Source organism: Apteryx mantelli, chromosome 1, assembly GCF_036417845.1.
Source record: "Apteryx mantelli isolate bAptMan1 chromosome 1, bAptMan1.hap1, whole genome shotgun sequence".
Lineage (NCBI taxonomy): Eukaryota > Metazoa > Chordata > Aves > Apterygiformes > Apterygidae > Apteryx > Apteryx mantelli.
The window spans coordinates 166,171,101-166,280,755 of record NC_089978.1 but is presented as its reverse complement, the minus strand read 5'-3'; the positions used below and the strand labels follow the sequence as shown (position 1 = coordinate 166,280,755).

Sequence of the window (109,655 nt, the reverse complement as noted above, 5' to 3'; positions counted from 1 at the left end):
CTTTGTCCCTGTCCCCCACACTAGGGCCACAATCAGCATGTCACTCAGACCAGGGAACTGTCAGGGGTTCCCGGTAAAACCTGACAGCCAAGTTGAGTGCAGAAGGCAGATAACTTGCCTCATTCACTCCTATCTGGCTCTGCCCCACACCATCAGAAAACATGAATTAAAATCTCCCTAGAATTGGACCTGCCATGCTTTAGGAGTGAGCCAAGGGTGGATGGCATTTGAGTTGCACAGGTTATGCCTTCTTTGATACTTCATAAAACAGTCACCTCTTCTTAGCAGGCAGCTGGGCTTACATCATTTTCTTCCCTTTGGTGGATCTGCATGTTTAATGACCCTGCGGTGGAGCCCATGTCTGCATTAGGAAATGAAAGCCCAGAGCAATGCCAAAGCTGTTGTGTTAAAGCACCACATAGTAAATGATCTACATGTGTTATGCTGCTCCCCATGTCCTCAAATGACCAATTTCAGAGATTTCATACATAAATAGATATTTTATTTGTCAAAGAAAGCATTCCTTATGCAACAGAGCTTTTGAAGTGCTTACTGTACTGTGCAATTGGTTTTAAAATTTGTATGCATTTATATCATAGCTTCTTTATAGTACAATGGCTTCTGTCCCTCTTAGCTTTTTTTTTTGCTCCACAGGAAACTACTGTGGTCATCCCTCACCCCAGCTCACTCTCAAGAACAGCCAAGAAGCAAGCGTCTCTCAGTATGTTTCTGGCAATCATTCTCTTTTAAGAAAAAGCTGTGTTCCATGGAGTTGGTTCTACTTCCCATTCTACTCCTTTTTTGTTGTTGTTATCACCTTCATTCTGTTCACACTGTAAAAAGTAAGTAAATAAATGTCTGTATTGAACATTTCTGCTCTGTACAGATTTTGTAGTGAGTAGCTAAACAAATGTGTGAAACATGCACAGTTCCTGTCTTGCACATATACTGAAGTGTTAGTTACAGCCTAAAGTCAAGTAGCAAGAAGAAGCTTAGTTCAAAGCCTTATGTATGTTGTAGACCTATATGGATTGCTGTTTCAGACAATCCAAGGGCTCTAAAATGAGGCTGCAGCCTGTCATTTTATTAGCAAAGGAGAGTCATTATCAGTGCTAACCACACGGAGTATTCTGAGTAGTGATTGGGGCAATATCCTAATTACAGATTGAGGGTAGCAGTGACCTCTCAAATCCTGCTGCATGCAACTTGATTGGCAGATTTCAGCCGTGTCAGTGATCCTCCAGGTTCAGGTCTCTCAAACAATCCTCCAGAGCTGTTAAGAAACAGAATACTGCTTTTAAAATATTTAACACATTGATACAGAAGCAAATTATAAAGAATGCTATTCTCTTGCAAATACTGCTACAGACAGTACACTGCATGGATGGGCAACAAAGATGTTTCCAGATAAGACACAGATACCAAATTAAAGGTTCATTAAATCTTTCTATTGCAATAATCTTTCGTGCAACATATTATGTGCTATTGCTAATGTGTATCCCCTGCTTCCCAGAGCTGAAAAAGCAGAACTGTTCCCTTAGGTCACAGACAGGCTGGCTTAAGGCTTCCTGAAAGCTTAAGCAAAAATCAGTATTATGTTAACACAACATAGCCTAAAGCAGTCCCCACCTCATGGCTGTTCATATGTTGTTGCTGTTTTTAATAAACCTTTTCAATAAATAATTTTATTTAAATAATTTCATTTTAATAAAATGAAAATTGGATTAAGGAATATATTTTCATTAATGAGAAAAACTTTTTTATGTAACATTATTTGTAATGTTTCTTGATGGCAGTTGCCACCTGTCCAGCAATTCTGTCCAATTCTCCCCATCTCTGAGGAGTAAGTTTGACACCCCCGTCCTCACCTCTCTCCACCACTCTGAAGCCCTCCCAGTGGTGCAGTACATTCCTGGCACTCCTTCCCGGCCTCCACAGATCTTGGACTTGGCCCCAGCGCCAGTTCCACTGTGGCAGCATCAGTGGAGAGCTATGGGTGCAGCTCTGGCATTGCACCAGTTCTGCTTGTATAAAGTCTTGGCCCAGGAGCTCCTCAGACTTCTTTTAATCAGAATGCATTAATCTGCTCCATAAAGCTAAATTTCTGTTTCTTGAACCAGCCCTTTATCTATTGTCAAATAATGGAAAGATGACTGTAAAGTCAGATGGTACAAGACCACTCTCCCCAGTGTGTGGTGCTACCAGGAGGTCTGGTTTTGCATCTCACTGTCTTAGCAACACTGTATATTTGTAAAGCCAGCACCTTTCTTTAGGGATACAACAGTACCCTCAAGAAAATCTCAAGAAACCAAAACCCAGGACTTAGATCAGACTTCCATTTCTCTGTCTTCTTCCCTACTGATGCCCTGTACCTGTTCTCCTCTGCTTTGATGCCATCTAGATGGAGTAGAAGTTTTAGAAAGACCATTATAAAAGGCTGCTGTGGGATCCAAAGCACAGGAGTACATGATAAAATGATTGTTCTTTCAGGGCAGAGGCCAGACTGCTTTCTCAGAGCTGGACACAGGTGCTCAGCTCAAAGTTGTAAAGCTGGAGAAGTTTTTTGTACCTCGGCACCAGCTCTGTCCCCAAGCACCACAACTTCCTGCGGGAGCACTGGGACACTGGCTCTTTGTGCTTTTCTACTGCAGCTGTCCCAGTAGCTCACACTCCAGGTCTCCAGGCTTTATAAATTCACCCACTGCCAGCTCTGGAGTCTCCTTAGTTCTCCATCGTCTCTCATTTCAAAGAGCCCATAAGACTCCTGATAATCCATGAGCCAAGATTCACTTCCAGCACCAAGAAGCAGCAGCTATTCTGGCCACCAGGCAGTCTTCCCTGTTCTTCAGTGTAGTAGGAAGCGGTACACAGTTTTAGTAATGTATTTTTTTCTCACTTCCTATGCAGATTTGGTAAGAAAACAACAACCATCACATAGGCTTCATTCCGGTCATCAGCACTGGGGAAGGCAGCCATTTTGAAGAAAAAAATATGTATAGACTTATAACTCTTGATCATATTTTCACAAGACTGTTCTTCGAAAAGGGAATAGAGGTAAAACAGCTCAGCAAACCAAAAAGCAATCAGAAGAAATTAGAAAAAAAGAGTTCTGTTTAACTTTTGGAAGACTGTAATTTTACAAAGGTACCTGTGATATGAGAAGAGAGAAATGGTCACCATCCTGACAGCACAGGATTATCCTGCACCAAGTAGAAAGTAACCCAACTGTTCTTACTTGCAGACATCCCTGGCTGGGGCTGTCCCATGGTGGGCCCTTGATTCATGGCAGCCTGCGGCATACCCGGTGCATTTGGTATCATGCTTTGCTTCTGCAGCCTGGTCCTTCGTTTTTCTTCTAATTCCTTCTGAATCTTATAGATCTTCTCAGCTAGCAAGTGATAGTACTCTGCCTGTTGGGCAGGAACACAAGTCAGGAGAGCAGACCAGACATAAAACAAGCAAAAGGCAACCAGCACCGTGATCAAAACCCGGGCTGGAAAACATCCTTCCACACACACTTTTTCGGTTGGGTAAGGTTGGCTCTCCCGTGCCAGGCACTGCTGGGGAGACTGGGGGGTGAAAACGGACACAGTTCAGGGCGTTTCTGGAACAACCATTAGGGCACCTCTGCAAGTTTTCCTTCTTGTGTCCAACACTCCTTAGAGAGAACCACAATGAAGAGCTTCACGCTGCCTTCAGGACACCCCGAGAAGTCTCAGGCACAGCACGCCAGCACAGACACCGCCCCCACTCCTGGCATGCCCAGGCACAAGCCTGCAGCTGCCTGCTTCCTAGGCCCAAACCAGCAACCCCTTCTACAACACCCCTCAGCCTGGCACTCTCATCTAGACTTTTCTCTCCTTCTCCTCCCCAACCACATCATCATTCCCACAGAAACTCTTCAGTTTGTAGTTCTGCACTCCTCCCACAACCCCCCGGACAAACTCTTCTCGAGGGAAGTAAAGCAGAAGCTCTGCAGCATGGGGGGAGAGAGAGATGATGGCCTCTCACCCTGCTATTTGCCGATTCATACATATCTCCTTCCACTTTCCGAGCATATGCCACCAGGTTCTCCATACGCCGATCCTTCAGAGCTGCAGGGTCAGGAGTAGGAAATATGGCTTGCACTCTGAAGACAAAGCAGGCAAGCGGTTAAGATGGCTCCAAAGCAGGACATGGGCACCAGCACAAGTGATTCAAAAACAAAGCAGGGAGCAAGTGGCTGCTCCTCTTCCCTGCAGACACCCTCCCCACATTGATGGCCTCAACACAACGTGGGACACTTCCCGTACGACAGTCCCAAGCCAGCACAGGCGGCTCCATTAAAGACAAGGAAAGCAAGAACATACCATCTTTCACACTTCTGCTTTCTCTTCTCAACAACTCTTAAAAAGCTCACACCAACTCTTAAAAAGCTCCTTGATTTTGGTAGGTGGGCTTCCTCCTACTTCGCCCCCCCCCCGGTCTCGGAGGCAGCAAGTCACCTAACTGGAGATTATTTCGATATTAGCTACTCACAATTTATGAACAAGATGATTTCGGAGATCCTGAGTGATATCTCCCAGCCACTGCTTTTGGCCTCCTCCCGGCTGGTCATGACGGGGCTCACGGCGACCTGGCGGCACGCCGCTGCCGCTCGCCGACGGAGAGACCATCGCCACACCCGGTCCCGGCAAGACGTCGAGAAATTTCCGCAGTAGCCACCGGCCCGGCCGCGGAGCAGAGGCGGCCGGGGGGGGGGGGGGGGGGGCGCGGCTTCGCTCCGCAGCTCACGGCGCGCGCGGCACCGCCCAACGGCCGGCGGCCAAGGGTCGCCGCCCGCCTCTGAGGCGAAGGCAGGGGGCCGCCGCCCGGAGCCCCCATTAGCGGCAGGGAGCGTCCTGCGGCTGCCGCCCCGCGGCGCGGCCGGGCCCTGGGGCGCCGAAAGGCAGCGCCCTGCTCTCCCTCGGGCTGGGAGCCGCCTCCAAGCGGGTCTCCTCTCCGTGCCGCCGTGCTCAGGGACCAGGCGGCAGAAGGCAACGTGCCCAGCTGAGCCGGGCAGGCTCCTGGCGGGGGTAGTCCTCAGTTCCCCCTCTCAGGCCCCAGGAGAGGCGCATGCCAGGGGCGAGAGGCCAGGCTGGAGAGCGAGTGTGCTGGGCTGACCCCGAGCCTGGCCTGGCGCTCGGGCTCCTGCTGCCAGTGCCGAGGCCTGGGGCAGCTCACGCTGGTGACAACTGGGCAAGTGCCAAGCCGCTCATTTTTCCCATTCTGACCCAGCGAACCAAACGCCTGCGTCGTTCCCTGGCCACCACCATCTTAGAGCCCCCAGCAGTGCAGGTCGCATCAGTCCTCGGACGGAGGGATGCGACAGTATTTTAATGAATGTTTCAGATGTTCTTTATGTGTGACTGTTTTGTGTGCCTACAAAAAACTGAATTCTTGGAAAGCTTTTATGTTTCACAGCAGGTCTCTAAATATACACAATTCTAAAAAAAAAAAACCCAAAACTTCCAACATGGAAACAGCAGGTGTCTCCCTCATTGATTCAGGATCCTCAGGCAGCATCTTACTTCTCAAGTGCTATGCAGCCAGCTTGGTGGTTGTGTTTTCTTAAGTGAAGGCACATCCTGCAAAAACACGTAGCAGCCTACTCAGACATAGGGAAGATTTAAGCCACTGCTATTTTCAAGTTCTTCTTATAGACTGCAGAACATACAGAAAATCCTTGTTAGATCATCCTTAATGTTACATTTAAGTTCCTATATATTTACAGCAACTTACCATTAAATCACACTATGTAATAAATATAGCTATTAAACAATTTGTATTTGTGTGATGAGCAAATAAAGGAGGAGTCCAACATGAGGGCCAAAAAGCAACCCAACTAAGGGCACAGATACTAAGTTACTCTGTCCTTTCATGATATTTTTCTACCATGATAAGTCTGTCAGTATGTGTCAACAGGGTTCAACATACAAAGAATAATAAAAAAAATTTTTTTAAGTGTCCAAATTTCAAAAATATTTTATGCCCAGTTCTTATGCTGCAATGTGTTATTGAATTTATTATTATTATTTGTATTTATTTCTCCAAGATGTGCCAACAGTTCTAAGCTTTTTGTTTCTGCAGTTAATACATTATGTCCTGAATTCCCTTCCTCTCTAGGAAGCTGTCTTTTAACTACTGTGTCCTTAACATTGCTATAATTTTCACAGTACTGTAATCAAAACGTTTTTTTCTCTCAAACTTTTTTTAAGATGGTAAAGAGAATGTGCATAGACTAAGTTTCCAACTCCTACACTGTTTGAATCATCATCCCTTGTTTCTAAACTCCTATCTCCATTGTATGTAAAGGACATATTAAACACCAACCATCTTTACATTTTTAGCCTGAAGAGGAATTTTTTCAGTCACTGCTATTGCCTTTCAAAGTTTTGAAAAAATTGTTCTACTTCATGAGAAAAGCTGATTTCACCCATTACAGTGTGGGCAGTGCACTGGCGGCAAAGTCTGAGCTCTGCCCTATACCTAGAGTCATATCAATTACAGAGACTTGCAATAATAATGAAAGAGAAGGATATGCCCATCTCTTCCTGGGTCCCTCGCTTAGACAAGGAGCCAGTTAAGGCTCAGCATAGCCCAGGGCTCACCACTGCAGGCTGCCCTGAGAAGGGCAGAAAAGACTGAATTGTCTGGGAGATAAACTTCTTAGTTTTAAGTACTTACTCTATTCCAGTGTGGACCAAAAGCTGGCTTCTGAGTGCTGAGCTACGCTCCCTGTTTGATTCTTCCGCAAGGCTGGGAAGATGCAGGGTGCTGCTATGTCCTGCCAGGCTCCTTCCCCAGCAGAAACAACAGCAGGGAGGACCTTCATCTAACTAACTTCAGCTAACAGCAGAAGATGAGAAGTCATGATGTCCATCTGGCCTGGCACATTATATGCAGTTTACCAAGGTGGAACCCCTTTTAGACATACTTTCCCAAGTCACAGGCAAGGACCTTCTCTCACTGTGGTAACACTGGGGAGATGGATGGTAGAAAAGAGGTTTGAAATCCTGCAGTACAAGCTGGGACTGAGAAAACAGCAAGTAAATGGAAGAACACCTGAGGTCTGTAATTTTTAAACTCATGATTTTGGGGTTCTAACTTCCCCTGGTAGCTCTAACCCAGCTGGTGAGTCCAGTCACAAGCCACAGCAGTGCCTGTGTCCTTAGACCCATGCCCTTCCTCAGCCCTTAGGCTACTCTGACTTTCAGTCAACAGGCTTGGAGAGATATCCCTTGAATGGCTCCAAAAGCTTTGCTTACCAGGGAGACATTGTATTGCGAGCTCCTTTTGGTGCCACACTCTAGTCTTCACACCTTATTTGATAGAAAAGAGGGGGAGAAAAAAACCCACAAAATCACCCTGGAAATAAGCCTCCCAATTTTAACTACCCATCCTATTGCAGTGCTGAACAGAGATTTGCTTCGGAAGAAAAATCATGTTCTCTGCTATCAAGCCTACCGAATTGCAGAAAACCAGCTATGAGCTTCCGTAATAAGAAACTGGCCGAGCCTAACAGGGAAGTGAAATGCATTAGTCACACTCTCCTGCCACCCCTCACACACTAAGCCCAGAGCTGCAGCAGTACAAATGCGCTAAAAACCTCTGTAAGGCTACACAGGTTCCTGCTGGACTATGTGCAACTGTTCAGGGTATGACGTACCCCAATGCTGTCGGAAATGAAGGCAGGAGGAGGGCACATCTGCTGCAGCCAAGCAGAGGCTGTGGCATGAGCAAGGGGAGACATTTTCATAGGTGGATCACACACATCTCACACTCCACAACATGCTCTTTGCAGCAAAAGAACCAGCATCTCCCCAGCATGTACTTGATCTTTTGAACTTATTTCAGCCACTTACATATGGCTGGGGAACACTGAGCTGTATAAAACACATTTCCACTTATTTGCAGAACTTGGGGATGGGTCAAAGTGTCCTGTCACAGGGTGGCCATGATTTGACCAGATGCATCAGTCAAGCTCTCCAGCCAGCCCACCCCCCAGGACTGTGAAATTTCAAATCAGAAGATGGTAAGTGTCTCTTCCCAAATTAATTCTCCTCACTGCTGAGGAAAAGCTTAAAATAAACCCATCTCACAAGATAACTAAGAGTTGTACCACTGTTCTGGAGAGCAGGAGCTGTGCTTTCTCAGCCAGAGGAGCTGGGGCTGGCAAAGCGCATTCATCTTGTAATGCCACTGTCACTCCCTGTTCATTCCTCATTTTGCCCTGGTGACAGCGGGTGCATGGGGAGAGGCAAAACACCAACAGAGCTCATGGTTGTGGCCCTCATGGCTCTCCACTCCCAAGATGCGCCAGAGCCTAACAGAACTCTGCACACTGGGGAAAAATAACAGTTTGAGCCATGCCAGCTTTACCAGGAGCTATGAAGAGCTTCAAAGATGGCTACAGAAGATGGTGCCAACTGTAATACCTCCACCTTCTGTAAATCCACCACACCGCCTAGAACAGGGAGCAACAACAGGAGACGTGGCTCATTGCCCATGAGCTACCCACAGCACTGGTTACAGAACAGGTTTCCCTTTCAAACATCCATGGTGTGCATGATCGCTGCTGGGGAGTTACAACCAAGACCTTATTTTAAGGGGGTGCAACTAAGGCAACTTAAGCAAATCATCAAAACCCCACTTTTCTAAACAAAATTCCAGATCGAAGTTGGGTCAGGCACATGCCAATGTATGCAATGTGCCTGTCAAGGCTGATGAAGCAGCTCAGTGGCTTTTCAACAGTGACTTACAAATAGTTGCTGCTGAAGCCACTGTGGACGGAGCCCGTTGTGCTCTCCCACTTTCAGAGCTTGTCTAGCCTCTGTCTCAGTTGTGATCTGTTTCGACAAGCAGAGAGAGGAAATGGCTCCTTGTGCAAACTGGGAGTTACCCAAGGGTTGTGTTGTACAAAGGCAGCAGCTAAGAGGATCCTTCACTGCCCTCATCTGTAGAAACAAACATTCCCCAGCCAGGCCAATATATTGCTGTTCTTCAAAGAAAAGCTTATTTTAGGGTAGAAGACCACTTCATACGCTTAGGCAGAATCAGTCATTAGGAGTAGACCCTTTTGACCACTGCTGTCTTCCAACATGAGACCTGCTGCAGGACAGATCACTCTCTAAAGAGGCTGTGAGAGAGACCTTGAGTTTAATCAGAACTGGGAGCAGCACAATCAATGACATGAGCTGTGCAAATATAAAAAGACTGTCTTGGAAATGGGAGGTCAAGCTTCTTGCAGAAGAACTAAGTGTGTGTCAAAGAAGGATCGGAAGAAGTATTAGAAAAGGAACCAGCAGCTGGAATGCCTGTCACTGACATGTCGCATCCCCGGCCTTGTTGTGGTGCTGCCACTGCTTGCAACAGGCCCTAAGTTCTGCATTATGTGAACAACGCAAGTCTTGAGCTCCAGGTTTTGCCTGGGCTTGTCTTGGCCTGTCTGGAGCTACGTTTTAGCTGTAACAGTTATCTAATGACCAGATGAATGTTACCTGCATTGTTTTAGTTTATGTACAGTTGTGTGGTGCAACACTTACTGTTATGTATATTTATATAACTAATAGTTAGCAGGTGCTAGGGAGAGGCCTATATAATTTCTGGGCCTAGAACGGAGCTCCCAGAGTGCAGCTAATAGAAGCAGCCCACTGACACAGCAGTTTGTGCAGAAAGGCGTGTGGAAGGGGGGCAGCATACATGTCCTCAGCAACAGTGGTGACACACTGCAGGGCACAGTTCTCGAACCCCCCCTGGAGCAAATGCTCCTGGCACATCAGAGGCCTTGACTCAGCCCAAGCTCCTGAGAGAGGATGCAGTCATGCAGGCCTGGGGCTGTGGGGCTGCCTGAGGCCTCTGCTGCAGCCGGTACAGGGGGAGATGGGCTCCTGGCTCACAGGAGGTGTGTGCTGGGGAAGGTCTGGGTCACCAAGGAAAGGAACTGTGGGGGAGGTCAGCAGACCGTGCAGTATCAGGGATGACAAGAAAGAGATTGACTGGGTATTCTCCGAGACCCTGCAGCTTCAAGAACCTGAACCCCCACCTGCACCAAAGAAGGCACAGGCAGCATCTGAGCTTATCCAGATGGGAAACGGAGATTCCCATGATGATGAAGGCTGGAAACTTGTGACTTCTAGCAACAGGAGGGAGCCTCCTGCTCTGCCTACACCTCTGCAACTACAGTATAAGCTCAGTGCCCTTGCAGCAGATGTAGGGCTGGGAGTCATGTCCAACGAAACATCCAAACAGGCTGAGCCTGAGCTACACAGCAGCACCAGGAGGAAGCAATGAGTGATACTAATAGGAGAATCACTGCTGCAGGGGACAGAGGCTCCCATTTGCCAGCCTGACCTTGCTGCTTGCCAGGGGCTCAGATCTGGAATGCTGGAGAGGCTGCTGAGGCTTGTCCAGCCCTCAAACTGTTACCCACTGCTGCTCTTCCTTGTGGGCACTTATGATTATAAAGGGAAAACCTGGAGCATATCAAGCATGACTACATGGCTCTGGAAGCAATAGCCAATGGCATAGGGGACCATGGCTGTTTTCTCTTCGATCCCACTAGTAAGGGGGAAGGACTTGAGGGTGAACAGATGGGTCCTGCTGGTTGACAACTGGTTACACAGCTGATGTCAACAACAGGCATTCAGCTTTTATGACCATGGGATCCTCTTTGAGGATCAAGGATTACAAGGAAGAAATGGGATCCACCTGACCAAATTGGGTAAAAGCATCTTTGTCAAGCTGGCAAAGGCTGGCCAACCCGGTGAGGAAAACTTTAAATTAGAAACAACAGGAGAGGGCTATGACAACTGACAGTCAATTGAGGAAATGGTGGACTGGGTTGGCAAGCAAGGATGCAGGGTAATGTTGACAGGACAGACCTTGAAAACAACAAAACAGGGCAGAAGGGGGCCTGCCCCAATTTTATGCACACAGATAAGGAAGTGCCAAGAGGACAGCATCCTGGGGGAAGCTGTCATGTTTTCTGGGAAATCCAGATGACTGGATACCTCTCTGGCTGCCTGTACAGATGCACACAGTGTAGGGAACACACAGGAGAAATCAGAGGTCTGCATGCAGGTGTAGGGCTATGATTCACTGGGATCACAGAGGCATGGTATGTTGTGGTGGATGGACACAAGCTCTTAAGGAAGAATAGGCCAGAAAGGTGAGGACGGGGAATTGCCCATTATGTGAGAGAGCAGTGGGAATCCCTTGGCAACGCCCAAGGATAGGTGAGAAGTCAGCTGAGAGCTTTTGGGTCAGAACTAGAGAGCGGACAACATGAGTGACGTTGTGGTGAGTGTTTGCTAAAGATTGCCTGATCAGGAAGAAGAAGATGAGGCCTTCTTCTGACAGCTGGAAGAAGCCTCATGTTCACAGGTCCTGGTCCTCATGGGGGACTTGAACCACCCTGATATTTGTTGAAGGGAAAACACAGCAGGGCGCAAGCAATCCAGGAGGCTTCTGGAGTACATTGATGGTAACTTTCTGACACAGGGGATCGAGGAGCTGACAAGGAAAGATGCTCCCTGTTTGCTCCCAGGAAAAAAATGTTTGGGAATGCAAAGGTTGAGAACAGGCTTAGCTACAGTAGCCGTGAGATGGAGGAATTCAGGATCCTGAGAGGAAGAAACAAGGCAAAAAGCAGGATCACAACTCTGGACTTCAGGAGAGGATTCAGGAAACTGCTTGGAAGAATCCCATGGGATTCCCTGGAGAGAAGAGGGGTCCAGGATACCTGGTGGATTTTTGAGATCAGCTCCTCCAGGCTCAAGAATGTCCATGCTGACATGCAGAAAGTCAAGCGTAAGTGGCAGGAGGCCTGCATAGGTGAACAAGCAAAACTCAGACATTAAAAGAAAGCATACAAGAGGTAGAAGTGGGGACAGGTGACCCAGGAGGAATATAAAGACACTGTTTGAGCATGCAGGGATAGGGTTAGGAAAGCCAAAGCCCATTTGGAGTTCAAACTAGTGAGGGACATGAAGAGTAACAAGGAGGGCTTCTACAGGTATATCAGTAGCAAAAGGAAGACTAGGGAAAACATGGGTCCACTGCTGAATGGGGCAGGGGACCTGGTGACAAAGTACATGGAAAAAGATCAAAGTACTTGATGCCTTCTTTGCCTTGGTCTTTATTGGTAAGACTGGCCTTCAGGATTCCCAGGCCCCTGAGACCAGTGGGAAAGTCTGAAGCAAGGAAGACTTACCTTTAGTGGAAGAGGATCAGGTTAGAGAACACTTAAGCAAACTGAACAAACAGTTCATTGAGAGTTCATTGGCCCTGAGGGAATGTGCTCGTGAGGGCTGAGGGAGCTGGCCAATGTCATTGCAAGGCCACTTTTGATTATCTTTGAAAGACTGCAATTGAGGGAAGGCTCCTGAGGCCTGGAAGAAAGCAAATGCCACTCCTATCTTTAAGAGGGCCAAGAAGGAAGAGCTGGGGAACTAGAAGCTGGTCACCCTGACCTCACTCCCTGGGAAGGCAATAGAGCAAATCCTCCTGAAAACCATTTCCAAGTATATTAAGGACAAGAAGGCAATTGGGAGTAGTCAGCCTGAATTTACAAAGTGGAAATCATGCCTGACCAACCAATAGCTTTCTACAGTGAAACAACTGGCTCAGTAGATGAAGGGAGAGCAGCAGATGTTTATCTTGACTTCAGCAAAGCATTTGACACCATTTCCCATAACATCCTCATAGACAAACTGATGAGGTATGAACTAAATAAGTGGACAGTAAGGTGGATTGAAAGCTGGCTGGCCTACTAGATTCAAAGGGTTGTGATCAGTGGCCCAATGTCCAGCTGGAGGCCAGTCACCAGCAGTGTGCCCTAGGGGTCACAACTGGAGCCAGTACTGTTTAACATCTTCATTAATGACCTGAACTGTGGGAGAGAGTGCACCCTCAGCAATGTGCAGATGATATAAAACTGAGGAGTGCCTGATGGACCAGATCATTGCGCCACCATTCAAAAGGACCTGGACAGGCTGAAGAAATGGGCTGAGGGGAACCTCATGAAGTTTAACACAGGGAATTGCAAAGTCCTGCACCTGGGGAGGAATAGCCCTGTACACCAGTACAGGTTGCAGGCTGACCTGCTGGAAAGTTGCTTGGCAGTAAAAGACCTGGGGGTCCTGGTGGACAAGCTGGACATGAGCCAGGAATGTGCCCTCATGGAAAGAAGGCCAAGCGCATCCTGGGCTGCATTAGGCAGAGCACTGTCAGCAGGTTAAGGGAGATGATCCTTCCCCTCTACTCAGCACTAGTGAGGCTACATCTGGAGTGCTGGGTCCAGTTCTGAGCTTCCCAGCATGAGAGATGTGGACATACTGGAGTGAGTCCAGCAAAGGACCATGAAGATGATTAAGGGGTTGGAGCATGTGTCACAGGGGAAGCGACAGAGCTGGGACCGTTCAGCCTGAAGACAACTCAGGGGGATCTTAACAATGTGTATAAATACCTGACAGGGGAGTACAGGAGACAGAACCAGACTCTTCCCAGTGGTATCCAGTGAAAGGACAAGAGGCAATGGGCACAAACTGAAATACCAGAAATTCAATTAAAACATAAGAAAAAAAGCTTTTTTCCTGGGAGGGTGGTCAAACACTGGAACAGGTTGCCCAGAGAGATTGTAGAATCTCCATCCTTGGAGATACTCAAAACCCAACTGGACACAGCTCTGAGCAACCAGCTGTAGGTGACCCTGCTCAAAGCAGGTTGGACTAGACAATCTCCAGAGGTGCCTTCCAGCTTCAATGATTCACTGATTCTATAAGTTACAAGCAGTTCTGCAAAGAATGGACTATGAGATACTAGAATGGGGGGGGGAAGAGGCAGAGGCATACATTCTCACAGAATGATACTGCAGACCCCATGCTGTAAGCAACTCACCAGCAGTCAATTACTGGCTAGAGTATCTGGGAGCTGGATAAAACCAGTTTTAGGGATAACAAAGAACAAGTATCCAACATATGCAAAACACTCCATATACAGTACATTTGGATGGGATGTGGAACAGCGAACCAATGAACCCAAGACTGAAGAGAAATAAGCCATGAACATTGTACCCCCCATGAAGGGCTCACTGTAAACTCTCCCTACCTCCAGCTGAAGCCACAGACCTTAGGACCCAAAGGAGCAGTGGAAGGGTGAGCATAACACCAGGGAAAGGAGTAAATACTAGAAAGTTTGCATGTATCCTTTAGCTGTATAATGATGCTAATGCTTATAGTTAAATTATATAACTGGATTAATAATAATTCTTTGATTAGATTGAAAACTTTAATTAGACCAACAATAAATTCTTAGCTTTGTGTATACGGTGAGTTCTTTTTGTCTGTAACTAGAGTTTGAGTGTAACAAATAGGTGGGAAGTCAACCAACCTACTCTTAACCTGGATGCAACAAATTAGTACACACTGCACTGATGCAGGTGACATGCCTTTACTTTTGTTACTATCTTGAAGTTCTACCACTTCTCCAGTCAGCTGCAGCCTTCTCCCAACTGGCAGTTTCTGGTTCTGCACTAGAATCAAGGAGATTTGGGGAAGGAGTGGCAGGGGAAAGGGAACCCCATGCAAATCCAAGACTAATATTAATCATCCACACCAACTTCGAAAAACATTTGAACTTGGCTCAGTAACAGCATTTACAAAGAGGAAAGTGGCAGCTGCACTATCATATAAAATCTCTCAGGGGATTTTTTAGCAAGTCTCCTATTCTGGGGTTCAAATGTGAAAGATCTGTAGCTGTTTGACTCAAAGCTGCCCTTTGAGGACTAGAGGCTTCCCCACCTTAGCATGGCCCAGGTGCCCCCATCTGGGACAGTGCAAATTCAAAACACATTTTTTGTGCTAACACACCAAACAGCTTTCATTGAAATCTCTAAGTTGGTGTGTATGAAAAGACACAAGTCGGAAAGCTGTGTACACCTAAAATTTCACGGGCCAACAGGCAGTCAGAAATCCTTCCTTTATTTGTGCTCATGCCTGAGTATCTTCAAAGCTGAAAGTGAAACTAGCTCTTGCTTGGGTGGGAAGGAAGAGGAATGCTTGCCCTGATTGACATGGAGAACAACTAAACTGTGCCAAACTGCTGCCCTGGCAATCAACATGTGGCTTTTTGCTTTCTGCTCTCCTTTTGAGCGGATCAACAGCAGTCCCTCCCAAGCCAGAAGAGGGAATCCTAGGCTTGGCCCAGAGCTGGTCTGTGCCACACGGCAGTGAGCAGTACCAGCACTACCAAAGGAAGGATTGGAAAGCACCGAGCTGCTTTCCTTATGCCTCCCTGGGACTTTCTACCATCTTGTTAAGGGCTTTTTGCTCCCAAATATGCCTTTCTATTCCCAGTTTATACTACTGTACAAGATTCCTTTTTCTAACTGTGTTTATATCCAAGTATCATCAAGTATCTTACTCCCCTGACAGCTTTGAACATCCACCCACGTCATGATACATTTGGCACTTGGGTAGGGCTATCATCCATGCATTTTTTTTCCCCCCACACACCAACCATTTCCTGAGGGCAGCTTGCTCACGTTCTGCAGTTTTCTGGGATTTGTGGACATACCGATGCTCACAACACAGCTGGTATTACTACATGTTGTGCTCTGGTCACACCCAGGACTTCCTGGTGTATAGCAGCCCAGTGCAAGTTACTTCCTATGCACCCAGCCCTTGTATGTATACACACACACGCACACCAGTAAGGCTGTATTTTGGGAAGCCCTAGATGGACCTACTGCAAACACAGTGCCTAGCCAAAGCACAACACACAGGCAGCATGCTCTGTAGTGACTGGATTAACTCTATGTGCACATAGCTACCTTCAGCACACACAACTGGGCTTACTACACATGCACTCCACAATTACAATGAAGTATTTGCTCAGGAAGCCCCAAATATATGGAGTTTGCATTTGAGACAGCTACCTGCACACCTTACAGCAGGGTTAGACTTACAACACTTCAGTCTTTCTGTGGTAACTGGCCACACGCACCCTACATCAGGCAGATTACCCTACCTAAAGGGGGGGTGGGGGGGTGGAGGGTTACCAAATTCAGCACAGTACGACAGGACACCCATGAGCTGCCTCAGCGCAGCATCTATGGGACATCCACGCAAGCTTACCTCACAGGAACATGCTCACACTTTGGTGCCAAAAGTTGCACAATATATTCCAAGTGAAATAGGATCTTTTAATATCACATATCCAAACAATAGTTCTCATTTCAAAATGCAAAACAGGTCCTTTGAACATCAGCTGCTCCCAGCCTGTTTGAGCAGGGTGTGGTACAGCTGACTGGCACAACTGTTGAGGTCAGACCTCGTTTCTTTGGTAAGATACATGCCATGAACAGATGCAAACGCAGAGTTGTACCAAAAGTATCCATTCATGAAACTAATTATTAGTCCACACCCCTTATTAGAGATTTGCATTTTAAAACAGTCATATACATTAAATAGCTCTCCAACTGCTAAACAGCAAACATTTAAAGTAGCATATGGTCTGCTATCTCCCTCCTCGCACCATTTTAAGAACAAGCAACACATGTGGGAGAGAAGGGAAACATTAAAAACAGGCTGTCTGTCTCACACAGTTTATTTAACAATAGGTAATAAGAAATCAATTTTTAACAGTCTATACAGTGATCGAAAGTTCATATTTATAAGTAATCAACTTTAATTGCATGATTTACAACATTTGAGGGTTTTTTGCTTTCTATTTTCAAGTTTTACAGAAAGTGGAAGAGGGTGGGAAAGGGGCATAGGAGAGAAAGCAAGCATAAAGAAGAAACCCCAGGGACTTTTTCTCAGGTTAAAATCATCCCCTCGGAATTGTTTCTTACCCTCTTTTTTATTTTTTTCTTGTTAGATGTAAAAATAACGAAAAAAATTCTTTCAAGAAAACAGAAACCACAATATATATACTACATCCATTTGGCAGCTGCCCCTGTGTATTTGCAAAAATGTTGTCTTCTCTCTACATGTACAAATTATTTTAATACTTGAAGTTTTTTTAAGCTCAGACTCTTGTATAGAAAATTCTTGGAGGACAAAAGTAGACTTCAGGAGGGGGCTGAGTTATTTAATATTTTTACATTTTTCAAAGAATTGACATATTTCCAACCATAGAGGAAAAGATTGGTATTTATTTTAATATATATATATTTATATATGTAATGTATTTTTAAAGCAACATTAACCCCTTTTGTCCTCCAGTTTTAAGAAAATGTTCTCCTGTAGTTTTTTTTTTTTTTTTTTGCAGTGACACGAAGAAAAACCAGAATAGGGAAAATGTTTACCATCTGCCTCAGTAAATAATAACTATCAATATTACATATTTTCATTAATTTAAAAAAAAATAAAACCTATTGGAGGCATGAGTAGGGTGTTCTTTGGTGAACAGCCAAAGGACAGCCCTCTTTCCCCAACCTCCCCAACGCACACACGCGAGGAAAAAAAAAAACCCAAGAAAAAGGACTGGTTATGATTCCAGCCATAACAAAAATATATTCTTTGTACTCTACTGTCCCTCAGGTTCATTGTTGGTTTGTTTTTAAAACCACAAACTACTACTGCAGAGTTCAGATGTGTTCCAGGGAAAAATGTTGTTTTAGCTAAGAAAGATTCAAAAAAATTTGTCTTCAGTACAAAAAGTCTTGAGAAAATAAGTTTTTTTTCTTTTTTTCTTTTTTTTTTTTGCTCCCAAAATGCTACAATGTGTCTAGTGTATGTCTAGTGTACTCTGTGAAAGGTTTGAATTCAAGTCTGAGTTCTCGGAGCTGAGCCCCAGTTCTGTGGCGCTTGTACCATGGAGGCCTGCCATGCCGGGATTGCTAGCAAGCTGAGAAAGCATTGCACTCTGGTCCGGGCTGGCAAAGTGCCCTTGATCCATGGGGTTAGCCTGGGCAGCTACCAGTCCTGGATGTGGGGAGCTGGTCTGCGGGGAGACGTGGTGTGGAGAAGGCTGAGGTTGCATCCGGGGGGATGGGCTGGAATGGGGGGGCTGGGACTGGGGCCGTGGTGAGGGTACAGGCTGTGGAGAACGCACTTGATTGGTGAGCGATGAAGGGATCTGCTGGCCCTGTAAGTGTGGGGACTGGGCCTGATTGGGGAGCATGTGCTGTTGGGGGCTCATAGGATTGGGCTGAGCCGGGGACCCCATCTGCTGCTGAAGTAGCCTCTGCTGGAAAGCCTGCTGCAAACTGGCTCCTGTCTCTGCGCTCATCGCCTGCGGAAGCTGGCTTATTTGTCCCATGTTTCCTTGCTGCATCTGCTGCATGTGATGCTGCATTCGCTGCTGCTGCTGCTGCGGATACCCAACGCCCTGGGGCTGCTGAAACTGGTTGTGGTTGGCCATCCCAGGCCCCAGGGCTGGGCCTGCTCCTTGCTGCTGCTGTTGCTGCTGGTGGCGCTGCTGCTCGATCATCTGGTGCCGCCTCATGAGGAGGTCTCGGAACTGGGGAGCCATCCCAGAGTGATTCATGTTCATCTGCTGCGCCTGAGGATTCATCCCAGCCATGGCCTGCTGTGGCTGTTGCTGTGGCTGCTGCTGTGGTGGCATGCTGGGCCTCTGCACTCCTGCTTGCATGGGGTTCATGTTCTGCATGGCTGGGTTGGGGTGCACCCCTCCTTGCTGCCCTTGCATGGCCTGCTGTGGCTGGAGCCCCGGCTGACCCTGGGGGATGCCAGCCTGACCTGGCATCCCTTGGGGGTTCTGGGACCCTGCATACTTGGCAGCTCGCTGCTTGATGAAAGCCGCCAGCAGCTGAGGATTGGAGTGAAGGATGTTAAGCACCTGCTGCTGCTGCATGGGTGAGCTGGGAGACCTGAGAGTCCGCAGTAGGTTTTGTAAGGCCGCCTGGGGCAGAGGTGGTTGCTTGGGCTGAGCCGTGCCAGGTACCTGACCCATCCCTGGCTGAGGTGCCATATTCATGGGCTGCCCTGGCTGGGCTACTGACATCATGGATGGCCTCTGCATTCCTGGCTGCAGCTGCTGAGGTTGGGGTAACCCTCCCTGCACCCACGGTGGCTGCTGCTGGATGCCTGCTGGCCCCATTCCTTGATCTATATGACCACCAGGACCTCTGGCTATCTGTGGAGGGTTCATTCCCATAGGCGGCATCTGGGGCATCTGGTGCTGAATTGGCCTTTGGAAAATCTGAACCTGTGCCATCTGACGCTGGGTCTCTGCTGCCCGCTGGATCTGCATGGCCATTTCCACTGCTGCTGGAGGAGGACCCTGAACTGGTGGTTGAGGTGGCTGGGGTGGAGTTGGAGGAGTCACCTGGCCACCTGCCTTGCCCTGGGACACAGCACTGGGGGGCTGAGTTCTTGGCATGGTGTAGGGTGGCATATTGTTGGGAGGAGCAGGTTGAGGCTGTGAGGCAGGCTGAGGTGGAGGTTGGGGTTGTGGGGTTTGCGGTGTTGGGGGCTGCTGGCCTGTTGGAGTTGTTGGGGTGGCTGGCGTTGGTGAGGGTAATCCTTGCTGCTGGCCTACCACGCCGGTCCTCTGCATACTTGCCATCCGCCTTCGGAGCATCTGTGCCTGTTGCAGACGGTGCTGAAGTTGCTGCTGACGGAGCTTGTGTTTGATGTTGAGGCAAAAGGGCACTGGGCACTTGTTCTCCTGGCAGTGCTTTGCATGGTAGCAGCAAAGAGCAATGAGCTGCTTGCAGATAGGGCACCCTCCATTGGTTTTGCGCTTGCAACCTTTGGTGTGCTGGACAACCCGCTTCATCTTCTGACAGGACGGCAGTGAGCAGTTGGCATTGCGACACTGGCAGGCATGGACCAGAGACTGGATACAGCGCTGAATGCTCAGGCGGCGGGAATCACCAGGGCTCTGGGTGGTTGCGGTCTGCTGGTTGTTGCTTTCGTCATCTAGACCAAGGCCTAGTTTCTCCATCTTGTGGTCATGGTTCTTAGTGTTATAGCAGGTGATGCACAAGTCATAATCCTGGAAAGACAATGAAGGAACAAATCAACACTGTTCCTGTAACTCCATAATAAATAAATGGTTATTGCACCCAGACTTTTCCACACAAATTGTTACAAGAGGGAAAAATTCAACTTTTCAGGCTATGTTGAGGTGGTGGTGAAGGAATAAGTCCGAATTACATAGCCAGGGAAAGTGCGTGGGTGGAAGGATGTCTGAAATTTACACAAATATATACAGCTTGAAAAAACAAGTCTGCTTTGAGCTAATAGGTCACACATGATTCAGCTGGGTCAGAAAATCACTTTCTTCCATGATAGGGAAAGGGGAAGAGAAAGGCAAGAAATAGAATAGCTGCCCATCTGCTGCTTCTTCAATAGGAGGAGGTAAAAATGGCAGAGCAGGTACCAATTTTCAAAGATGAAAGAAAAATGCAAGCTGCTTTTTCAGTTTTCAGGTGAGCTGATAAGCAGCAGTGTCCTGACAGAACAACCTGAACAACACTTACATTCAGTGAAAGCAGCAGCACAAGATTTAGGGCTCAATACCTGATTTTAAGAAAAAGATGCATGTCCTTAGGATTCATTAATCCTTTGGAAATTTAGAATTTACTTTCTGATACATATGAGGAAATGGGACTGTCACATTTTAATCAGAGGCTTTCAGAACAGAATCTGATGCAGAGTCATTTACTACTAGCAGGCTGAAAATTTAAGTTATATGTCAGGTTCAAGGCGACTCCAGCTTTGGGAAGGTACAGCACTGACCCAGACCACTGGACTCGATCTTTAAACACACAGGTATCAAAACACTTCTGGAGTCAAGACTGTTCTTTGCAACTACAGAGTGACTGGGAGAATTATCCAAGTATATATCAGTAAAAAAAAACGCGCCAAGAACAGTGCGTATTGTTTGCTTTAGTTAGGAATCTGATTCATAGCATGGCAAAACCTCCATACCAGTAAACCAGTGGAGAGGCCTAGTTACAGAAGTACCATAGCTCCACACTCCTGACTGTGTAAGAAGAAATGAGGCATTGCTCTTTAGGAGGAAAAGAGAAAAAAAAATCCCACTAATCCTACTATTAAGGCTTAAGCACTTGCTACAGTTCCCAACTGCTTAAGCAGCAGCACCTTAATGAACTACAGCAAATGGAATTCTGCAGCTTCAGTTCTCCACAGCTTGGAAGTAGGAGACATAAACCACCCTGATGACTACTAGCATTGCCTGTTATGTTAAATGTTTCCTCTCCTCTCTGAGCTGCCAAGTGGTGAGTTGTACAGATGTTTTTAATCAGTTTATACTGAGAAATTACTTCAGGTAAAGAGCACTCTGGGCACAGAAATGAGGGGACACAAGTAAGGAAAGCTTGACCAAGCATACCTCACAAACAGTGCAGTGCCATCTGGTCTCCACATGATGTTTGCACTCATTGCAGGTGTAGACAAATCGGTCTTGACTCTGGGTATGCAGTTCCACCAGCATGCACATGGTTGACCACTGAGCCCTTCGTAGTGAGGAGAACTCCAGGTGTTTGTCTCTAGCAAGGGTTAGGAAAGCATCACGCCCATCCATCAGGTCACAAGGAATGAGTGGGTCAGGCTCAACGATGGGAGGCAGAGAATTGGCTGCAGGGCCAGCAATGAGACGGATTACAAAGAAGACCTGAAAAGTAAAGCAAGAATAGTTAATGCCAGCACTGATCGAGAGGTTTTAGTCAAACTTTGTTATGCAGAATATACAATTCCAGGACTAACCAATACTTGAATGATGGGCTGACAGGGTGGTGATTTGGAAAATGTGTATGCTTGCAAGGACTGGGAAAATTTCAAACCTCTGGATGCATTACAGGTTCACCTTCTTCAGGACTGTTTGGTAAAGAGCACTGGACTGAACAGTCTAGTTTGCCATGACAGTTTTACTGTTTGGAAGTTCTGTACAGGCACAATAGTATTTACCCCAATGCCCTCAGAACACAAAATGCCCAGACTTGCTGGTACCCTTGTCTAGTGTGCCACTCTATACAGGCTTGGCTGAGGATTTTAATTACAGCACATGATTCTCCTGGAAGGCTTTGTATCAAGGCTTTGCATCAAGGCTTTGCACACCTGTCTGCTTAAGTAGAATATATATTTCTCACTCTATCAATTCTTACCTCTTTGTGTTTCTCCATAGTGGCATATAGCTTTTGGGACAGATCATTGGACACATTGGGCATGCCAGGCTTCTTCTTATTGCCACGACTCAAGCTGCTCTTGTTCTTACTTGTCTTCTTATTGTTCTTCTTTTTGGCATTTTTGCTGTCTCCCTTGCTCACCTATTAATTTTAAAAGCATTTTTTTTTTTTACTTCACATCAGGTATTGGAATTATACCCCATCAGCATTTTACTACTTTCACGCTTTCTGTAACTGAAGGATTAAACACATTTCACAGTGATTTACTCCGAAGATAATTACCACAATCCCCCGAAAGACTAAGTTAATTCAACTGGAATCACTCCAGAAGATAACAAGATGAGCAATACATAGTTCTAAAAATACTAAAAGCATAAATGCTCAGGAGGTATAAGGGATAAAGAAAGCTAAACAATATTTACCAAAACCTGTTCATCTACTACAGTTCAATACTGAAGAACATCTCAGAAAATCCCAAAGGGCTTCAGCAGATGGCTTCTCAATGCAATTCAAACTAAAAATAACTGAAAAGCCCAACTGATTTTGCACTAACCAGAGGTAAAAAAGACCTAATTCACCTAGATCTAGTTTCTTAACATTACAACCATCTGTCCCTTGTCTAACAATTTCTTTTTATAGACTGCATTGAACTGAACATTATATGAAGTTGTTCTCAGTCTGAAAGGCATTATTAGCGCAAATTCTAGTATGCAAGATAGAATAGGAGAAAGGCACAACAGTCAAAACAGGTCAACTTCACTTCTATTATAATCAATTAGCAATGAACAGTTTATTCCCCTCTGTACTTCTTAAAGGGGCCTCTTGAGGCTCTAGAGCATATGATGATCAAGATCCAAAGCAATTTTTATTCAAATAAGCTTTTTCCTAAGCTTAAAATAACTTTGACGGGATGGAAGTTTCCAGCAAACATGAATGACTATTTCATCACTTAATTTAAGAATACAGATTATTATTGCCTCATTTTTAAGAGGTGAGGCATTGGGTAAAGTCTTAAACCTTTATTTTTAATAATGATGGTTAAATAGCAATATGCAGCAGGCTTACCCCTCCATGGGATTTTGGGCTAAACTGCTGTGAAAAATCAACATAAGTGTTGACAAATCTCTCACACATGCAGCTAAGTCAGATGCCCCAAGACTGGTTTCTGGTATATTTGAGAGATAGGAAGTTGTAGCTATGCCAAACAAAAAACTTTAAACAGGCCCTTCCTAAGAAAGACACTAGTTAAATTGCAAATTTGATAGAGTTGCCTAACTCCCAGGTTGGTCTTGCACTTAAGTCTATTTAAAAGCTTTAAAAGGAGGTATTGCGAAGCAGGACACAGGAGAGCTACAAACTAGTTGCCATGCTAAGCCTAACTTTTTTGATGTATTAATCACTTGAGAAAAAAATTCTCAGCCCCACAAATCTCTAATACATAACAAGGTGACAAAACAGCAGTGTTTAAACAGGACTAACTAACAAGAAGTACTGTAAGCAAAACTAACTTCATCCTAGATTCATCTCCTTTTCCATAAAAGCCCAGAAGATCAAAGACTGCCAAGTGCATATAGTTCAGCATCTTCTCCTTTTCCTATTTACTCTTGAATTAAGTGCATCTTTTTATGTTCTTTTATTGTGGAGTGTGAAAGCACAGCTGTTGCACACTCTCCAGAAGATGTGCACAAACAGGACACCAGCAAGAAATTTCTCTAGTTTGAGTAGCCCAACAACAAATTCTCAACAGCATTTTGTGGGTCAGATCCTCAATGCCTTAAGACTTTCCACTACAAAAATACCCTACACAGACACAACTACTAAACCAAGGCTGTCTGTTACTTTCTCAGAATGTTCTGCTAAGATCTTTATTATGACATCTAAGTTAGAGAGAAGCGTTAGCCACTGTCCAGAAGCTAAAGAATAAGGAGAAAGCTTCAAAGTCAGGCTGAGGTTGTGACACAAACATTAGATAATAATTGGATTTCAGCAGGAAAAATATTTAACTAGCAGCTGTATCAATTAAATTTACTTTGGTAATTAGTTAGGGTTTACAGCCAAAAGAACAGCCATTGCTAATAAGAATTAGCTTAGTGATTAACAGCTCTAACATAAAATGTAAAATTTGTATTTATCTCGCAGCAAAGGTGAAATAAATAGCCAGTTAACCAAAGAGCCTGGGCACTTCCTTTAATTAGCCACAGGTAGTCACAATTTTTACATTAGATCATGAAACAGCAGAAACATTCTTACATCCGTGCTTTCATTGCTAGTGTTTTCTTCTCTCTTCCGTTCTTCCTCCTCTTGCTCTAGTTCCTTAATACTCTCCTCCAGAACATTAGGCCAGAAATCCCCTTCAAAGTATGGTAGCTCTTTTGCACTTGTTAGACGATCTTCTGTTGCCTGCTTAAATATATCCTGAAAAGAACAAAACACTTGGTTACAACTATTACAAATCAAGTGTGTTGAGGCAAGCTTTTAAATAAATGATAAAAAAGGCATAGGGACATCAAGCGCAAGAGATGACTTTATTTTACAATCCAGTTTGAGAGCACCATCTAAGTGCAGATTTAACACTGCAACAGTTACAGACAGTTCCTCAGTTTGCAGTGATATTTCAAACATTCCCACTCCAAAGAAATAAATCATTAACCATCACTGTAGACTCCAACGTGCATGCTTACCAAATGGGACAGTATAATCACTATACTGTCCACACTAGCTGAAGTCCTGATAATTTAGATGATTTTAGATACTTCCAACTGTGTCAGTAACCTAACCCTGAAATTTTATTTTTTTTAACACAGGAAAACTAAAGATTTCAAAAACTGCATTTACATTGATAAAACAAGATTTTTTTTACCTAGAATTTCCCAAGAATGTAGTTTTCTTGCAGAAGGTGCATCACCATTTCAAATCTCTTGCTAAAATTATTTCAGAAGCATATGCTTTAAGTACAATATGTTTTAACTCTAAACTTGTACTGCTCATCTCACTTTAACACATACACCAAGAATCAAACACAAGGCATAAGGCAAGGAAAGAACTAAGACTAGTCAACCCTCCCACCCCAGTCCAAACATACACTTAACAAACCTTGTAATCATGCACAATGCGCTCCGACACAGATTTGTCCAGCATCTTTTTGTACCACTCTTGCAGTCGCTTGGGCTTGGGTATCTTTTGGTCAGGAGGATGGCAGTGGAAGATGTAGTCGTCTCCTTCACTAGGTGGGCACGCCCAGATATGTCCAGTAGTATACCTAGCACGGTTAAAACAAAAGAGTACATGGGGCTCTGCCAATTGTTAATTAAGCTCGCTTGCCTCTCTGCCACAAGATGGAGCCACCACAAAATTGGCTGGTGTTAGCAGACGGACAATAATTATAGTTCTCCAAGATTTTAATTCTAGTGCTCATTCTGGCTTCATTCACGCAAATACCATTAGTGTCTTTTCACTAACTTTTAGAAATTCAGAGCTTCACGCAGAGAGATTAATGTAAAGTGTGCATGTTTTCCAGTCTAGAGGTAAAAATCAAAGCCTGATGTACACTTGCAATTACCATCTGCCAATTGGCTAATTATTACGTAAAAGAAAGATGGAGACTAGATATTTTAATAGGAAAATGCTGAATTATTCTTCCTTGAGACAGTGTAGTCACTCATTACTTAGCGACATTTTAAGAACACATTTACCTAAACATACACTTCACTTTATTGTAACTTCTTTCTTTTTAACTTGAAAAATACATTTTAAAAGGTTTCACAATTAGATTTAGGAATAAAGCAAACCAGTCACTGTCAACCCATGCTACCGGGTACACAATCATAAGCACTGCCAAGACAGAAGGCATCCAAATAGCAGCAGCTGCAGAGAAAGCTCACTACTTCTTCCTCAGTTATTCTCCATCAGTTTTGAAAGAACTCCAGTAAGAGAAATAATCAGAAATCAAGTTAGAGAAAAATAACCATCCTTGCCCTGTTGAGAAACACATCTGTACAACCCTGCCCAGGCCCTGGAAACTGTAGCCAGTTGTCATTCCTTCTGCCTGGGAAGGGAGAGATGATATTGCATGACCAATATTGTTTTCCCAAAATGAGAACCTGATGTTACCCATTAGCACAGAAAACAGCATTAAGTAAAACTGATGCCTGAGCACTATGCAGCAATTTTACAGGCTTCCAGGTTAAAAAATACATATATATGTGTGTGTGTGTGTGTGTATATATATATATAAATAATTAAAGAAAGCAGAACAAAATGTCTGACACCTGCCTTCAAAGGAAGATATCATCTCACTTAGGTACTGAAGAGTGTACCACCTCCGTTCTGACTCCCCTAATTTTTCCTGTGCAACTATTCTAAACATAGTCCCTAACACTTTCTTCTTGAATAACTCTTTGCCAAGCTATACCAGATACTTTTGGCAATAGATTGATGTTTACTTCACTGCCATTTCTACTTCAGTAACCACGGTCATTTAGTTTCCACCTTTCTCATTTCTTCAGTTGTTCTGTGTTCTCTTTTGTGCTGTCCCTTGCATACTCTCCTTTTTCTCTTCTAACTTTCGAGATGCTCACAATTTCACCTACTCCTTCTGTAAGAGATTTCTTAGTAGCCTTGCACAACTGTTACACAGTTAATCAGTACAGACAAAATACACTTACCTTTCTCCTCATAAACATGGGTCATAAACATGGGACCTTACTTGCAAGCCCCAAGGCATGACTTGACCAAAGCAGGAGCATTTCACAAGGATTTTATCATCAACAAGGCCAGCCAAATTTTACGGTCCAGGTAAGCAGGTTCACTTTTGCTACTCAGACTTAAGGAAGTTTTAGATCAGTTCTGAAACTCTTTATACATCCAAAAGATCTGAAGCACAAGCCTGCTCTGAAAAACCTACAATCCATTTTTAGCTCTTCTCCTCCTTCTCAAGTATACATGGGTATTCAAGGCCAATTTATTCTATCACTTGTTGATACTTAGGCACTATATTCTGCACAATAGGGCTCAGTAACTTCATTTGCACTAGGAATTACTTATCACAAACTTTGCACAGAAAAAAACATTAAAAAAATGACTTACCCTAATTTCTTTACATATTCTAGGTATCCAATTAGTATTTCATGATAGACAGCAGTCCTCAAACATTTAGGGCGGAAGAAGTGAACACTGTCAAGGTAAGATATATACACTCGCCTGAAAAAAAAAGACGACATATACATTATATTATACATTACATATTAATACATTATTTATTTGAAGCATCCAGTGCAATACAAATCTTCAAAGACTCTGGTCCTAATTTACTTCTAGAAACTCATCTTTCTTTTAATATTCCAGCCTCATCTCTCTTGAACTATCCAGTTGCTTCCTTTAGAATGCTGACCTGATCTTGCTGTCAGCATGCATGCCAGTCAGCCTCTCCAGTAAGAAGCGATTCTTACTGAAAAAAATCCCATTACAGACACTACTTTTACTAGAAACACTACTAGCTACTAGAAACTAAGAGAAATTAAAGTCTTTTGATATGCAACACTCAAGATCTATACAGAACTTCAGAAAGTCCACCCAGCTGAGACAGTACTAAAAATAAAATCAACTTTCTTGCAGCTCCTCACCTTTGATTGGGTGGGGGACAATCTGAGCCATACTCCTGTACATGCATCCCAAAGAAGCACAAGTCTACACCATCAATCTCCTCAAAGGCAAAAAGCGCTTTTGTTCGATAAGGAAAAGACTCAGCCATCTCTCCACTGTCTACAAACCTGCAGATTACAGAAAGTAAAAGGGAATACCAAATATGTTCACATATTAGAGAATACAAGGCAGTAAGTAAAGACAACAATGATGAATGATGGCTACTGCAAGTATAATTTTAAGATAATTTAAAAAACCATGCTTAAAGACTACTCAACTACAAGACACCACCCACTTTTTACTTTGAAAAAAAATGACACTGATCACAACTATTTAATATGCTGCTGCTGTAATATGTTTGCCACAAGCTGGTCAGTGGTGAGGTTTTGAATACAATACAGTCTTTACTTTTTCTAAGTAGTAGCACATAAGAAAATTCAAATAGCTTTTTGCTTAGAAGAAAGCAAAATTAGAAATTGAAAGGACATACCTTGCCTTCATTCCTGGTTTTACTTCTACAGTTTTGTCAGATGCATGTACCACCCTAACTGTAACCTCTCCTGCCTCAGGGTGATTCTGTCGTCTTAGGAAATCATTGACTCTGTTCTCCAAGAAGGTACCAAGTCTTGTAGCAGGTAACCCTACAGAAACAATACAACTCTGGATGTATACAAAACTGAACAGTTCAAATGGGATTACTCTACTCAAATGTTAAATTAAAAGTGTTTTCTAATGCAGCCAGTCATAATTAAGGCTCCTCCTAAACAGAAGCTTTTAATTACTCAAAAAACTGGATTACAAACACTGCTTCCAGACTTAGATCCAAGAGTTGATGTTGCATTTGGAAATATATTCTTCCCATAATGTCAGACTGTAGCCAAGTCAGTATCTTTCCTTACCAAAAGGAAATGCAAATATATTTTGATTAAAAAGGACTACTACTGTATCTGCAAGTATATATTTTGTTAAGTTTTTCCTTTCAAACAAAATTCAGCCAAAAGAAGTACAAGCAGAAAGTTAGCTGACAGACGACCTAAAGTTGAAAGGGAATTTAAGACTCTTGGTGTATCAGGGCCTGTCTCATTGTCTGTAGCTTTTAATAGTTAAAATCCATCAACTTTTCTATTATTCAATTTGATACCTTTTCACAAAGCATCACTATACTACATTGAATATGCAATGCAAATAGGTGGCTAGAAACATCAACTGAGAAAAACTGTAAAAGAACCCCTGTATTCCTGTAGTATTCTCAGTGAATCCAGAAAGTTTGGATTTTGAAAAGAGACAAAGATGTTGAAACCATCCATCCACTGACTGGTTTGCTTTTCATTTCATTTCATTTCACAACAACAGTTAAAGAGAACACTTTTGTGTCTAAGCCCATCAATTCATCCCCTAAATTTCAAGGTAGCTTTGGATATTCTCCTTTCTTTTTGTCAAAGCAGCACTTAAAAAGTAGCACTATGTAGCACCTATCACATAGCACTATGTTTTTAACACTTGTTTAAATCATGTTTAAATCTTGATGCTATTGGTTTTCTTTTTTTGAGCAGAAATACAACTATCCACTATTTTAAAGTGCACCAAGTTAAAAAAAGCTTTTGAGACACTTTTGTCTATAGAACAGATGGACGACTGCATAAATTTCTTCCTGTAATGCTTTCAAAACAGCTGCCTTAATCAAGAGGAAACATCTGTAGAGATATTTGTCACCAGCTGATGCAACCTTTGTCTCTGTCAAAGCTTTTAAGAGCAGCAGTGGTCGTAGTGACTTGAACATGTCATCATAAACTTAAGTTAGACTGCAATCGCACAGTAACTATTTCCCAATGCTATTAATACTGCAATTGAGATAAAAGGCCATGTATCTTGCATTAGCAGGACTCTAAAACAGAGCATTAACTCTCTACGACAGACTATTAACCTGAAAACACCTGTGAACACAAGTATTCTGAGTATCACAGAATTGAATCTGGTCAAAACTATCCTCCCACTTCTAACTTGATTAAAATAAAAGATTGATGCAAATGCAAAATGAGCATAAAAGCCACTTCTTCCCCATTCTTAACAAATATTATTTAAGATTTCTGGTGTGAGTATCAGAAGCTTACTTTTAGCAGAAAATTTGTTCTCTTTCCTGGTTCGCCCTGTTTTCTTTAGGCAGCCATCACAGAGAAAGCTGAAGCAGAAATACAAGAAAGTGAAAGATCATCCCAAATCAAACCATAAATTCCTTAGCATCTGATCATTAGGAGCAAAACCTTTTAACAGAGAGAGTACAGAAAAGAGCTTAACTGAAATTTGAAGTAAAAACAAAAGACAAAGAACACTGCCAGCAAAAATGGCCCAACTGTTTCAGGGCTGCAAGTAGAGGCTGGGAGCTCAGATGGTGCATACCTCATCAGATCCTCCTGCCACCACCTGCCAGCTTGAGCCCAAAAAACAAGGTCTTCACTAGGATGTCTGACAACATTGGCTTAAAATATTCCTTCTCAAACCACTGTATCAGCTGAAGATGAGATACTGAATTATATAACACTGATCATTTTCTTTAAACACCCGAGTACATTGTAGCATGTAAATGATGGGCAGATTCTTCCTCAGCTAGAGGACATCTACTTCAGCACAAATGCGAATGGGACAACAAATCAGTAAAAGTAATAGCTCTCGTCAAGAGTGAAACACCTAAACTCTCTTCAGAGAGCTTTATTTACCTATGATTTATCTGCTTTTTTAAAGGGTATTAAAGCAATTGGAAAAAACAGTATTTTAGATGATCCATAGCTCTTGATCAAAGGGGAAGAGAGGTCTTGTTTTTCAGATTTAATCTGATCATTGAGGTTAAAAAAAAGCAAATTCCTCTGTTAAGTTCTTTAGTGGTTACAAAACTTTTATTTGAAGAGGACAAAATCTGAATCGTACAGAAAGCGGATCAGTATGAAACTGTTACAAGAACTAAAAGCAGAACTCCTTTTCACAAAGGACTAACATCTTTAAATACAGAGTAAGCTTGAAAGGCCCTCTTCCGATTATAGGAATGTTAGAAATATCCAAAAATAAAAACTTCACATATGATACAGTAAGATATGATATTTACATTAGAGTTTACCATATATATGTTCTGCAGACCTTTCAAGTGGCAATGCAACTTTTCCCATTGGATAGGATTTTTTTTTAGGCACAATTTTAGAGGTAACCAAGATAATGAAGTTTATACAAAAACACTAGTCAATCTATCAGATACTGTCTAGTTAAGGAGAAATTCCTCACCCAGAAGGCCAGATTATCTCATTATGAAGAACACAGATCTGGTGCATTTTTCTTCCACACTCTATACATTCAACAAATCTGTAGGGGGAAAAAAGGAAGGTAGGGAAGTGAGGTATGGTAGCAACATTATTTGGTAGTGTACTTTGTAACATTTTAATAGAGGTGCTCTAGCACATATGCTCTTGAGCCTGTTAACATAAAGGCATGTCCATACTGAGCACAGCCTGCAGACTGATTTAAGGACCAGTCAGATCAAGTCAGGTAGACTGCAGGGACACGTTATTACTATTTGCCTGCCTTACTGCCATCTACCTCACTTTATGCATAGATATGTACATACGTAAATATATATATATGTGTGTGTGTGTAAGTAAAAAATAAAGATATATTATATATATATAACGAAGCCCTTTAAGGATCAAATCTGTGACCTGCTTGTAACTATAATGGAGAGGAAAATGGATTCACAGGTGGCAGAAGTGAAGAACCAGAAGAAACAGGCTGGCTCTAGATGCCCCATCACATTTAAAGCTTAAGATATGTTGCAGGAAGGTGGGAAGGGGGAGGAGAAAAAAAACAGTAGCAAAGTCAAAGTCACATTCAGAAGGCCAGCAGAGATTTAAGGACAGCTGAACTAAGTTATATGGTCTCCTTCACAGATGTTGGTTAATATAATTTTCTGGAATACCTAAGGTTACTTCATGTATTGGGACAGTGACTCCTTTTGAACACATCTATTTATAAGAGTCTGAGACTCAATGAATGGCTGTCATTTATGTAGGGCACATTGCATCACATTAAGTTAGGCTTTTATTCTAGTGTTAGGCTGCATCTTCACTATAACAAAAGCAAAGACAAGTTATGAATCAAGTTACTATTCTCTCCCTCCCACAGCCCTTGTAAAATGGAAGAACAAACTGGCTGACCCTTAGAAAGATAGTGTGGGAAGAATACACATCCTTTTTGCTCATTCGTTTGACAGCAAAGATAACATTTTAGGAGTATCGGCACAGGTAGATAATGGAGTGCATGAAGTGGATTGAAAAAAACCTCAGGAACATAGAGGAAAATCAATTGAGTCACCAACATCTAAACTTTACTGAATGTCTACAGTTCTGCTTCCAGGGCAGTGTAGAAGAATCAGTTGATTCAAATTTAACAGATCTTTTCCTTTTAGTACAGCTGCCTGTAAAATGTGACAACTAGAAAAGTCAACAGCATCAAAAAAGCTACTGCCAAGTGACACAAATAGTTCTGAGACTTCATGCACTTGCCACAACAAGGTTTCAAATTGCTGAGTTATATGCATTCATCCTTCTGTTGAACCTACATTCAAGGCAACCAAATGCACTAATTCAAGCCCATACATTCAGATTCATATTTTTCTCAAAAGCAGATACAGTAATTTGGCATCCGAGGACAGAATGCCAGATATGCTGCTTACAGAGCAGCACCTGTCAGTTAACAGAGTTACACTAAATTTGGAAAACCTTGAAAAACAAAGGTGGTGATGAACGAATAGTATGTCTTTTCAAAATAGTTATGACGAAATGAGGATCATTCAAAATGTGACAGCATTACTTACAGTTCAGGGTCCAGTGTATCATTTTTCCTTTTTGAAAACTGTTCTTTGTTTATCGTGCTATGGAGAAACAGGTGATAAAACTCAGTTTTAACACAAAATGACATATGTTCATGCCATACCACATTCATCTCCACACACCAAGACAAGACCTGCAATTCGGTTTCTTAAACACTCACTAGCACTAAGTAAGGGAGCTGGATTTCACAGAGGGGGAGATAACTGAAGTATATGGCACCCTTGACTCTGCCTGTGGCAAAGATGCTTTTCTATGGGACAATAACTTGCAGAGAAACACATTTCTCCCTTTTTCAGTTTTACCATAAGATAAATGAGTAGCTTGCTGACATTCAAGTTTTGGACCAGTTTGATCAGTCTGTCATAGTGAAATGACTGTTTGATATGCCTACCCGACACTTTGAAGGCAGAGAATTCCAGTTATCTTTGGCTATAAAGAAAGGTTATCTTATTTCAGATTCCTCTAGCCCTCCTCCTAGATTAAATTCAAAAGAGAAATTTCAGCTGCCAAACCTGCAAGCCTAGCCCAGCCATGACTTTTTACTTGAGCTTGACTTTTCCTTCATCATTGACAGAGCCAGCAATTCCATCTGTTTGACAGTGAATTCCAGGTATCTTTTACACCAATCTGGCACAAAGTAGTCCAGGACAATCACACAAGCAACATCCAGATCTTTGAGAACCTACTTTTAAGAGGGAGCTGTATAATCTGAGCTGATCAGTGCATGCTTCCTTCAGAAGCAGTGACAGAGACTCAATCCAACTTGAATGAGATGCATTAACCTTCCTACCTGTTTATTTCAGTAATTATCCTGAACACAGCCAGCTGCAGAAATTTTCAAGCTTGTTATCTGATGAATCAAGAGGGTTTAATCTACCAGTTACTTCAAATTGCAGTTTTACTCACCATATTAATAAACAGGACCTTACACATATGTTCCTGAGCTTTTTTGCTTTTACTCATTTTAACCATGTGTTGTGGAGACAGAAGAAGGGAGGAGGATCTCTCTGCTCCCGTAAAATGAGTTCCTGGGACAAAAGCTGTAAGTGGGTGAGGGAACTTATTCAAACACATACTTGCTCCTCATGTGTAGCCTATAGTCTCCATCTTCACTACATAACAACCAAGCGTTTAAACCAGCTATGAAAAGGAAGTATATCAGGAACTGGAAGTCTCTTTCCACTTTCTTACCACCACTTGTGTTCAAAGAGCTTTTAGTTGTTTTAACTAATTTATTTATATTTAATTTATATATATATACACATATATATACACACACACATATATGTATATATAAAAAAAATTTGTATCTAGTATCTGTATTGCCAAATGTAGTGCAAAAATTCAAAAGCACTCTATGCCTTCTGACTCAAAGGTTTGTGGCAAACTGTGCCAATTTATATGCAAGACAGATCACACTGTATGAGTGGCTAAAGAAAAAATTATATATTAAGTGATTATATTTTGAGATTTTTATAGAAATTTTATTTATACAGATAGTGGCTTCTCTCACATAAGTACTTCATATTGCAGATCTCTCATTAATAAAACTGGACAACATGAATTAAACCCTGGGTCCTTGCTTCTAGTAGAGTAGCAATCCATACTATCCCCAGGAACATTGCCCAAGACCCTGACCAGCATACGAATGTCATTTCTTCCTTTCCTCCTAAAGGATAAATGTGCTCCTGTAACTGCCTAAGCCCCAATGGATTCTTTCACAACTGTTCTAAATAGACACATTCCTCAGCATGACCAAGATTTGGTTGTGTGCTGCTAAAGATAGCTTCTACTTCCAATGAAAATTAATTCAATCCATTCAGTTATTGAACTTTGACAACTCTTCCCTTGGCTTTAGGCTTTCCCAAGTCCCTTACTTGCTTCTATTTAGAGAGTTCTTGCAGTATCCTTACCCCAAAAAGCTTTTACAGCTCAAAATCTCCAGAGTAACTGCTTGGTACTCATCTGTTCCTCAAGGGCTTCCTTAGTCGCTGAAAATCTGTTTCAACATTTTTCAAGAAAGCAGGAGGATAGTACAGTGGAACGAAACACTGTCCAAACAATTTGCTGTTACCAGTTGCTGGAAAAGGCAACTAAATCCATGCACAGCTCCAGTGTCATTCCAACAGTAAAGTATTTGAACGGCAAAAGGAGGTCATCTGCTTCCAATTTACACGAAAATTGTAATTTGGAGTTGAATACAAGTTTAATAGCATGTCCAGTCTATAAACAGAAGGTTAAGTTTGACTTATTTCAGAAGATGTCTGTCACCTACCTGCCTGCAGGCATGGTTAGTTTTCCCCACAATAAAATACTTCCACATTTTTTCAGGAGGAAAAAAAATGAGGATTCTCATCTTTTCCCTAGTGGTATAGTTATGGTATTAAGCACCAAGTGCTTATTTATTTCTCTTCACTACAGTTCAGTCAATCCAGATTTTAAAGAAAAAAAAAATACAGTAAAAACCCAGGCTTTTAAAGAAAAGTTTTCTGGTCCTCTCTATACTGGCCTAGTAACAGAGGGGGTTACCTCAAACTAAACTCCTTCCCTTTGAGAAAGCATTTTGGACCACGATACAGCTTGTACACGTGTATCACCAAGCAAACACAACTACTCACGTTTGAGGTTGTGATGGGTCATCCCCCAGAGAAACGCTCTCTCCTTGAATTTCGTTAAAGCACTTCTCGCAGAAATGATACCTGTCAGCAAGAAGGCCATATTTGGGTGAACTGCTCTGTCCACACAACACAGCCCAAGCCAAGCAACGGAGCGACCAATCACAGCAGGCCAAGGAAGGGACAGGAGCAGAGAGCCAGGTCATCAACGGCGACAGGGATATTCAATGACGCAGATTTATAGGCCCCACATTGTGTTTGGTTGGTTTGGGTTTTTTTTGTTTGTTTTTGTTTTGTTTTTTTTTTGCAATCAAAGCCAAGTGCAGACAACAACAAGCATGAAGGAAAAATAAAAAATAACACACACAAGAACAAACAAAGAAATAGGAGTTTGCAGAACAAAGAAAAACAAAAACAGAAGCAGGACAAGACAACACAAAGCAGAAAGCCAAGGCAAAGCACAGATTAGCATTAAATCTCTCAAATGGGTTCACAAGCAGCAAATGATTATAACAAATTAAACCACAGAGTATTTCATTTTAGCATACCCATAGCTCTTCATTTTAATAATCCATGCCATGTACAGCAAAGAATTAAAATGAGAAAGGGGAAAGAGCAGAAGGAAGGAAGAACTACTACTCTGACTTGCATATCAGCGTAGCAATTCTGTTCGCAGGAAAACGTGCAGGAAGGGAAGAGGGATAGTTTTCCATCTTAAATGTACAAATGCTGAAAGGCCACAGGATTCTCTCCCAGTTGAAAGGGAAAGCTAAACATCAGAAGCCTAAAGGACAATAAAATCTGTCCTCAAAAACTGTAAAAACTGCATGTTAAGTAAGTGTCTAGCATTAACTGCACACACAGTGCTCTACATTGATACGATTCTGCCATAGCCCAGTTCATGAGCATAGAACAGTCCAAGTATCAATACAGCAAACACTACAGAGAAAGACATCGTTTACACTGGAATGAAACAGTGATTCATTCCAGATTCTACCATATTCCTCAAAAGTGTGTTGAAACTATGACCTCTCCATTACTACCGCACATTAATTGTGTGCACAAAACATCTAAGAAATAAAAGAAAATTCAAACAAGTTGCAACAGTTCGTTATAAAGCAACACAAACTGACACTATAGCAGCTGCTAAGCTAGGAATACAGGTCATTTAAGCCTCTCTCTCAGTCTTCATCTAAGATAACATATGGAAGAGTAATTTTCTTCAGTAATTTACTTCAGTAATTTTATAAATCTATCTACAGATATGTATGCACATGTATAATGTAATTTACAGATCACATGCATGCATGCGCCCCCCCCCCCCTTTTTTTTTTTTAACAAACATTAGAAGCGAATGTTTGAAAACACGTAAGCCTGTCAGGTTTTGGAAAAGTATTCTTTCAATCCATCTGGTGCTGACCAATGGATAAATGTGAGTGGAAAATAGAGCACTTCGCATCATGAGTGAGTAAGTTATGCAAGTCCAAAATTACAATAGTTTTTATGGGATACGACAAACTTGTTTTCCACTTCTTCACTCCTGAATGCTTCCATTCACTACTACAAACCTCCATGAAGTCTAAGAAAGTTAAGATAGAACTCCTGTAGTTCTTCAGTGCTTTCACCTGACCAGGTGCTTAATGAACTGCCAGTTTTGCAAAATCTTCTTGATTTCAGGTAAAAGCCTTTTTTTTTTTCCCTTTTTGAAAGATGTTGGACAAAACAGAAAACAGGAACTAAATTGATGGAGATGACATAGCTTGGAGGCAACCAGCTCTCTGCTTTAACAGATGCATTCTGGTGACAAGCCAGGGGATATGGGAGTGTTAAAGCATCTATTTCCTTGTTTCTCTTCCTTCCCCCCAACTCCCACTCCCAACAGTAAAATGATGCCTTCTCTCAGAAGTCAAGTAGGTTTAAATCCTTTAAGAAACCACAGGTCAAAAAGATTAGTCAAAAGAGCTGTAGAAGTGACAGCACTTTACACAGCTGCTGACAGCCACTGTAAGACAACTTCCTTAAGGGATCTTAGGGAGAAAAAGAAAGAATCAATCTACACAAGATCTGAATATACAAATCCTCAATGAAGATTTGCACCACAAAAAAAAAAACAACAAAAAAAAAAAAACAAAAAAAGGCTTGTTCTTCACTGTAAACATTAGAAAAGCAGAAGGACTTGCCAAGTATAATATATATTATGAGCTTAATATACTCGCTGTATAGTTTAGTCAGAAGTGTTCTGCCTGAAAAATACAGCTGCATGGTAGGGAGCAAAGACAATAGGCTTTTGCATATATGACACGTAGATAAGTGAAGATTTATTCAACCGCAGGATAAAAATCTAGTAAACATCACACATTTCTGCAAACAAAAGAGGAAGAGCAAAGATTGCAATGAGCTTTTGTAGAAAGAACTTATTAGCACACAAGGTAAGCTATTTAAGGGCACTTCCAGCAAGTTTTTGTCTTGTGACATAAAGGTGCGCACGTATAAAGAGGGTGTATATGTGTATACATGCATGCCTTTAACAGATTGATTGCAGCATGCACAAAACTGCACCAAGCAAGTTTTCCTTACCTGTTCTGGTAACTGTAATAAGTGGCATCTCGAGGGATTGTGCATAGCTGTTTGCCATAGCAACACAAAGTCTGTGGTGAGAACTCCAACTGCAAAGAGGAAAAGATCTTCTTAGTACTCATACATGTTTTCACTCACTCTCCAAAGAAAGCAAGTGTGACCCAGACAGTGATCATTAGCATCTCATTCTGTGCACAGATCTCACAATTACAGCATGAGCATGAAGTGCTAGAGTCATTTAAAAAATAACCCTTCAGTGGACTGCTATTTTCAAGTTAGCTCTTCTTCAAAGAGGAAAAGCATATCAAAACAAGACAATGGAAATACAGGTAGTCTCAACATACACAGAAATTGAGAGCACTTTTTCTGCAATTAACAGAAACATATCTGTTTCATTGCCAACAGAAGACTGGTTTACCCTAATCAAAAGCAAAGCAAACCTTCAAGATACAGTTTTTATTCCAGGACTTACAGATAGGTGATTTAAGCAACAGATAGAATTAAAAGATAAAAACAACAGACATCAAAAAACCCACACTAAAACAGATTTCTCAAGATCCCTAAATCCTAGTTACACTTTCAGAATTTGACACAAAAGTTGCTAATTGCAACTGCAGTATTTTCCCCCCTGCCTCAGTATCAGGAAGGAAACGTACTAAAAATGTTTTCTTCTTACCTTTCTTCCACAGCAATAACCAAGGCTCTGCATAACCGGGTCAATCTCTTGCTCAAACACCTCTGCCAGTTTGGAACAGTACTTATACACTCTGGACGTTTTGCGGTTATAGAGCCAGGCATTATTGAACATGAGCCAGATGTCATCTACATATTGCCATGGTTCCTGATACTGTCCCGTGTCTAGCTTCCTCTTGATAGTAGAAAGGTCCATGGGGTTCTTCACTATGTCAAAATAATCCTGCAAGAATAAGCAGCGTATCAAGACACTACTACAGACCTACGTTATGACACGACAGCATAGGTATTCCCAGCATACAAATCCTGCAATACATCAAGAAAAACAGGTTCTTCCCTGACTTGATTGTCAAACTCCTTGTGACATGCAATGAAATCGCTAAGCAATACCACATCACTTCCCAATGCTTCCTTTTTTATTATTCCTTTATTTTTCAGGCTCTATTGCTCTTCTGTTGAGAAAATGAAGCCCCTCTAACACTAGTCAACAAAAGTTTTATGGAAAGGAGGAAATGGCAGTGCTGTAGCTGATCTGAGGATATATGCAGGAATGGTAGAGTGACTCTTAAACAGATCGGACAAACTAACAACAAAAAACAATATACTTTATTAAACTGATAAAAAATGTCATGTCTTCTACAAACCTTTTACCTAGAGAATGCCTCTTTTCAGTCGCCCTCACCCTCCTCAGGACCTCTCCTCTTCCTCCTAAGAAAGCCCTCCAAATCTGACAACCATTTGTGAGTTTGCTTAAGAGTATTAGAAACACATATGCCTGCTTAGAACAATACAGCAGGCTTTAAATCCTTGCAGTTTTTACCCTTAAAAAAGTTTCAGGCAGAAATTGTTGCTGAAAACATCTAAGTAGGATTTCTACACATACATATGATGTATACATAGTATCCTTGTACATTCAATCCAGATTATTTAAAACACAGATCTTTGAAGGATAGCAACTTCTTCTGAAGATGATTCTAAAACAAGCAGAAAATTCAACCTCAAAAACTAGAAGCTGAGTAGTCTCCTCTTTGCTAACAGCTTAATCATCATTTGATGGATTTTTTTTTTTAAATGATCCAATTTCCCCATGAAGTTAGTTCAATGAAGTTTTATGTATGACAAGAAACACCTACAGAATTCAGCAACAGAAGCATCACAACATGAAGCAACATCCATAAAAAACCCACACAGCACTAGGATTCGTTGGCAATCACTTCATTGTATGGTATGCCTGCTCATTTTTCAAAAGGAACCCTGAATCAACCAACCTTAGAAAAATAAACTTCTGACTCAGATATTGTAAGCGCCATTGCCTAAGTTAACCTCTTCAAATGCATCAATATAAAAATGTGAACAAGACAGACTTAAGCTGTCTTCAAACGGATATGTCAGAAAAGTAGAAGTTCGGAGTCAAAGCCAGGAAAGTATCTCACTAAGACACTCACAGGAATTCCTAGTAGTTGGGGATCCACAGGCTGTCGAAATGGAAGAGACTCCGGATCCTGACGATAAAGTGCCTCCAGTGTTGGCATAAGCGCCTGCCGCAACTCTTCTGGCTTGAAAACTTTGGAAAAAACAATCAACATAAGCAAGGCAGCAGAAACAGCTATAAGGAAGAAACCTCTTGAAAAATGTGAGTTCTATGAGAAAAGACTACTGACACAATGGATTTAAGATACTTAGCATGGCTTGCTTACACTCTGCAATGCTGAGTTTTGTGGAGGATATTAAAATGATCATCTGGACACAAAGAGACTGTCAACGTATCGAAAAGGATCTTGTTTCAGCACAGAATGATACCAGTAAATTTAACAGAGTCAATTTACATTTTGAATGCATCCCCTCTGATGCCAAGAGAATGAATTTGTCTAGCAAATTAACAGAAAAGTATCTCCGATCTCTATTTTATTGACAGTTTTACTAATGCTTACTGTCTAATACTAAAGCCTTAAAGAACTCACCAAGCAGAGCCAGTTAAGAGCATATGTATTATTAGACAATTTTGTCCAAAAGCCACAAAGAACCACCCATATAAGCCTACAGTGAAGAAAGCTCATTTTTCTCCAGAGTTTTCTCTAAAGAGATACAGTGAATTTCAGTCAGAAGAGTGTTCCTGCTTACTTTTTTTCTTAGACTGCCCAGCTGCTGGAGAAGACTGAGTAGCTGGAGTAGTAGGTCTCTCTTCCCCCTCTGGTATTTCAGTCTTCACTTCTGACTTCTTCTCTTCTTGCTCCATTGGGTCTGGTTTACATTCCTCCACCACTGGTTCCACTTTAACCTGGAAAGTGGATTAGAGCTTGTCACTTACTAGTCTCCTATAGAGTCACCATTTCTGTCCTTTACACCTATCTGCTGTCCTGCCTACCACTCTTCCTTAGGACTAAGGATATCTACTCTGCAATCAAAACTGCATCTACAACTTGAACAGATGTGCTAAAACCTATCTTTAAACACCAGCTAGACTGCACAGTACTAGCAGCAAGGGGCTGCTAATCAGTGCTGAGCTGCAAGTAGATACATAGGTACTCATCCAGCTCTTCAGTCAGCTCTGACCATTTCTCCTGTGCTGGGGCTGCAAGCATGACACAACAGCCACAGTTCTACCTGTCAGTGACAAGCTGTCAGAGCCCAGTGGAGCAGCCAGTCATGTACACACCCATGATAACTTAACAGCTGACAATAACATTCGAAGGACTGACTTGAGCATCCTCTTACATTAGCAAACATTTACCAAAAAGCCTCACAGCTGCAGCCACATTATCACAGTCCTTATTGTGGCCAACCCAGGAAACCAGTACAGTCAGTCTACTGGCTGCAACCCACTATTTCACCCCAAGACAGAGACCTTCTTTGAGAAGGGGTAGGGGAGATGATGATCCAAACAACAGCAGCAGGTAGCATCTATAGCTCTCCTTGAGCTCCAGAAGGAATGGCTTGCATGGAGCAGAGAGTATCTAGCAGCACTGGATACAAAAGATATTCCACCTAACAACTGGCCAACAATCTCACCTCAGATTTCTCCTCCATCTGCAACTCTGCCTGTTCTGGTTCCCCCTCGTCTGTTTTAATATCCATTTTCACTTCCTGCAAAGGTGGCTGCTGCTGTTCTGGAGCAGTCTGCTGAGAGTTCACCTCTGTGCTGCTGGTAGATGGGGGGTTGGACACCTGTCCATCAATGCTTACGGCTGGTTGTGAAAGCTGAGAAAAAAATCCACACTCATTACAAATGAGCTTTTAATGAACCTATTATGTTTCTTCATTCCAGTCTACATTTTATCCATTTCATACTTCCCCCAAGTTTAAGTGCACTCCAGTCCTCCCACTTGCCTCACCTGAAGAAGGCACTGCCTCACAACTCCAATCACAGAGAGAACATGCAACAGAAACATGCACTGAAAGGCCTAGTATATAGATAACTACATATTCTCTATTGTGCAGCACTGTTATGCATATGCACACATAACTGAATTACTGAGGGCCTTGTCCATGTTTCACATGGAATTTCAAAACATGCACTGGAATACTGCAAAGTAATTCCTGCGTGGAAATGCCAGATGATCTACAAACTTATCTACAGACAAAAAGGTTCCTTCCCAAATGTAACAGAAGCTATTCTGACATTAAACATCCTGGGAGCTATCTTCATCATCAGACTCGCACAAAAATAAAGACTCTTACTGAAAATTAAACCTCACACCTAGTGATTTGCAGGGAAAGCACAATTAAAATATTTTCTTACAGGTGTTGTGGGGTGCTGAGGCTGCAGTGGTGCTGTTGGTGTGGGAACAGATGCAGTCTGCTGTGACAGGGGCTGCTGTTGTTGCTCTGCAGAAGGGGTAACTGGAACTGGAGGCTGGACTTGTGGAGGCAGCTGTGCCTGTGGAGGTGTTGGAGTCTGCCTTTGAGGGGGGTGCATAGTTTGAGACTGTGGTCCCGGTGGCATTGCCTGAGGGGTAGGGGTGGGGGCAGTGGTGGCAGCTGCTGCCACTTGCTGTTGCTGTGATCCCAAGCTAGGGGGTGTGTGGTGAGGTGTTGGGGTTCGACTCCGTACGGGAGAAGGAGAATTTCTGTGCATGGGAGGCTGTGGAAGAGGTGGGCAGTGAATATGGCTCCCTTGAGAACCTGGAGCCATTGCAGGAGAATTCACAGGACAGGAAGAGCTGGTCATTTGTGCCTGTGGGAAAACAAGTAGACATTTGCAATGACTTGAAATAGAAAAGGAGAGAAACTATTGCTAAATGGCTGCTTTTCCACAATTACTGGCATACTTCTAAAAGTATAACAAACTTTTTTTTTTTTTTTAAACTCCATTTCAAAAGGAGAAATGGGCTATGCTATTTAGGTTTGCTCCACATGAACATAAAGCTGCTTTACAGCTTTTTCAGATCTAAAAGAGAATTTTCAACCCAATAACTAATACTCTAATATACTTAGAGTGCTACATCTGCTACACCTATATTTAGTTTGCAAAAAATTTCCTTCTGAAACCATAAATTTGCACATCATAAATATAGGGCAAAGCCCCACAGTGAAAAAAGCATTCAAATGCACTTAGAAATGAACCGTTTCCCTGCTCCCCGCCCCAAGACTAGAAACCGAATTTCTCATCATCAAAAATAAGTATAGTTGCAACTGTACTATTATGAAATCACAGAAAATTTGGGATTGTTCAGGAAGAAAGCTGTCACTCTGCAATAATCTTGCCTGCAAACTAAGAGGGAGCATCAACAAGAAGCAAACTGATGTTCTCTACTTCCTCCTGGCCTGAGAAGTTCTGGCTGAAAAGGGAGATGGAAAGGACAGAAAGAAAACTGCCAGAAGGTGAACTCAGATCTTCCCTAGTGATGACAACCTCCACCCTCCCAAACAGTAAGCCAGCAGCACACATTTGAGGGTCTTAACTGGACATGCCTTTTTATGACTTATTTTCCCATCATCTCTTAAATTCTCACACTCTGCTGCTTCACTGTTCAATAAGAAATACTGAATTGCTGTATGCTGAGTAACAAAATTCTTCTTTCCTCCATGAAAACAAACTCCAAAACAAAAATCCTGTGTCACACTGAAGAAAACTAAGCCTGAAAACAAGCTAACAATGTTTCCACACTTGCCATTCCCAAAGTTACCTCCAGTAAAATGTAGGAGCTCAATAAATGAATTCAAATGACTAAAATTCTACCAGCATTTTGAGAAAACAAGTTCTCCATCATTACAAACTGAACAATGAAACCTGTGTATGACAGAGCCCAGTGATACCACCTTCCATAAATAAGAAACCTACTTGAGAAACTGGTGTCTGATTGCCAGGCTGAGTCATAGGCATGCTTGCTGTGTTCATTCCTGGGGAAGAAGCAGGAAACTGGTTTTGTTGTAGAAACTGATTCTGACCAGAAGGCTGGCCAACTCCTGGCTGCTGCATACGTGAAGGAAATCCCATCTGTTGAAGAGGAAAAAGAAAAAGGGAACGTATATCACACCACGTATGTACACCTCCATAACATTTTACAAAAAGTATTTCTCTTGTTGCAGAAACTGATGCCTGCCACTCTTCTGTATGATACAATATGGAAAGCCTGTTAAAGTTCCTCTCAAAAGAGAGAAGTTATGATTCTGATTAGTCAACTAAGGAAAAGATTATTTTCAATGGCTCAAGGTTTATCTTTGTTTCTTGTTTTAAGGATATGACAGCATAACACCCCCCCCCAGTCTTAATTTTTTAGACAAAGAAGTCACTCCCTACCACCGAGTTCTAAAAGCTGACCATAGACCAGACAAATCTCCCAATGGCGATGCAAAAGGATTGGCCAAAGGGTTTGCAGAATGAAGAACGAATGCTTTTTTCTTTCCTTTCTTCCCCCCTCCCCATCCCCCCTTAAGGTAATCACAGCCAATGGGAGCAAACCTGTGAGTCGGCGCTGGCTGAAAGGCAATGCACACTGACCTGGTTCATGGCCCCAGCCTGGCTTAGCTGTCCAGGGTGCTGAAGAGGAGGGGTTTGCCGGGGTCCCATTGATGACAGCTGCATATTCATCTGGCCAAACTGATTCATTCCTGCACATTTATGCCAAAAAAAGACTTATAAACAAAGGCCTGAATTCTCCTTTGGGTACCGTTCAACATCTGGAGAAGAAATGTTGCCAGTTCCTTCCCAATTTCATTTTCTATCAACCAATTTTTGAGCATGCACTATTGTAATGGAAATATCTTATCAATCAGTTACATGGAACAATTATAAAGTGTCCAAGCTACCACGCTCCTTCAGAACACATGCTAGTCTTTTTCCCTGAAAAACTTGTTTCAGTCTACAGTTTTAGATGGCTTGCATTATCTTAACTACATATTAGAAGTTCACTTATTGAACTCCAGGCTGTAAATCTTCACATACTTCCCTAAAGCATCTTGTATGTTGGCCAAAATATTTCTTGAATATGCAAAGGTTCTCCCCCTTTCTTCTAAGCAATAATTCTTACCATCCTTCAACTGCCACAGAGGTGTCCCTCCTCTAAGATGACTAGGCCCACCATATTTACTTGATTGACTCCACCATTCTACAGCCACACAATCAGCACTTTCAAAAGCATCAACCTCTTCATCTAACAAAGCAAGTTCCCTAACATAAAGCACTTAAATTCCCAAGAAGAGCATGAAACGCTAATAAAATATATATATTTATGTATATATTACACAATATAGATATAATCTATTTTCTTAATTGAATGGGAAAACAGCAGGTGAAACTCAGGCTACAACACTTAGCAAGAGTTGCCCGATTTCTTCAGAGTAGCACATTTTCTTCGGATGATTACCTGGCTGTGTCTGCATGCGATTCATCATCTGGTTTGGCACGCTGGCACGTATCAGGGTTGGGTCAGGCAGTGGACCATCTAGAAAAAGGACATTGGAATAAGGTTATGGCATTTAGAAGACCACCAGGTTTTAATCCACCAAACATTTTTATCTTAACATCTTTTCTATAATATTTTATTACAACACAGTAACTTTAAACACTTAAAATAACAATCCTTGAAGCATGAAGCAAAACAAACAAACAAACAAAAAAAAACCCAAAACCCCCCAAACTTCCTTGAAAATATGAGCATGCCCTGTTGACAAAAAATATCCTCAGACTGAGAGACAGCTTTCAGAAGTTGAGGTCAACTATGAAGTATGTTATCAAGGTACAACAACAAACTCAGCATTTTACAAACATTCCAAACCATCAAAAATGACTACAGACCACCCTACACTTATCACACTTCTAGTCTGAAAACACTATGAAAACTGTATGGCTCAACTGAAGGTTAACCAGGGGTCTGAAGTTTGAGAACTGCTGGAATACATAATAGATAACTAAAGTGTCACACTTACTACTGAAGATCAACTTTCTACAGAGGTTACAGCAAACAAATTCACAGCACCAGTCTTAAAAGCTTTTATTTCTGGATCTTTTCATGCTTGAAATTAGAACTGGATTTACCAAAACGCATTCATATTTAAGAAGAAGAAAAACCCCTAAGATTAAGCTTTTTGAAATAAAATTCTGGATTTAGTGGATGGTTCTGGGTTTTTAGGGGGAAAAAAAACCCCACAGAAACACAGGAAGGTTTTGCCTCTCAGTTGACTAATGCCAATCATGACCATCTTTTTACAAAACCCTTTACAATGTCTTTGATAGCTACTCATCTGTTCACATGAGATGTCTTAAGAACTTGATTCTTGACTTCAAAGAATCTAAGAATATCCAGGAGTGAACTGAACCATGGAGAAAATCCTTTTCTTCTGAGAGGGAGGCTCTCAGGACAGTTAGCACATGCAGGAGGGGGAGGGAAAGGCACTGCTCTAGAAAAACATTCACAGAGCTGTTGCATTTGTTTTTAAGAAACAAACTATTTCAGTTTCCAGAGCTCTCAATCCAGACTGAGACACAAAATTCATCCTAAAGTAGATTTTGGCTCAAATAAACGGGGGGAAAAAAATACTAGTGCTCTTGCAGTTAAATCACAGAGCACAGGATGCCATTTTACTTAGAGAAATGTATAGATGAAAATCCTGTGTTTCAATTATTTAAAGGACTTAATCAACTGGAAAAATAAGATGACAATGTCAAAGGATGTCCCTCATTTTTTAACTGGAAATATCACATGCAATGATTGATGTTCTGTTCTACCTGTTACCCAGATAAAATATACTAAATACCTGAGGTAGCCTACAGTGCCTCATCACATTCTAATGTGTGAAGGGTACCTAGAAAGAGACACTACAATCTTTAGCAGTGTTAGTTTTGATCATTAGGTTCTCTCCATCAAAATCAATTTTATTCTAATGTACTAATGCCTGGTTAGAAAGGAACCTAATAATAAACTAGCATTAAGAGAGTGAATTCAAAGAACAGAACTACTGCAAAAGAGAAGACAGTTACATAGAAAAAAGCTGAAATGTGTTTTTTACTGCATGCTGTAAAGGTCATTTGTCCAAAAAACAAATGTGGCATACAACCACCACTATCTAAACTTTGAAAGGCATGAACACCTAAGCACTCCACTCACGGTACTCTCTGCTTAGCAACAACATTAAGAGCTGTGATAATTTCAAACACCGCACAACCAAGCACTACAAAAGTGTATTCCTTTGTATTAAATAAAGTTACCTTTAATTGAATTAATTCTAGAGGTAAAACTAACAAGACTGAAGTTCTACAGTGTTAAGGATACAACTTAATCTCCATTCCCCCTACCCCCAAAGCAAGTGTAAAGGTCTATGACATTTCAATTAGCTCTTAAGACTGAACTCTTTCACATCTTACACGGTCATTAGCTAACAGAAAAGCAAGGCAAAGGTTTTGCAAGTACTTCTGAACAAAAAGTAAAAACAAGTTCTACTTAACTCTGAGCAACCCAGGTACCTGTGAAATAAGAGGGGAACAGTCACCAGCCTACCAAAATGACAGCACAGGATTATCCTGCACCAAGTAGAAAGTAACCCAACTGTTCTTACTTGCAGACATCCCTGGCTGGGGCTGTCCCATGGTGGGCCCTTGATTCATGGCAGCCTGCGGCATACCCGGTGCATTTGGTATCATGCTTTGCTTCTGCAGCCTGGTCCTTCGTTTTTCTTCTAATTCCTTCTGAATCTTATAGATCTTCTCAGCTAGCAAGTGATAGTACTCTGCCTGTTGGGCAGGAACACAAGTCAGGAGAGCAGACCAGACATAAAACAAGCAAAAGGCAACCAGCACCGTGATCAAAACCCGGGCTGGAAAACATCCTTCCACACACACTTTTTCGGTTGGGTAAGGTTGGCTCTCCCGTGCCAGGCGCTGCTGGGGAGACTGGGGGGTGAAAACGGACACAGTTCAGGGCGTTTCTGGAACAACCATTAGGGCACCTCTGCAAGTTTTCCTTCTTGTGTCCAACACTCCTTAGAGAGAACCACAATGAAGAGCTTCACGCTGCCTTCAGGACACCCCGAGAAGTCTCAGGCACAGCACGCCAGCACAGACACCGCCCCCACTCCTGGCATGCCCAGGCACAAGCCTGCAGCTGCCTGCTTCCTAGGCCCAAACCAGCAACCCCTTCTACAACACCCCTCAGCCTGGCACTCTCATCTAGACTTTTCTCTCCTTCTCCTCCCCAACCACATCATCATTCCCACAGAAACTCTTCAGTTTGTAGTTCTGCACTCCTCCCACAACCCCCCGGACAAACTCTTCTCGAGGGAAGTAAAGCAGAAGCTCTGCAGCATGGGGGGAGAGAGAGATGATGGCCTCTCACCCTGCTATTTGCCGATTCATACATATCTCCTTCCACTTTCCGAGCATATGCCACCAGGTTCTCCATACGCCGATCCTTCAGAGCTGCAGGGTCAGGAGTAGGAAATATGGCTTGCACTCTGAAGACAAAGCAGGCAAGCGGTTAAGATGGCTCCAAAGCAGGACATGGGCACCAGCACAAGTGATTCAAAAACAAAGCAGGGAGCAAGTGGCTGCTCCTCTTCCCTGCAGACACCCTCCCCACATTGATGGCCTCAACGCAACGTGGGACACTTCCCGTACGACAGTCCCAAGCCAGCACAGGCGGCTCCATTAAAGACAAGGAAAGCAAGAACATACCATCTTTCACACTTCTGCTTTCTCTTCTCAACAACTCTTAAAAAGCTCACACCAACTCTTAAAAAGCTCCTTGATTTTGGTAGGTGGGCTTCCTCCTACTTCGCCCCCCCCCCCGGTCTCGGAGGCAGCAAGTCACCTAACTGGAGATTATTTCGATATTAGCTACTCACAATTTATGAACAAGATGATTTCGGAGATCCTGAGTAATGTCTTCATGCCACTGCTTTCGAATTCCAGTATTGGATGGTTGAGCTGTTGGCATGGCCCCCATACTGGCAACACTGGCACTTTCATTCATCATGGCGCTTCAAAAAGAATAAGAATTTCAGGGGTGAAAGTCCAGCCTGAGGTCACTCATCTTACAGTTACATCTTCCACTCACAGCCTCTTTTAGAATAACGTTAGGCCAAAGCACTATCTCAGACAGTCCCTAATCAATGGACAAACTCTGCAGAAACAGCTGCACAAAGACCAAAACAACATATCCATCTCAGAATGAAAGAGGGCTGTGAAAGTGTACATGCTGTGCTACCCAAGGATTTGGAAAACTGGCACAAAAAGCTAGAAAATCCAAAGGGAGAGATAGGAATCAATCGAATTTTTTCCCCTGTTCATACAGAAAGGGCCATGATCCTGTTAAGCACAAGGATTGCTCTTACATCTCATTGAATAACCTGTCCTTGGGTCCCACAGCAGAGTAATGGCAGGCTTGTGGTATGACATGCTGAATAGTAAGCACAGTGGGGCTTCAGATCTGCACATATACTGACCCAGCTAGTGTCTGTAACCTTTGTGGCCTAAGAAAATCTGTTTGCAAGCACTGAGAGACTAAATTAAAATAGGTACCAAAACCTGTGAAATGGATAAGAACAAAGATACTCCAGTTGTGAGGTTTCTCTTCCAACTGCCCTTAGCAGCAAGCATCAGTTAAAACCCTCCCAAGATGAGAACAGGAATATCCTTACATACATCCTCTTCCCCTCCATCATGATCATTCATCGAGGGCAATGATTGGCATTTGCAGCTCAATAAAATCACTTGGATGCAAAGAATGCATGAACTTACTTTTGGGAATTCATGGTTGAATGCAACATTGAGTCAGGCAGCAGATTAGGGGTTTGAACCCCTACTCCTCCATTCACTCCCATTGGATTTGCACCTAGAAAACGAAAGGATAAGTGCTTTAAAAAGAGCCACCAAAATACTATGCAAAATCAGTAATTGTTCAGAAATAACAAGGGCCTAGACTTTCTGGTACTTTACTTCTGTAGAGGAAATTTAATTACCCTTTGCTCTCTTTACCCTCTTCCTTTCACCAACTTAGAAGTTGATGAGGCACAACACTGGTGATCTCCAAGTGAAGCATCACAGCATATTACTCTTCTGAGCATCTTCCTGAACTTCTGAACACACAAGCAATTTCCATTTGCTGCCAATATTATGTACCAGAATCCTGTTCTGTGACTCTCTAAAGACTCAGTGTTACAAACCACTTCTGCCTTTAGTTTAGAAGTTTCTTTTGTGATTCAGAGGCTTAGGATATATGCCCCAAAAGCCTTCACAACTTTCAAAATGGCAGGTCTTTCAGTTATCACCTACATTTGACGAAGTCCCCTCTCACTCCTTCCATACTCAAAGAGCCTGCAACTACCTTCCATGTTTATATTAAAAAGGGGAAAATCTGACAATCCTTTGGAGGGAAAGACACTCCAGTAATTTGGTATGTACCAGAATCCCCTTTTCTGAACCACAGCAGATCTCAATGACCATGGAAATTGCCTGTTTTAACTGACACACTACACTAAGACTGGATCAGTGAAGAAAAATGCAGCATACTTCTGCCTGGAACTACTAAATAGATCACTTTGTGAAGAAGGGAGAGTAGCATGAAACCTATCACCAAGCTTTGTATGTATTTAGGGCATCTCAATCCTACAGAATCTGTATTTTCTGCAAAATTAGACACTGCATATAAGAGAAATCCACTGAAACCAAGTTTAGCAAACCTAATATACACCTCTGAAACCACACCCAAATGCTTCAGTCTGTTCATAAAGCTGCCTGTACCCCCCACCCCTTCCTTTAGTCACTTTTTCTCCCTTCCAAAGTCACCTTGCCATGTGAGAGCAAACTGGTCTAGAAGACACAGCTGTTACCTTTACCTTACCTCTCCCTTTTCAACTGCCAGAACCTTGATCGTTTGTTTGACCTATTTAGGATGGCATCTCTTCACAGTTCTCACCAAATTCTGCTATTTCTTCTCATCTAGCCCTGTTGTCATGCAGTCCATGAGTTGATGATTCCTAGCTCAGCTGTTTTAATCCCCTCCTTAGCCACCCGCTCCTAATAATGAAACCACAGTCAAAAATCTACCCTCTCCATTCATGTCCTTTTTACATAAAGCTTCACAGCCCTTCACTCTCCAAGAACTTTTTAACCCCATCTCTTCAGGTCATTTTGTCTCTGCTTATCACTATTACGGTGAGAGCTGCCCGATAAGAAAGTACAAGCTAAATCCCATCTCTGCAAATAAAGAGAAAAAACAGAGATCCATTTCTCTTCAGAAAAAGATGGCAGATTCCTTTCGACCTTCCAAGGTCCTTACTGTAACATTTCTGAGCTTTTGAAAGCCATCTACTCTGTAAAGTACGCTAATGCACAGTAGAAAGCCATGTTATTTTATCTACTTGTTTTAGGACTAAGCTCTCAGGAACTTTTTTTTTTTTTTTTTAAACACACTTTACACACTGGAAGGCAAGATGTTGGCAATACACAAGTTGCATGCAGTCATCTCACTAACAGGTCTACTCCAGACAGCAGTCTTTTCCCGAGCAGCTCAGAAGTAGGATGTAGTTTGGTGCAGAACAGCACAACCTGCAGCCTGCAAACAAATGCTGCTTTCTTCAAGCAACCTCTCAAGCCCTCCCTCAGCAGCCCTGTTCATACACACTACTCGTTCTGCACACAGGCTTGTCACTGGGCATAATGCACCACTGCAATCCAATAACAAGCCTGTGATAAATCTCTACCAGCTCATTTTCCTCTTCTCGGTTAAAAAAACCACCTCTGCTTAAGCAGCTCAAGCTAAGAGCTGGCAATGAGAAACAAACTCCTGTGATGTAAGCGCAAACTATCAGAATTAGATTTGATGGTTAAAGGTTACTTCATTTGACACCAGAAGTGACAGCTAGGGCAGAATTAAATGCGCTTCACATTAAAATTCTTCCGCAGTCTTTCGTGGTTTTGCAATAAACCACACAGACAAATTACAGTTATATGAGTCCACATGACAGGATTCAGAGAAAGAGTCAGTATTCTCTCCTTTACATTTTTGAAAACAAGCATTATGCAACCAAGATACAAGTGTAAAATGCTGCAATCTGAGTGACAAGGAAGCACGCTTGAATGCAGGTGTCTTGTCATTTTCAATTAAAAGCTTCTAAAAAGCCTGAAACTTGTGTTATAAAGCCACAAAACATCACATCAAATGGGGAAAAAAATCATTTTTCCAAAGAAAATACTTTCCACAGAAAGACTTGTTGATTTTCAAGGGAAAACATTTGGGAGCTCTAATATCCCCTGTTCCACTGAGTAGCTTGTCATCTCAAGACTAAAATATTGGAAAATCATAGCTTTTGCTAATTAGCTAGCTGTATTCAGCTAGTAGGTTAAGAAAGTTTGCATTAGATACAGCACAAATTGCCTGTAGTTTGTATTTTACCACCAGCAGATCAACTTACTCATGGGATTCATAGGGCGCAGACCTTGGGGTGACTGTCCTTGCTGCTGATTCTTCACTTGAGCCTGGGATTGTGTCTGCATCTGGTTCCCTTGATAGGTCAGTCCAAGGGCTGCATAGGCTCTCTCGATGGAGCTGGGGTCTATCTGACTGGTAGTGTTTATGCTGGGCGTTGTCTGCTGCCCCACACCCACAGAGCCAGTATTTGCAAGTCCTACTGCAGCTCCGCCCAGCAGCGCTAGAAGAGAGATACCAAGTTGATAAAGACAGCAGGAGGCAGCCAAAGAAGTCCAAGAGAACAGGGGAAAGCATGCAAGACTACTGGCCGATCAGAACCAAAATGTCTCCTTCTAGTAGTGCACAGGTAAGAATCCAGGTCTGAAAAACCTGCCATGAAACAACAGGATGACAAGTTTTGGCCTAACTAGTCATTCCAACAACATGCTGATTTCCCTTGGAGTTGCTGAGAGCAAATCCCACTCCAGCATTTAGGACAGCTGTTTGCCAAAAACTGAAAGCAGAGGCATATCATGTCACAGATGTTAAAGGAAGAGGGTCACAGCCCTTCAACACCCATTCTGATGCCTCCCCCATCCCTCTCCCCAAGAAATACTCCAGCTCAGGCCAGTCATGAGTATCATAAAGTAGCATGAAGAGAGGAGTAAAGGCATACAGGCAATACAATGACAGAAATCTCAGAAAAGATTTTGGCAGGAAGACCAAGGGGACAAGAAGGGGAGGAAGAAAAAGAGCCATCTGATGCAAACATACAGGATGAAGACAGAAAAGCACTGGCTAAGATCATTAGGGCTGAAATGACACAGCTGTGTGTGTGCATGCGCACACACATGTGTGCCTCTCTCTCCAGAACCTTGTCAGCTGGAAGGGGTGATAGAGAAGTGCAAATCAGCTGGGTAAGAGACAAATATCACTCTTGTTCACCCTTACCACTCTCCTGCCAGGAAAAGCTTAAAGTTAGAAAGCTTTCAGAAAAACTGGCTATCAGAGGGAGAAATATGTTCTGCAACTGTTCCAACAGCACCGCTATCCTCAACTGGGTCAAACAAATTAAGTTAAAACATGCATTTTATGGTTTATCAAATACACAGAACTCCCTGGAAGACTTACATTGTTGGTTTCTTTTGTCCCCAGCATTTTTGAGAGGCAGACATACAGGACAATCATGTCTTGTACAGTTCTTCCAGTGCGAGATGATTTGTCGGGAAGACGCGCAATGTGCCACTGAGAAAGGAAGGGGATGAAAAGCCTTTAGAAACTACTGCTAACATCTCCACATCGTCAACACAAACTCAATAGGGAGCAGCTATTTCTCTCAGGGCACATCTCTACATCAACAACAGTTCAGCAAAGTATTACGTGAAGCAGTTCAGCACTAAACAGCTCTGCAAACGCAGCTAGATCGCCGCAAGTACTTATGCTGGCTCAATTAAAGCATTCTTGGCAGCTCTATGTTAAACATCTAAGACTACATCTCCGTAGCTCCATGGATAACACCCTATATATCAGGGATGAGGCAGACAGTATCAGCAGTTGTCACCACCCAGAAAAGCCTAGGCTACCACGGAGGTAGTCCACAGACTTTCCTTGGCTATGGGAACAGACTAAATGTTCACCTGTGCCAGTAACAGACAAATTCCTGGATAGCTATTGCTTAAGATTTGTCCCTTCCCTTTAAGGGAAACAGGCAGATTCCTCCTTGCAGATTCCTACTTTGTCTGCACTTATCAGAAGACAGCACTTAAAAGGCAAGTTTCACAGTTAAGCACAAGATCTTCAATCATCTTTGTGCCATCTTGCCTTCTCTAGCTTGCCTAAACTTTAAAAATCTCAGAAGAGGTTTATGATTTCTATTCCTAAAGGGGCAGATAAGAAAAAATCTACTTCCCAAGCCACCCCTAGATCCCCATGTCCTTTAATGGCATTTCTTCACCATCTCTTACTAGGAGGTCTTCTGGTCCTGCAAGTGTTGACCACATCTATACAACCACTCCTCCTCCACTTACCCTGGCAAGATTTGCCAGCCTGACAATGTGTCATGTGGTTCAGGACATTCTTCATGGTTCGGCAATGAGGGAGGTTGCACTGTCGCACCTCACCGTTAGCCTGTTCTCGTCGCTGACACTTGTGAGCATGTAAGAGGAGAACTAGTTGCTGCTGAATGAGCTTGCGTTTTTCTGGATCTGCTGTCGGTGCTCCAGACCCCATTCCTTGTGAAGCTGCTGGCCCCATCCCAGCTTGCTGAACTTGGGGAGCCTGCTGCTGGCCCTGTAGGAGGCAGAAAGGAGACACCCAGAAATAAGCCTGTTTAAGAACAGTGCATTTAACAAGTAACCAAAGTACACAAGAATCAGTGAAGAAAAACAACTATTACATGTGTGATTAAGCAAATATCCCACCTATCTGTATTTCTGGGTGGCCCATATTAAAGACCCATTTACAACAGTGCCAGCAAGACTCCTGTTGCCAACTAGTTACTTCTCCATGTCACTCCCTCCTATTTCTAGCTCTTGCCTGATCAACAAAAGCTTATTCAATTTTGTATATGCTCACAGGTCAATCTGTGGTGCTAGGCCAACTTGGAAAACATTATTAATAGCACTTAGACCTCAAATCTCTTTTTAAGTGGCCTTATTTGGGAGGCTAGAAAGAGTTGCATCCACAATTCCTGCATTAAAGGAAGAAAGCACCTATTAATTTTTCCTCAATTTTAGTATGCGATACCTCAGTTTGACTGTCCCTAGAAAACGAGAATGAAGAGGAAGTGATGGGACCTTCTTCTATCACAAAGATTGCACACAGGCATTATAAAAAAAAGAAAGTGTTTGCGCTCCATCTCTGCCACAGAGATGAAGCACAACTTCAGAATAATTCATGGTAGAGAACTAATATCAAGTATGGCAATATCTAGCACTTCTTCTAAACTTTTGTGCATTTCTCCAGACTTTGTATTGCTTCCAGGTGATATCTGAGGAGCACTTTGGGAAAGAAGAGAGGTTTATGGACTCTATGTTACTTGTTTCACTTCAGCTCTATAGCCTTCAGTTTCTAATACACTCTTCACTTCCAGGGGGTTTGAGGGTGTTTCTAGAGCTCTCAAAAGCCTCCACAGTTTTTCAGAGCTCAATTACCTGCACTCCTAAACCCCAGTTCTCCTGCAGCTCTTCAAAACTAGTATGAACCTTTCATTTTGCAAAAATCTGTGAATTACTTAATCCCCTCAGGGCTTTTAGATGCTCCAGCGTGACCTTAGTTGCCTTGTTTGCAGCCTGTCATTCTAAACATCAACTGAGACATTTTCATTCCTAAGTCCACCTGTGTAGCAATTCAACCCCCCAAAAGTTATAAACTCTGCACTGAACACAAGCTTGACAGTTGGGGTCCTGAACAACAAGCTTCTGCTGTTTCCTCAGTAGTTCATATGACTGCCTATTTGTGCCAGACTTCCAGGTGTTTCATGCTTGACTTCAAAAACATTAAATAAAATTCATGGGACTGAACTTGAATTCAATGGTATAAAAAGTTGCCTGGAACAGATTTTCATTCACCAATAATTAAGATTAAGACACTGACTTCCAAGAAGGGGGAGAAAAATCTAAGATTTGAAGCTGCAGGAAACACCAGCTATGTTCAGAAATGAGAATTTATTTCACAAGTGAGGAAAAAAAATAGGGAAAAAGTGGAGGACATGCCGCATATGTACCCCTAACCAGTTTAAGCTTCTACAATAACAAACACATTAAACATCTACAAACACATTCAGCCTCTTTGCTCTCCCAGACCATCAGATACCAGGATTAAGCTCAAGCAAGGGAAGTTAATGCTTCTGTCATTTGTAAGTTTGGGCCATCCACTTTTCCCACCACTCTCACTTCCCCTTTCCTCGAGCCCTGCTGCAGGAACAGTAGGGGGCAGGGCTACTATGGCAACAACTGCCAGGGAACCTCTAGAATCAAGACCATTGCGCATGTTCACATAAGGCCTAACACAACAGGAACGAACAGGATCGGAGCTGCTAGGTGCTACCACAGCACAGATAACGCATGTTTGAGAAGAGAGATTTCTCTCTCCCAGAAGCATCAATGACTGCAAGCCAGGAAAACAACCCTCAAGACAAAACTACAGGGAGAGGAAGGGACCCAGAGGACCAGCCACAGGAGAAAGGATGGGAGTGACCAGAGGTGTCCAAGCAGGTAGAAAAACTTACTTTTCATTTTCTGTTAGCAGGGTTTGAAGGGTAAAGAGTGAAGATGGCAGCTTATCAATAGAGAAAGCACAAATCAGCCCCCTCCTCCAGACCAGCCCTTTTAGGATTTGGAACAAGTGCCTTGTGTGAGGATTCAGAGCACGCATTCACATTGGGTATGACAGCTGCAAAATTTCACCATGCCTCCTAACACGGCAACACTAGAGCACTGCGTATTGCTCCGTTTTGGTCTGCTACATCTGCTGGAGACACCTTTCATTCTACTTACCATATTAGGCATTCCTGCCCCAGGAACTGGCTTCTTATCCATCGGAAACTGTGGTAAGCTATTCTGCAGCCCAGCTTTATTCTGCATCTGAGGCCCAAGTCCGCTGGCTCCAATCTGTGGCCCAGTATTCTGACTATATGGCTGGCCATAAGGACTGGGATTGCTCATCATTCCCATCTAGGAATTAAAATGGTAAGAAGTTCAAGTGAGATAGCATAGTTCACAATAAAAGGCAAATGAAAACTTAAGAGAAGCAAGACCGAACACAGCTATGAACTAGGTGTAATGCAATACTGATCCATATGCTTCCTTTGCTCCCTCATTTTACACCAACCATGTAACATCCAACTCCTCAACCATACAGTTCCTTTAAACAGTGAGGCCAATATAGCAACCTTTGAGGACAGTCTGGTTAGAACTGGTCTGACACTTTTCTTACAGAACATTTTATTCAACAGATTCTCATTTCACCTTTCCCAATCACAAATCTGTATCATGGACTATACAACTCAGAAGTCTGAAACGATTTTTCTGCTCTCTGCATCTGTGCAGACTCCAAATGAAGACAAATACCACCTTCATTCATATCAGCAGGGTTTATCCTAAATGCCTCCCACCCAACTGTCAGCACTCCCACAGCTCCTCTCCAGACAGCCATAACAATGCAAGTCCACATTTTCAGCATACAACACAGTTTTCAATTTTTGAGTGCATCATAGGCATAGGTAACACCACACTGAATCGCACAGGCACAGTATTTGTTGGCAACTGCAAGTACTAGAGGTCAAAGGAGAGGTCGCAGGGAACTCTGCAAACAAAGCTACTGAACCCTTCACCCATAGGGAAAGGGGATTCTTATTTCATACAAGGGCTATATATCCTCTTCTGTAGTATGCATCACCTATTGCATATTCAACAGTTTTAGCACACCAGAACATGTTGCCTGTTGCCTTGGAGCGTTCCAGAATCTAAGGCACAGTAAGGGTCAATCTTGCCAACAAAGGCGACATTTTTTTCCCACTCTTTGCGTTCCCGTCTACTTTTCACAGAAAATTTGGCCTTCCAACACTAACTTCTAACTTCTTACTAAGTTATTGCCATTACTCAGCCAGGATCCTAGAAGAGCTGTAACTCAGTAATAAAGGCATGAAATTAAAGAGCTACACCATTTCAGTTCACATTAGTCTCTGACTAGACAGTGTTCAGTCTACTTGAAGTGTTTTTGTTCGACTCTAGGCATTGTTTTCCTGCATCCAAAGTGCACACAAACTCCTGTGGTAGGTTTCTTTCCCATTAATCCTACATTTGTCCTCAAACCCTCTTTCCCTTGTAGAAAGGCCTTGTTTCTGCTCCTCACCAAGCTTCTCCAACTTGCAGAGAAAAGTGACCTACCTCCCCAGGTATTATCTGTGATTAGCCAAAAACTTTCCTCCTTCTTCAGGTGTGCCAATCCACTGTAACAGCCTTCAGCTTGCATTTACAAAATGCAGCAGGATCAAACACATGTTCCTGGAAAAGCGGCACAAACCTCACCGAGGAACCTGCCACTTTAGATACCTCATGTGTACAAAGTGAACTCCCCCTCCACACAAACAAAAACCATAATCTCACAGCACAGTGGTAATTTATTAGAGAGCCATGAAAGAATCTCTGCGCATGGTAGATGAACAAGCTGTGTAATGAGCAGGAAGAACCAAAAGCTTCATTTCTTCTCTCCTTTAGTAGCGCCACTGCCATGTCTTGACTGCGATGAATATGCATGTGGTGACTGACCAGGCAGCTGCAGCCAAAAATGGAACAGGTAAGGGTCAAGGCCTTCCCACCTCTCCCTCGGGAAGGCACCTAATAAGGTCTTTCCTGTGTTGAGCAGGAAAGGGGAGGGGAGAGGTCCAGGGAGAAGAAAAAAAAAAACAGGAAAAAAAGCAGGAGCCACAAATACACTGGTATCTTTGAGGACACTTCCCCATCATCACTGCTGCCTCAAATTGACCAACAGGTTCAAGAGTTAACGGAGGACTGACAGAATTATTTCCTTATGAAAACATGATAAAGTTTTTTCCTGTAGGACAGTCTGATCCGTTTGGCTCCAGAAAGGATGAAATCAGGTAGGTACCTTAAGGAATGGACATCTCCAGGCAGACAAAGTTTTCAAGTTCATTAAATTAATATTCACAGCTCAAAGTTAGCTGTCAGCTAGGAGTGGAGTGCATTATTTACAGGGTTTGCTTAAGTGCAGACTAAGTTGGCCATCACTAACACTGTATGCACCCAGATGACTTCTGTGATCTATGCTGCTATCAGCCTTAAAGCCTAATCAACTGTAATTCAGCTCTGAAGGCTGAATGGTACCTATTTTCACACCCTGGTGTCACAGAAAGAACTCAAGATGCACAACAGAGACAAGACCACTGGGGGCTTCAGACATTGTGCCAAAGGATACAAAACAACCATGGCCTGATGAGCCAGCTCTGTCCTGACTGCAGGGGGAAAAGAAACCTAGACTTACAAAAGCACCTTTGCTATGCAACCAGAAACTGAAGCTTTCTGATGAAACTTGGGGATGAGGTTTGGCCTTGCCAGCCAGCCTTTGTATCTGCATTACAGCTGAAGCCTCATGTAAGCTTTACATGAAGCATCTGGCTTTTTAACGAACACTAATAAAGTTGGCACAGTGCAACATCTTTGATGCTTTCTCAAGCATGAGTCAGTGGTACTGTTTGAGGTGCAAAAACAGCCCCTCAAAGAAAGATGTTTCCATGGCAGAAAAGCAACACCCCGCTCTCCCTTGGGCTGGGAACCGTCACCCGCCCTGCCAAAGGGTCTCCCCTCTGCCCTGCTGTACTTGGGGACCAGGAGACAGAAGACAACATGCCCAGCTCAGCCCAGCAGGTTCCTGACAAGGGTAATCCTCAGTTGCCCCTCTCAGGCCACAGAAGAGGCAAATGCCAGGGGAGCAGATGCCAGGCTAGAGGGCAAGCATGCCGGACTGACCCTGAAGACCATGCACTCGAGCATCACCTGAACAGGTTCCGAAAAGCAGATGCCTCAAGGTCTCCTGGAACAAGTCTGCAGCCACAGCTTTGTCCAGGTGAGACAGACCTCCAGGTCCACAGCTGAACCTCACAGCAACACCCTCCTGGTCCAGCCATCACAGACCCATTAACCTGACATCCGCAATGCGGACACAACTCTAGGACGAGTCAACAGAAAGGTCACCGGGGAGATTCCTCACAGCAATGTCATGGGGCCAAAGCTTTTCATTAGTGACCCTGGCACAAGAAACAGGAGCATGCTAATATCATTTGCTATGACATGTTGGGAAAACATCAATAAAAGCAAGATGAAAGCATCCAACAGGAAGAAATGGATGACCTAGTGACTAGAGCTACAGAAGCAAAAAAAAAAAAAAAAAAAAAAACCTCCTAGAAACTTGAAGTTCATCAGTTGTAAACAACCAGAAAGACTTTGCCATATAGTTCACTATCATGTAACTGATCTATTTGGAAGGGGGTGGGGAAGGGAGAGATGCGATCAAGTGAACAGCAGCCAAAGTAAGGCGGTGCTGGTTCCACTGCATGAGACAAGTACAAGGCATCTGCAATACTGTACAAAAACACACATGGCTGAATCATTGTCCTCACTGACTGTGAACTATCTCTACATTCCTTCCCGGCCTACATCCTTCCACTGCTCTTCTCATTTCTCTTCTTTATTCATCCCATTTGTTGCTTTTCTCCCTCTCTTCACTTCATAGCCTCAACTCTCATCACATAAGGAAAGACTTTGCACACACAGAAGAGCACAGAAATGCACAACACAAAGGAAAAGTAGTCGTAGGGGACAAAAGAAGAGAAAACAGAAAAAAAAGGAGAAGAGCAAGAGAGGATGATACATGGCTAATAGATAGTAATCTCAAATTGTTATTCCCTCTACACACACAATAGAAAACGACCAGGCTTGACTTTCTTCTCTCCAGCTGAAGCAGTGGTTGTCATCACCAGAATGGTGGAAGATGTGCATCTCTCTCAACGTATAAATGATGTGGATGACATGAGAAGTTCAAAAAACATGCCAGTTCACAGGCAAAAACAGCATCAGATAGGGCTGTTCAGAAGCTTCCCCCTATCTCACAAGGGCAGCTTTGGAAGTGGAGGAAGTTCCCTAAAGTTTTGTTCTGATGCCATGAAACATATGCATCTTTGGTTTGGAAGAAGGTCAAGTAACTAACAGCAGTACTTCTACTTACACTGTTAATACAAACCCTATTTGAGGAGGAACACCTGGTTACAGCAATGCACATAGAAACAGTAGAAAATCTGTAACGTCTATGTAAAAACAAGTGCTTCAATGAAGATATTTTGAAAGACAGAACTGGACATCAGCAATAGTATAGCAATACTCTATTTGTTGTTCAAAGATGTTCATAAGCATGAAGGAAAGAAACAGAATTGAGTTTGGTAACATTCTTCCAAATAATCCAACATTTGCAGCATCAGCTGTGTATCTCTATCAGGGTAACTGTAGTGCACGTGCTATTTGAAGACCACACTGATGTATCAAGTATCTTTCAGTGTCCACACGTTCAAAAGCAATGGAATAGGAAAGTTGATCAAATTCCAGCTCACTCTTAAAAAAAAACCCCTCATAACTACTGTATACCACTTTCTAGTACCATTCTGCTGACCGATTGGACCCAGACATAGCCTCACAACAAAATTTTGCCAGTTTCTCCTGCATTCTTTCCAAGAGCTGCTATTGATTGCTATTTACTGCATTATGTTTTCAGATACCTTTTGCAAGAGTCTAGCACTCTTTCACTACCATTTGTGCAAGAAACTCCCCTATTCACCCCAAGAACTTACAGCTAACAAATGCAAGTCTTTACTGCTCCATTTCTCCCTTATGAACAAATGCATTCCTCCACTATGGCACGATAAAGTAAGCAATTATCCACTTTTCATCTTGCTTCACCAAAGAAGAAAAAGCAAAGGGCCAGAACATGTAAATACACTTTTAATGGATTAGTACTTGATCATATAGTACACTTGGCCTCAAAGTCTAAACACTATGCATATATTTACCTCTGGAATCAAATGGCTATTAAAAACAAAGCAAACCAAGAACACATCCCTTCAGCCTAAAAAGGGACACCAAACACTACGTTGAATACGGTAACATTAAGAAACATAAGCTTCTCTTATTTTCTTTATTTGTATCTAATTTCACAAATTGACATCAACTCCTTCAATCTCTCTGCAACTTTGAACAGCAGAATTATAGCTGAAGTACTCTGACATTTTTTATTATTTTAAGGAAGTTATGGAGTTTCTAGAGAATCATGTTTGCTATAGTAAAGCATTACAATCAATTCTTCTTAAGGTGTTAAATGCTGATAAAGCAGAAAAGCGTCTCCATTGCAATAAGCTAGAATCCTGTACATACTCAAATGAAGCAGCAAGCCAAAGGACAAAGAATTACTACCGGAGCTCTGAGCATTTCAAGTCACCTCATAGGCAAGTGAAACGATCACACTGCAGAGCTCGCCATTCCCTTACAGATCTGAACTGCCTTCGTGTCCATCTCAGCACGGGTACATTTCTTGAATTAGTGGGGCATAAAAGGTAAAGTGACTAAATTCACCTGACCTTCAGATCATTTAGGCCAGAGCATGACCATCACAAACGCACATACCAACTCATATGCAAAACACCCTCTTCTAAGAAGAGGCTGGACAAGAAGACAGTAACTGGCAAATCTTCACAAGACCCAGTGGAACAATTAAAGAGTCGGAATAAGGTTTTAACTACATATATTTCCAAATGAAGAATGGCTCAAAACAGGAAACATGAATTTGCACTTAAGTCATGAAGCTTTAATTTGCAGTGAAATAAAAAGCTTGAAATTTTCTTTAACATGAAAGAATCAAAGGATTATAAAACAGAGCATCGAAAACTCCATTTTAAGAGTAATAGGTAAGTCCATCCCTCCTTGTAACTTGCCAACAATCAAGCACACAGAAAACAAAAAGTTTACTCAAGAAAGCAAAACTTGTTATTCCTTCCACCTCCAAACTTATAACAGTTCCTCTTAGGCTAAATTTTCAGAGGTATTTAAGCTGGCACTGTTGCCAAAACAGGGCTCACACCCTCCTCTGACTGGCAATACGCACTCCTTTAACATGTCCCCTCCCAAGTATCAGCACTCTCTCCTGCTGATGAGCATGAACTGGGTCAGGAAACTAACCCAGCTTTTTTTAAATGACCAGGTTAGTTTCCAGCCTGGATTAGCTCTTCAACAAAATTTGTTGTGCAATTGGCACATGGAAGGAGATGGCGTGCAGACAGAATTGCTTCTTTGTATGTCAGTGATTGCTTACATTATACATAAAACTTTGGCATTACAAAACAGGACATAAGTGGTAGGTTATGGAAAATGTAAGTTAATATCTAGCTGATGACCCCAAATGAATCATTTGTGTTGATATTTGGGATTTCAAGTCCTAAAAAAAGGAATGCTCACAATTGGAGAAGTTGAGAACTATATGCTTCCCTCTGAAAAGCAAGCATTTCACTCCACGGCTAGCCAATCATTTGGGAAGAGAGGAAGAACATGCCTCACTAACTCCAGAAGACAACAGAAAAAAGCAGAAATGTAACCAATTTTGCTCCCTGAATTGAATAGCCACTTGGAGTTCATCTTTACTATTAAAAAAAACAGTAACAACCTCCTCCTCTTGACTGGTTAACATCACAGGAAACACAAGCTACTCCTCTGTAAAAATCGCTGCAGACAAGACATCTCAGTTTTACTGAAAGACAATTCACAGAGGACAGGGGAAACTGTCATCACCTAAAGGGACTGACCTTGGCAAGCTAACATTATAATAAAAGTAAAGTGGCTGGTCTTCTGGTTTTTCTCCTCCCAAAGGATAGCTCCTGGATAATGCACATTTTCACTATGATGAAGGCAACCTACAAAAGTTATTACACAGACTCCCACATTAGCAGTAACACACTATTAAATTCACCAATTAAGAAACTGGTTTTAAAAACAACTGCTCTAGGGTCCTCTGTTCTCATCTACTTTTTTGAAGATTTGTAGGTGGGAACAATGAAAGCAGATCGGCGGAGAGATAAAATGGGCAGACATTACTGTTGTCAGATTTTGCTAACTGCACTGCATGAAGTGAAACGCAGGCTCCCTGCCAACAACCAAACCAATTGAAGACATTCTGGAATTTCAGCCTCCATTTCAGACTGTTCTCTCTCATCAAGCAGTTTAAACTGCTTTATGAAGGCTACATCCACCACACATACACTAAAGCTCTTTTTTCCTCAAAAACTAAGAACTCTGCTGTAAGTATTTTCTACCACACTGGGAAAACGAACAAAAAAGCAGAATTTATCATGTATTCGGTCTGAAGATTCCCAAAGCACAAAATGCTGCTTAGTTTAGATGTACAGCACATTTCGGAATTTAAGAATGCTGGGAAGACAATTTAGTTTTGGATCATGTCAGCTGAAAGCTCAATTTTGTGGCCTTAGATTTTATTTCTCCTAGATAAATTAGCTTGTTATAGTTCATAACTCTACTTTAGCTCTGATAAATATGGATTAAGATGTTGCATTTCACCAAAATACCCAGTAGGTCAATTTTTGACCTCTGAACACAGTTCTCTGAAGATCAAAGAATAATAACTTTACAGCCAAGGAATAGTGACACTTAAGTCCAATGCAAAAATACTTCCAAGCAGTTACATATTTCTTTTCACTATAAACTGTACAAAAATACATTTTCTACTGTAGCAATCAAGCTTTGTAAGAAGTTTACAACAACTTACTTATCAGGCAAAAACATCTAAAATGAATAGACTACAGAATCAACTCATTATTGGATGTGTATGTAGGAACCATAGTTAGTTGAGCTCATGCAAAAAGCTAAAACCATGAAGTTCATAATCAATAACATTCATAAGACACTAAAACCATTTTACTTAAAGCATAGCAAAACTATTAATCTAGAACATATTTTTCACTTTGGTTTCAGATAAATTTATGGACTATGTCAGTTATAACATCAAGCCCTCCAAGTAGATTCATTCTGAGGATTCCAAGGCAGATCTATTCAGGTATTGTAAAGCACCCTAGAACAACTTACCCCTCATTAACCAAGAAATGCAAAATACCCATCTAAAGTGAATTAAGATATTTAGGTATTGTCTAGACTGTTGATCAAAACACTAAAAACTTGAGAAGAAACACTTGGACAGTTCCCCACTCCTGTAAAGATATTTGTGCATGACAAGAAACAGTTTAAACATTCCCTTGTAGTTTAAAGCACTAGGCCATCTCTTGACTTTTCTAACTGACCCATGATAACTTTCTTCCAATTTTCTAAACTGTAAAAACCCATCTATCTCCCCCTCCAACATGTAAAAGGTTTTTCAGCTGATTTACCCTCCTATAGACAAAAGCCTTCTAAATTTTAAAACTAAAACTGATTAAGTTTTTAAGAACCGCTCAGCATTTGTCTTCAGGTGTTTATGCAAGCATTCTTACTTCACCAATAACTCAAATGATGCATTTGTTAACAAGGCCAATATATGTATCTTATCACATACAGCATATCAGACCATTCAAACATGTATGGGTCTCTTCTTATTTGCTACAGTATAAACTAATATTCAACAGATCTCAGGCGACATATATTCTTGTTAAGTTTCCCCCAGAAGAGCACCACAACAGCTAGAAGACAAAATAGACCTCCTGGTGTTTCTGAACAGACATGACCCAAAAAACCCCCAAACTAATGGCAGCAGTGCTAGCTTATATTCCCGTCACACTCCTAACACCAGCATCACATTAGATGGGAAAATACCCCATCAAAAACCATGGACAAAAACATAAACCAGAATAGAATACAATAGAATACAATTAAGTTAGTTTTCAGTGTTGATAAACTACACCACCACATGATTTAAAAATTAGGCCTCCTACCCAGCAATAACCATGCTTGCACAAGACCCAATTTTTGCCTCACATGGCTGCTATGAATACCACTTAAGCAGCATATAAACCATGTACCATGTGATCCAGAGGCCTTAAAGAAAAAAAACATTCTATACAACCCCTAGCACAGAGGAATACTTCTTACAAAGAGGTTGACATCAAGAAGGAAGGTTATAAAGTTAAGGTTGTCTTACCTTGTTCATGGCTCCAGGCTGTGGCCCTCTCAGTCCAGCCTGTCCTCCCATCTGTGGAGAGCCTTGTTGCAGTGTCTCAGCCAACAAGTTACCAGCATTGCTCATTCCTGGGTTTGGGTACGGCATATTAGGTCGCCCTCTGCCTGCTCCAACTGAACCGTTCATGACTTGCCCCTGCATTATTCCCTGTCCGTTGCCTGCTGCCAACATCCCAGGATTCATGCCAGCATTCATCCCTGTGTTCATTCCCATGCCAGGCTGATTAACTGGACTGTTTACTGTTGGCATCATTCCTGCTGTGGATTGGGCTGAAGGACCCTGATTTGGTCCACTTGCACCCATTGTCATATTGGGAGAAGTCAACCCAGCCTGTGCCATGGGGCTTTTCACCATGCTGTTTAACATTCCCATTCCAGGACTGTTTTGTTGGGTTTGACCAGCCATGCCCTGGCCAGGGCCACCAACACCCATATTGAGATTTGGGGAACTGCCAGCCCGTAAAAGTTCAGACAGCTGCTTGTGTTTAGATGCAGCATCTTGTGCCATGCCAAGGCTGGTCTGCAGCTGATTAATGTCACCACCATTGGTGAGTCCCAGTTCCGTGGAGCTGATTAGTTCATCTGGTAAGTCGTGTTCTAGATCAAAGAGCGATCCAAAATCTAAAAAGCAAAACAAATTTTGTATGAGTTCAGAGCAATCAGTAATACCTTGAAGATAAGCCTTGGTTCACTTAGATTCCAGTTTTCATTTCATGCAAGTACCAAAACTTCATTTGCTACGTTCCAGTGAAATTCCCATATCAGTTATTATTGAATACCATCCAATTTCATCTCTAAATATTACAAAGTCAAAATCAGACAAGACCATACTACTTCAGTCTTCTACAGTTTGTGTTGAACGATCCACTGGGTATCTCAGAACATGAGCTCTCGACTTGTGAAATTTGAGGAGGAAAGGAAGAAAAAAATGAATTAAAGAGTCCCATGGAATTAGCCACTGGAATTAAACAAAACTTATAAAAAAAGTTAAAGTTGATAAGAAGGCACTGTCCTTAACTTCCAGCTTTCACCGAACTCTTGTCACTTTTGGATAGTTATAACTAGCATAGTAACGTAAAGTTTTTTGGAAAATATTTACCATCTATTTATAAAACCATAAAAACAATAAAAAGGAGCATATCAGTTTATCTTGTCATTCCCAGTACCGAACTGCAAAATTCTATTGAACTTCACTGGACGGTCAGTAATTTTGCTTCACAGAGCATAGTCAGAAACCAAACTAAAGTAACCTTCCTGCCTGTGAAGCTGTGCAAAAAAGTAGGATTAAAAAAAAAAGAATCACAAGTACCCTTGCAAAGTCATCCCCAAGGTAGCAAATTGGGGAAAGATCACTATTTGGGATATGTAGATATGAGAATACTGCACAGTACCCAAGATCAATTTGCTCAAGAAAGCAAGGAGTTCTTAGGCCTCCAGACCTAGCATGCACCTTGATTTTTATATTTAATCTATGGCAATTGAAATGAAAATTGTCTAAAAAAGCCAAGTTATTGTATGATGTAGCCACTCACAATAAATAGGTTGTAAAACTTACTATTTGGAATCTGAGAATACATAGCAGTGGACCATTTTTTAATCTTAACTCTTCTAATAGTTCACCAACATTTTTGCCAGAAAGGTCATTTTATGGATGCTCAGTAGGAGGTATGGCATTGCACTTTCAAAGACTGAAGACCTACACAATGATCTAAAATACTAATTATTTCAGCTACTGCAACAGCATTCAAAAGGAAAATGCCAATTACAGTGATTTCTAGAGAAGATGGCAAGACCACCTGTTCAAAATGTTAATGGGAAAGACTAAACAGCATGCAAGTCAGGAAAGCTGACCTGCAAAAGTTTGGCATGATACCATGACTAAACTTCTAAACTCCAGGACTAACAGAATATTTACAATTTCCCAACTGTTAACACAGATAAGATCATAACTTTTAAGAATTCTGAAAACATTGCGCTATGCTGGCAAGAAGGTGGGTATACCAAAATAGACATTTCATAACTCCATTTATATATTCATCATTACAGAAAAGCACCAGAGACCAAATGAAAAGTCTACTGAAGAACTGTTTTGAACTACTAAAATCACTTATCCCATTCTAATATCTTCGGAAGGGGAAACCTTGTGCCAAAAGCTACATACTGCACTACATATTAAGGTCTCATCTTTCAGTTGCCTCTCTAGTATTTTTCAGCATGATTGTTTTTGAAGATTCAGAAGTGCAGGAAGAAGCAAAAGAATACAGTCATGCCATAGTTCTGATTTTAAAATAATGAAATTGGAGGTCTGCATTGGTACACAGACCTCAAAACACACACACAAAACTTATAATGCTCAGTTTGCTCAAGAATTGAATATTGATGAGCATGGGAAAGTTACAGTGAAGGAGGCCTTCAAATTAGAAGGGAGATCAAGAAAATAGAGAAAGCATTCAAAAAATAATACGTGCTGATTTAAGAAGGCTAAAAATAGGCAGATGTTGAAAGACTATAATCTAGAAAACACTCTGGCTAAATAACCTGACAAAACACCTCAGTGAGTGAGAAAGAAAGGTAAAATAAATCAGTAATTCACAAGTTAAGTCTACTGTCCAGCAAAATTTATCCTAGAAGATGATCAAACTAAATTTAAGAATGAAGTACAGCGTCTGGAAACAATATAAACCAGCACAAGCCCTGTACCTACCGCATAACCATACTAGCAGCACACAGCAACACCGCACCCCAAATTCTGTGCAAACTCATGAAGAGGAAGTAAAATGGCAAATTTTAAGTGTTTTTAATTCTCTTTTTATCTTCTCAGAAGACAAAAAATCAAAAGCCATGTACAGAAAAAAATATTAACTAAGCAGCGATTCCATTAGCTCTGTACATCCAAAAATTTCAATCAAAAATATAAGTATATCTCTTCTTTTCATAAGAGATAAAAAATGCTGTTTTTTTTTTAACCCTGGAGAATATATAATAGATTTCTCTAAAAGAATACTAGCAGCTACAACCTAAAAACTCAAGAAGTCAATACCAACAAAGCAATATGCTGGGGTTAGTTTGCCCTTTTCATAAGTCTCTTCCAAAAGACAAACTTGAAAGTCTTCAGCCAGTGGGGTGGGGGTGGGGGAAGAAAGAAAGAAAGAAAGAAAAAGACCAAACTTTCAGTTGTCTGGTCAACTATGAAAACACATTTTTACTCAACTGCCAGGAGGCAGAAGATTTTAGATACAAGACTGAAACGTGAACAGTCTCAGAAGACCATACAGAACAATAACACTTTGTGTGCATATAGCGAGAGTTCTGAGGCATTTCACATTCTTTTACATATAATGCATATCCTAAAGCACACTATAGAGAGGTTTTATCTACAGCCAACCCCAAAATTGACCAGACTAAGCCAGACAGTTCATAGACGATATCAAGATAACGGCAAATACATTCACATAAGAGCCAGCAGCAGAGCTTAAGACAATAGCAATAAATATCCAGAGAACTGATTGACTTTCCAGTACACTAAATCCACTGCTAGCCTTGCAATCTTTTTCATTAAGGAGATGCATGAAGATTTCTAACTAAAATACAAAACGGGGGGCTGGAGGAAGGAGTCAGATTTGTCCTGCAAAGGTTTGTCCACCTGATTCTATATCCCAAGATCTCCAGAGATCACAGACATGGCAAAGTTGGGATATAACACAACAGGCACAACCTGGCCTTAGATTCCCCCCCCCCCCCCAAAAAAAAAAAATCCAGTAACGTCCATTCAGCAAATGTTAGAAAAATCTTGATCCCATGAGAGTGGTACAGTGCAATTCTACATTAAGTTATTAAAAGTATTATTAATATATTTCTTTTCACAGGTAACAAGAAGATGTAGAATAGATTACTATTACCATCTAAGATTACAAGGAAAGAGAAGGAAGGAACCTCCATAAAACAACAACCAAGTAGGTAATCAAAGTGTTAATCTGAGGTAGTCTCAGCATGCAAAGACATACAATTATCCCTTTTAGGAATTGTTTGCTAGTGGTACATTTAAGTGAATCTTTCTGTAGAGCCAAGAAAATGGCCCAACTCGCCCTGGCAAGTAGTGAGAAAGCTGGTCAGAAAAGACCGTAGATAGAGCAAGCCTACTTCTTCCAGTGGCAGTCCAGATAGACTAGAATAAGTAATATGAACTGCACCCTAAAATATGAGAAAGCAACTGGGGGGGGGGGAGTGTGTTAACTTACATGTTGCTTATGTGTTGCATACTATGGATTATTTTATTAGTTTTGACCCCTACAAATATCCAACTTGTAGCAAATTTGCCTTTGGTAGCATCTGGCCAGCAAGATGCAAGGAAACCAAGAGGTCTGGGTTGGAAACCCACCTGACATCAAAATGGGCTTAAAATTAGTACAGATTTAGACTGAGCAATCAAAGTCCTTAAATCATTAGGAAATCTGTGCCCTACAAAGCAATCACCTTTCAACTGAGTTGCAAAATACTTATTTCAAGCCATTTTTGCTGCAATAGCACCTAGCAGCCCCAGTGATAAAATAGTTATCAAAGCATGCAAAGCAAGGTAGAGATTAAACAAAAATCATTTCAGACCAAGATGTTTATAATCCAAGGAAAATACTTCCATACTAATTATTTAGCAGAGAATTTTACAAGTGAGTTCAAGCAGCAAATGTCAGCTTCTCTTGTATGCTTTCTAGCCTACAGTCATGATTCAGTAGTTCTCTTTCATTTCTGGGTTAAGATAACGGACTTCTACTCACCTTTGAGAATAAAATAGCCATTTCTATCAATATGGAGATTATCTGGTTCTAGCAATAGACTGGAGTGAATAATCTTATTTTTCCTAAGAACTTGCTCATGTGCTACACGATAGCCCACAATGCTTTACACTCGTGTATTGCATCCTCAGACTCAAGATACTTAAGCGTTCAGCCTCAAAGGAGAGTTGGTGCATCTGAGGGACCAGCATCATGTGTGAACAGTGATGCCCGAAGAACCCTGCATGCCAGTCATGTAAGATGACAACTTACTCCAATGCTTACCTTGCTACTGGTCTTACAGCAGGTTGATACTTACAGTTCCTGTCTCCAGATCTCACTTATTATATTCTGAACACACACGTATCAAATTAAAAAGTCACTGAAGAGTCACCTTTTAGCAAAATGTTTCTAGGCTCCAGAAACATATCAGTAGATCAAGCTATATCACAGTTAAGTTCACAATGAAAAAAGTGGACAAGGCTTAGTACAGGACACTGAATAGGAAGCACGCACATGTCAGTGTTGACAGGAAACACAGACGATACTGGACTACATATAAAGCATGATAACTTCGCTGTGCTTCCAGACAAAGAATAACAGTAAGGTGCCGAGTTCCATACCTCCCCTGCATGTTGACATGAAAGCTATCCAAGGAATTGAACAGGGCCTAGATGTAACAGAGAAAATGCCCAAAGGACATGACCAATATCCCAGAGGAACATGCTATTCAAGCTTGCAGTCAAGCACCAACCCTACAGATCTGAAAATTAAGGGGTATTGACTGAAGTGCCCTTTAAAAAAAAAAAGCCAGAACTCAATAAAGACAGCAGAACTCAAGACAAGGAATCACTTTTTCACAAGACAATACTCAGGTGTCCATGAAAACACAGGAGCAAAGCCAAAGGTGGAAGTTAAAACATTTATTAAGTTTGAAGCACAGATATAAAACAAAGCGCTACCCACAAATGTATCTGAAATGGTTTAGGAGTCAAAGAACCCCTTACAAGGTTATCAAGTTGTAAATAGTGATGCATTTCACAAAGGAACTCTGTGCATGACTAGAAGGAACATGACACAAGTAAAAAGGATACGCAGCAATCATGTATTGAAGCCTCAGATCTATTCACTGACAAGACCAACAGATCACAGAATCACAGAATCGCTGAGGTTGGAAGGGACCTCTGGAGATCATCTAGTCCAACCCCCCTGCTCAAGCAGGGTCACCTAGAGCACACTGCACAGGATTGCATCCAGGCAGCTTTTGAATATCTCCAGAGAAGGAGACTCCACAACCTCTCTAGGCAACCTGTTCCAGTGCTCTGTCACCCTCACAGTGAAAAAGTTTTTCCTCATGTTCAGATGGAATTGTCTGTGTTTCAGTTTGTGCCCGTTGCCTCGCGTCCTGTCACTCAGCACCACTGAAAAGAGTCTGGCTCCATCCTCTCGACACCCTCCCTTCAGATACTTGTACACGTTAATAAGATCTCCTCTCAGCCTTCTCTTCTCCAGGCTAAACAGGCCCAGCTCTCTCAGCCTTTCCTCGTAAGAGAGATGCTCCAGTCCCCTAATCATCTTTGTAGCCCTTCGCTGGACTTGCTCCAGTAGTGCCACATCCCTCTTGTACTGGGGAGCCCAGAACTGGACGCAGTACTCCAGGTGTGGCCTCACCAGGGCTGAGTAGAGGGGGAGAATCACCTCCCTCGACCTGCTGGCAACACCCTTCCTGATGCACCCCAGGATACCATTGGCCTTCTTGGCCACAAGGGCACATTGCTGCCTCATGCTTAACTTGGTGTCCACCAGCACTCCCAGGTCCTTCTCCGCAGAGCTGCTTTCCAGCAGGTCAACCCCCAACCTGTACTGGCGCATGGGGTTATTCTTCCCCAGGTGCAGAACCCTGCACTTCCCTTTGTTGAACTTCATGAGGTTCCTCTCTGCCCACCTCTCCAGCCTGTCCAGGTCTCTCTGAATGGCAGCACAGCCCTCTGGCGTATCAGCCACTCCTCCCAGTTTTGTATCGTCGGCAAACTTGCTGAGGGTGCACTCTGTCCCTTCATCCAGGTCACTGATGAAGAAGTTGAACAAGACTGGAGCCAGTACTGACCCCTGGGGGACACCACTAGCTACAGGCCTCCAACTAGACTCTGTGCCACTGATCACAACTCTCTGAGCTCTGCCATTCAGCCGGTTCTCAATCCACCTCACTGGCCACTCATCTAAACCACACTTCCTGAGCTTGTCTATGAGGATGCTATGGGAGACAGTGTCAAAAAGCCTTGCTGAAGTCAAGGTAGACAACATCCACTGCTTTCCCCTCATCTACCCAGCCAGTCATTCCATCATAGAAGGCTATCAGATTGGTTAGGCATGATTTCCCCTTGGTGAAGCCATGCTGACTACTCCTGATCACCTTCTTTTCCTCCACATGCTTGGAGATAGCCTCCAGGATGAGCTGCTCCATCACCTTTCCAGGGATGGAGGTGAGGCTGACTGGCCTGTAGTTCCCTGGGTCCTCCTTCTTGCCCTTTTTGAAGACTGGGGTGACATTGGCTTTCTTCCAGTCTTCAGGCACCTCTCCTGTCCTCCATGACCTTTCAAAGATGATGGAGAGTGGCTTAGCAATAACGTCCGCCAGCTCCCTCAGCACTCGTGGGTGCATCCCATCAGGGCCCATGGATTTGTGGGTGTCAAGTTTGCTTAAATGATCTCTAACCCACTCCTCCTCCACCAAGGGAAAGTCTTCCTTTCTCCAGACTTTCCCTCTTGCCTCCAGGGTCTGGGGTTCCTGAGGGCTGGCCTGAGCAGTAAAGACTGAAGCAAAGAAGGCATTCAGTAACTCTGCCTTCTCTGCATCCTTCGTCACCAGGGCACCCACCCCATTCAGCAAAGGGCCCACATTCTCCCCAGTCTTCCTCTTGCTACTGATGTATTTGAAGAAGCCCTTCTTGTTGTCCTTGTCATCTCTTGCCAGATTTAATTCCAAACGGGCCTTAGTCTTCCTCGTCACATCCCTGCATACTCTGACAACGTTCCTATATTCCTCCCAAGTGGCCTGTCCCCCTTTCCACTTTCTGTAGACTTCCTTCTTCTGGTTGAGTTTTGCCAGGAGCTCCTTGCTCATCCATGCAGGTCTCCTGCCTCCTTTGCTTGACTTCCTACTCATAGGGATGCACCGCTCTTGAGCCTGGAGGAAGTGATGTTTGAATATTAACCAGCTCTCTTGAACACCCCTTCCTTCTAGGGCCCTCACCCATGGGATTCCTCCAAGTAGGTCCCTGAAGAGGCCAAAGTTTGCTCACCTAATCACCTAATCTAACTTTAATTCAAAACTGTTAGAGGTAAGCTTTTTTGCCTAGTCCAGAGATTAACTAGAAGAGATGTTCAACTTCTTAAAAAACTGGAATCAAAATCATAAGGCTGGAAGGGATTCAAGATGTCATCTACATCCTCCTGCAGGCCAGCAATATATGTACCTCATTCCCTACAGACGGTAGTGTTCACTTGGTCTTCCTAGTGTCTCTTCAGACTTAAAACATGTAATTCCTTCAATCTTTCCTTATACAATTAGACTTGTAGTCCTCTCTCATCTTATTTTCCTGCAATTTTCCAGTTGGTCTATATCTGCTTTGAGATGCAACAGTAAACTGGACATGGTATTCCACCAAAACTTGAGCCAATGCCAAATAAAGAGGGAGAGTACTTGCTATTGACTCTTTGCTACACTACTCTTTAGATATCCCAGCAAGATGCGTGGATTTTTTGCTTTTCAGAACTGCACATGACTTGTGTTCAAGCCTGTGATCAACAACTTGTTTTTTTTTTTTAAATTATTTCTATTAAAAGTAAAATAGCTGACTTGCTCATTGCTCCCCAGTCTGTATGAGCACACCTGTCATTCCTATCCAGGTATACCACTTTGGATGTGTCCCTACTAAAATTACATTATTTCTTTCAGAACATAATTTCAGTCTGCCAGCCTCATTCTGAATTCTGTGCCCGTCTGCCAGCACACAAGCAGTCAACTCTATTTCAGAGAGTTTCAGACAGACAAGTAAAGGTTGGGGTGGGGAACACACCTAATTTTCCACCATTCCTAATTTTCTGCCATTGCACAGGACTTAAGATAGACATATTCAGACAGGGTTTTTTTTCCTTTGGGGGGTGGGGGGGGCGGGGAAAGAAACATATACATTCTAAGAGGCAAAAACCCTCGCAGGTAGATATGAGAGAATCTGGCTGTACAGTATTTTGGAGATCAGATTATTTTATTCTCATTAAAGCCATTACCAAGAAGGCTTTGCATGCAGACCCTCTACAAAGCCACATTTGCCTAAAGACAACAAGGACCTTGCCAAACTATTTTTCCTACCTTAAGTTCTAGAGTTAACTTTAATTAATCTACTAATTTGATGCAAGACAAAAGGGAAAAAATTGAACAACCAGCTTAAAATAATACAGTCTAGATTCAACATCACAACTGCTACTTCCAAAATTCTAGGTCATCGGTCTCTATATAACCCTAATCATCACTCACTCCCTGAAGCAGAAGTCTGATGCAGAGCTCTCCGTTGCTGCTTCTGCCACATCAACTGAGATTTTTTATTCTGTATTACAGTATTTACGTAACAAGATCTTCAGCAGAACTTTGCTATTTGTTCTGTTTTCTGTAAGAAACTGGTGAAGTATTGCCTCCTTGTTTCCTGGCTGATCCAGAAAAGACCTGATTTTTTTTTCCCACCACATCAAGGCACTTGAATATAGTTGCTGATAAATTTGAAGCACGACTGCAAAAAATAAAGGCAAATAAATACATCTAAAAAGGACATATGCAATCATTCTGAGAGAGAGCTCTGAACTACTGGACAACAACAAATGCAACAGCACAAGTCATGCTAAAACAACTTCAGGTATAGTATTTAGAAACAAAGTGTGTTGGTCAAAAAGTCCAATTAAGTAGCTATGGAAAGCACATGATTTCATATTAGTTGCAACAACAGAATTATTTTGCAAGTTTTTTTAAAAAAAGAAGAAATACCATTCTAAAGAAGCAACAACTTATTGCTCCATATCTATCTCAGCCTGTTTTTGGACCTCATTCTTTCTTCCAGCATTTTTTTTTTTTTAAATCTATCCTAATCCCTATTCAGACACTGTCCCAAACACACCAACTTTTTAAGAAAACAGTCAATTTTGTTCAGAACAATAATCTAGAAGTCTAATTAATGCGTGGCCCAAGCTAATATCAGCAGAAAGGTCAACTTTAATAGACTGGATGGGGGCTGGTCTTGCAACTTCAGAGAAGCTCTGCTATTTTATATAAAACTGTATTTATGACAAACTTTTCATTTTCATAAACATATTCAAAGTACTTTTTAAAGCAGTATTTAGAAGTACAGTTGATCACAGGTGGTTTCCAGTACTGAAAACCATAGAGAGAAATTGATGGTTACGATTCGGGAATGTTTTTTGTAGCTGTTCTAGAGAAATGGAATTGGTATAATCATATGAAAAAGACTGGGTGCAAGAATCAAAACAGAGTGCTTTTAATGTTCTAACATTTACCTAAGGGGTAAGTTCAGAGACACTACTGTCGTGTCTCTGAAAAAAACAGCACATTTACATTTTTATGTAATACAATGAAAAGGTACTAGTCTTGCAGTGACTGAAGACCCAAATAAGACGAAGGTTTTGAAATTCTAATTTGAAAATACTAAAATAAATTTGGCTTAACACACACGCAATCATTTATTTGTGAACATGTTGCTATTTGCACAAATTTCACTGTGTCAGCTTTAAACCTAGTGAAAAGTCCCTATACTAGTAATCTTATTCCCAAGACTATCCTGTGTGTGCCACTGAAATTACCAAAAGACCACATTAAGTAACTATTGGTCTGTGGTATTGTTAGATAGTAATACTGGCATTTCAATTAGGAGTCTGATAAGTGGTGGACCACCATGAAAACAAGTCTGGAAAGTTAGTAATGGCTTGTTGGTCTGCTACACTGCTGGACAAAGAATGGACACTTGCATTTAGGAAATGAACACATGCACATCCACAAACATACTGAATCAGTTTCATTTTTGAAGAGATTACAAATTAGTTCCAAGAAAAGAATAAAGTTCATTTCATTGTAAAGTTAATACCAACTTCAAAATGATGCCATCTGCATATACAGTTACCAGAAAGTCCAGTCTTTTTTTGAGCATTATTGACTTGAATTCATTCAACATTACTCCTATGTAAAAGCAGAAAAGCAGTGCTGGATTTATAAACAGACAAATGTGTACACACACACACAAATAAAAAACAGAAGTCAGCAGACCAAACTTCTTTATGTTGAACCACTAATTCCCAGAAGCAAGTGAAATGACATCCAGGCATACAGAAAAGGCAGCTTAGCTTCAGCAGAAATTGTATTGAACAAACCAAACATCAGCATTGTGCCAGAGTTTTATTTTTGATTAGAATTCTAAACAGAGAATTAAGACTATTTCAGCTCATTAACACAGTACGAGAAATTATCTATTCACTTGTGTTTGGGAGTTCTTCAAAGCAAGAAACAGTAGATCATTTGTTTTAGGAACACCTCTGTAGAAGAATTATGATGCCTCTCCAGTCCATCATGATTCTTCACAACACCTACAAACAAAAAACTGACATGGTTGTTCAAAGCTCTGCTTCTGACAATTCAGGAATAAATGCAGTATAGATGTGATTCGCGCCACCAATGGAAAAGAGCAAGTTTGATCCATTCCATCTCACCATTACCAATAACAGAAAATAATCTCCACAGTTTTTGAAGAACATGTACCTAGTAATTTCCCCTTTGTGTGATAATCCTAGTTTGGACCAGAATTTCATATCTTTGATGTTTCTGTAAACACAGCTGACATAACCAACTAAACCACGAGTTACTATGATGGCAGCTCAGAATTCAACTTTAATTTTCTTGAAAAAGTTTTTCATGAAAGGAGTGCTTGAAGATGAATATAACATGTCAAGTTTTTAAAGAATTTTAAATGCAATCATATGCCAGTCCATCTTTAGGACACATGCTGCTATTTAGGAAAATAAAATCATGTTCTCAAATGTGCCACTTAACACTCAGGGAGAGGATTTCTGCAAATAAAATTGCCATAGTTCAAGTTCTACTTGTTGGCTTCATGTAACCAAATTCTATGTAATCAAGGATGTTTTGTCAGTGCATACAACCATATGCACAGACAGATGTATTTTACTTCAGCCTGCTGCTACAGTTTAAGACAAGACAGAAAAGCCAAATCCTTGGAGACAGGTGTGCATTGTTTATCTGTCAGTGAAAGCTACACAACAAAATTACTCCATTTGTCAAAAACCAAATCTAAATGACTTTTGTCCAAGCCCCCTCAGAGGGGGCACTGGTTCAGTTGAAGATTAAAGTAAGATCATTACATCACTGCAACAAGCACTGAAAGGCTGCTTCTGCCAAGGCAGCTAACAAGACACAGAAGTGACGCTGAAGATAACTAAACTGCCTAAGGAGAAAAGGCAAAAAATACATACTAAATCAGATGAAATTAAAGTGAAGTAACAAAGTTTTTTTTCTTCAAGTTGTAGAGTTACAAGAAACCAGAACTCCTGCAGTAAAAGTTTAGTGTTTATCACCAGTACTTCACAAACCCCCCTCCCCCCCCAAAAAAGTGTCCAAACTCTAGAATTCACTGGACTTCATAGAAAGCCCAAGTTTATCTGCAAAAATACAAAACTAGTCGATAGCCTGAACTAGGCACTCTTTAGACTAAATCCTAACCCTGGCTCTGGGAGTATGAGGGACAAAATGCAAGATTATAAGTATTTTTTTCTTGAATCTAAGATTTAACTTCCTAACAGCCACACAGGCTTTCCCCTGCAATACCAAACTTGTGAATCAGTATTTTTAAATTGCAAATGTAAACTGGCTTTCTAGTATCAAAGTTTTTTCTTCTTAACTGTTCAAGACTCAGTTTTACATCAGAACATGTATGGTCTTTAAAGTGTGGTGTGTATTTCTTAGAAAAATTAAATACTTTTCTAACACTGCTCAGAAAGCGTACATATCTACGTCAAACACACAATCCACTCAGTGACAGGGTCAAAATAAGCAGAGGTGTAGCAGATCAGAAATCTAAGAAGTTCAAAAGCCTGTAAGATGATTTTTTAAAATGTTACCAAGCATCATAACAATCCATTTAGCAGGTATCTCAAAAATCTTATTCTTAATGTATTTACTTGGATAACCTATGTAACTACAAGGCAGAGATACTTATTTCCTCCACAAGCATCCACCACCAGCTTAGAAGTTAATCTACTGATATACTCAATTTACAGCACACGCCATCCCACAAACCCTAATTTAAGGCATCTCTCCTCTCATAACAATTAATACTTGGAAAAAAAACAGTGAAAAAAATGTCACTCTCAACAAGGGATAAAAAAATTTCTAACTGACCATCATAAATTAAATGTAGCTAATGACTTGGTCTTAGTATTAAAAGAATACTTTAACCAACCTTTAGTCAGGAAGGGAGAAGTGTGAAAAGTACTTAATTTGAAAAGAAGAAAAGTGCACATGAGCAGTAAGAAAAAATCCATAGCAGTCTACAAATATAGTTGAATACCTAGCAAAATGTCTCTGGAGAAGACAATGAGACAAGAATTAATATGATTCATTTCTAGCAAAGAAACAGCCTGGTGCATTTGGAACAAATAAAAGATGAGTCTCAGTCAAAGTTACAGTAGTTCAGATGAGAAGTTTCATTACAAGATCTATACACCTTTGCAGTAAGGGAAAGTAAAGTTTTAAAGGTCAGAGGTAGCTCCTGAAAAAAGGGACACGCAAATTTTATAAGAGATGATCATTGACATGGAGGGAGATTGAAGATATTCTATTACTCAGAAGAATGTGACTTTTGGATATAGTAAACTGAAGAAAGTTAAGGCACATATCACAAATATGCAGTGATCTCTGATTCAACTCATGTGACAGCTAATTAATTGTCGAAAACTGACTTCAGTGCTATGGCTTACCAGAAACACTTAGCACTCAAAATCCTGTTTTTGAGTCAAGCAACCAAAAGACATGATACCACAAAAACATGTTGCAACACAGAGTATATTCAATTTTTACTCCTTGATGAAACACAGCAGTTCTGAACCCACAGCTCAAACATAAACTTCTGTGGACCAGGAATGTTTTCTGAGGGAGTCTATACAAGATGACTAAATTCACCCTGCCTACATATATTATAGAAATCTGTGTGGCAATTTCAGTGCACCTGCATTTCCACAGAAAAAAAATGAAGGGTTTATTAATAAAAATGTTGAAAAAAACACTGATTTGAAGTATGTAGTTACAAATGTATGTTTATAAAAGACTTCCACTCTTTTACTGAAGGAACTAGTTTTTTAAGGACATGCTGCAATTTCGTTATAGAGGGCAAGTATCCTGAAAACAGACTGGTGCACCCAAGTAGTCTGCTAATACAGTGTGTAAGAAGGTCTTGTTAGACTAGATGCAACGTATCAAAACAGTGTTTCTGCCAGTAAAGCAAGGTAAGCAAAATAAGCTACACTGGCAAATCACTTATGTCAATGTAACCCTGTCTACAAACGAGCTGTGCTGGCACAGAAGTGTCACAAAAACTCATCCCATTGTAAGGACACTGTACCAACAAAAGGTGACCCCACTGCTGAGTTATAATGGTCTTTGGAAAACTTGATATCTGAACAAGATATGTGTGTAATTGTCATTCTCCTTTTCAAGAAATCTAATATTTAAATATAAAGGAGGTTGTAGAAATCTCTGGCAGAGAGATATAAAAGAGACCGCGCAGCCCTGTTCCTGAAGCTAAGAACCGGTCCGAATATAACAAAAATAAGGAATGAAGAGATGAGATTCAAAAATTCACTACTAATATACTAGAAGATAGTGACAATACCAAGACTTTCTAAATTACTTTAAAATGTTTATTATAAAATATCTGCTAAAATCATTTCAGTCTCCCAGTAACTTTATTAACACTACTTTATTCTCACCTCCCAAACAAGAAATTGGCAGTAATGAAGTTATTTAAAACTATACTAATAAAGTATGTTCCATGGCAAAGCAAATTCTGCTTCAGAGCAGGGAACACATGAAGCATTTAAGACTTAAGACAGAAGATGCAGCACTGTAACAGTGGGAAAAGCAGCTATATTTGGTTGCTGCCAATAAATCAAGCTTACTAGGACAACCTTTGCTGACCTCCCTCTAGAAGAAAACCAGCATCATGCAAGTTTTTTTAGCACTTTTCAAGCCCAAAATATCAGTATCGTCCAGGTCTACAATAAAAAACACAGATGAATTAGAGACTAAGTTTTAGTCTCCAACATGCTAATACACAACATCTGCAAGTTTGGGAACAAAACCTAACTAGATTGAGACATTATTTTTAGATATCTAACACGCTAGATCAGTACTTCAGGTTAAGAAATGAGTCAAAAAAATTAACAGCAGAAGAAACACACTAAAAAGGCCCACCATGCACACGTGCTGGAAGAAGTTTCACCAACAGTGCAAGTTTCTGACCGCTCTGGATAATGATGTTGCAAATCTAACACTATGTTTAAAAAGAGTGCTTGAGTAAGTACATAAGCACCATGTTTCTGATTTTCTATAATTAACTCAGGAGTGGGGACAATACACCAGCTTCTATAAGTGCAATTTACTATATAAAAGTTCCTTGTACTATTTCAAAGCAATTTTAAGGAGCAGATAGGTTAAAAAAAGTAAACTTCAATGCTGCTGCCCACAACAGCAAAAATTAGACAAAAAACCTTCAGTCACTCAAGCAGTAAATGAAAAATATAACCCACAAAGCATGCTTATTAGTTAAGCAAGTTAACTTTATTTTTTAATTAGAGGAACAGATATGATATCACATTAAAACCAGAAAGTGGCAGTGTCCTAAATCCAGGTAATAAATTGCCAACAAAATCCAGAAGAATGAGAATCCTTCAATAGTTTTTTGTAGTATACATGAAATATTTGCACCACTATAAGCCTCTGGACAGCTATCAGGTGATGATAATCTCAACAACTTCAAAAAAATTTGAACATTATTTTGCACACTACAATGTCATAACTGAATTCCTTTGAATTTGTCCAGTAATCCCTAGTGTTTCACCATAACTATAAAGAGATAACCAATTAAACTGCCCAGTAGACTAACAAAAGAAATTAAGTATTCCATGAAGATCTGCACCTCTTACACCAAAATAAATTCACTTTACGCAAATCTTATTTGATCACAAATGCCTTAACTTTGATACTTGCATTCATCTGAATAAGCCTTCAACTTTCCTACTTTCAAGCAACGGGACTTCTCTCACAATATCCATTTTTTATTTAACCTCCTACACAAAGCAAGACCAACACTGTCAAGAGAAAGAATGAAAATGATTACTACTGAATTAAGCACTGCTTTCCAAGTCTAGTGTAAAAAAAAAAAAACAAAAACAAAAAAACCCACACTCCACAACTAGCTGTAGTTAAAGAGCTCCTCCAGCCCTCTCCTACTCTCTTACTAGAGACCTGTTGATATTAAGACTAGTCATCTGCTCGTTACAACATAATACTGCCTATATCTAAAATGCTCTAAAAGTTACATATAAACTTTTTTTAAAAAACTAATACATCACTCACCAAGAATAAAGAGAAGGCAAAAATCAAAATTTTGAAGATTATTCAAAGTGGAATCACATCCAGTGCTCAGCCAAAAACTGGATATTTAAACCTCCTGTTTACTGTCAAATGACCAGCCATTTTTTTTGTACTCTTCCTTTTCTTGGCAGCTCTAACTGCAGTGAACAAGACTGGTGGCACCAGGAACACCACCACTCACCAGACTATGGCAGAAGGCAGCCTCCTCCAACTCCTAAAGGCTAAGAAGATCTAAAGTGAGTTTAAAGAAACTCCTGTGGGACAGGTAACCAAGTACTTTCAGAGCAAAATGACACCAAATGCTCATCTGCTTCACATGAAGCATTAAAAAGCAGAGCAGCCCTTTGTTACTCTCTCCCCCCTCCCAGTACAACCAGTTCATGTTTGTTAGGGATGGGGACACCTGAGATTTCCAACCTCTAGCTTGACTTCACAGCAACTCTGGAGTTTTCACAAAGTAGTTTACTCCTCTCTACTAAAACATCACCAAAGACCTCTGCAGGATTGCAGAGAAGCCCCTTTATCTTCCCAACCCATAAGTCTACAGGGGAATTTCAGACATTTTGGTCTCGCAGCAAAGAAATGGGAGATGCAGAATGAACTGCACTCCATATTGATTCTTAATGCAAATAAGGTGAAATAATATTTTGTTTCTACAACATTAAGACTCTTGATAAGCCTTAAGCCCCAAACTTGCAATCTGGATTTTGTTTTTAGTTGTTTTTCTTAAATCGATGGTCTATTTGAAACAAAAAATAGTTTTTAGAAATCCTTGTGCAAGGAAGAGTAAGAAGGATTGTAAAAAGTAAATCAAATAACCAGAGTGCATGTAAAGAGGGTAAAGGAAAAAGAATAGAGAAATAAATCTGTTTCTAAATGAGTTGTAAAAACACCTTATTTACAGGTTAAAAAAAAAAAAAGGGTATGCATTTGTGTGCCTGTATATGCAAACATACACACAGAAATCGACAATAAAGTGTACAAAAGCATCATCGTAAACACCATTTCATATTTCTGCAACTGGAATTAAAGGCATATGCTTAATGAGGAGCTCTGTAGTAATTACTATTGTGAAAGACAAGAAAATGACAAACTGTTAGTTAGTCTTATCTGTGATTGATCAAAAGCACAATAAACTGAACAGCTTTGCTTTCAATCACTTCCAAAAAATAAAAAGGCAGAAACAACCGAACACCCTCCTATGGCATTAACACAACTGCAAAAAAGAACGAAAAGGGGAGAAAGCACAGAGAGACAGGCGGAAGGAAGGAACAAGTTAAAGAAGCAAAAGGGAGGAGGAGATTTAGGCAAGAGAGGAGAGAAAAGGGCAATAATTGTGGCAGCAAGAGGCTGAGAGCCTGGGCCCCCGAGACTGACCTGTGCCGTCGCTGGCGGACACGGAGAGCGCCGGTGAGGAGAGTTTAGGCCGCTTGGCTGAAGGCGGGCCCGGCTCCACCACATTCTCGGCCATTTTTAATTCTTTTTTAGACAATCACTCGGAGTAGAGAGACGGGGAGTGGGGGGGCCCAAAACCTTCGCCTTCTTCCCAGGCCCCGAGTCAGCTGAAGAACAATAATAACAACGAGAGCGAGCGAGGAGGATCTGCCGGAGGAGGGGGCCAAGTTCCCCTTTTTCTGCCCCTCGGGCTCCGGGAAGGCGGCAGTGGAGAAGCGGAGAGAAGGTGGGAGCAGCGAGGGGAAGAGGCCTCTTCCCCCAGGCGAAAGGGCAGAGCAAAGATGGGAAAAGCTGGTAAAGACCCCGCCAAAAAAAAAAAAAAAAAAAAAAAAAAAAGGAGAGGCTGGTGGGTTTTTAGTAAAATTAATCCCGGCTGTTGTGCTGCTGTTGCTTCCGCGCCGCCGCCACCATCATCATCTTCATCCTTCGGGGGGTCTCCTCCTCCTGCTGCCTCCTCACCGCCGCCATCAGCCTCTTCCTCCTCGGCGCCGTCCTCCTCCTCCTCATCGCCACAAGGAGGCGGGCGAAGGAGGGGAGAGGAGGAGGAAAAAAGAAAAAAAGATCACCGTCCTCTAGCAGCAGCTCTTTCCCCCTCCAACACCACCCTGCAAAAAAATACCCACCGCCAGCGACAGCGCTGGGGGGGGGAGGAGGCGGCGAAAGAGGCAGAGCGTGCGCGGGGTCCCCAGCTCCCCTCGCTTCTTCCTCGCCAGTCACTAATGGCTGCAGAAAGGGGAGCTGTAAGGATGAGGAGGGTGAGGATAAGTCCCAGGAGTCTCCGCTTCACATCTTGTTGTGCGGGGAAGGAGGAGGGGTTGTTGTCCTGATGGAGGCAGCACCGATCGCGGGATGGGAAGGTGGGGGGCGGGTTTCAACACCCTTTCTGCCCCCCCCTTCTTCTCTTTTTTCCCCTTCCTCTTTCTCTCGCTCTCAGTAGCGGGGTGCCCCCCCCTCCAGCGCAGGCAGAGGGGCCGATCCCACAGCAGCAGCGGCGGCGGCGGCAGGAGGAGGAGGAGGAAGAAGAAGCAGCCGGCCCCTCCCCCCCTCTCTGCCTACCTTCCCCCCTCCCGGGTGGCTGAGGATGGTGGCGAGCGCCGGCTCCGGGCAGGGAGGGGGCTGCCGTCCCCGCTGCCGCCGAGGCACGGGGCGGCGGGCGGAAAAGCAACGGGGAAAAGCCTCGGCCGCTGCCGGGGCGCGGCGGGGACTCCCTCCCGGCCGCTGCGAGGGTGGGGAAGGAAGCGAAGAGCTTGGTAGGTTGGGGGGGGGGGGGAAGCCGGTCAGCGAGAGGGAGCGATTAAGATTAAAATAATAAAAGGAAAATTGCGCTGGGGGAGGGCGGGGGGCTCGCCGCGGGGTGGGTTAAATGGCTGGGAGGGGGAGGGGGTCCCGGCGCTCCCCGGCGGGGGGGGGTGGGGCGGGACGGCGCTGGGAGCGCGGGGGCCGAGCGCAGGCTCCCTACTGCCCCTGCCTGGCGCTCGGCGGCGGCCGCTCCTGTGGCGTGTGCGGCGGGGCGGGCAGAAGCGGGGGACGAAGGGGAGAAGGAAAGGCAGAGAGGAAGGGGGAGAAGCCAAAAATCAGAAAGAAAAAAAAAAGAGAAGAAGAAAGAGAGAGGAGGGGCAGGTTGGCGGGGGGAGGGGGGCGGGCGTCTCAGCTTCTCTCTTCTCTCCCCGTCCCCTGGCCGGGCCCCTGGGTCTCTCTGCGCTGCCCTCCCCCTGGCTCGCCCCGTCCGGCTCGGTCTCTCGCTCCCTCCCTCAGTCGCTCACACACAAACAAAATGGCGGCTGTTGTTTCTTCACTCTCCCAAGTCCTCAGAGGGAAGCGAGCGGCGGCGGCGGCGGCCGGAAATGAGCCAAGAGAAAAAAGGGGGCGGGGCCAGGCCTGGGGGCGGGGCCCGGCGGCGCTGGCGCACACAATGGAACGCGGGGGGCTGGCGAGCTGCGGACGGGAGGGGGAACCCCGGAGCGGCGGGCGGGGAGGGCGGGGGGGAGGAAGGCGCCCCGCCGCCGTCACGAGACCGCGGCCAGCCTATCAGCGCCCGCCGCTCGCCGGGCTCTTCCGCAAACTCCCGTCACTCCGCCCCTTAAAGGCGAAGCGTTAAGGGGGGGGGGGCTCCTTCTTCCTCCTTCCCTCACGCCCTGTTTTGAGTCGGCCGAAAAGTGCGCGGCGGCGGCGGCGGCTCGGGGCAGGCCCGATGGGCGCTCGCCCTGCCGGGCCCCTTCTCCCTGGGTCTAGCAGGGCCGGGGGCACACAAAAAGGGCCTGGCAAGCAGTGAATTTCCAAGATACCTGCTCTCCCTGTTTAAATACAGCTTCCCCCAGTGACATAGCTGCTGCTGCGGGGCTACGTCAACATCAGAAAACCGGGATTTCTGCCAGAAATCTATGTATCGCTTAAATAAACCATGTGCTACGAGAGAAGGTTAAATACATTAGGAAACAGCACAGTGCAAATGCACCCGCTCTCCTGAGGCTTGGTACGGACCCGCTCTTCGGCTATACGCAGGGATAGGCAATATTTACGTGAGCCCCGATAACTGCGCAGTGGTCGCTGAGCCATTTTAGAGCTTAGCGTGGATTATGGGCCAGCCAGGAGTTTCTCAAATCTTTAAGTGCTGATCAGCCATCATTAGCAAGAAAATACCCCTTCCCCGCTTTTTTCTGTTGTGTGCGTTTGGCTTTTTTTTTTTTTTTTTTTACACCCTTTTGTGATAAGACTGGAAGGGGAGCAACACAGGCCTGCGTATGTTTTTAATGGCAAAACGCAATTTCATCTGATCCGGGTGGGATGCTTGCAAAGAACCAGCGCCCTGCGCATCAGCCTGTCAATGAAATGGAGCCCCGAAAACGGATTCGTGTTTCTCTTCCGAATGCTGACTTTTTGTGATTTTTTTTTTTTAAACATGAGCTCAGGAGGAGGTTAGAGGTTGTTTTATGCCCTCGTCTTGTTCTTTACTGTGCAAGATTTGTGAGGCCTTTAAGGCAGGGAGTGCTCAGTCCTCCCCCCCCCCTTTCCTTTTTCCTTGCCACCCACACTCAGAATTGAGTTTTCTGCAGTTCTGCCTGTAAGACTTGTACCAGGTGTTTGGGAAAGAGCCTATTACAAGCAACAGCACAAATACTGCAGGAGAGGAGAGAAAGAATGAGTGGAGATTCGCAGCCCTTTAACAGTTATCCAGCAGCTTCCCTCACATACTCACTCCCACACTTTAGCTTCCCTTGTTTGGGCTTTATTTCAGGCAAGATTGTTGTTGTCTCCCCCTGGCACAAAAGGGAAAATGCAAATCGGGTTATGCTCAAACTGTTCCAAAAGTGCTTAAAGATTCTGCATGTCTTCTCCTTCGTGAAAAGTCTTGGAGACATAGGCAGGGCATAAATCTAGACATTAAAAAGAAAGGTGGAGGGAGCCTTGCAAGAACAGTTAAGTAACAGCATCACCTTAGAAACTACATAGGATTCTCGCAGTTTTTTTGCCTCTTAGTGCTACTAACATTCCCAGAAATATTTCCATTACAGAAGTCTTGTATTACCTCAATTTATTTTGTCAGATTGACTGTTGCCCTTACTTGTGAAGTGCTTTTTTTTAAACCACAGCTGAGATTAATTTGAGTCAACTTTTAATTCTAAGGAGCCTTTAAAAAAAGTTAAAATTAGTCTATATAAGGTTTTCCAACTCTCTAGAGGCCCTTAATCCATGCTTCAATAAGGAATTAGTGCCAGCTTTATAAAGATACCAAGGTGCACGTAAACACCTAAATACTTTTAAAAGTCTGGCCCTTACTAAACAACAAGCTTGCAGCAAAGCAGATGTTTCAAATAAAAGTTTCGTGACACTAGTTCCTATCTAGAGGCTCAATCCTACCAATAGTTGCATGTGTGCTTAGTTTTATATAGCACATAGTTCCACTGAAATCTCACTGTACTACTTGCCATAGTAAAACTAAGCACATGTGTGCTTGCTGGATTACAGCCTGCGAGATAGAAGTTAAAGGACTGGGTAGTTATTTGTTCCTCCAGAGAGTATCATACTGATCAGTTAGTTGTTTAACAAAGTAACAGAGAAAGCTGACAAAAACAAAATAAAGCCTTTTTTATGCAGCTTTCTTTCTGCTCTGGCTACCTATCTAGGTATCCTTAGAATGAGTTCAGTGAAGGCAGTGTCTATCCTATCTGAACTGTGGAAAACATATATCCTTTCGTGAATGCTACCAAAACAGCATATATATCCTTAATACAAATTATGGATATAAGTAATTAACCAATGTAGTAGTAAAACCATCCACCTGTTCTACAAGTTCCACAACCAGAAGAATACCTTAATTCTTTATATATTAGAAAGTCATATTCAGTTAGCTTTCCACATTAGAGAAATAAATGTAAGCTGAAATATGAGGAAAATAAATTAAAAAGAATCAGGATGAGATGCTACTTGCGGTTTCTGAGAAAGAAAAGCATTTTAAAATGAGAGGGAGAGAGAAAAAAACAAACAGAAAACCCAGGAAGATAGCATCAAGACAAATCAAGAAAAAACAGGAAAAAGATTTCAGCATCTGTTCATTTTGCTAAAAACACTGAGGTCTTCTTAAATGAACCTCAATACATATACATACAACCAACTGCTTCAAAATGCTACCTACCAAAATAATAACATACATTATTACTGGAAAATCATAATAAAACATAAAGCATACTAAGAAGCAAATACATACAACTATATGAACAAAACAAGGAAAGGATTAAACAATTAAAAAGAAAGCAAACCTAACAACTCCTCCTTGCCTCAGTTTCTCCATCTCCATCCTTACCCTAAGAAAAGTAGCATTTATCCCTTGAAAACAGCTCTGAGAAAAATTAATTAGCTCATTATTGCCAGTAATTATAGTGGCTGTTATGTACTTTGAGATAACTGGATGAAAGTACCGTAAGTCTGATTAAAATGAGAATCAGCTCAGGAAAGCAATAAGAAGAGGAATGCAAGGCCTGGAACTTTTATCATGGGATTTCATTTGGCCTTAACTGGTAGTTACCGAAAATTGTAAGTGTGCCCAGCTGTTCTGAGGGCTTTGAGAAACAAGGTAACATCCTCTCTTACTCCGAGAGTCAATATAGCAAGATAGCACTGTGTGTGCCAGCTCCAGCCAGGCTGGCAGGCGGAGGAGCAATCTTCTCCCTCAGCTTCGAGGACACTGGGACTGTGGCCTGGGTCCAGCTGTGGGCTGGATAAGGGTGATGTGATCTCCAAGACACCGTTCTCCCCTTCCTAACACCCTTTTGCAAATCACTTGCACTAAGTGAATTTCTCTCGTGCGAGTAGCCAGTGTAGGAGCGACCCGGCACTCCTCTTTTCTCAGCACTGTTTCTCCCTGCAGTTTCCAGCTGTATTTTCATTTTCTTGAATTTTCCAAGACTGGTGCCTGAGTCTGGCAGGTAATTCCTCCTGCTCCCAGGCTGCCTCCTGCTGCTGCAGAGGTTTGCTCATGTAGCACCTTTGCTGGGGTGCAAAGGAGAAATGTCCCCCCCTCTTCAGACGAATGGGGAGATCATTGTGGAGGGTCCTCTTGGCACAGGCCGGAGGGGTGAGGAAATGATTTAAGGCTACAATTTTTGCAAGTAATGCCAGGGTGCAGTCATATTTCTGGAAAGCAAGAGCCAGCTGTGCCTGAGCAGAGAACATTGTTCAGTGCAGTGTCAAAACCCGGCAGCATTTTGATACGGGACAAGTTTTATTAAAACCATAAGAAATAACCATCCAATAGCTGGTTCTTGCATCTAGCATATACATAAAAGAAAAGGCTGGCTTTCTGACAACAAGCAAAATGCTTTCAGTGCTCGGCCCCAGAAACGCAGGCTTCCTTAGTCACACAGTTTTCAATAGCTGCAAACAGAGAGTTATGTTGCTAAATGTTAAGGGCTCAGCTGTTTACCAGAAGAATGTTTCCTCCCTGGAACACATGTTTTTGCTTAAAAGAAGTTCTCCAAAACACTTTATTTCATTAGCAAATGCAACGTTATAGTCCTTACAAACATGCCATACAGTCTCCCCTTGCAAGAGTGAAAAGCAAAAGAGGGCAAAATTGACCGCCCAGTTTAACAAAGGGTCAGAGGTATGCGGGGTATAGGAAACACAGCAGTTTTGAGGTCTGCTGATTTAGAGCTGAACTCATGCTCTGAAATGTAGCTATCCGTATACATTTTTTTCATGTCCGAGTTCACATTTAAAGCACAAATGTGGAATAGCACCAAGAGACTTATGTGCTGTCCCGGCTTCGCCACGGACTAGCCAAATCACTTTCTTTCACTTCTGAGGCTCAGTTTTCTCCTCTGTAGCAGGGAGGTAATGCTACTCCCCTCTTACATAAACACCTCAGAATCACTAAATGAAAATGTAGTCATCACTGTTGCTCTGTGACCACTCTCACATCTTCTAAATGAAATTACACTGAAATTAATGCATTTACATCAGCAGTTAATTCATCCCACAGTATTACAGGGACCAAAGCAAGAGATTCTGGAGTGCCAGTATGATATTTTTAACTAAGAGCTATTGAGCTTTCCATGGGTTTTGAGATTGTGGAGGGTGAAATAATGGCAAATTTATGGACAACTTGGTCAGCTCAGCACCGTATTTACAATGATCTGCTAAATATGATCGTTGTGCACTGAAGCTCAAGCTAATATGGGAAATCTGTGCTGAAAGAATTATGCTTATAGTAACAGCCCAGAGGAAGCATGCTGTTCACATTCTACTTACTTCTTTTGACTCTGGTATCCAATGGGAAAGTTCTCAATAAGATTTATTGCACTGTGGAAGGTATATACAATGTGTTTTGAAATCTGGTAACCTTAAGCCCAAAACTTATTTTTTCATTTGTTTCCTGAATTCAGTCCCACATACACAAATCCACAGTCCCCGCATATGCTTATAGAGAACAAAATACAATTATTTCTGTTATACCTTCCTTTTCTTTGCTGTTTTTCAAGTGCTTACTGTAGTATTCCTTAATTCAGTAGTGTTTTTTAAATGTTCTACCGTATTCTTCTATATGCTGAATTTTAATGTGTTGCTTGAGGTCTGCAATCAAAATGTAAAGAAGGAAAAAGTAACATTATCCTCATTTATTAGTTTTCATGCTTCAAGATACAAAGTGAGTCCTTCGATGGAGTCACGAAGGAATTTGCTTTGCAGCACAGAAATGTACTGAATAGAGAGGTTTTCAGTACAGAGGCTATTGGCCTTCTGACGGAGCTAATGGGACCATGTTGTTCATGGGATAATACACTTAGCTAATCAACACAGTCTGAGCTGTTTTTGTAGTTACCATGGAAGAAAAAATTTCCACAGGAAATATAGGTCTGTTTGTTTTTTTTTCCTTTTTCTACTTTTCTCTTAACACGATCTTGCACTTTCTTAGGCTTTTTGCCTTGTTAGGAAAGGCAGTGCCTTCATGAGTGCTTTCCTTCTACACGCAGATAAAAGTCAATAATTAACCACAAACACCAAAAGCCAATTGATTCTAATGCAGCGACTCTGCGTAAAACAATAGGGTTAATCATCAATTACTTACCTTCCTAATTTATTGGGGTTTATCACTTCTCTTCCCAGCAGTTCCATTGCTAGCCCTCAGGTTTCAACATCCCTGAGGCTTTTTGCTCTTGTTCTCTCCTAGCAGTGAATGCCAACGTCAGGCAGCCTTGGACTTTCTGTTATCATTGAGCCAAATGGTGAGCATCCTCTGACCACCCAATGCAAGCGACCTGCAAGCCCTGGAGACAGGAGCAGCAAAAACACAGATACTGTACTGGCCCACGGCAGTGTGCTTTTCCTCCAATTGCTCTTTCATTGACTGAAGACCTCAAAAGATGGTTCTGCAGGGCAGGATCAGTTTAGGAGCTAATTCGTAATATTTACTCAACTCCCTTTTACCATCTCAGATACTTCCTTTCTAACCCAGAAAGGGCACAGGAGAGGGATGCTGCCAAAGTACAGTGAATTCAATACACGGAGGGGACACAAACAGCCCTGAGGGCCTTATGTGGGATGCTAGGGGAGAGGTGGTTGCCTGGTCCCACAAAGGCACTGCAATAAAGGTACAGCCACCTGGGATAAAGCTGAAAACATCTCAGAGGGCTGGATCTGCTGTGAAAAAATTTTCATCCAGCAGCAGGCCTGATGACCAGCGGAAGTCAGGGCTGGCGCGATACTTTGGCAGCAGGGACACAATATAATTTGAGTGCCTGAGAATAAAGCTAATGAACGTGGCTTAGAGAAGGGTAACATTGCCCAGATGGTCACAGAGGGAGTTTTCCATCCTGCCCACTTGTGAGAAAATATGTTAAATATTGAGGTCTCTCTTCCATCAGTGTGTGAGTCTGTGCTGTGGTGCTGGGTACAGAGCTTGAGAGTGGCGAGTATCAGGGAAATGAAGGAAAGGGCACTCAAAGTCATGTGAACTTCAGAGGTGAGGAAATATGGCAAGCCTCAGAGGGAGGAATTGTTAGTGCTTTGGGGACATGTCACCATCAATCCTGTCACATAGCAAGTCTCAGCAAACTTTTTAATGTGTCTTTCAATATTCAGAGGTAAAGGACTTAATTATCCTTTGTTATGGCTGAAGAAACATTTAGGTAACTTTGGGGGGAAACGTAGAGGGCTTTGTCTGATGCTCAGAAAAGTAACGATTTCAAGGTTGATGTCACTACACCTCTGTCAATATTTATATGACTGCAAATTTGTTGGTATTTAAGGACCAGCTTCAAGAATGCAAAATGCAAAGTGTGAGAATGCACAATTAACAACGCAAAAGGGCAGAAAGCTTGATTTAGCCTTTCACCATTCTGTACCTTGGAAGCATGGCACAAAGATTTTCTGCAAGTCCTTGGGTCCCGTGCAGAGTAATTTGGGCACGGTCCTTCTGCATGATGCTGTGGCCAAGCCAAGGGCCAAGTTTGGGGAAAAGCTTCTTGGGCCCATGGGAGGCCCTGACCTCCTCCATACAGAGGAAAATTACTTGTCTCATTCTAAGATTCACAAACCACCATGCTGGGCAGGCAAGCGGTTGACCCAGCTGATAGGAAACACTGCCGGGAGAGACCTGTAACCTGGTATTTAGGACATTCAGAGAAGGAGGTTGCAAATCTCCAGATGAAGGGAAGAGTTGAGCAAAGATGCGTGTTCCTGAGTGCGTGCTCCAAGCATGAGGACTGAGCACCCCACGGGGGGTGCCCCGAGCACCCATACGCCTGTGCTGGGTGGCAGCTCCTGCAACAGATCCTGTGACACTGGCAATCACCTGCCTCCACTGCTGCCGCTGCGGGCAGCAAGCATGGGCACTGTGTTTCTGGGTGAAGGCAGGGGACTGTGCCTGGCTGCGCCGTGTGTGCTCCAGGTGTTCCAGCTGGCCAGCTCCCCCATGGATGTAAGCACAGGGATGGCCGATGTGTGGCTCCCAGACAGCTGCTCAGGCAAAAATGGCAGTGCTGCTGAGCATGTAGAGAGGAAAAACTTAAAACACCTGAGTAAGTGGTGTAGTGAAAAGTCTGGTGCCGAGATATGCTGGTTGTCTCAGCAGCTACACTGTGGTTTTTCCTGATTTGCTCTGTTAGACGTAAACGCCTAAATTCCAGCTGAAGAGAAACAGGGGTGTCCGCAGCTTCTTGTGCTTCCTGCAGTTTGCTGCTTCAGGCATCTTCCTGGTTGTGGCACTGCACCTCAGGGATGCAGAAATTAAATGCTTTGTGCTTAGAATATTCAAGCCATCCTGGCATATTTAGCCCCTGCAATAAAAAAAACTTTAAAATTATTGTCACTTGGGTGAACTTACTGTCCATTCATGGAGGATTGTACCAGCTTGCAGAAGGTGAGACCCGCATGCGTCAGGAGGTGCCCTGCGTTAAGCCTGGGACAGATTCCTTGTTGCTGCGTGAAGGAGGTGAGCCAAGGGCTCACCTCAGTGGAAAATGGGCATGTGGATTCCTAGGTCTCTTCTAAGTATTTTAATTAAAAGACAGAGGAGGAAGTCCAAGAAAATGCCTAAAATGGCTTGAGTCCTTCCTCACGATCTGGAAATGGAAGTTAGCAGTGACTAATTCCAGCCCAGCCACCAAACCCCTCCCTCCCAAAGGCTGCATCGCTCTCTTCTTTTCTCGCTCCCGTTCTGTGTTTGCAACAGTCCTTGGTGGAAACAGTGAAACAGTGTAGGTTCAAATGCCAAAAATATGCAAGCGGTATGTGACTGAAGCAGTGACTGTCAGCTTCAGTGGCAATCCGTCATCCAGCCATCCTAGTGTCTAACCTAGGAAGAAGTGATTAAAATCTCACAGGGAGAAGTCCTGATTAGAAGCAGAGGAATGATTTTAACAGAGGCTGCCACAAGCCTGAAAACAAAGCCCAATTAAATCCCGCCATTGACTTAAATTGGCTTCAAACCAGGCCTCTAACAGTATCCCCAGTTAAAAAGAATGCTTGTTTATAATTTTTTAAGCCAGCACAAAGTTCAGCAATATCTTCTGGGCTCCTCACAAAGCTAACAGATAGCAATATCTGTAAAGAATAAGATTAACTAACTGAATGGCCAGGAAAGCAGCATCCCATACTCACGACATGATGGTCTCTGTAATACATGGTCTTTTTACTGCTGATTCAGTGGTGGTTGTGCAGTTGACCTGGATTTGAAAGCATCAACCCTGACCGAAGTGAAGCTGGTGCGAGGGCAGCAGCGGGAGCACATGTGCTGACTGCGGCCACTTGCGCACACCAGCCCGATTCCTTCTCACTCCATTTGCTCCCATCCGGTGCCATGCATGGAGTTGCAGCCCTGTTGTTCAAAATTCCTAACCATCTGCGTGCAAACACCTAATGGGCAGCCTTTTCTTGTCAGCTGCCACTTCCCTTGCACCGCCCATCCATCTCAAAGGAAAGTCCATCAAGACTTTCACTTTGTGTAGTGCCTACCCCACAGGGTTTGTGATCTCTGTTGGTGTCCAAGAGCTATGATAATGCAAAAAATAAAGAACAGAATGGGATGCTTATGATCACAGTACTGCGTTGTTCTGAATTTTACACTTCAAATCTCATCTTTTCTTTCAGTTTACTTCTTCCCCTCGGGACTTCAGAACAGGCAGAGTTCTGTGTGCTTGTGCATGAAGGCTGATGAAGAATGAAGCATATCTAAAAAGCAGAAGTTCTCAAATCTGGGGCCCAGGATACTCTGTCCCCTCCACCTCAGGAGTGTGGTGTCCCAGAAAAGTTTGACAACTTCTGAGATTAATTCCTCCACACCATTCATTCAACAGCACAACAGGGTGTCTTTGGGAGACGCTGGAGACCAAACATGGTCGCAGATGACCATAAGCACGTGGTTTGTGGGGTATTGACTTCAGAGGTGCAGAGCGGAACTGCCTGCATGTGTCTTACCCAAATTTACCACTGCCCTCAGGTTTGTGACCTCAGTTACTATTTGATAGGTATATTCCTTACAGGTTTGATTAAAAAGGATGAGCAGATAAATGCACACCTGAGCAAGGATATTGCTAAACTAGTTTATTCTTTTTATTAAGCTAATTAAAAGTGGACCAAAAGCGATCCCATTGAGATCATGATTAAGTTCAAATCAATACATCAATAGATACAACTGATGTTGTCATCAAATTACACGTCAGTCTATCAAAGTGAATTGTGAAGTTGCCGCTGAAGGAATTACTTAGATTTAATCTTACCTAGGGAGATTTCAAGAAGGAGCCAGTGTCTGTTCAGGCTAAAACCCCAGGGAGCTTTCCAGAGGATGCAATGACCCCAGTGGTGAAGAGCATAGGTCTTTGAAGGATATGAGAATCAGTGAGATGTGGCTGTCTCTTCGTATTTGGATTTTTGCCAAGCTGCATGACCCAGGTCATGCAGTAATCTTGTTTGAGCTCTGTTTTAGGAAGTAAAGTGATAGGTGCCTCCACAGTGACTTTCCTTTAACACATCTTCTGTCAACCTTAAGCTTATTTTTAATCTTGTTTAAATTTATCGTCCGTATTTTCACCATTTCACAAATGACAGTTTTCCTCCACTGTTAAGGCAGAGATGGTGGTTAAAGCAGACCCAGCTACTTCTAAATAAACTTGTTTTCAACTCAGAAGACTGCCATTCTAATTCATTAACAACTTAGCAATTAATTTTAGTAGTCCTTCAAGAGTACTTTTCCCACCTACATATATATTCCCCCATTCATGCTAACAGAAAATAATAAAAACAAGAAGTGAAGGAATCCTTTCACTAAAACAAAGGTAAAAATAAATAATGTGATTTCACCTGCATCACTTCTTGGGGTTTACAATTCATGTCTGTAGTTCTTTCTTATGTCCAGTGCAGCACTGAAGGCTTCCTCAAGGTGTACAGCGAGGAGGCTACATGATCTCTGAGTAGGCTCCGGACCACTCAGCATGGTGAGAGCCTTGACTCAAGCCCTTTTTGTCTTCTTCTGCATGGGTTATCTGGTGCGAGACAGAGACATGATGCTGTTATTTTTATTGTGGGGAATGGATGATACAAAAGAACCGTATTTTCTGCATAGTTATTGTTTGTATAGGTGTAATTTCTATTTCAGCCAACCTCAGGTTCAGCCTCTATGGCTGGTGGGCCCGTGGTGAACCCAGGTGTTCTGGGTGACTTTTGACATCCAGTTCACTCAAACGCAATGGCGGAAAGTCCCATCGGTAAGTGACCCTTAATTTTACCTGCTCATACCTTCAGCAGTAATATAAAATATAGACGTATACGTGAGGAAGACAGATGTCAGTCTTGCAGCTGAGATAAAGGAAGTACAACACACTGTCAGCAGAAATCAGTTTTCATAGCAATAACTAGACTTCTGTTCAGCACACTCTCCCCACATGCATTTTTCTGCTGTATCCACAAAGCCTGTGATCTGGTTTGGGAGGGACAGTGGATGGGTTTGATATGGTTTGCTCTTGACAGATCCAAACTGGCTGCTGCACATCTTATTGCTGTCTCTTGGGTGTTGGCACATAGGTGGATTATTTGCTCCAAATTTTTCCTGAGAGTTAAAGTTAAGCTTACTGATCCATAATTCCCTGGCTCCTGTTTTCTTCCCTTTTTTACGGATAGGAACTCCTTTGCCCTTTTTTAATCTTTGGGTACCGAACATGTCCGCCACAAATTCCCATAGTTAACTACCTATGATTCTGAGATAATGTCAGCCAGCTCTTGATGAAATTCCTCAGGCACAGTGAATCTGAAAACATTTAGCTCATCCAGGTACCTTCTAACCACTTCTTTACTTGAGGCTTACATCTCATTTCCTTTGTTTGCTGCCAGCTTAGGGGCAATATTTTTGATGAAGACCAAAGGAAAAAAAATCTATTAAACACTTTGACTTTATTGGTTATTTATCAATAATATTTGCTCTTTATTGAGTAGCAGGGCAATACATTTCCTTAGTCATCTTATTATGACATGAGATGAAGCTCTCTGTGAACTATGTCCCGTGTTAGATCTAGGGGTGTCCAGTACTCTTCTTCTTTTGCTGGTGCATGATGGGGAAGATTGCGTCGTGCCAAGATGGTTTGTTCTGGTCTTTGTTGGTTTATTGATACAGTTTTCAAAGTTCTTCTGGACTCACTCACAAATAGAAATAGGAGATGGCAGGGACCTACTATGGCACCTCGGTCACTTCTCTTCCCAGTGCTGGCCTTAAGCGCAGATGACTCCGTGACTGCGTTCAGGCTGCGTTTCTGAAGATCTCTTTGCAAAGCTCTGTAGTTCCCACATCTGCCCAATTACTCCTTAGGCAACGGGACCAGGCAGGAGGAAACTGGCTGTGTGATGCCACCTCCCACAGAAGGCTCCCCCGTGGCAGGCCGCTCGCCACCCCCATTTCGGGGGGCACACGCGGCTCGTTCCGCTGTGGACCCCAGCGAGGCTCTTGGATGCTGCTCCTTGGGTGCATCGTTTTGGAAGTCCTGTCGCTATGGCGACCGCCTGCAGCTATGCAAGCTGTTTGCTGTCCACCTTGTTCAGCCAGAAATTATTCTGGAGCTTTTATATTTGTAATGATTTTGCTTCAAATCGTTAGGGGGTGGTTTTGAATTCAAGAGGGAAACGATACGTTGTGAAGAGAAACTTAGAGACCTTTGTGCTCCTCTATTGCATCAGGGTTTTTTTTAACAATTAAAACAGACTTCCTGTCAATTTTTTATCAATTTTATGTCATCGTCACAATGCTCCTCAGAGCACATGGGAGAGCAGGAGAAAAATCTTTATGTAGCCTCCTGGGATAAATACAAAAAAACCCAGAACTGGTCATTCACATCCAGGCAGGGTCACCCGCACGAGTGGTTCTGTTGCTGGCACCTAGGGTGCTGGCAGCAGCTGGGCAGGATGCACAGCGCCTGCCCGCCCGGGCCAGGAGCACGCCGAGGCCTGAGGCAATTCAGGCCTCGGGGCCGAGTGCCAACTCAATGGCATCCCTGCGAGGATGCACCTCTTGGTCTTCCCTGGCCGACCTGCTGAACAAAAGGAAAGAAAAACTAAATGGAAAGCCTCAGAGGGTGAATGTCGTAACTTTACCCACCTTTATTTTGATTATTAGGATTATATCAGATGTTTCTTCATCACAGAGCGACATTTCAGACCAGACATTAGCTCCTTCTGGCAAAGGAGTTCATGCTCTTACCTGCCAAAAACTAACATTGTAGTATTTATGATCTTCGCATTTTACCAAAGGATCACAACTTGCATCTCAATCCTTTCAGCGTGCTCTTTGCCTGTCCCCCATGTGTGTTTCTGCCTTTATTTTTTTCATGCCTTCTGCATGTTCCCCAGCTCCTTGGCACCTCATGGCCACAGCAGACACCCTGACACTACCCGTCACCCACATCCCAAGTGTTTCCTTCTTCTTTTCAGCACAACTTGAGACATAAAGAGTTGTTAAACTCTGACAAATCTTTGTACTTGTTACGCATTTGCAGCATCTAATATGTAATATTTTAAGAGAGGCATTTTCTTTCAAAGGCATTGAAGTATGTATTTGTACCCTTGTTGCATTTCAAACTTTCACATCCAGATGCTGACATGGGAGAAGTTTTTAGGCTGAAAACTCAGAGTTTGTTCCATAAGTTTGAAATTTTCAGTGAGCAAATCTTATTCTTCAACATGTGGTAGCATGTAATAACAGGCAACAAATACCAAAAATGCAAAGACACGAAATCAGGAGAAAACTATTTGGGAGAAAAACTGAACTCTGCTCAGAATACTTTCAAATAAAGATGATAAGGCTATTGGGGGAGCTGCCTATATTTTTAGTTGTGTTTTCATTTATAGCTTAGTTACTGGATTTCATTTGTTTTGGACAGTAAAGCTAAGCTGCTTTCTTTAGATTTCCTAACATTTTTGCTTCTAGAGCATAGCATGATGCTCTTGGATTTAGTCTCCTAAAAATGTAGTGGAATTTTTAAATAAAACTAATCAATGCCTTCCTAGGTGCTTTAACAAGAGGTTTGTGATTAACCTTTCAGTTTTATTGACAAGCAGCCAACTGTCGGGAACCTGTGTGCCCGAGTCCCTGTGGAAAGGACAGTCCTCTCTTTTTGTGCAAGTGTCAGTGCGGCTGGGGGAAGAGGGCCAGCTCCGGGAGAGGAGGGGCAGGTTTGCGCCCAGGGATGGGAGAGCTCGCGGGCATCACTGCTTTCCTGCGCCGAGCCCGCTGCTCTTGCCTCCTGGGCACCGTCCTGTCCACGCACTGCCCTGGCTCGAGCGGGAGCTGCCGCACCCTCGCAGGTGGTAGCAGGAAGGGTCACGTCTGCTTGTGCTACCAAGTGGCTTTTTCTGAAGGATATGCCAGAAAAAAAAGGGGGGGGTAGTGTGGTTTGCTGCTTTTGGTCACAGCTGATCTGTTTGCAGGTGACTTCACTCCATGCAGCTAGGCTTGCTGGCGACGCAGCCTCTGCCAATCCCACTGGAAGCTCCAGCTATGACCCCATAGGGCGATGCTTAGTTGCGACTTCGTGGCTGCCAAGACCGGCTCCTTTAAGGAAGTCTCTTTCCTATTTATACCAACAAATACCCAGCAGAAGCCAGCCCCTATGGCTGTGCCCGTCTTTAGGAAAACCCACCTGGAAACAGAAACACGTAAAAATTTCAGTCCTGTCACCTTACTGTGCTTCAGACCAACGTCAAGGAGGAAAAAAAGAAACAAAAATCTGAAATAGCGTAGCACACTTTTTGTCAGCCCCAAATGAACAGAAAACATTAAATTACTAGACAGCACAAATACGAATATGCAATTCCTGGCTGGATGCCTGAGACAGGTCTGGTCCAAAGTGCTTTGGTTGATCGCCCGCTGCACCCATCAGGAGCCCCGACTGGCATCAGCAAGTCCAAAGATAACAGTAGGTGCTTTGAAAAAGTGAAAACTAGGTCCAGCCCTTGGTCTGGGGCTTGCAGAGAGCAACACATGATATTTGACCTCTCTTCATGAGAAAGCTGGGTAGCGATGAAAAATCTCCTCCCTGTTTTGGTGGCCCAGTTTTGACTTGGGGGAGGCTATTCCTAAAAGTGACGAGCATGCTCGAGTCGGCCCAGACGCTGTTAAAAAGCTATTCCGAGCACTCTGGCTGACTGCACACATTAGTGACAAGATTATTAGCATCAGAGGAAATCCCAACTTTTGTTCGGAAGAATGTAAACAACTGCTGTTCACAAAAGAGATGCTTCATTCAGCATCCAAAAAAGAAAAAAACCCTCTCAGGCTGTTGCTGCATGACTGGCTTCAGTTCAGCACAATCCTATTCCTAAGCAAAGGGCCTGAAGACTTTAGGGACCTAACAATAAGGCTCTCCAGGAAAAAGTGTAAGCCTAAATGTAGCATTTCACCTGAAAAATGCATTTAGACAAGTTTAGGTGCCACCTTATCCCAAAGCTGGCCCCTGTTTCCAGTCAGTGGAGCATCATTTTCATTTTTTCTCTTTTTGGCAAGCTTTTGTGAGGAACAAAAATTCTGCATGGACACGGCCTTTTGTGAGCTTCCGGAGATTTGGGGTATTTGAAGGACCATAAGAAAAAGAAGCATCAAGCTCGCTGCAGTTTGGGCAGCGTTAGTCCAAGCTCCCATACAGGAATTACCATCCTCACCCAGGACCTTGTGGCAGAGCGCAATACATTGGTGCTGTCCCTCCCCTCCGCTATAGAGGAGTCAGTCTGCAAACTCCTATTTATACTTAATTTTCATCTTAGGGAATTGAAAGAGCGGTGGCTGAATTCAGGTGTCGCCGGCCAAGACATCGCCAGGAGACAGCTGAGGTGACGGCGAAGGCGGTGGGAGGCAGCTGTGGAGCAGCTTCTGCCCGGCTCCATGGCAGCTGCTGGAGGCTGCAGCAACTCCCGGGGCGATCCAGCCCATGCAGGGAGTAATTAGTGGTGCCTCCTACGACGCAGTGTCCTGAATGTGCTTCGCCGCCTTTAGCGTTTCCTGCTGTACACCAGGCATGCTTGCTGAGCGCCCCGCTTCATGTGTGCGCTGGCGGCAAGACCCGTCATCGCTGCCTGGTCCCAACGCGGGCGTGTCTGTCCTGGGGAGGGAGTAGACAAAACAGACCTTGCAAGAACATGCAAATTACTTTCACTTGCTCAAGGAAAAAAAAAAAGATAATAAGAGGAAGTGAATAATTTAAAGCAGCAGGATCCACAGCGAGTTCCTGTATTTCAGAAATGCCTGAACCATCTACCATCATGGCACGGGGGTTGCAAAGGCACTAGCGACGGCAGGGAAGTTCTTCCCTGCGAGCAGGCACATACACTGATGACAAAGCAAACAACCTGGACTTTGCTAACCGATTACTTTGTTTTTATCAGAAAGAGGGCCCCTTGCTCCCAGCCGATGCAATGGCTGCCGTTTGGCCGGCTTTCCCTAGCGCTCCTTCAGACAAATCCAGGCTCTGACAGGCCTCCAAGACAAGGTGAATCCTATAGAGAAGATCATCCACTGAGAGCATTCAGCTTTGGATGTTTTCAGATTGCCTAAAATGCAGGTAGACTCAGGGATTTTGCAAGGGGTTTTGCACACAGGCACCTGCAAATCCTTGTCAGAGCATTTTAGTTGACTATACAGCTATGAAAGCTGCTCCTGCACCATCGTCTCGGTCACTGACTTTGAGAAATTCGCTCCCAGAAATGAGTGGATAGAGGATGCGGTGAGCTTAGCGGTACCACCGGGGTGTATGAAGCAGGCGGTGCTGGAGGCAACTGGTCCCTGAAGGAGCCGGCACTGTGGCCCCTGCGCACGGCGCGGTGCACTTGCTGGGGCTCCCTCCCCTGTGCTGGCAGATGGCTGCGATCTGCAATTTGCTGTAGCCTCAAAACCATTTTCGAAGGCAATCTGGAATAACACTGTTTGCAGTGCAACCGTGTGGGGCTCACAGTGGCCCCGGCACTATATCGAAATGTGTGTTGAAGCTCCCACACCTCTGGGAGTAACTGAGCTCTCTGTCAAAACTCTTACCCCAGCAGACAGTGTTATGTGCTTGCAAAAACCCGGGCCTGCAGCGCTCTTCTCCAGCCATAAACCAGGGAGCCCTTATAGAAACAGGCCTTGTAATTAAGTCCCTGTTGAGATGCATGGTGCAGTGCATGTCTTTTTTGAGCTATAGCTCCAGCATCTGCACAGATGCAAGCAAATGCCTTTTGGGTGAGGCTTTCAAATTTCCTCTCACAATGATGAAAGACTGGAAGCTCAATTTATTAAAAGACGCACGGAGCTGAGATTTCGATTTCATCACCTCGCTCCAGGAGTTGGGACCTTGGCACAGATGGATAGTGCCTATCTGTTAATCCAGCACTGTGAGGAAGAAAAAGCTTGTAGTTTCTTCAGCAAGCCAAAGACAAAAATCATTTCAGGGCCCCGCTCCTACCTGCGGCCCAAAGAGCACCAATGCATTGGCACTTGCGAGGATTTTCTGCAAAGGTCAAATACACTTCCCCAGTATGGAATGAACAGAATAAAAACTGGCATTAAATTCTGTGTGACTAAAACCTTGGCACAGAGTTACTGTGAGTGAAAACCCCAGAGAACATGAAACACTGTTCAAGTTGTACTACAAGGCTTTGAATTTTTTCCTCTACCCCTCTGGTGCCTGATATTCCTGCAATTAATTTAGTCTGCACTTCCAACGTTGTGTGAGGAGAAGGAGGGGACAGGAATGGGGTATAAAGCTAATTGTTTTGCGGGTTTCTTTATATCTGAACAGCATGATTTGGACCCAGTTTAAATCTTTCTTACATTCTGGATAAACCATGAAAAAAAAGGAGGAGATAAGTACATTTGGGGGGAAAAAAAAAAAGACACACACACACAGGGAGGGATCCGTTTACTGCGACTTGCAGAAAGCAGGTGCAGCCCTTGTGCTGTGCCCTGGGGATGCTGGATGCGGCTGCCTGAGGCCCCGGCTCCTCGGAGGCCACCTGGCAGGCCCGGAAGTGGCTGCTCAGGACAGACAACCGAGGACGGGAACTCGCCGATAAATTACTTTTGATCTCTCTGTGACTCACAGCAGAAACTTCCCTACCTTAGTATAGGCTTGTCGTTTTAAGTCGTCCTCACTGAAGACTGATTTTTTCTTTTTTTTTAAATCAAACTTCGAAAGCAACCCAAATGCATTAACACTGAATAATTACTGTACGTGTTTACCACATAAATACTAAAAGTGCTTGTGCTGCACTTCCCCTGGCTGGAGCCCCAGAGGCTCTTTGCGTACTCACTTGTAGCACGGTGCTACCGAGATTGTTCCTGTTACTTTCCCAGGTCTGCGAAGGAGAGAGCCGAGGCTGAGGGCGAGGCCGCCGTGCTGCCAAGACCACAGAGTCAAAACAAGAACGCACGGGTGTTTATGAAATTTTTTTTCAGCTGTCCTAGCTGCCCGCAACCTTTTCAAAATGGCAAAGAAAAGACCGGTTGCCTATATTTTTACTCCTGCTGTTCTTTTGGCCGTCGTGTCCCCCAACGTAGCGTTTGCGAAGCTCTAACAGAAGTTAAACATGCAGGGACTGCCGGCCTCGGGGTATCTGCAGAAGGACAAAGCTGACAGAGGTCCGTGTTATTGTACAAAGATAAAATAAAAAAAAAAACAGGAAGAAGAAGAAGAAAGAGGAGACATTTTCCTTACCAAGGTAGCAACCGATGTTCCTCCTGATGTTCAACACATGTACACAGACATCACCGTTGGAGAACACAATCAGGACACAATCTCTGAGCCCCAAGACCCGTGCTGTTAGGAGCATCACTGTGCTGGTGGCGCTCGCAGCTTTCATGCTGCCATGGTCAGAGCGATGGAGATGCTGCAGCTCCTTCGCCAGCATGTGTTCGCAGCATGCCAAAGCAGCAGGGCTGGAGAACAGGCTGTCACATACGTATGTGGACTAAATATCTCAAAGCGTGCCCGTTCCAGTATACATAGGCAACCTTATTTTCCTCAAGTCATCACCTCCATATGTATTATACTGCAGCTGAATCCAAAGCAGTGGTTTAGGGAAAAACAATGATGGAAACAATCTAAGTAAATAATGAAGCCAAAACAGCTCTGTCAGCTTTTATATCTCCTCCTAATGTTTGCACGAACATATATGGCTTTAAGGAAATGTATACAACTGTATTACTCACAGCAATTTTAAATCAGGGCAGGACTTAATGTAGCTGTCAAGGTGGGAGGATCTCTTGAATGAATGAACAATTTTCCCAGATACGTTTTGGTGGCACAGTCTGACATGCTGTGATACCCGTGTGGATGCTCTCCATGCTGATACCTGACCCTCTCAGACATCTTTGGCAGATACCTCCAATAGCCACCTCCTAGCTCGCCAGAGCGTGAGGGTGCAGGGACTCCACTGCCAGTAAGTGCCAGTAAGGACGTTTAAAGCAAGGCTGAGGCAAAGCCATCGAAATGCAGAGATGTGGAAGAATGCACGCGGCCTCTCATTTAAATGGGATATTCAGCAAATGGAAGGACGATCTAAATCCCATGAAGGGCTGGGTTCCTCATGTGGAAGACTGGTTGAATTGAAAAATTTTCGTAGTGGACATAGGAAAAAAGAAGATATTTTAGAGGCTAGAGAAACAGCAAATACTGCATTTAGGTATATTCAGCTATATTTTGGGGAGATTTAGGGACAGCTTGATCTCCTTAAGGTTCCAAAGGTCAGTCCAAGATAGACTGAAAATTTGAAACAAAACCAAGGGACATTATGCTGTTGTGACCAGATAAATGCTCTGTTCCCTTTCAAAGATAAGCCAATTTTACTGCAGAACTTTCTACTTTTTTTAATAATGTTTTGTACTTCCTGATAAAATGTTCCTACTAGAGTAGGCAACCCCTGGATGTCCACTTTGCTGTCAGGAGCCACTACAGATTCCACTGGGGAATGAAATCTTTTATTTGAAAGAGGTTATCCATAATCAGTAAAACATTTTCTCAAAATTTTATGGAGAGCCAGTAAGAAAACCCACCAGGGCTATATTAGTCCCATGACAAGGAATTCCTTCTATTCTTGCTTTACTCCACATGCAACTGTTCAGCTCTACTTTTACTATGGTTGTGAATGAAAACATAATTTAAATTACAGTCCTAGTCCCAGATTTCTAATCAGTTCAAAATGTAAACTCTTTGGTTAACGGTTTTAATTCCATCCTTGTTTAATCTCCAACTTTTAAGCATTCACTTGCCAGTAAAGTGTCACCATTCAGCCCCCCTGCCCCCCCAGCTTCAGTGATGTAGACTCTCATCTGAAGGTATCTCTCCATGTCACAGGTACAGTTTTATCTGTCTGCACAGTCAGACACTACACAAAAACATACTTTTCAAGAAGCCTCTCACAAACCACTGGTGATTTCTGAGACTATTATGTTCAAGAAAAAATATTTTAGGTCCATAATAAGTAATTTATTCCAATTCTTTTTCTATTTTGTATGCAATATTTTAGTTCTGATTCTACTCTTGCCAACATTATGGGTTGTTATTTTATTGTCGTTCCTGCTAATGAAGTAAATAGCTTTACATTCCAGCTCGTGATAATAACACAGCTATTTTCTAAGTTTGTGTTGGCCAAGACAAGCTATTAAAATAAGTTTTGTTTTGTCATGTTGCATTTGCTGAATCACCTTCAGGAGGAGAGGAGCTGGTAGAAATGTCTAAAACAGGCTGAGATTCAAAGGAAGGAAAAACATCTGAGCCTAACCCGCAGTTTCAGGCTCAACAGGAACAAAAGCAATAACATTGCTTGTTCCTAATGTGGTGAAAAGACCTGTGTGTGGAAAGTCTCATTTTGGAGTGTTTGAAGTCCAGCCCTTTTTTTTAATTTGCCATTTGTAACTCGTGAAATGTCTGCTCTGACTGCCCACTGTTATTTGCTCCAGGAAGGAGAACACTGGAAAATGCAGTGCCGGGCTTTGCTGTGTGCTCCAGTGACCAGGAGCTTCCTAGTTACTGGAATCATTTTGCTCTGCCGTGTTTGTTCTGATAAACCAAAAAAAAAAAAGGGCTGTTGGATTATTTCATATGACTTGAACTGTGCAGCCTGATATGATCATCAGAAAGCTTTGCCTGTGTTATAAATAACTTCTGATGCTAACACGGCTTCACGCAGCAGCCACTCCTGGATCCCATAGGACTTCAGGATGGAGCTGGCATCACTCACTGCATTGATGGCTCTTTTTCGAAAGGGTCCTGCAGATTTCACCACAGTCAAGAACAAGGTCTTCTCCTCAGCAAAATAAGCCTCTGTGAGGTTGCCAATTAGCTGCACAATGGTTTTTGATGCTGGATAGTGTTTGAAACCCAGAGATTTGTAAGCCAGTGTCACATGCAGTCTATGGCAAATCAAATCTGGGATGAAAAAAAAAACTGTCATAAAAAGATTCAACACAGGAAGTCTGATAAACTGTTCATTTTACTTAGGATAATTATAGTATTTACATCTAGGTAGTGCTGACAGTTCAGGGCTTTGATATACTCTAATGTGATTTATGAGCAGCACACAGGAGCTGGGCTGCAGTCAGTGATCTTCACCCTGGGAGTCTCTTCTCCATGTGAGGGTACAACGAATGTGTGCACCTCCCTGGCAGGTACGACTGCCTATGGGTGCCCTCCAGCTAAAGCATACCGGTCACAGACATCAGCAACAGCACTGTACATTCATGGACTACTACTCAAAGACCCTACACCACGCTGACTAAATGCTGGTGCAGATACTACATTTACAGACTACTCCAAGAGACCGAGTGACTAAAGAGCCCAAGAGAACAAGCCAAAAATTGTGTACTGACCTCAGAAGAGACAAGTGGGAAAGGAGAAAGGAAACGAGGCTGCGTGATCTTCCAGGAGCTGCTTTTGGTGCTTTCATAGTTCATTGACAGTGGCTGCAACCCCAGATGTAAAAGACACTGCCATCATCACCAACCCAAGCGTGCAACATCAGGCTGAGGAAAGAGACACAAATGAAAGTCAGTCGGGCTACAAATATGATTCTCAGCACAAACGCTGCTGCTGCTTGTGGTTCTGAGGATTCGCTGTGTCCCGCTGTCCTGGGTGCCGTCCGGGTCTCCAGCTCTAACGTGGGACAAGCCCTGTAGGTGAGGTGGTAGAGATGGTAGGAGCCCAGAACAGAAATGCTGCATGAGCACAGTGACTACAAAAACAGCTGAGTACAAGCAATTTTTGAGGGCAACTGTGTATGTCATTGGGGAACAGAATAAGGATGGGCTCCATTTCTCCACCAGTGGAAGAAGCACCTCTGGGTGTCTGTCTCAGGTTTTAAAGGCAGGTAGCATCCAGAGAAAGGAAGGAGGCTGCTATTTGGCTTTCAGAGAGCTGGCAACTGTCTGAAAAAGAGGCTGATGTTCATGGGAGACAGGGACAAGGTCTCGGAAATAGGTAAAACTTCCTGAAGCAGAGCCAACACAGGCCTTTTCATACTTTTTACCTTCCTGACACGGCTGTCCAATAGTCCCATTGGGACTCACATTTACCTTAGCCCTGTCAAAATGATCCTGCATGGATACAAAGAAATCTGCCATAAACTTCCTCTGTATTCCTAAATGCCTGAAAAGGATGTGGTATTTCATTCCTGCCTCCTACATGGGAGCTACCTCTCTTACTCCATCTCATCATCTTGTGGGAAAGGTACACAATGGCACTGAGAGACACCCAAAATACTTGTCTGGGAACAATTCTGTATTATTTTTCACGCTGACACTTTAAAGGAGCATTTTATCTTGTTGGAAGATTTCTGGAGAAACCAGTGGCTCACAGGCAGTCCTCACTGAACTGTCATCTTTCCTCACAGACTTTCATCTATGAACAGTTTGGAGATCAGTGATTTATGAGTATTTTAAACCTTTGGTCTCCACTTAGCTGGTGGGCTGAGTGAGGAGATGGATGGCCACTCACTCAACGTGGAGTAGAAACATGCCAGAGACCCAGGGGAGCAGGAGGGACCAGGGAGCCCTCAGTGCAGCAGTCATGCTGTAGGTGGGAGCTGAAGGAGGCATTTGTTGGTAAATGCTCCTCAGCACACACAGTCTCTGACATTTCTCTTGCCTTACCCCCAAAACTGAACACGAGAAACACTTTTGTGGCAAGCATAATGGCTATAGATTAAAATTGTATGAAACTGAAACAATGTTTTACAAAAAAGTTTGCAGATTCAAGCTGAATTCTGGCAAACAAACAACATTCAAAAAATCTGCAATACTGAAATTCTGAGGGGAGGAAGTACCAAAAACATCAAAACATGTTTTGCATTAAAAACCATAGTGTTTCATGTCTAAAGTGTCAAAATGATTCATTTCAGTGTATTTGATGCAACTGGGATGAAAAAAATGCTCAAACAAAATGCCACCTCTTTCAACGAGCAAACAGCAAACGAATGCCCATTTTGATTTGAATTGTTGTTCACGTCTTTTAGGATGTGGAAAAGAAAGGGGGACAGAAAGGACATTAAGCAGGCTACATCTCCAGAGAACTCCTTTACTCCCCATCCTCAGTGCAACAGCACCAGCTGTAAGCCTGGCACAAGAAGACGAATGACGAGGAGAAGAGAGTGCCTGAGGATGAAGCAGCACGGCTGGAAGAGGATGTGCTCTCAGAGGCACCACCAGTGCACTACCACCTAGGAACATCTACCTGGGGTGGCACATCAACTGGAAATACCCACCTGCTGCTCCACAGGCACAAAACCCCCCTATGCCAGAAGTATATAGCTTCACCATCTGAGCTGGTGATACCTATAATGTTGGTACCTCTTCAGACACAACTGTCGTGCCCCTCTCCTGGCTCGTGGGCTGGAGCACTGGGGCCAGGCCTCACTGTTCATGTGAGGAACAAGTTCACATGAGGAAAAAGAAAGTGGGTGACCGAGCTGATGTTGGCAGCAAACGCGGGCTAAGTCCAGGCTGCAGCAGGTCTGAAATGAGGTAAATTCAGCAGGAAAGCAGGCAGTGATGTGTTTCCATGCCCAGATGCATACTTTCTGGAATCAGCTGCCACTAAATTTCAACGGATCTTTAAACTGAAACCTCAAATGAATTTTTTTCTTTTGCAGTCGAG

At 42.8% G+C, this 109,655-nt stretch overlaps 2 protein-coding genes across 4 annotated transcripts; both read right to left on the bottom strand.

Annotated features, from left to right (window-relative positions):
• Positions 1 to 480: 480 nt before the first annotated feature.
• LOC106488986 (histone acetyltransferase p300-like) lies at positions 481 to 4,725 on the bottom strand. Of its 2 annotated transcripts, XM_067310502.1 has the most exons (5): positions 4,519 to 4,725; positions 4,012 to 4,129; positions 3,236 to 3,410; positions 1,183 to 1,273; positions 481 to 833 (listed from the first exon to the last, which is right to left on the bottom strand). In XM_067310502.1, the coding sequence occupies exons 1-4, from the start codon at positions 4,653 to 4,655 to the stop codon at positions 1,230 to 1,232; spliced, it is 474 nt and encodes a 157-aa protein (XP_067166603.1). In that variant the 5' UTR covers positions 4,656 to 4,725; the 3' UTR covers positions 481 to 833; positions 1,183 to 1,229. The 2 variants fall into 2 exon arrangements, with proteins under 2 accessions (XP_067166603.1, XP_013803556.2); XM_013948102.2 differs by having other exon boundaries at positions 481 to 1,273.
• Positions 4,726 to 16,608: 11,883 nt separating this feature from the next.
• Positions 16,609 to 85,310, bottom strand: EP300 (E1A binding protein p300). 2 transcript variants are annotated; one of them, XM_067310495.1, is made up of 31 exons: positions 83,989 to 85,310; positions 66,080 to 66,738; positions 56,878 to 57,054; positions 54,409 to 54,670; positions 53,513 to 53,626; positions 52,386 to 52,622; positions 49,711 to 49,804; positions 48,816 to 48,950; positions 48,308 to 48,425; positions 47,532 to 47,706; positions 45,344 to 45,421; positions 44,479 to 44,588; positions 43,819 to 43,974; positions 42,277 to 42,711; positions 41,547 to 41,735; positions 40,659 to 40,815; positions 39,983 to 40,101; positions 38,521 to 38,760; positions 37,845 to 37,933; positions 35,271 to 35,351; positions 32,637 to 32,693; positions 31,052 to 31,129; positions 29,893 to 29,960; positions 28,272 to 28,422; positions 27,763 to 27,909; positions 27,227 to 27,340; positions 25,235 to 25,400; positions 24,392 to 24,556; positions 22,121 to 22,282; positions 21,349 to 21,630; positions 16,609 to 19,986 (listed from the first exon to the last, which is right to left on the bottom strand). In XM_067310495.1, the coding sequence occupies exons 1-31, from the start codon at positions 84,080 to 84,082 to the stop codon at positions 17,752 to 17,754; spliced, it is 7,344 nt and encodes a 2,447-aa protein (XP_067166596.1). In that variant the 5' UTR covers positions 84,083 to 85,310; the 3' UTR covers positions 16,609 to 17,751. The 2 variants fall into 2 exon arrangements, with proteins under 2 accessions (XP_067166596.1, XP_067166598.1); XM_067310497.1 differs by lacking the exon at positions 24,392 to 24,556.
• Positions 85,311 to 109,655: the final 24,345 nt, after the last annotated feature.

What these genes read in the sequence shown, in the direction of transcription:
- LOC106488986 (XM_013948102.2), bottom strand. Translation starts at nt 4,655, where the DNA reads ATGGTCTCTCCGTCGGCGAGCGGCAGCGGCGTGCCGCCAGGTCGCCGT. An exon ending in AATCATCTTGTTCATAAATT is followed by an intron (nt 4,130 to 4,518) that starts GTGAGTAGCTAA and finishes CTTTGTCTTCAG; the next exon opens with AGTGCAAGCCATATTTCCTA. An exon ending in ATGAATCGGCAAATAGCAGG is followed by an intron (nt 3,411 to 4,011) that starts GTGAGAGGCCAT and finishes CCTGCCCAACAG; the next exon opens with GCAGAGTACTATCACTTGCT.
- EP300 (XM_067310495.1), bottom strand. Translation starts at nt 84,082, where the DNA reads ATGGCCGAGAATGTGGTGGAGCCGGGCCCGCCTTCAGCCAAGCGGCCT. An exon ending in GATACACTGGACCCTGAACT is followed by an intron (nt 31,130 to 32,636) that starts GTAAGTAATGCT and finishes TTCCCCCTACAG; the next exon opens with ATTTGTTGAATGTATAGAGT. An exon ending in GAGATAATCTGGCCTTCTGG is followed by an intron (nt 29,961 to 31,051) that starts GTGAGGAATTTC and finishes TTTCTGCTTCAG; the next exon opens with CTTTCTCTGTGATGGCTGCC.